Source organism: Amblyomma americanum, chromosome 6 (assembly GCF_052857255.1).
Source record: "Amblyomma americanum isolate KBUSLIRL-KWMA chromosome 6, ASM5285725v1, whole genome shotgun sequence".
NCBI lineage: Eukaryota > Metazoa > Arthropoda > Arachnida > Ixodida > Ixodidae > Amblyomma > Amblyomma americanum.
In genome coordinates, this window is record NC_135502.1 from 60,039,909 (window position 1) to 60,155,999 (window position 116,091).

General features: G+C 45.6%; 4 protein-coding genes and 1 pseudogene across 7 annotated transcripts in view; 3 read left to right on the plus strand and 2 right to left on the minus strand.

Annotated features, from left to right (window-relative positions):
* LOC144093578 (uncharacterized) overlaps positions 1-18,057 on the plus strand; it is an 18,389-nt pseudogene extending 332 nt beyond the window's left edge. The window contains exons 1-6 of the transcript XR_013306300.1: positions 1-381; positions 1,438-1,586; positions 14,035-14,296; positions 15,203-15,360; positions 16,096-16,244; positions 17,863-18,057. The exon at positions 1-381 is cut by the window's left edge and continues 332 nt beyond it. The product of XR_013306300.1 is annotated as an uncharacterized LOC144093578 (transcript). The remainder of the gene's footprint in view (positions 382-1,437; positions 1,587-14,034; positions 14,297-15,202; positions 15,361-16,095; positions 16,245-17,862) is intronic.
* A 4,987-nt stretch (positions 18,058-23,044) lies between these two features.
* Positions 23,045-32,671, plus strand: LOC144094740 (uncharacterized). Its single transcript, XM_077628648.1, has 3 exons — positions 23,045-23,779; positions 27,890-28,038; positions 32,356-32,671. Exons 1-3 carry the CDS (start codon positions 23,151-23,153, stop codon positions 32,592-32,594), a joined length of 1,017 nt encoding a protein of 338 aa, XP_077484774.1. The 5' UTR covers positions 23,045-23,150; the 3' UTR covers positions 32,595-32,671.
* A 5,348-nt stretch (positions 32,672-38,019) lies between these two features.
* Positions 38,020-59,087, plus strand: LOC144093580 (protein lifeguard 2-like). 2 transcript variants are annotated; one of them, XM_077627119.1, is made up of 12 exons: positions 38,020-38,233; positions 38,838-39,164; positions 44,275-44,378; positions 46,583-46,647; positions 46,738-46,791; positions 46,974-47,024; positions 47,105-47,144; positions 47,890-47,927; positions 52,593-52,680; positions 55,881-55,970; positions 56,085-56,132; positions 57,378-59,087. In XM_077627119.1, the coding sequence occupies exons 2-12, from the start codon at positions 38,843-38,845 to the stop codon at positions 57,522-57,524; spliced, it is 1,047 nt and encodes a 348-aa protein (XP_077483245.1). In that variant the 5' UTR covers positions 38,020-38,233; positions 38,838-38,842; the 3' UTR covers positions 57,525-59,087. The 2 variants fall into 2 exon arrangements, with proteins under 2 accessions (XP_077483245.1, XP_077483246.1); XM_077627120.1 differs by lacking the exon at positions 38,020-38,233 and adding an exon at positions 38,254-38,316.
* A 137-nt stretch (positions 59,088-59,224) lies between these two features.
* Positions 59,225-97,820, minus strand: Rlip (Ral interacting protein). 2 transcript variants are annotated; one of them, XM_077627117.1, is made up of 15 exons: positions 97,645-97,820; positions 97,283-97,414; positions 96,646-96,775; positions 94,814-95,016; positions 92,727-92,840; positions 90,309-90,512; positions 89,427-89,545; positions 88,142-88,272; positions 84,713-84,914; positions 77,116-77,490; positions 76,063-76,141; positions 68,807-69,038; positions 64,489-64,552; positions 62,174-62,236; positions 59,225-61,561 (listed from the first exon to the last, which is right to left on the minus strand). In XM_077627117.1, exons 2-15 carry the CDS (start codon positions 97,371-97,373, stop codon positions 61,451-61,453), a joined length of 2,118 nt encoding a protein of 705 aa, XP_077483243.1. In that variant the 5' UTR covers positions 97,374-97,414; positions 97,645-97,820; the 3' UTR covers positions 59,225-61,450. The 2 variants fall into 2 exon arrangements, with proteins under 2 accessions (XP_077483243.1, XP_077483244.1); XM_077627118.1 differs by lacking the exon at positions 77,116-77,490.
* Positions 97,821-100,804: 2,984 nt separating this feature from the next.
* Positions 100,805-108,047, minus strand: LOC144093581 (uncharacterized). The gene is made up of 2 exons (XM_077627121.1): positions 107,524-108,047; positions 100,805-102,796 (listed from the first exon to the last, which is right to left on the minus strand). Exons 1-2 carry the CDS (start codon positions 107,994-107,996, stop codon positions 102,190-102,192), a joined length of 1,080 nt encoding a protein of 359 aa, XP_077483247.1. The 5' UTR covers positions 107,997-108,047; the 3' UTR covers positions 100,805-102,189.
* Positions 108,048-116,091: the final 8,044 nt, after the last annotated feature.

Sequence of the window (116,091 nt, forward strand, 5' to 3'; positions counted from 1 at the left end):
GACGGTGGGAAGTTACCGGACGTCGTCGGAATCCGACGCCTCCTCCGTGTTCGGGGAACTTCAAGACACCTTGGAGAAATTAGTCTTCCACAAGAACAGCAGCCTGCCGGAGTCGTGGAGCTTACTCAAGGGCAACCGAGCCCTGAAGGAGTTGTTGCTTTTCAGGATGGCGTCGCTTCGCCTTGGCCGCGACTTCAACGAACTGCCGGCCAGTGTCAGGGACGTGGCCGTCGTCCAAAGCACGGTTTCGGGCGTGGACGACCGCTGGCTGTCCTCCATGGATAATCTCGAGAACCTGCGCATTGACAAGGTCGACCTGGACAGGTTCGAAAGAACAATGCTTCCGAGGCCCGCAAGCAAGCTGAAGTACCTTACGATAACGTAAGTACCGACCTGCTTCCTCGTTCTAAGACCTGTGCTTTGTCGAAAGGGAAAATGGAGGAACTATTGTGCAACCAGTCTAGCAACCTGAGTTGCTCTAGGCGGATGGCAGAGCAGGATAAGGAGGAAGAGCAAAGCGGTCGTCTACTTAGATGAACCAAATGGAAGAACTTGCTTTCATAAGGCGGCTTCTGAGATGCTAAACGCCAAATGGCCCCGATCAACATTCATGTCCCGGATAACATGTCGGAATGCGCTACACAATTTTTATAGATTTGCTGAATCTGTACGCATCTAAAGCGACATCTAGTGCGCTAACGCTTCTTCAAGAAGCGCTACTGCATGTCTTTTATCACTTAAGTGAGGCGAAGAAGGGAAGCAAGAGAAAATAAGGAAAGGAGGACAGGTGGAATCATTATCACTTACAGATGTTCTTGTAGTTCGTCGCTCTGACCGCGCACGATGTTTTGCAACTACACCATTTTGCGCTCATATTGAATTACACATCGTTAGCTGACAACCGTAACTCTGGTAGAGCCCTTTGAACAAAGCACGTCTGTCTCAAGCAATGTCATATCTTCAACAAATTTTGTTTTCGCTAATAAAATTCACAGCACGTATTTTCCACCGGTGTACATGTCCCTTCAATATGGAAGGGAACAAAGCTTGATCATTCAAACGATGATTGCTCCAAAATTATCTTTGAAATCCACACTTTTCCAATTTTGTAACAGTTTTCCTTTTGGCGTGTAATATCCTGAATTAATTTTCCTCTATAGTACAGTAATAACCAAAAAATTAGTATTTTTGTGCAATTCAATGAATGCACGCGTACAAAACCCACGAATCTCCTGCCTTGATTATCACCGCATTCTATGATAGGAAAGCATGTAGGCTCTGCAAACCACAACTCAAACTAACGTTGCAACGTCGCTTTGAATAGTATTCTAGAATATAATGCCGTACTGGCATCGAACTGCAGGTATGCTCAGTCTTTCAATGGTCACTTCTTCGCGCCTTAATACATCACCTTACTGTTTCTAATACACGCATTAGCGGCACACGCCTGTCAGCGCTTCCCGACGACTTTGCACTGGACTTCCCTGCTCTGGAAAGACTCAACCTGAGGAGGAATAAAATCACCACATTTCAAGAGGGCGCACTGGCTCCCCTGAAGAATGGAAAGGTTGACGTGCAGCTAACAGGTGAGTATTTTTATTCTCACACATTGTGCCGCAGTGATCGCTTCTTTGCCGAGTAGGTACGACCATATGACGCCAGCGAGAAAGAAACCGACTTGGCACTCACCTCTACACTTCTGTAAGCTCGATAGTTTTGTTCATTTAGCGCAGTCTTCGAAAACTGGATTGCTGCGTTATATAGTTTTGTAAGTTCTGCAAAACGCAGCCAGAAAAATCAGCCAACAAGCCGACCAATAAATAAAAGTTAGAAATAGCAGGCCAGTCAGTGCTGACAGCTGGTTAAGCACAAATCCTGTGTCTATTGCAAAACGATTCGAAAATCAGAAGTTAGCAAGGACAAGAGGAGGAGGAGGAGGAGGAGGAGGAGGAGGAGGAGGAGGAGGAGGAGGAGGAGGAGAGGTCGAATTAACGGAGGATCAATGCTGATTCCCTCTTAACTCACGTCAGGTTCATTATAAGCGATATTCGAAAGCCACAGTGTCTTTCTTTTTTCGGGAAGAATTTCTTTTCGCTCTGCTGATGTTTGTTCGGCAGCGAAATACACACCTGTTTCTGAAAAAATAATAGATATAAAAAGAAAACATTTCTTTCCCGCCACTCGATTCAAATTCGTGACGTCAAGATCAAAAACAGACTCCGTGATGCCCGTTTTTAAGTAAACGTCCGTGCAGCTTAACCTAAGGGATCCGCGACTAAAGAACTTCGTCGACATCACCGCAGTTCGCTTGCGAAAACGCCCGATGGTGGTGCTGCTTGTATTTCGAAATTTGAACTTTTCCAGCTTAAATGACAGCTTCATTTTCAACAAAAGTAGCGTATTTGTCATTAGATTGTGGTAATCAAGTGATGCAGGCCAACTTGAATCTGCCCTCAGTGTCCCTTTAACAACGGATGGACCTACGCGCTCTTTAGAGTCCATCGATTCCGCTTTCAATCTAACACCTTTCAAGTCTGCCGACATAACAAAAACACGAACTACCAGGCAAAGCAAGAAAGCCAGCAAAAGCAAACCAATGCCGACTGCAGAGTCGTCGCACTTCACACCACGCGCGCTTTGTTTTCTTGCTCGCCGAGCGGCGGGCCGGAGTGACCGGTTGGTGGCGCTGCAGGGAATCCCCTGGAGTGCGGCTGCCATGTCCTCTTCCTGCTCGGCTACCCGGACAGCTGGCAGTATCCCAACTGCGAGACACCCGCGGCGCTTGCGAAGACGCCCCTCCGCGAACTCACACCGGACAGGCTGAGCTGCGGCGCCCCCGAAAAGTGAATTCAATAAAGAAAAAAGAGCGCTTCGCCGCCTACTTCGACGTTGCATCTCGGACCCGTCAGAGGCGCCGAGCGCGAATGGGTTCCGGCATGCTGCTTTTTCTTTTGTGAGTGTGGTCTTTCGCATCCTCATGCTTTTTAAGTGCTTCTTTACCAACTTCTTTTCTCAACTAGCATGGCCTTTGCAGCACCCTGCTCCAGCCTTTCTTTGTGGCGATTAACATTCGTCGAAGGGTGAGTATCCTCCCCGTAAATAGTCCAAGAGTATATCCTAACCGTTAATCCTTTGCAGCAGTCATTCACAAGTCTGTTGTCAAAGGGTAAAGTGACACTTGTTCGCAGAGTAACAAAATCGAAAGGTAACCGACAATAACGAGCTTACCGTTCAGACAACCAAAAACATTGATTTTCCATCGCACTGCTACTCAATTTGCCTTTAAATCAACGCAATGGTAATTCTGTATACCCAGACAATACATTTAGGGGTGTGCGAATAGTACTTTTTTCCAAACCGAATCGAACAATACGAATAGTGTAGCTTCGATTCCGAATCGAATACGAATAGTGCAGCTCAAAACTGAATCGAATACAAATCGAATAGTGATACTACAGAATCGAATAAGAATCGAATATTAGTACCAATATTCGCTACTTGTGCGAATATTCGTACAAAACGAGCAATCGTGCGAAACATGGAAGCGCCAGTGGTGGCACTGTTTCACGGTGCTAAATGTTGTTAAAGCGATAGCTGCTAAAAGACGCAACACTAATCTCAACTAACCAGTCGCAACAGTAAGTATAGATATAGGAAAATAACCGCTTGCTTGGTTTGGTCAAAGACCCTTTTGCCAAGCGTTTCACCTCAGACGACCCGAGCACCAGGCCTGAGGAATACTTGTACCCATAGGAAAACAGGTGGGCATCCGGTGGCACTGGAACTACACCCTCCATCTCGTCCGTACTTTTCGCTAAAGAAAGGTGCGCGCCTTCGGTGTGGGCCGTTTTTGGAACGTTCGTCGAAAAAAATACGGACGGCCTTCTTCCGTTATTCGAAAACTATTCGAAACTTGAGAACATATTCGATTCATTTAAAAAAATTTTGAAAGCACACTATTTGACTCGTTCGAATAATCGAACAGAAAGATATTCGATTCACTAATCGAAATTTTCAAATATTCGCACACTCCTAAACATATTTTTAGCTTCAGCGAAGATTGTCGTTAGTTGAACTTGCACTAAGTATTTCTCGCGCCGATCCGTCTGAGGTTCTATCTGAGCACTTCAAAATGTAAACGGGACCCTTCAAATGGGAACACATAAACAAAAAAATATTAAACTGATGGCAGAAAGTACATCCGCAATATGGAATCACTTGAAAAGCCAGGTCACTATACTTTCGAATCGGAAATAAACCGCGCTGGTAGTAAGTTTTCCTCAGCTGAAGTTCCTGATTATGCCATTCCCGTTCCAATTGTCCGATGCTGGTTCTACAAGGCCCCTTGTGCAATATTTGTCATTGGTAACTTTGTGGCTGGCCGTAAAGCATCTGCGTAACGCAGAGCGCGAGCTTTGTACGTCGCATAGAATGACTGCGTCATTTAGATCAGGGTGCACAGTTGTCTCTCTATTTCAAGACAATTCAGCAGCATTCAACACACACACAGGCTTCAGAGATTGTCGTCCTGTAGACCGCGCACGAGACACTACGAAAGCGTAGAACTTGAAATGAAATTTACATTTGCTGTTTATTGAAAAAATGCATATGTTTTGTTCTTTGAGTGCACTCTGCTGCTTTATAAACTTCATAGGAGTAACCTCTTTTTCACAGTACTTCTGTCATCGTAATATTCACCAATACCTGAAGCTTCACACACAGGCCCAGCTGACAGGACAGCGGCTCTAGCGGCCCTTTCATACATGTTGGCGGCTCTCGTAGTGATGACTATAACTACCGGGGACTTCATGATCAGTGGCTATCACAGTGCTTTGGTACCACCACCTATTCGCCTGTAAAGTAAGGGTGTGCAAATATTGCTTTTTAGAAACTTATTCGAATACGAATCGAATATCCATGTCATTATTCGGCAGGAATAATTCGTACAAAACGAATATTCATAAGAAACACCGAAGCATGAGGTGGCGGTGCTATATGTGACAGAATTAAAGCTGCAGCTGTCAAACACGCAGCAGTTATGTTCACTAGAGGACACGCAGCACGAAATCAGTATGCTAACTATGAGACCATCATGTCGCCCCCATAGGAAAAATACCTTTTTCTTACTGATGCCGACAGCGCAAAAACTAATGCCAAATGTCAGTTTATGAAGGGAACGAGAGTTCGAGCAATGGCCTCCGAGATTCGGATACCCGGCAGGGCTTGCAAAACTTGGCTGAACCCTGTAGCGTCACTCAGTCTTACATACAAGCACTATGAACGCCATCACACGAATGAACCGCATCGAGGAGCTGAACTCTCCTTTACGCACAGGCCGATGGCTGCAGCATGCTTTCCTGTGTCAGAGTAAGTCCTGCTTTGAAACAGTTGCCGAATGAAAAAAAAAAGCTACGGCGTGCCTATACGAACTTCGTACCGATTATTCGAAAACTACTCGGAACTCTGAGAACGGACTCCGATCGTTTGGAATAATTTTGAAAATGCACTATTTGATTCGTTCAGTGAGTCATATACACAGATGTTCGATTCGCTATTCGAAAATTTCGTATGTTCGCACACCCCTGTTGTAAAAGAAGTCACGTTAACCTACAAGACAACGTCGTATACCACGACGGATGTTTGAGGAAACGACCTGGAACTTCTTGGAATAACCTCACCCTAAAAAAAATTGGCGGTGGTTTAGCTCTGGGTGACGCGAGAGCTACAGCTGGCTGAGTGGAACTTGGTCACGTGACCAACCACGCGATCAGCCACGGCGCCGGCAGCTGCTCTGCACTACGTGACCAGCCACGCTGAAGGCTCGAAATGCTACCGTAATGTAGCTATCGCTACAAAACTCCCTGACTTTCCGCAATCTCCAACCCCCCCCCCCCCCCCCCCCCTTCTTGAAAGAGTGGTCGCACGCGCAAAAAGAGGTACACAAAGAGTGAGACGCTTTGCGTGCAGTAACGCGTATGCCGTCGAAAGGCGACAGAAACGGCGGTCAGTGTACGAAACGCGTGCAGCACAGGTGAATGCCACACAAGTGAGCACTGCTAAGCACGGCGGCAGCGGCGCTCAAGGAGAAGTGCCTGTAGACGCTCGCGCATATACGAACGACTACGGAGCCGATCTCACATCAATGCTGCGCCACTGCACTGCGAATGAACATCCACTCAACGCTCGAGTATATGTCCCGACCAGACATGCCGGCACGTTATTACATATTCTTTACTGTACAGCGGAACCTGCATGGGGAACTCTGTGGTAAACGGCGTTGTAAGTCGTGAGTGTTGGCCTATGGGAATGCTATCCGGGTGAACCGCCGATCTGGCGGAGTGAGCCCTCTCACGTTGGGTCTGACGGTGGCAGTTCTCGAGGACGAGATATTTTCACAGTTTCCAAGGCAACGCTTCTTGCGTCAGCACTGCCGAGAATACCTGGTTAACAACAGAAGTCCCAGCTCACGTGGCTGCCAATAAAGAGCAACCGTGTTTTTATAAGCGCACACTGATATACGTGGTCACGTGGGTAGCCGTGGAAGAATAGAAATATGAAGAAGAGCGAGAAGTGGGCAGCCTCAAATGAACACACAGGCTTCTGCGGGCAATAGTGTGAGTGCATTTCTGTACCTGGTGCGCTAAACGTTTCGAGTCTGTATCTGCGAATTTTTTTCACAGCGAGAGCTATAGTAAAGCCCCGTCCCCTGGGTTGAGCCTCCATGTCAGTGTTGTAGCAGTAGTATCGGTAATGTTCGGCGTAACCGTAGGGTGGTAACTCATATTACCCTGAAAGGAGCAGGAAGAGGTTTGTAGTGACCTCACTCATGATGTCTGTGGAACGCGCCATCACACCGTACCAGGCTGAATAGTCCGAACCCAGTGACGTAATGGTAGAGAGAGGGACTAGGCAGAAGGTTTCTTGACACGCAAAAAGAAAGGAAGGGAGGGGAAAGCCTCAGGGTGCTTGCCAACGTTTCGACAAGAGGACTTGTCTTCGTGTAAGCAAGGCGTTCATCATGGGCGGGGTTTAAATGGGGTATTCACTCCAAGGCGGAAGGCCGGAGGAGGGTGTGAAGTGGGAAGGGTGCCAGGATAGGGAGGCTGGATCTCTTGCAGGCATAATGGCTGCTGAAGAGTGGGCAGCAGAGGAATTCACCCGAACGCTGAATGACTTAGACGGCTGGTAAATGCCTGAAAAAGCGATACTCGAATCCCGACATACTACAGGCATTAAACGAAACACGGACGGGTCAATGAAACGCGAATATCAAAATGACGACACTTCAATTTGGGGAGATTAACTCATCATATGGTTAATTATCACTTCCAAACCACATCGACCTCTCTTCGAAAATAACACCTGAAAGCACGCGCGCATTTCCTCTGGACGAGTTAATCTTTTCAGGCGCCATTTTTTGTTTTTCGTCCTAAATACTATATTAAGGCCCCAGGAAAAGCAGTTTGTTATTTTTCAGGCACGAAATTTTAAATTTTTAAATTTAAAGTTCTTAAAGGAATATGCAAAGTTTTGTACGAAGTGGTTGGAAATAGTAACACCAAAATGGTTCGATTTGTCAAGTAAGCACCCGAGGTATCGTGGAATCACTTTTCTCTTTCGAAGATGCACATTACGTTCAAAATTGAGTAAAAAATAGTTGATGTTATCACTGGCGGCAAAGTCTGTCAGCATAAAAATGGCGGACGACGGGCTGCCCAGCTCATTGTTATGTGAAGTATTACTTAGGGCGTTCGCTATACGGCACAAAATGCGACTACCTTAGTTGCGACACGAAGGATGCTTAATTCGACTGAAGCTATGAAATTATTGCTAGGTGTAGCGCACTCTCCAAAAAATCTGTCAGTTTGCTATGTGCACAACTGTGTACAAACCGACTTAAATGGTTAATATTACTTTTCATCACCGTACTCTTGGGTTTTTGCGCTTGCGTCTCGCAGTTGCCGGTGGCGATTCATTTCACGCCGCTAAGACACACACACACACACACACACACACACACACACACACACACACACACACACACACACACACACACACACACACACACACACACACGCACGCACGCACGCACGCACGCACGCACACACACACACACACACACACACACACACACACACACACACACACACACACACACACACACACACACACACACACACACACACACACACACACACACACACACACACATGCGCGAGTTCAAAATGCTAAAGCTCGCAAAATGTTTAATTTCTCAGCGTTCAGTATCCGGTGCACTGTGTCTCGCTGAATCACCGCAGTTTTGTAGAAACTTGTAGTGGCATCATATAATAGGAATACGTGCACGAAGAGGCTTAAGACGAGATCCATAAGTAAAATGTAATTGACTGGAGTTGCTACAGCTGCTGTTCGCGTCTTGAGATCCGACTGACCAAACTGCGCAGTTTTAATTACGCCTCGACATTTTCGTCTCCGTATTCAACGAGACATTTTGCAATACGTACGTGGAAAGACGGCGATAATTACCTTACGGGCCCCCGCAAGTCCCGTCACGGAGCCTGTCTGTACGGTTTGAAGTTGCGCGAATGTTGAAAGCTACATCCGGTGCCCCTGTAACCTCGCATAACCGTCGCAATTCTTCCGCATGCCCACGCCCGTTGGCGCGGTTGCATTACCGCTAACGTCATGCCTCCTCCTCGAAGGCCAACGTGGGGCACAACATCCTCCCTCTTTGCACCTTTGGCCCTCGATGTACGACTAAGGGGGAATCCCGTATCAACTCACAACATCCCACCCCACAGGAACCCTCCCCTTCTCTTGAGGAGCTTCAAAGCACAAGGGTAGAAACTTGGGCGAGTCGGTAACGGTGATCCATGGTGATCCACTCTCACCTTCAAAGCACACCTGGGTGCACCCTGCTCATCCCGTGAATTATGCGTTGTAAAAAACCTCACAAAATACCGGCGTCGTTATGAACGCGGACCTCTATGCTCCAGTTCCCGTCAAAGGTAAGACTTCCAACTTCAACAGCGTTGTCTCGTTGTCATCATTTCAGGAGCTTTCTCCGCGCGATGCCCTGCGCACGCAGGCAGAGTCAAGCACCGTCAGGCAAAAACAAAACACAGCACAAATAAAACGCGACAGAGGTATACGTGCAGTGCATACAGTCTAAACACAAGGCAGAGAGGCAGTCTCACACGTGCGCAGCGCGCGACGACACGGAAGTGTCCGTATTTATAGCGGCTGCGTCAGCATGCGAGATGAAGGTCCCCTGTCAGTTGATGGGAAGGGGAAGATCCTGCATGGACGCGCGCTTCGAAGAAAGGGCTTCATTTGCGTAAGTTCGCGGACCGTGCCACCACCAAGGGCGAGCAATACGAGCTCTCTGTGCCGCGTTGCAACACCACAAAAAGGCAAGCCGCCGCGCGCTTCTCCGCTGCTTCACCGAAACCCTTCCCTCGCGCCTTCTTGCCAGCTCGTCTCTTAATAGGCGTGGAATGCCGCCGCCTGGTGACGATCGCGGCGGGAAGAGGACACACCTGTCTGGTCTCCTCCGCCACCTGACCGGCGGCTAGACTAGCACCGGGGAAGAGACGCGGACGTCCGCGAAGAGGATCTCCGTCTCGGCCGACACCGGCAAGCACAGACGCCGCTAGGACGTCGCTCCTGATCGTCATGCGCGGAGTCTTCGGCGCGGCCCTCGTCTGGTGCCTCGCGCTGGGCGCGAGGTGCGAGCCCAAGTGCGAGGACACCACACGTCGGCATGCCCTGGTGGCCGAGTTCACGTGCTCGGGATTCAGCAGCCCGGAGGACTTCGGGAAGCACTTCAAGCACGACACCAAGCCAGGAGGAGACCTGTGGTTCGCGCTCAAAGACAGCAAGCTGGAGTACATTCCTGCAGGTATCTTGTGGGCTCTTTGCATCGTAGGGGAAAAATTCTGGGCACCCAAAAAGTGGACGAGTTTCGTAGGTGCAATGTCAGCTGTAGAAGGAAACAGGTAATTGCAGGAGAAGGCGAACGTATCAGGGGGCGGCAGAGTGGGGTGCCGAGATGAGATTAGGAAGTTTGCGGGGATAGGGTCACCGCAGCTGGCGCAGGGCACGGTTAGGTTACTTGGATAGCATCAGGACATGCCTTTGCCGTGCTGTGGGCGCAGCTGAGCTACAATGATGGTGTCACCGGCTCACAACACAAACGATCGCACTTCGTTTAGCCGGCCGCGCGTTTTGGAGGATTTTGCCGAAGGTAGCTAGCGCATGCAACGCGAATGAAGAGTTGTGGTGCTCAATATTCATGCAAAGCTAGTACCCGGTGCTGCAGCCAACACGATGGGACTTAAATGCGATGCGACAACTGCATGCCCTTTCAAAGTGTCCGCACTTAATTTTTGAGTATCACAAGGCGAGGAAATGACCCTGCGAGCTCAATACCTGAAGGCTAGTTCTTCAGCTGCAACCTCGTTACCAGATCTAAGCGATAGTCGTGAGACGCGTAAGTAAGACATGTGGTCGACGTGTTTTGTATGAATAGCGCTCTGTCAACATTTCATTTCATTTATCTTACCCCTCAGGCCTAATCGCATAACCGAGGAGTAGTGGTGAAAAAAAAAAAGATGTATTTCGAGAACATAGGTAACTAAATGCCCCCCCCCCCCCCCCCCCATAAATATATATAACGTTAGAAAGAACCTGAATATACAATGTTAAAGCAGCGCGAAAAAGTTGGCTGTCATTAATATTTAAAGCTTACCTGAATAAACAGTGCCTTGTACGCAATAAAAAAGCACATATTGTCACGTCGCGTTGACAACGCCGTGAACAACAGACGAGTAGACTGAACTGACACTGAAAACTAATTCTTCATTCGGCTCATTTGCACCCACAAAGAACTGAACTCGGCGGCGTCGATAGAAATAAACGTGCTTGGCGGTCGTCAACAGAATCATCGCCACTCCCTGCCATGCTCAATTTAAATCAAGCAAACAACTTTCGAGATAAGGTGCACGTAAATAAAATCGACGACAATCTTGTACAACCTAGAAGCAGTTGTATGTAGTTGCGCATGCCGGTGGCTTTAAGCATGATGAAACAAAGGCTATAAAAGCATAGGAATTTGTGTCCTCGATTCTCGGGTACAAATGCTAGAACGCATTAAAGTTTTCGAGGCACATTAGCACTAAGTTGCGTGCAATCATATTTTACAACCATGCACTTGGTCTCGTTAAATGAGCAATTTTTTATTCCCGAATCCGTGAATCAAGGTGTTCGTCAAGGTAACAACTTCGGAGCCAGCCTTACTGAATCAAAGCAAAAATGTGGTTAAAAGATATTACTAACTAAATAAAAGTCCTGCAAATTACGAAACCCGCTACCGCGAACATTCGCACGTTACACAGCTACGCACCAATTATGGCTCTAAATCACTAAGTCACGTTTTCCTATCAACTCTGAATAAATCTGAAGTCGCGCAATAAAATATCTAGCTGCTCCTTTAAAAGCATGCGAGATCTTTTATTATGTGCGTAAAACGTTGTTCGAAAGAGTGCTGTTTTGCTAAAGCTATGTGTCCGCTTTAAAAGAGCGTCTTGTACCCCTGTATTGGAACTACACTCTAAACACGAATACACCTATATTGGAGTAAAAACACAGCAAGGTGTCCTCTGACGCACTCCCTTTTAGAGGCAGGGTATGCTGCCCAAGACCCTGGGTAGTTTTCCACCACTAAAAATACAGAACATTTACGCTTGTCTGTGGAAACAAATTCCCTCTTCAAAACATGCGAAGTTCTATAGCAGATACGAAGATTTTAACCGAGGTTTCAGTCTCTTCTATTTGCTAGCCTCAAGGCCTACGGTGCCACGTTTAAAAGCCTCCTCCCACTGCTAACTACGTCAAGTTGATATGCTTCGCGGTAGGAATATGCCTCCGTTGCGAAGAGCAAGCATTCCGCATATTTGGTGATCGAATTGTAGCCCGGGAAAAGGGAGTTCGCTAGAGGGCAGTTTACTCCCTTTTTATTTCGATATAGGCTAATTTGAGTTCACAGTGTGTTGTAGCTGCGCAGAAGTGCGTTTCTGTGTCGTTGTCTTAGTCGTAACCATGTTTTAGACTCATAAATACTACATGCATTGTGTTTCCCGGGCAGCTCTGCCGAGAACACGAAGGATACAAGAGCTTTGTCAGATCTCTCAAGTGCGGCTTCTTCTCCTACATTGTTCAAGCATGTACGCATGCTTTTCGAAAACAATTCAAATTCAAATTATATGTATTACATATAACACTCATTCCATATCATGCCTGTCTTTATCTGCCGTGACGCCGCGAGCATTTTTCATGGTCGGACAGCAATGAAAATTCCTGGACAACGCCACTCTTGACCGGTTACGTAACTAATACAAAGTGAACTGGCTGCAAATTAAGAACAAAAAGACAAAACGCAATTGCTTTTACATTGTACCCAAGGTATAGTTTTACCTTTCGACACGGTAGTTGCGCGAAACACACACACACACAAGACAGGGTATACGGGATTGCGCTGGTCCCGTACCCTGTCTTGTGAGTGTGTGTTTCGCGCGACTACCATGTCTGAGGTATTGCACCAACTAGAGCGACAACACGTTCTACTTAGTTTTGTGTTTAGTCTTCACATCCGTCCAGGCAAGACTGAATCAGTGTCAGAGATTTAAGACCTAGACTTCATAATTAATAAAAATTTATTGTACTACTAGCACATGCGGTTTAAGACGCATTGGAAGTTTAATAACAAGGTCTTTTACCGGTAAAATCGAAACATCTCCAGAAGCTCAGCACTGCATTCGCAACTAAGAAACGTGATTACCTCGTTTAGCAACAATGAGTCATAAATGGCACAACACTCAGAATGATACAGGCTGGCTCCTAAACGAATTAACATGGCATGTAGAGTTTAACGCCCCGAAGCGACGCATGGGCTCTGAGAGACGCGTCGTAGTGGAGGGAACCGGAACAATTTCGATCACCTGGCGCTCTTTAATGTGCACTGGCATCGCGCAAACACGGGAGCGTTTGCCTTTCGCCTCCGTCGAATTAGGGCGGCCGCGACCGGAATTCGATCCGGAGACCTTGGCCTCAGCAGTCGAACACCATAGCCGTTGAGCCACCACGGCGGGTCTCAGTGAATTAATATATCCTGGTGTGAATTTAGAGATTATTAAGACGGCCGAATTTAAACTATATTGCCTAAGTTCTTTCTAGCCGTCTAACTAGATTACTGCGTAATGTCATTGGTGTTCAATGTTTGTATATTTTTAAAATTGTCTAACTCGCCTTTCTTGTCGGTGATAACTGACTGCGCCTAATCACTTTAGCGACTGCGTTCACAATTTATGTTGCTCGTTGTCGTAACAAGACCTCACCAAACGCCTCGAAAGGCCTCTCACGAAGTCATCCTTAAATGCGCTAAAGACGTCAGATGCCGGTTCCAATCGCACTGCGCCAATCGTCCTTGCTGGCGGCTTCAACGTCAACGACATGGAGCACAAAGTAGCTGGTGCTCGATCTAGCATAAGGAGACTTTACAACATATCCAGCTTAGTCGACATCATGACAGATGTCTACCAATCTGGATTTGAAAATTCATGGGCAGTGTAAAAGCAATTGCACCCATTGCCACGCGTTTCCCTGACCACAAAACAAGCGTAATTCGGGTGAAAGGACCTTAAACGGCCATTAAATGCTGTGGCCAAACGCAGTGATAAGTATTTCCGCCGTATCATAGTTAACTACGAAGCCATAGTACAACACACCAACCAAAACAAAACTCGTTGTGCAACGTGTAATCATTCGTTAAGTTATTTCGCAAACCAGATTGCGCTAAATCACTGGTCTTGACATTTGGATAAGTATCGGCATTTTTTTTCTTTCTTCTGTTGCTGACAGAACACTCGATCGTAATTGATCACTTTCCGATCAGCAGTTGGGAAACCTCGGACAACTCGCATTGTAGCCAATGAGCCGGACGCCCTAGAGATGCGAGCACAAACGCTAACCCCGCAGGCTTTCTGGGAGAGCACCGGGCGTCCATGCTGGAGTTCAGCAACGTCACCCTCGGGTCCTTCTTGGAGCCGGACACCAACCGCAGCCTCTTCTCCGGCCTGGAGCCGTCACTCAAGCGGGTCACCTTCACGCAAGGCAGCAGCCTTCCCCGCACGTGGGCCACGCTGCGTCCGCTGGGCAGGCTCGAGGAACTGGTCTTCTTCGAGATGACCGGGCTCAACCTGACGCGAGACTTAACGAGCTGCCCGCGGGGCTGCGAAAGGTAAGAACAGTCCCGTGCTTTTACTTCTCGGCCAGAGTGACGAAGAAACGACGAAACTTACCCCGATTCCTGCCTCCCTTGCCCCTCCCCCTGCTAGGAGGTCTCAAATTCTGTCCTGCCTCTGAAGCATCTGACTTCAGGGTCAGAGCAAACAAAAGTTCTCTCTTCGTCCGCGTCAAACGTTAGGAAACATGACAACACCAACTTTTAGCAGGCATTGTGAAGTGGTGCTGGAGGTTCGTGGGCGATATTTGAGCACTGGTAGCGTGTTCGGCCACACGTAATGAACAATATTACATTCGACCTGCGCTGACAACAATATCTTGTTTTCATGCCTATAGGATGAGTACATTATGACAGGAATACATTTTAGTTCACTTTGTTGCATGAGTTTCCTCTTCGGTTCAGTTTTTCAAACCTGTTGCATTTGTGTGTACCCGCGATACTAACGCACATAACGTTTTGAACACGCGGCCTCCAGGTACTCATGCAAAAGCGTTGCTGTATTCATGCACAGCATGAATACATATGGCAAGCATGCACGCCATGTATTCATGCACAGCCCGTGTCATGTACCCCGTTCCATGTGCACAGCATAGGTATACGTGCTGCGCCGCGTATCCATGTGGTGCAACATGCATGCCGCGTATTCCCTCTGCACATTAATGCACGTCAATGCAAGTGCACTGCATAAAAATGTGCTGCATAAAAGTGAACTGCATGCAAGTGTACTGCATACAAGTGAACCTCATACAAGTGAATTGCATATAAGTGTACTACATACAAGCGTACAGAAACTACAGTGTGCTGAAACAACATACTGAAACAGCGTATACTGAAACAACGCTTCCACTCTTCTATCTTGCCTCGACTACCGTGTGCAATGTTTCATCCCTTTCCTCCCAGGTGGTGATAGTCCGGACGGGAGTGGGCATCGTGGAGGACGACTGGATGTCGTCGCTGCTGAACCTGGAGAACGTGCGCATCCAAAGCAGCACGCTGGACAAGTTCTCCAGGAACATGCTGCCAAGGCCTGCGCCTAGGCTGCGCAAGCTGACCATCGGGTGAGCACCGGCTGCGTGCATCGCCCAGGAAAGCCATCGTCTAATCGATCGGAATCCACTACCTTCCTAATTTTTAATGTTTACGTACTCTCCTTTTCTCTGTATTGCACGCGTTGCATTTCCAGACCGCAAACTTGCTACACTGCGCTGTACCAAACCCTTGAAAAACTCTTCCTCAGAATACTCGCTGCCAGCTAGCGGTGACGACACGCAAGCTTCGGCTGATGCCGGAAATTGATCGTATACGCACGTGTCTCCATGCACCGATCGCCAAACCATAACTGTGTTTTGGATGGAAAGCTTGTGGTTGGCAAAAAAAAAAAATGTTCTGGTTTACACAAATGCCTTCCATATTCTGAAAACAGAGGGCTCTAAATTTACTAGCGTCGTTGACCAGGGGCCCTATTTTCTCAGTTGATCTATCGTAATAATGACTTGTAATTGGTTGGCCTCAGTCCTATGCGCAGGCCAATCCCATACCATTTGTATAAGCGACAATTGCATTGAGACCTTGAGCCTGTTTTAGTGGCGCCATGCGGCACATTCATTTTTTTTTTTTTTGAAATGATGAAAGTTCGCGTGGCCTAGAATGGAAGACCGCGCATGCGTCAACGTGACTCAATCACAGCGCTCAACAATGTGGAGCTTAACAAAGCACGCGCCTGTACATCTACACACACACACGAAGGGGCTGTGGTGAGCAGCCGATTAAAGCCATTCTGTCGCCGCTCGCAGGGACAGCTCTCTGATGTCGCTGCCTGAAGACTTCGGCGAGGACTTCCCCGTTCTGAGCCAAGTGAACCTGCGTCAGAACCTGATAAGCAGCTTGGACGAGCGCAGCCTGTCACCGCTGCGAAACAACAAAACGACCGTCGTGCTGTCAGGTAAGCGTCTCTGTTACACCATTGACTCGCTGTTGCAGTGCAACTCAATTCTTCACACTCTGCGCACCCCCGCATACTTGTGGCGCGATGTTTTGACGATGTGTCTGTGATGTCATATCTGCGATGTTGGGACATCAGCGGAGGACATCAAAGTGAGTTGCGCTGGTAATGAACAGGGCACGACTGAAGGACGGCGTGTGGACGTGCTTGCATTGGTGGTAGTTGTGAAGTACGGCTGAGTCAGCTTACATGCTCCGAGCGCAAGCATTGACGGCCAGTTGTAATTTTGAGGCGTAAGCCTTTCTTGGCTCATTAGTGGCGTGGACGGTAGTTGTACGCACGAATTGTCAATCAACAGTTGACAAGCAATATATATGTAATGAAATAAATAGTCAATAAATAAAAATAAACACAAATAAAAAATAAAGATGAATAATAAATACAAAACAATTAAAACAAAATAAGGACATAAAAATATAAATAAAAATAAAATAAAAACTGAAAAACAAAACCAGTAAGAAATAACAATAAAATAAAAGCACAGAAAGAAACATAGAAAGTGAAAAATGGAGGGAGAAAGAGAGAAAAGGAAAGGCTTCCGCATTTCTACTCTTAAAGCGGACTTAAGTGCAATCCTGTAACGTTTTTGTCATAATATGCCTCAGTGCGAGCTTGTCTCAGATCGCCCTATGTGAAAGTCATCTTACCGACAAAGCCCTATTGATTCACTGATTCGTTTTACAGACTTCCATGCGAAGTGTCGACGCACCTATTGCGTCGCTCTTTCATGAAGATTGTTTGATTCGGCAGTGTTATGTATTCCTCTGAATAGCACTGATGAAACCGTAGGTAAAGCCCCCGTGCAAAAAGAGAAGGCTGTACTCCTTGTCATCTGTCAGGTTGAGGCCTCACACCACCTAACTTAAGTCGTCGTACTAAATACTAAAGTCTCTACGCACTTTTAAATAGCAGGATTTTCAGCATGTGAACACTGTAGGTGCGAAGAAACGACTGCGCGCCTACCTTGCCCCTGACCTCACATTAACAATGAACAAGTGTCTGTAGAATTAGTACCCGCCACTTAGAGTCAGGTCGCCGAAGGATCTAGTACCGAGGCATCAACCTTCGTTACTAGGGACTCCATCATGGCGCCCTTTAAATATTTAAAACCTACAGGTTTGAGCTCCAAAGCTCCAAAGGTTGTGATCCTTGAGCTAGGAACACCACCCACAGCTCAAGACCCAACCCCTAACGGGCCCCTTCTCATTTTGAGGAATGAAGTTCAATACAACTACTTGAAGGTTAGAAGAATTCTCCTCCCAGCCCTCGAAAGTCAGAACTTCCACGGATGCTAAGGAGCCCCATTAATGAGGAGGAGGAGGAGGAGGAAGAAGAGGAAAGACAGTGAGGTAACCGGAAGAATAATTGGTTTGCTACACTACACGGGTGGAATGGAGGCTGAGGGATAAAAAATGAAAGAGAAAGGAGATCACTATGAAAGAGCCTCAATAAAAGTCCAGAAGAAAAACCTCAGAGTCTTTACTTTTTACACAAAGGTCGACGTTGTAAGTAAATAAAGTAAATAAATAAGCACTTATGTCTCACGAATTCTGTGCAGGGAACCCGCTGCACTGCGACTGCAAGGTGGCGTTCCTGCTGAGCTATCCCGACTCTGGACGTACCCCGAGTGCGACTCGCCTGAGGAACTCAGGGTACCTCTCTGAAAGAGCTCACCCCTGAGAAGCTAGGCTGTACCGGCCGCGGAGGAGCCCTGACATCAGGGCACGCATTGCCCAGCGCCCTCCTCCGATGATGAGGAGGCGTTGTAGTGAAAAGTGCCGACGATGGAAGAATGCAAAAATATAAATGGCGCGACTGGCGGCATGCGCGCGATCTCGGTGAAGCGGCATGAACAGCCTCACAAGCCGCGCAAGTTGAACGTCTTTTCCTGATGCACCACATCAACGAGACAATAAAAAAATTCAATGGATTTTTCCTTCCTGCCATAGCGTGTTGAGTAGGCTGCCAGCTGGTCTGTTGCCTCATCGCCTAGGTTCCTTATGAGGGAATTCCTATACCGAAAAACATGGATCCGAATCTCCACGCGGCAGAGACAGGCGCGGGCAGATTACGTAGAACGGCATCTAGCCAAGCTCGAAAACACGGTGTATACGACGCACATTATACCCGTGGAAAGGAATTCAACATGCATTAGAGCAACAGCAGTAGTGGTAGACAACACAGGCAAGCTGATTACCTGCGCAACCACCCGAAAGCTATAGGTTAGCTGAGGGCGGAGGAGGTCGCCGTGGCGCTGGCGGCGGCTGAAGGCTACCGGAGAAACAAGTCACTATACATCCTTACGGACTCAAAAGAAGCATGCAGAAACTACACGAAAGGTAGACTCTGCAGAGGCGCCTAAATGTCCTCCGTTTAAGTAGGGCATCTCAAACACAACACAACCACAGGATAATCTGGATTCCAGCACACACGGGAATAGAGGGCAACGAAAGGCGGATAGCTTAACTCGCGAGATACGTACCGAGCTGAGCAGCCACAAACCCTAGGTCACCACTATACCGTGAGATCGGATATTCGGAGATATTGAATTTTCACAGAGGAAAGCGGATTAGATACTCTCCTCCGCATAAGTCTCTACACAGCAAGAAGCAGCTAGTTGGCGGAGACTGCAAACGGAACTTTCTTAACTACCATCCTACACAATTCAGGACACATACCCGTGGTGCGGGCAACCCCCACGCTATACATATCACCTGGGAGTGCGAACGCAACTACGCATTCCACCAACACAAAACCCGAGAGCGAGCAATGGGAGAGCCGGCTCACAGCTGCGAGCTCACTGCCAAAGGGCACTAGTGCAGCACGCAAGCAAGCAGCTAGGCTCAGTGGAGCCCTGAATAGGGGACCAACCTTGCTGAAAGAGGTCAAGCGTTCGACAGCGATGAAGACGAAGACCGAACCGCCAATCTTAAGAGACCTCAATAAAGTCTCTCTCTCTCTCTCTCTCTCTCTCTCTCTCTCTCTCTCTCTCTCTCTCTCTCTCTCTCTCTCTCTCTCTCTCTCTCTCTCTCTCTCTCTCTCTCTCTCTCTCTCTCTCTCTCTCTCTCCTCTCTCCGCTCTCTCTCTCTCCTCTCTCTCTCTCTCTATCTCTCTCAACGGGAATGTTTTTATACTTCGATAGAATGATAAAAAAACTTCAGTGCTAAGCCCTCCGGCTTATAGCACGAATCAGTGAAAGAAAGCTGTTATAGCTTTTGTTTAGTCATTAGCCCTACATTCTGCCGAGGAACCACCCTCAGGTTGGTTGCGCACTCCTCCGCCCTCGTCAGAGCCTCCGGTAACAGCGTCCTCTACTGTCGCCCACTAGTTTTATTCCTCTCCCCTAAATGCGGAGAAGATTTTCCTCTCTCCATTTTTCCTCCCGCCACCGTGACAGGTGTGAAATCTAATTTATTTATTTGATTTAATTTATTTTACTTAACATAAATTTAATTCAATTAGAAATATAAATAAATTAGTTCCTAAGTAATTAAGGTGTTACGGCTGACGCTACAGGTTCCACGGTATAGAATGCAGGGCTCTATGGTTAAACCAAAGCTATAACAGCTTTCGAGTGCAAAAGAATGCTTTGGTGATTCGGCCACATTTTCTTTTGTTACGTTTCTACAGAGTGAAGTACGAACGTTCGGTTCAGTTTCTACATTGCAAAAATATACTGCGGAGGCATTCGCCTGTGTTGTGGCTACCGTGGGTGGACCGCAATATTCCGGAACTATAAACACATAAATTAAAACGAAATGCGAATTCCGAGTCAGGTAACGAGTCTGGTTGCCAAGCGATGCGTGGCAAGCCCCAGCCGGGGTGCTAAATGTTTTCTTTTTTCCAACAAAAAAAGAAGAAAACACGCTCGTGCTTTCCCTGCATGCGCCCAGTGGCGACAAGAGAGGTGAATGCACCTTCGCGAGCCGGTCGCGTAATCTTCCACATCCGCGACGAGCGACAGAAGCACCACGTCTGGCAGTAGACACTCGACGTCGTCCCGGCGATAGAGATAGTGTGCGGTTTCTGCCAGGTTCATCGGTCGCCAGGACAGGCTTTTACGTTGCTATCGTTTTGTCTTTAACTTTAAACGTGCCTAGTTAGGCGAACAACGTTACGTGACTCCAGCTCGGAGTCGTGTTACTTCTCCGAACCACATTCGTTTTAGTCCCCTTCAGCAGCGGAGTTTCGAAAAACACTCGCTTTCAGAAATCCTCGTAACTAATAGAATATGTGCAAACAAGTCTCCCCGAATGGATAGGCAAGTGGTTGGACTGTTTACTCCACAAATGTGTTTTGTGACTCTAAGTGTGACGTACAGTCGCGGGACAAATTACATGGACCCCGCTTCGCAGTTCGAACTGTTCTTTCGCGTTGCGTAACAGAAATAAGAGAAGATTTTTTGCCCTCGTGCGCAGGCATACATGCGGTATTTACTGGCATAAGTACCAAACACGCAGTGACTTTCTTTGTGTAACGCGCCAGGGGTACGACTGCAAAAACAGCATGTCCCATACGATTCTGTCCGCGACTGTATTCAAGGAAAGGCAGCCTAAAAGGCAACAATTCGCCTTAACGAACGAAGTATCTTTTTACTTCTGCATCCAACTTGAAAATGCACCAAAGAGTTAAGAGAGTGCGTTGTTGGGCGAGTCGGTCGACCATTATAAACAAAGGCGCACAATAACAAGGGCGAGAAAAGTACACAACAAGCGACGTCCTTGTTTGCATGTGCCCCCTTGTTGATCACGGTTGACCGACTCGCTTAAACGCACTCTCTCTAACTCTTTGGTACAGTACACTTTTTTTTCGCTGGAGTGATAAAGTGCTCCCTATCCCATTGTTTCGAACTCTACGTAGCAACCACAACTTAGTCGAGGTACAGTCGCTTCCACAGGCGGCGCGTTGACGTCCCCAACGTGACCCATGCTGCACATGTCGGGGTGGGTCAGTTTGTGGTTTCGCCGACGTCGCGGTGACTGTCCAGGGTGACAGCCGCACAGCGTCACTCGGGTGTCAGTTTCAGGAGAGATGAACGCAGATTGCCGATTGTCAGCCTCGCCCATGAACCCTGCCCGTGATGTCATTGGTCCTCTCCTCCCTCTTCCCATTCTCTTCCATCCTCCGAGCAAAGTGAAAAAGGAAAAAAAGGGTTCTCCGCTGACTTAATATTCGCGTCATCATGCAAACAGAATGGTAAGAGTCAGTATAGACGTCTTTACTTACAACGGATTTCTTGCTAGGATCTAATTGCTCATGTGCACAATGCCCGTGCGTAATTTCCGCACCACAGTTGCACTAACGAGCCTAAGGCAGTACGCCTTCGCATAATGAAACATTTTCAATACTTAAAGATGACTCATTCAGGTTAAACTGCAATATTTACTCAAAACATGAACAGGTGAGCCAAGGGAAAACTATTTTTGTAATGCTGCTACAACGCCCACGAATTAACCTGTTACCCGCGAGAGAATCTCTACCTTTGTCATGAGGCTTTCGCAGAAATCTTTCGGATGACAGCCGCATGGCATCATCCTCACCATCAGCCTGACTACACCCACTGCAGAGCACAGGCCTCTCTCATGTCTCTCCAATCAACCCTGCCCTTTACCAGCTGCGCCAACCCTATGCCTGCAAACTCCTAACCTCATCCGCCCACCTAACTTTCTGCTGCCCCCTGCTACGCGTACTTTATCTTGGAATCCACTCCGTTACCCTTAAGGACCAGCGGTTATCTTGCCTTCTGTGAACAAGACCACAATTCTGTGAACAAGACCCGAACCTGCACTGAACACAGCTCTTAGGCCCTCGTATGCGTGGTACCATTGCACAGTAAGATGGAGCACGCAAAGTAAAAAGGAGCATGCGAGCGGAGAAAAAACTTGCATCGCGACGCCCTCTAGCGTCGGCTGCTTATGCATACAGCGAGGGCGCACGTGGCGACTCCGGCTGAACAGCGCTTCACTTCTGATGTTCGCCTTATCAGAGGCCCGGGCGAAGCAGAGAAATTTTTCCACAGACCCATGCTTCGTTTTTCTCTTAGGGCACCCGTACACGCCGATGAAACTTAACGCTACAGCAACCCATCGATTCACACCTTCAAAGCCTGAAAGGGCGTATCAATGTCTCTGGATATTTGCATCGAACTCGGACAACTCATCTCTTTAATCCGGACCATTTACTGCTACGACTTTCACAGCCCGGCTGCACCTTCGGGACGTTTATCCCCACACACCAACGTTTAATCTCGTTCATACAATTGTGCTGCTGCTGTTCTAAACTAACTTTTATGTACATCAATATGATAACATCTCCACATATATTTTCTTTGCTAAAGCGTCTATGTCCTATAAATCAATTTATGCGAGAGTGAAAACCATCAAACCTATTAGTTTTGTGGATATGGTCTTTGTGGTGCGTGAAAACGGCATAGCGAAGCTTAAACGCTGGCAGAACAGCATCTTCGTCCCACGAGGCCAATATACAAACTAGCAGTTCAGCTTACGCTACTTGGACATGCTAATGACCGCCTTCGGCCTCCCCGGCGGTCGCTTTTCTCTTGCTTTCAAGACGCTCGAGACACGATGCAGGAGCCTGTCAAGCGCGGAGCATCACGCGTCCCTCACCGCGGGGCCAACGTAACACGAACGTTATCCAAATCCGTGCGGTCAAGCACCCAGGAAGACGCGAACCTTATCTCACGCTCATCGCAATCTTATAAGAAAGCCCGCGCCTCTCTCGAGGGCCTCAGTTTTTGCCAAAAGCTGCGCCCGCGCGGACGGCACTACACCGACGGATAGGCAGTCGGGCAGGCAACGAAGGGCAGAACAGGAACCGAGGACAGAGATGAGTACGGGCGTGGTGCTGCTGGCGCTGGTCGCGGCGGCGGTCGCGTCGCCTTCGTGCCTGGACACGAGCAACCACTACTACGACGAGCGGGAGTACACCTGCCAGGGCTTCACGAGTGTGTCGGACTTTGAAGAGCACATTCCCAGGGACCTCACCTACCCTCGGTTGCGGTTCGTCCTCAAGGAATGCCTCGTGGACCACATTCCTGGATCCGCGTTCGTCTCGGTGCCCGCGCTCTCCCTGGACCTGGACAACTGCAAGGCCAAGACGTTCTCGAAGCCGGGCGCCAATCCGTTCGACGGACTCGAGGAGACCGTGTCCCGGATCGGCTTCATGCACAACAGCACGCTGCCCGAGTCGTGGCAGCTGCTCAAGAACCTCAACAGGCTCAAGGAGGTGGCCTTCTACATGATGGCCGGCCTCGACCTGACGCGCGACTACAACAACCTGCCGCAGAGCATCCGGCGCGTGCTCATCTTCCGTTCGAGCATCGTGCGCATTGACGAGAACTGGCTGTCGGGCATGAGCAACCTGGAGGAAGTGTGGATCCAGGAGAGCGACCTCAAGTACTTCCACCGCTCCATGCTGCCCCGGCCAGCGCCCAAGCTGTGGCGCTTGCACTTGCAGTAAGCCCGCCACGCACTCTGCCATTGCATTCCTATTGGCCTTGCGGCATGCTATAAAGTGCTGCAGAAAAGCACTCAAGTCTCGTGGTAGCCACTGGTAGTGGCAGTAACCGTGGAACTCACGGCAGCAAGATTATGTAAGAAAAATTGATCTTCGTTGATTTGCAGTTGCCGTGGGCTCATGAATAGAAGTCAAGAGGGCTGGTTGCGCCGATGTATAGGCTTGAAGTGTAAGGGTCTCGGCTAAATATTGAGCCACGGCGAACTTAGAATAGATAGCAGACATCCGCGTCTTTTCTGAAGCGTGCTCTTGCGAGAGACTCCTTGCGGAACAGGAAGGTCATGGGTATACTTCTTCGATTACAAGGCTTCCGAAACGCATTCGTCCATCCTCTCCAGGCGATCCGCCTGAGCAAAGCACACGATTAGGTTAGACATCCAAATTTTGTTTCTAATTCTCATTCAGGTTTAGGTGATAAAGTTTGTGTGATTCGGTAAATATTCAGTGCTTAATTCGTCTGTTTGTTTGTTTGTTTGTTTGTTTATTTATTGATACTGTCAGCCCAAGAAGGGCTTTTACAGGAGTGGAGAAAAATATACAACAAAAAAAAGGCAAGTCCCGCTCCAAGTCGACAACAAAAAGACAACGAAAATGCAAAGCAGAGGTAGTATATGTAAGAAGTGGCACGAAGTGAATAAGTGAGGAAAAAAAAACGCTCGTATTATACGCATCAGAAACAGAATCTACATAGACGCAATCATATCAGGAAAGATTACAGCCTCTAACCCAGCTGTAGAAGCACTGACAGTTGAAGATATGGCAACTGAATCTGGCAGTTCATTCCATTCTCTAATCGCTCTCGGAAAAAAAGCTGTATTTGAAAGTATCATTGCGTGTAACCGCTGGCTGTATGTATAAACTGTGCCTGTGTCGGGAGCGTTGGTCCAGTGAAATTACACAAAATTCAGGTAAGTTAATTTTAACCTGGTTATGAATAATTAGAAATAAAAATTTTAATCGGTCAAATTTCGTCCTTAGCTCTAAGGGGGGAAGGTTTGCACGCCTGTATAGTTCAGTAGGAGAGTGCCCGCGTTGGTATTTATTAAATATGAATCTTGAAGCCAGTCGTTGAACCCTGTCCAATTTATTTCTGTTAGTTGTGTGGGTGTGTGTGGGTCCCATATTATTTTAGAATATTCAATAATTGGCCTTATTAGCGTCTTATAGGCTATGGTTTTCACTTCAGGAGTTGCATTATACAGTCTGCGTTTAGATCGGTTTGCAGCCCAACTCTATTTGGGCTGGTTACAACGAAGTAAGATCACCTGATATCTGCTCATTGTTTCTAAATAAAATTTTAACGATTAAGTTTCGTGATAAAAGGACATGCCGGTGAAGTGACACAGCTAACATGTAGAATAAATTTCATGCACGAGTAATTAAAGGCAATAAAAAATAACTTCATATTTCTGCATTTAACTTAGGACGAAATTAAAGGGTGCATGATTCTACTAGTAAGCTAAGAGAAAAAAAAAACACGTTTCGCTCATACTTCGTTGATAATGGTAGCACTCGCTGACTGCGAGTTAATTGAGTGTTAACCTTGTTATGCATGGAGCTGTGCGCAGAGCAAATTTGTGCTAGGAAAGCGTAATCCACTTCAGGCTGATGGGAACAATATATGAAAAAAATTGCGGCCGATCAATCTCAGGGTATACTACGAGCGACCAGTGCTATCTGGTTCGCGAAACGACTAAAGCAATGATGACGTCATGCATGCTTGCCATTGACACCTAACTCCGTTGCCACTGCTTCTGAACTGCCACTGAACACACACAAATAGCCGCAGTCGCCTATCAATGACTGGGCGCATTCGTGGCTGAGAGGAAGAATGCTCTGTATCAGTCTGGATTAGGTCTTCCGGCTCGAATTATGTTGCCCATAATAACGGCTTTAACCACAGGGTGCACGATTGTCTACCGCTCAGCTCTGGCATGAGACATGCGGACTAGGCTAAGACACCTATCGCTACAAAAATTATGAATAACAATACGTCGCTTGTCCGTGCTTTGATGGTAACAGTAAGCAAAAACCAACGCCTCTGCCACGACTTTGTGGTCCATTTATGTCTCATGACTTTGCATAGGGAGCTCGATTTACCCAACTAAATAATGACAAGTGTGAAAGCACGCTTCAACTCCTAACAAGCCGACCGCAGTCACACGATTACGTAGAGAAATCATGCATTGAACTTCATGCCCAGACAGATCGCAGTTGCCTGGCGACCTGTTACCGCCTACATATAAACTTAGCGTACACCACGTCAGTTTTATCGGGCTTGGCCACTACGAAAGCGATTAGAAGAGCCAGGAGTTCATCGTATGCCCAAAATGTACGCTTCACTTTCATTGTCAGATAGGTTACGCTACGTGACACGCACTCGACCGATCAGGTGGCACATATCTTTCACTCCGGCACTGTGCTAAATCCCAAACATTGGGACGAGTTGCTACAGTCACAACACAGCAGATTTTTTGCGGCGGTTCGCCCAGCAAGCATGCCGAGTGCTCCACTCAACGGTACGAGTTTTGTTCATCGCTACACTAAGACGCCCCCCCCCCTTCCTTTCCTTGTTCACATACTCGTTTTTTTTTTACATTTCACGAAGCCTGTTCGATATGCATTTTTCAACGGCGCCACAATGGCTTTTGGAAAGATGCATGCTGAGTGCTTTCTATTCATAACACTATTCCGGCTTCAAAATCACACCGAGTTTATCTCTCGACCGTTACACGGGGCGCCGGAAGCTACGGTCGAGGTCACCGCGTTCTTGCTTGCCCGCGTAGGAACTGGCTTTGTCCCGAGTTTGTAGCTGCGCAGCCCGACCAGCGTTCCCACGGTTGTGTAACAAAGCAGCGAGCTTTCCTTCGTTTTCTCTTTGTGCATGCGTGATTGAGAGAGAGAGAGAGAGAGAGAGAGAAGCCGGCTGGAGGAAGTTGGCTCAGAACAGTACTGTTAGTCGTTGGGCATTCTGTGCTGCATGGCTTTTTTTCTCTTTTCGTGAGGCTTTTAGTGCGAAAGAGAGTGAAAATATTTATGCGAAGAAAACACTTTGACTTCGTCCGAAAATTTAAACTTGGAAAGAACTGCGCTTCAAAATGAAAACTAAGGTGAAACGAGGGAGACATCAACAATAGGGTCAGAAAGGGCACATTCATTCCGCACTATTCACAAAGGCCTGGTGGAAAACAAAGGTGACCAGTGGCGCACGAAATGTCATCCTTTTTCCCACGGCAGTAACCTAGTGTAGATCGCTTCCTGGCATTTGCTGCGAATTCAAAAGAGGAACGCACAGTATGGAGGCTTCGCGTGGGGTTTTCTTTTCTTTCTTTTGGTGAACAATAGCTGCCTAAACAGGTGTAGTGCTTTCACCAACCTCTGATTCAGACTGGACATAATCGCTATTCAGGGAAGCACCATAATGAATAGAAGTCCCGAGTGTATGAACGCGGAAGCGTTCACTCTGTTTGTACCGCTTCCCTGAAACAAAGTGTCAGGAGTTTCAGGAGTAGACGAACTAACGCCACAAGCGAGCAAGACCAGAAATGCGTGCAAGAAGCATGTCCTGAATGCTGATGTTATACTCCGCGCAATTTCCAAAGGGAAGTCCGGTGATGTAGTTGACGCATGTAATGCGACCCGCCAAGGCCCACAACTTTTGAAGCTTCCCATACTCAGGAAGAAGACCACGTATCAAATCTGGCGGTGGATAGCACCAGCCTGTCATGTGATTTAATTTCGGCACCTTCTGATGTTGATGAAGTCCGAAAAAAAGGAACGACATCCGTCTTCAGGTGTGCCCTGCAGTCTTGTGCTGCTCGTGAAATGCCTAATTTCGCGTGCACGTGAGTGCATATGACAAACTGCTGGAACCTGCAACTTAGTCTCGGAGTGTCCAAAGGCAAATGGTTCTCTCATTTCCTTGGTCTAATGAGAAATCAAAAGCTTCTGCTCTTAGCTGGCACCCACAGGCGATGAAGTATGTTACGCGCACAAGCACTGTAGCGTAAAGTGACAGCGGTGGTGTTTCGACGTTCGATCCATTGCAGGGGCTGCGGCTTGACGTCACTTCCGAGGGACTTCAGCGACGACCTCCCGGCCATGCGGCACCTGAGCGTCGAAGAGAACCTCATCACCACATTCGACGAACTTAGCCTCGAGCCGCTGAGGAAGGAGCGCACCTACGTCGGGCTGTACGGTATGCGAGTGCGCTCTCTGTTAACGCATGATACGCTTTCTACAGAGGGATGCAACTCAAGCGCGAAGCGGCTTTTCCCGTCAAAGCAGCCACTTCCAGCCAATGGCGTTGGCCGATTCTCACGAGGCTGTCAGCGTGATAATGCGGGGAGTGGCAAATGAAAGGGGACAGACCCCTGCTTCCATTGTCGGGGATAGTCCCCGCCCTGCATTGTCACGCTAGCAGGCTCATGAGAATCGACCGAGGCCATGGGCTGGAAGGGGGTCCTTTGACGGGGAAAAGCCGCTTCGTTCTTGAGTTGTATCTGACTATAGCGAGCGTGCTGTGCGTAGCACATCGGCACACAACCACAACCATTAAGTGAAATGTATTCGAAGTCCGAAGGTATATACGTTCACCAAATCCAAAGGGACGTCATAAACCGAGTAAGTGAAATAACTTAGTGAGAGTGGTTTCCGCCGCTCTCCTGGTAGGGACCTTAGTTCCGGAATCCGGTGCCTTCAGCACCCGTATTGTCTCGATGGAGCAGCTACCGCTGCCCCTGTAGGTTGGAGCTGACCAACCGCGCTTCCCAGGTAGCGAGTGAGGGATAGCGACGGGGGATTGCCCTGAGGTCCCGGCACATGCTCTCATATAAGGTGGCAAAGAGAGGGCTCTCGCATGCATGTGGAGCAGTATCCGAGGAAGAGAGTGGCAGAAGGAGTTGTGCAGAGACGGAGATGAGGGTATGAGTCGGTTTGGAACGGTGACGAGGCAGTGGCGTCGCACGGGAGAGGCTAGGGTGAGGAGGCAAGTAAACTGTATGATCCTGTCGATGGCAGTCTAGGATTTCAGCGTTAAGATGTAGAGGACTGGGCTGGAAGTCCGCGCTGGTGCCTCTTGTGGGCCGGGTGTCTCTTCCAGTGGAAGCTGGTGCGTGAGCTCTCGGGTAAAGGCTGAACACGTTCATTTCCGACGAGAGAGGCGCATGGCCAAAAATTGAGGCTAAGTGTAAGGTAGGAAAGGAGGACGTGCATGCAGTGTTTTGTGGTCGTCTCCAGCATACGAGAGGCTGCTGAGTGAAGCTCACCGTGCGAGAAAACCAGACAGGGATCCTGGGAGTCCGTTGCTATGATAACCTCCGTTGACGGTGCACCGAAAAGGTACGAATGACGTGTGCCACGGCAAATTTAATGGCTGTAATTTTTAGGCTCAAGAAACTGCGTATTTCGTAGCGATTGTGCGAGGTGCACAGAGTCGTCTTTATGACCAACCACCGCTCTAACTCCCGCCTGTCGAGAAGGGTAAGCAGTCTCGCATGTGTAGAGAATCTGTCGTGACCGCACCGTCCGAAAATACCCGAGCGAAGGTCTGCGCACTCGCCCGTCGTCGGCCCCCACGTCGTTGGTGATTTATATTTTTAGGAACTCGGATTATCTTTATCTTTCCCATAATGTGGGCACCATAGAGGTTAGATGGGGCAATGTAGTGTCTCCGGAATAGAAATAGCAGAGGGAGTGCAGTACAAATAGACTTTTTGGGGTGTCTAGAAGCTTGGCAGACTGACTCTTGCGGTATGCGTCCAAGAGCTCATTCAGGGTGCTGTGTGCTCCTAACCGAAGGAGTCCTTAAGTATTGAGTAGATGAAACGCGCAAAAGACAGCACACAGACAAAGGATAGCAGAATACAGGAAGAATAACACGATACAGCCGCTTCTCGTGTAATTCTTTGTATGTGTGCTGTCTCGTAGTAGCGCCTGTCTCGTGTTATTCTTTGTCTGTGTGCTGTCTTTAGTGCGCTTCATCTACTCAAGCTACTCACCAACTTGCCCCAGAACGTGTTCTACTGCAATACTTTTCTTCTACAGTGGGCCCTTTTCTATATGTCTCTTCAAAAAAAAAAAGCGCCTGTCTCGTGTTATTCTTTGTCTGTGTGCTGTCTTTTGTGCGCTCCATCTATTCAAGCTATGCACCAAGTCCGTAAGTAGACGCATATAAAGGAATTCCTGACGCTTTCATGTATGCCGTGCGCACTAAAACGCCTATGGTGTTTCGTTAGGTTTGCGTGACGTTCTGAGAGGAAAGATGGTAGGAAAGCCAGCTACGGACTGAGGTTCGCACTGCGTAGATATGGTCCCTTTCTCGGAGCCTCCATTTCCGGGCGGTGATTCGACGGAGCACGTCGATGATGGTCCGCATTCGGAAGGAGAGCGCCCAGAAAGTGTGGCTCGCTCCTTCGTCGTCCTGAATGTACAAGTAGAAAATCCGAAGAAGTGGGAGTTGGTTCCCCCCCCCCCCCCCCCCTCCCGGCGGGACGCGCATGAGCGGGGAGCAATTCGAGGTTCGGCTTTTGGGCTTTCGCAAGAGGATTACCTCCGAATTCTCTGCTGCACAGATAAGCCTCCCCTCCCCCCCCCCCCCCAACCTCACCCCTCCTTTCTTCCCGTCCTGTATACGCCTGTACTACGCCATGGTCTCCTGGAAAGCAGTTTCGATCTCCCCAGGTGGTCGAAATTATTCCGGAGCCCTCCACTACGGCACCTATTCTTCCTTTCTTCTTTCACTCCCTCCTTTATCCCTTCCCTTACGGCGCGGTTCAGGTGTCCAAAGATATATGAGACAGATACTCTGCCATTTCCTTTCCCCAAAAACCAATTATTATTATTATCTATCTGTACGAGTTACACGATTGAAATCCGAAGAAGGCCAACTAAATCCAAAGACCACTCGGGAGACCTTGCTTGATGTTTTGATGTTTAAAATGTGATAAATCACACTGGCAAGGCAAACACTAAAGCGGACGGCGGATTAGGGGCATGCGCTAACTTTTATCTTGCTCTAGATGCGGACCCGACTAAGAAATTAGCGTCAGCGCTTGTTCCTTGTCTCTCTCGCGCTTTGCTGCTTGTCTTGGCAGTGCGCTTTTCTACTTTGTAAACCATAAACACAAAGGCACCCCAAGGAAGTGTTCGATTCCAAAGAATGTTATGCAAGAGAACCGAAATAAATCCTAGGCAACCCGGAAAAGGCCCAGATAGGTTTTCAGTCATTTAGGAACACAAAGAACATCTTGGCCAGTGTTATGTATAGATGCATAGCTAAACTGTGTATGCTCCAGTAGCTTTCAGGAGCGAATGATTAAAAAATTACGACGTAAGTTTTGTATAAATCCAAGAAAAAAGCAGAATTACCAGAATAACTTTTTTAATGGGAAAAATGGTCAGCAACCTTTGTCAAGATGCTAATAAGCAGATTTTTGTTGTTTACCCTCCATTTTTTGTTCTTTTGCGAAAAAAAACGGAATAAATTCAAATTGAAATCGAAAAAAACATCGTGAACATGAAGCACTTGCGGCGACTCATCGTGCACATTTCAGCCCTATTGGTGATGACGAACTAGTAATGAGCAAGCTGTTTTGCTGCGTCTCGAAAATAGTTTGCAAGGAATAACAGCATTCAGACTCAGAGCCTGATGAAGGAATATATTCTGTGGTTTGCCGCGGAATGTCGAAAATAACGCAGTACTATGCACCTGAAACCACGAAAACTGCGAAAATTAAAAAACATCCCTCAGTTGTGCCTCACAGTTAGCCGGCCCGATCCTGGCGCGCAGGATGTCGACGTTAGGCTTGACGCCCCAAATTCAACCACAGTGGAGCGAAATACGAACTCTGTATTTCAAATGCAAACTCTTCGGATAGAAAACAACCTTCCCCTTCGAGCAAACGAAGGGGTAATTCCCAACTAATCGACTCGAACAAGAGAAATGAAAGGCTCCGGAATCGACTTCACAGTCCCTTGAACGTGGTTTCCCTAAATATTCCCTCGTCGATATTGATATTCTTTACGATGGAAAGGCGTCGGGCTAGACGGCTGTGGATTCAGCTCAAGGAAGATAAACACAGCAAGAGCGTAGACGAGGGGCAGGCAGCACACAGACACAGACGTTGTGCTTGCATTTGTGGACCTTTTCTCTCGTCTACATCCTTGGGCTGTTTTCTTCTGAGAATATTGTCCTTGTGTTCTCCTGTGCGTGCTGCGTAGAGTTCCTCCGCGTGTTCCCTAAGGACGGAGGAGCTCTGATGAGCTCCAATGAAAGCTAGGTAAACATTCATACTAATTACCAGGCATTCGGGACACGTGATTCAAGTTCCCCTGCCTGCCACCACGTGGCGCATGGCTTTGAGCATTCAAAAATAGCGCGTTGACATCATCCGTGACGTCAAAAAGAAATAGAATGACCGAACGGCTGTGGAACAGTACGTGATAGGCTCATAGGCTTAGCGGTGGCTGGGCGCTGTCCCAAACTTCCGGTAATGTTCCATTCCCCGTGCTGCAGGGAACCCGCTTCACTGCGACTGCCGCATCAAGTTCCTGCTGGGCTACTCGGACAACTGGCGCTTCCCGCAGTGTGCTACGCCCGAGTCCCTGAAGGGCCGCCGCCTCAACGAGCTGACCGAGGCGCAGCTCAACTGCTCGGTCACGACCACCACCACGACGACGACATCGACCACGACCAGCGAAGCCCCGGCCGCCGTGCCAGGGGGCTTCTTTCCTTACTACAGCGACGACGTGTGACAACCGACGTGGCGCTGGCACGGCACAGACGGGGACTGCAGAGTGGGCGGGGAATAAAGGAACGGGTCCTCTGGACGGGCCTATACCACCGGAATTGGCTTACGCTGTGCGGACTGCCCTTATTTCTGGCAACATTTATAACAGTGTTCGGCACTGCCTATCTGCGAGAGATGTGCTCGGGTGCCGATGCGCTCAGCGGCCGCCCTGGTGGCTCTGAAAGACATACAGGAGGGTACGCCCTGATCTAGGAAGAAATAAAGTGCTGCAAGGATAAGTCCTTTGGAGCTAGGTACGAACTGACGCAATCATTAGTGCCTAAAGCAGTATTCGCACGGGCAAGCCCGGCAAAGAGAGATAAGCACTGCGTCGCTGGCCGGTGGAACTGCCTCCACTGCGCCGCATTCGCAAGGAGAGCCGGGACATACGAACCAGCGGGGAAAACAGCGGATGCCGCTGCAGACTTCCCGCAGAGCACGAGCTGGGAAGATTCCAGGTACGCGAAGAAAAGAATAATTGGTTATGTGAATAATAATTGGTATTGGGGGGATCTCTGGTCTCTGCAGCCTCTCCCGAAATGAGGTTCCAGCCAGACTGGGCGCTGACTTTATGATTGGTTGGGCGTCCAGTTTGAACCTATTTCCTTTATATTCGCGAATTGGATCCAAAGTATTATGTCTCTGAGTGCACAAAACTTTTCGCACGCCACAAAACTGAAAAGAAGCAGTGAAGGCGAACGAAAAGTAATACGAATAACGCTAGGGGCGACAATTTTAATTTCACTTCAAACTTTCTATTCAAACCACACCGACAGGGCATCGAAAAAAAGGAAATCCCGCCGCCACACCTTGCCAAAAAGTGTGAAGAGAAAAGCCGGACAAAAGGCTAAGCTAGGAGGGGGGGGGGGGGGGGGGGGGGGGGGGGGAGAACCAGTGTTAAACTTCCAACGCATCAAATTACTTAAAGTAAGTTTCCTATAGTGCTTACTGTAACCTGGTCACAATTCACTTACTACGGATATTGCAACCTCATTGATCAGTGAGATTCATTCTTCAGTATACGAATTTTCTCACCGATCAATAACCTTGCACGATCAAGTCGAAGAGCAGAACTCACTACTGCTTTTAAGTTGCGCATGACCTGGAATATGAGAATAAAAGTCCTTACAACAAGCAACCCAAGAGATAAGTGCGTAAACACTGAGCACCTAGCTGCGTAACGTAAATAACGTGCTATCGGGTCCACCAATACGTTCGGTTGACATGATTCTCGAAAATGTACTACCTAACCCATGTTTTGAAGTTTAACAGAGCGATGGTAACAGAATCCATAAGTGCAAAATGCGAGAAATGCACACAAAGGGTAGTTGACACGGAGGCTGACAGACAATCACAAGCAACAAGCGTTATTTAACGCCCCGCTGGACAAAGGACGCTTATGTAAGCTTCCGAATAGTTGTACTCTCGAAAATCTTGAGGAAGAGAAAAGGGTGTATCTGCAGTGTCTTTCAGCCTCTTCCAAGCTCAGTATCTTATGTAATACACAAGGAACCACCTGTGGAAAAAAGTTTTGTTTGGGGAAGGAAATTACGCAGTAGCTGTCTCAATTCTCAGTGGCCCACTCAATAGCGCCGTGACGAAAGGGAGGAAGGTGGGAGTGAAAGCAGAAAGGAAGAAAGAGGTGCCGCGTAGTGGAGGGCTCCGGAATAAATTCGACCACCCAGGGATCTTTTACGTGCACTGACATCGCACAGCACACGGGCGCCTTTGCGTTTCGCCTCCATCGAAACGCGGCCCCAACGGTCGGCTTCGAACTGGGGAAAGAAGATCGACAAACTGTGACTACCCTTGAAGAAATGTTCGCTAAACCGAAATGAGCCTTCACAGCGGTCAGTTTTGGTGAACTGATGTAAATATCGAGCATCACACTTTCACTTCCAAATACTGCAGATCCAAGGCATGTGTTATGCACCCTCTTTCTGCAAAACGCAATAATTTTCTGCTGAACCCTGGAATTCAATAAGGCCACCATCGTAAACCGGGCGAGTTAGTCTGTGCTTCTATGCGCCGCGTGTTGGGCGGCGATTCTTGCCTCTCCTGAAGATATTCATAAGCTAATGTTTTCATGCTACTTGTCTTTTATTATTTTCTTATTTACCAAATGGGCTTAGAGTTCCTGTTTTCGTCGTATGTACGATTCACGCACGTGCGATTGATCCGTAGTTCCCGGGTTCGAACCCGACCGCGGCGGCTGCGTTTTTATGGAGGAAAAACGCTAAGGCGCCCGTGTGCTGTGCGATGTCAGTGCACGTTAAAGATCCCCAGGTGGTCGAAATTATTCCGGAGCCCTCCACTACGGCACCTCCCTCTTTCTTTCTTCTTTCACTCCCTCCTTTATCCCTTCCCTTACGGCGCGGTTCAGGTGTCCAACGATATATGAGACAGATACTGCGCCATTTCCTTTCCCCCCAAAACCAATTATTATTATATTATTGCCGCCGCAAGTGGCTAAGGAGAGCGCAGTGCAAGAACCAGTGTGCAAGTGATTGCGGAAAAGGAAGCAACGCTAGAGAAAGCGAAAAGCTAATCGTCAAGTGGTATGACAGTGTGTGTGCGTCAGCGCGGCTCCGATAACATGAGTGCACGAATATAATCTTTTCCTTCTAGCTTCTTTAAGCATTTTAATTGTTTTGTTGTTTTTTTGCAGCAACTTCCCGCTTGAGCGAACTCCAAGAGACCTCGAAAAGAAGTTCGCTTAACTGAAAAGTTTATTGAACTGAATCTCAATATATATGAAATGCACAAAACAGCGCAACGCCTACAAAATAACAAACCTGTTAAAAAAAATATTTAATAATGTGCAGGAATGTGTACGAAGTGCATAATAATCTGTCTGGCTCATTTGCATAACTTACTACTCACGTGCATGCATAGGTGCCGTATTTACTCGCATATTGATTTGCGTTATATTACGTTGAGCATCGCAATTGTGTTAACCACACTTACTTTTGTTTCACACCTGCGTGATAGTTGCAAGTGAAATGTATTCCTATGTGCATTTTTTTCCTGGTCACCATTTCTGCGAGTCATGTACACGGGGGCCTGTACCTTTGTCAAGTGAACTAACTTGCACTTTTTGTTCGGGCCTCCTTCCATTTTTTTTATGGAAAAACAAACCTGATCCTGATACGCCGTGTAGATCGAAACCCCCCCGCCCTCAACTTTGGAAACTGAAAAAAAAAAGAAAAGGTCGAGAAGCCTTATTGGTCGTCCAACGGAAACTCCGATCCGCCAACATTCCGCAACAGCGCATCACTTTTCCGAGCTGCGAAGGCTCCGTCGGACACTCGTCAGAGGAGATGACGCACACGAGCGTCTAGCACGAATTCCGAGCATGAAGCATGAGCATGAAGCGCCGAGCATGATGCATGAACACTTTGCCCATTGAGACGCGCCATAGCATGCGCGATAATTGAACGCCTTCCTTTCGTTCTCTTCAAGTTGAGCAGACACCCTGAACGTCGTTACTGTTAACGCAGTTACTGTTAACAGCAGTAATCCTCTACGGGCTCACGAAAAGCCTGACATTGTTACTGCGCGCGACAAGGCCCCGTCCAGCTGATTATTAGAGTATCTGGCGCAAATTCCGACGGCACCGAGTCCGGTCTGCTGCCGCAGTTCTAGAGACAAAACCCGCTCTGAATGCCTCTTGTGGACATGTGCCCTTCCTGGCATGTGCCTTTTTTTTCTCCGCTGTTACCAAAGGCCACGGTTGCAGCTCAGTCTCTGGATTTGTCCTTCGTCTTGACTACTCAGTGCCTAAATTTCCTGAACATTTCCACACTATATATATCTAGTCTTTTTATTACAATTAATGGTAATGAGTTTATACCGTTTTATTTAATTAGTGCTTTATTTATTTATCGTTGAGGGTTATAATTTTATTGCGTCTTTGACGCAACAATCCTTCCAGATTATCATGGCAGCATTGCATGGGTCAAATGTCTGATTCTGGTTGTATAGTGTATTGAGATATCTAGGCGTTTCAAGTACCCACACTCGCACGCACACACACACACGCACTAGTATCTGATGAAGACATGACCAACCAAACAATAGTAAAACATTATTCCGTCTACTTTATTTATAACATGTACCTACCAGTTTATAGTAATCTTTTCTGAACTAGTGTGTGTGTTATCGATTTTATTCAATATTAATGGCACTGCTGTCTATATCTTTTATGTACTATACGTCGCAAAAGTTCTCATGCGGAAGTGTCCATACCCGGAGCAAATACACGGGCCTGTCTTACCAAATCTGCTCCATTTATTCCAGCCAGGTGGTAGCCCATAGTTCCTCTTTGTAAACTTTATCTCCGCACCATGCCAGAGACAGCGATTACGGCGTCGCCGGGAAGTCGTACGCCTCTCTTCCGGCAAATTTTGCAAGAACTTGTTTCCCGCTACTGCGCACATTCTTTCCCTACTCTGCTTCAGAGCTTCCTGCGAAAGTTTAGTGCTTCTTCGGTTGCTTCCCTGGGTATACGCATGCATACTTCCAGCATAGATCTCACGAAAAAGCTGTGTTCCGCGGTTGACTCGGCTAGCCTGTCAGGCGTGCACAATGAGCTTCATCACGGGCTGGGGGCCGGGTGCAGGAGGATTCTTCTAGGCTGTCCATCAGATTGAAGTCGTACTTATAATCTCAAGGAGAGAGTGGTACACGGGGTCGACACTAAGCTTCCGAATACATGTCAATATCCCAAGTGGGTGTTCGTTTTATCGTTTTTTTTTTTTCACTGCGTATAAAGGGCGTTATCTGTGCAAACCACTGGCTATTTCTGCTCAAGCACAGACCGCGGGGTAAACCTTATGTTATTCTGAATTTTTCGATAAATAGTTTATCGGAAGTTGCCTGTACTGCCCGGAACCGGTGAAAAACTGGAGTCGTCGTATATTTCTTACACCGCGGTCGGAAGTACGGAGTCGTACAGCAGCTAGTATGCTGTTAGCTGCTTTCGCGGGCCGTCCAGACAATAAGATTACGGCAAGTGCATCTGAATCACCGTGATCCGAACTCTTCCTTGTATAGATTCGGCGCAGATCTTTCTTCAGGTTCGAGGGTCCCACTAAGTGGTTGAAAACTATACGGTTCACTCAGTCAATCCTGTTACGGTAGTAAAATAAAAAAAAAGTTTTCATTCAGTTCCAGATTTCGGTTCTGCCTTGACCATATCGGGCAATTTTACAATATCAATAAGAAGTGCACGCGGAAGAACGCTGTAAAGCCTACACCTACGATATGGACAGAGACAAAGAGTCGACATAGTTTCACAGACGCATCGGACTGCACGAAGACCTTGGATTTACCGCGCTGGCAACGCTGCACGACGTATACCATCGACCGTCTTGCCGTGGCGACGCTGCGATCGCGCGCGGCGCAGCGCAGCGGCGTCGGGGCGGTCTTCGTGTCGTGTTTTGCTAGTGTATTGCGTACGGTTGCGAAAGCCCGCCGGAGTCCACTGACGCGCTAGCTTCCATTGCCGCTCATTTGCAAATCTGTTCTTCCGTCACTTGTCGGATATCCTGTCCGCGTCAGTTCATGCTCCCGTTGTGGTGGTGTTCACCGGCGTGAAATAGAGTGAGTAGCTTGCTCGGTGCCTTTGGCCTCGCCGCACAGGGAAGGGCTTGCATGAATGTCGGTTCCTGATTGACAGGGCTGCGGTAAATAAGCACGCTGTTTACGTCTCGTCGCGACACATGTACCATTACTCAGTATATCCATTAATATTTTCATAGTGAGCTAAGATTGCCCGCCGAAGAATATCTTGACAGCCGTCTCAGTAGGCTAGTAAAATATCAGCATTCAGAACGCTGGAGGAACACGAAAATTGGTGTTGTGCCGACATCTGACCTTCAGCGCCCCATTAACTGATTGTTGCATGGACGGTAAATCGCTGTTAAAACTTCGCTGAATAGAAAAACCTGTTTTCGAATATTGTAGAGTCGTTATTCTTCTCACGTATACTTATCTTTCGAATATTGTAGAGTCGGTATACTAGAGTCTGTATACTTCTAACGTATACTTATCTTTGGGTATAGTTTCGGTATTCGTCTGTGCACTTGCTCAGCTGACGCCCTCACGAGCATTTCGCTTTCGCCATCATGACCAAATTAACGATATAGGCATTTCCCCAGGAGAGAATACTACAGAACTGATGTTGCCTCGCCTTACCTTGCTGCAGATACCATGTCAAGCGGACCATACCCGATGCAACAGTCGGCCTCGGGGCCACAACCACCACCACCTTTTCTTCAGCCGACTATACCTCTTCCTTATGCCCCCATTGCCCAGCCATCACATGCAGGCATGCCGACTGCGCCGCCTTACCCTCTAAATACTGGATTTCTGCCGATGGTTTCGCAACAATCTGGAACTCAGCCAGTGCTACAGCAACAGCCCTACATTGGATTTTCACCACAAGACCAGTTTCCAGCGGCTCCACCCCCATATACAGGGCCAGGGCAAGACTATACAGGGCCAGTACAAGACTTTGGAAAGCCATCACCAGGTATATCAGCTTGCGTTGAAGTCAGTTTGAATGGATAGTGGAACACTTAAATTCAAGTTGTTAACTGCATAGTCACCTTGGTGCATGCAGGAACGCTGGGCTAGCAAGTTTCTCCAGGAAGTAGCTAATATGCGCGGTCCTATTACCCATACATGCATCATAATACACAGGGGATTGAAGCCTTCGCAGGGAGAAGTGGTTAAAAATTGGGAATATGCGGGTAGTGTTACTACATAAAAAACAAGTGTTTCTGGATGTATGGCGCTAGTAAGTTTTACAAAATGAAGAGGTATTTGTTTTCATGTCTGAAAGGTGGTTTCTCTCTGGCATTGGGCAAGGTGAAAATGAGCTGAGCCTAGATTTTGTATCACATGACTTTGTTCTTAATTTTTGGATGCGATTGGTACAAAACAGCATGTTGCATGGTCCATCAGTGAGTAAGAAACTGCTTTATTTCAAAAAGAGCACTCTTTGCCAATGAGTAGCAAAATGGTATGAACAGATCAGAGGCTTGCTCTGTTTCCTCGAAACCTGCAGTTGTTCTTAGTTGAATGACACTGTTCGACTGAGCGCTGCTTTACAAGCCCATAATATGGCAGTGTTATGATCTCTAATATGCCGTAACAAAATTCAGACTGCAATATTATGACTTCTACACTAGTTCATTTTGAGCAAACATGTTTATACAAGTAGTGTCACCTTCTCATAATTACCCTTTTAAAAACTGTGAGGTGTTATGAGGAGCTATTTTTTTCTGTCTGTTATGGTCATCACTGCACTGCCCTGCCAAAGTCTATTTGCCTGTCTGAAGGAGCCTTTTCAAACTAAAGAAGAATGTAAATGCACCCTAGTGCATGGAAGTTTTCGTACAAAATGAAACGGTTGGAAGCAGTAATATCGAAATGAGGATTTGTCAGGTGAACACCTATGGGATCGTGGAATAAATTTCTCTCCTAAAGACACACAGTGCTGTCAAAATTGAGAAAAAATTATGGTATTACTGGTGACAATATCTGTCTGTATAAAAATGGTGGAAGACGTGCTATCAGCTCAATATTTTGTTAAATATTATGTACAACATTCACAGTGTGGCATAAAAAGCTAACTTATTTGCGACATGAATGATGCTGATTCCTGTGAAACAAATAAAGTCACTGCTATGTTCAGCACACTTTCAGAAAAAGCTGCAAGTATGCAGTGTACACAGTTGTGTACTAAGCGCCTTAAATGGTTATCACCAACATGCTTTGGCACCCTGCTTTGAAGGGACAGTAAGGTCAAATTGAAGTTTACCTGTATCGATAAATTACTATGCTGTGATGACAAAGAAACAGTTCTAATTTGAAATGGTGCTTTTATGAGTAAGAAATGACCAAAAAAAATTAAATACAGGTGTTGCCACCATCGGCAGTTTTCTTAAGTAGAATGTGTTGACTTCAAGACGGTTTTCTTTGCATGGATACCTGAGGCCAGGCTACCATCTACTTCCAGTTGTTGGTTGGGTTGCATAGCCCTTTCAGGCCTTGACATCGCTGGTTGGAATGGAGAGGCAGAAGAAAAAAAGGGCTTCCTTTTTAACTGAAGTGAATTTAGCGCAAAGACGGGACACAAGAAGGTACAGGAGACAACATGAAATCCAACTGTCTCTGCAATAAATGCATATTTGCTGCCGCACAAACGTCGATGCAGCCACGAAGAGCCGCAGGATCCATTTGCTCTGAAAACGTAAATTGGATGGAGTTGTGCTCGGTTTCCTCAGAGGTGTCATCGGTTTAAGTTGCTAGATGCAAATATTCACTTAAAATGAAGCATGCAGAAGCTAAGATAAAGACAGCACTATGTTTAATTTGGCTTGCGTAGCTTGTCAGGTTCCATTGTTTCCTGCTAAGGCCTTTCTGTTGACCGTTCCGTACTGTGAATGCATTGCAGGAGTTCGAAAATGTAGTGTTTTATTTTATTTATTTATTTCAACATACTGCAGGCCCTTTTCGGGCCCTTGCAGGAGTGTTAACAAGGCATCAATGTGATCAAACACAAAAATACAGAGATCTTCTGTGATCTAAACACAAAAATAATACAGAAAATTAAACAGAAAAGTCAATTTTTTCAATATAATTAACAAATAATTTCACGGACGTACACTTCACCGCATCTTCAGGCAGTTTATTCCAATAGGATATAGCATCTGGAAACAGGGAGTACTTTTGGATATTTACACGGCTGACTGGTTGACGGACTGTTTTACTATGGTTAGTTCTAGACGAGTGTTTGAAAGGAGGGTGTAAGTATTGTGAATTTGTTATTTTGAAGTGGCCGTGAAGAAGCTGGAACAAAAACTTTAATCTTGAAATGATTCTTCGCTGTGACAGGCTTTGCAAATTTGATTGAATTATTAGACTGGTAGCGGTAGTCTGGCGAGAATACTTTGAGTATACAAACCTTACTACTAGTTTTTGGATGGGCTCTAATTTGTTGATTAAAATTTTTTGATGGGGGCTCCAGACTATATCCGCATATTCTAGGGTAGGTCTGATGAGAGTTTTATAGGCACTGAGTTTTCAAATCCATGTTGACATCTTGTACACGTGCTATGCATGTTACACTTAACATGCATATCTGGTCAGTTAAGTAAAAGCAAGTATACATGACATGAATTTTTTGAGAGCCTAAAAAAGTCCATTTAGTTCAGAACAGAATTTAAAACCGAATACCTGCAGAAAAAACCTGTAAACATGCTGTGATGGCCCATTGGTTATGGTGCTTGTCTGCTGACCCAAAATACGCGTGTTCGATCCCAGTCGTGGCGGTCACATTTCGACGGAGGCGAAATGCTAGAGGCCCATTTGCTGTGCGATGTCGGTGCACGTTAAAGAAACCCAGGTGATCGAAATTATTCGGGGCCCTCCACTATGGCATCCCTCATAGCCAGAGTCGCCTTGGGACATTAAATCTCATAAAGCAACTAGAAAGGACCTTTACTTGCTGAGTTTCGTTAAGCCGGCTGTTTCAGAAAGCACAAACATGCGCGACCATGATGCTATTCATATTACAGAGTGAGCGACATGCCTCAAGATGAGTGGCATGCAGAGTTTTGGCTGGTGTCCATGTTGTCTTTTTAATTGCTGCTATTGGCTTACTTCGATGCTTTTACTTTATAGACGTAGGCTTCTGTCATCATTACTCAACATGTTGCATGGTTTTTAATGACAAAATAGTGAGCTGATGTTTTGATTGAGAAAGTTCCCAGTTTTTTGGTGATCACGGTTTCTCCGTGTGCTTTGCACTGGTTGCTTAGAAATCCCCTTTTGCAGAATTAGTTTAAGATAGTAACTGTGGGCCGCAGCTTTATGACAGAAACGCACCAGCGCACAACACACTGCATTGTTCTCTCTCTTTGACCCAGCTGCTGACTGGTGCACTGGGCTAATCCACCAAATCTTATCTACATGACGCATTCTGTACATGATGCATGGTACGTTGTACATGATGCATTCTGGCTGTTTCTCTGTAGGGACTGCAAATCTCAATGTGATGTCAGTTTAGTTTGATGAAGTACCTTTCGACAACACTGATATGCAGATTTCTCAAAAAAAAAAAAAATTGGCTGCATTGAAAGCAAAACTACTGCAGAAATATGGCATCTGACTAGATTTTTTTGCACTACAAGTGATGACAGTATTGAGACAAGCGGGCTCATTCGGTGCACGGTGGAAATTCTTGCTGAGGGATAACAGTGAAAAAGTAATGAGGCACACCTATGGTCAGAAGTTTATGAAACACTATGTTAGCGGAAAAAATTAATTTCGTCGTGTTTGCCTGCAATTTTTCATGTGTCTCAGCTAGAGGTCACCAAGCTTTTAAAAAAGACAGTGTCCGAGCGCAGTGAAACCAGCTGAGGGCTGTTGAGAGTCATGTGGCCTAGTCTCCAGTATTTGCTCTTCACCCAAAGTTAATTGATTAGTAAAGACTAATTAGCTAGCTTTCATTAACAAAGTCAATTCAGAAGTTGTAAATCGTTATGAAAAATAGCTGGCATCATCGCTTGCACCAAGGTACCATTTACGCAGCCTTATTTACCAGCCTGAAAAGAAAGCTGCCACGTGACCAGCTGCTGGCGCATATCTCTCGCCCAGTGCACACACAAAGCCCCATCAGGGACAGTGGTCCAGAGAAGAGCGGATTTTGTTCTCTGAGATGCGTCTCGGGATGCTGAAGGAGCAGTGCTGTCACATGGAAGCTTTTTTATTGTGCAAGTTATCTTTTTCATCCAGTAAAATAAACTGTTCTTTGTTAACAGTACCTTGGTACAAACGTTTCAGTCGCCTGTTTTTGAAGACTATCTACACAATCTACGATCTACTCTTTGTTCTAGAAGCCAAAAATTAATACATTAGCTACATATTTTTTACTAATGAATTAAACTTTGGAGGACGAAAAATACACTCCAGACTAGGTTACACAACCCTCAAAAACCCTTAGTTGGTTTCACTGGGCTGGGACACTCCATCTTTTTTAAAAGTCTGGTTGCCTTTTGCTGAGACACTAGACGTGCTTGTGTGCATGCAGCCTGTTGCCCAGTCCACAGTAAAATCGAGCAAAGTGGCCTGGCTACAGTAAAATTAACATTTTCGGCCAATTTCGCATCCCATAACCCTTTGATGGAAGGTGTCCTTAGTGCATTGGACAAGCTTTTTCTGGAGTTGCAGGTGAATGTTGGAGCACAATGAAAAAAAGTAACTTAATTCTGTGACAACCAAAGTTGTATTATGTCATTACAAACAGCTCTTTTAGCATGGGATGTTATACTGTGGTAGTCACTTGTGACGCCACTATTTCAGCTGCTCATGCATGAAATACGAAATTGATTGTTCAGTTGGACGTTTATTGGTAAAAAGCTTAAAGGATGGAAAGGCAATGTTGAAGGGCCCATCATTTTACTGCACAAAAGGAATATAAGTTGTTCAGAAGTTGAGTTCCTTTAGAACTCTCACATCTTTCTCAAATTCATGTCACTTGCGACTGCATCATTGAGATTTAACTGCATATAGATGGTTAAGTTGTGTGTTCTGGCCCTCCTCGACTCAGTTTAAAAGCCTTTGTGGTTTTACAGGGCCTGGCTCTCCTGCTGAACCCATGGAAAGAGACACCGTGCCTGCTCTTGAATCCTGGAGTGGGTTCTCGAACAAAGAAATCAGGCGTGTCTTTATTCGCAAGGTGGGGCGCAGTTGTAACTTACTCCTGGTTTTTCTCTCCCACATGTCATACTTACTCATTTGTTGTTAAAGGGATTGTTGTCTTCTGTCGGAAATGAATATGAAAGTATTGGCATATTCTTGTAGATTGTTCTCTGTTGTTACCGCTGCAGTAGCTCAATGGTTATGGTGCTCAGCCGCTGACCCGAAATGTGCGGGTTCAGTCCAGGCTGTGGCGGTCACATTTTGATGGAGGCAGAATGCTAAAGGCTTGTGTACTGTGTGATGTCAGTGCACAAAAAAGAACCCCAGGTGGTCGAAACTCTTCGGAGTCATTCACTACGGCATCCCTCATGGCTTGAGTCGCTTTGGGACGTTAGACCTCGTAAACCGTAAACCATTCTCTGTGGTGACAATAAGGAGAGCAGAACTCTGTTTTGGGCGGAGTTTATATTTTAAATTGCCAAAGAAAGTCAAGCCAGAGCCGATGGTAGCGTCATGCCTTGTTCAAACCTTGTCACTCTGCCTGGCTCTTTTGATAGTTGACCTGGAGTGGATATACTACCTTTTATGAATAGAACTAGACGCAATAAAGAGCTTTTCGTTCGAAGAAATATTAAACATTTAATTTCTTTTTCTCTTGCAACTTGGTATACAATTTATTGCTCTATTTAACCCTGCTTTTCATAATTATCTCAAGATATTTTGGAAAGGCAGACTGCTATTATACTGACAGGGGTGCTGCCATTGGTAGCGTTGCTACAGGCAAAAGATGGTTGTGGATGTATGTGATAGATACCTCAAGTCTTATGCCTAGTTTCAAGAAAACCTATGCATCTCTGTTAATATCATGCTTGTTATTATGTAGGCAGCAGCCGATCATTGTCACATCTATAACGATGGGGTTCGCAAGTGCCAGCTACCACATGAAAGCAGTATCTCCATATTGAAATATTGCGCTTTATATTATTCTGTCTTGCTTCCCAGCCGTACTGCCAGGTATACATATCTTTTGGTAAGAAGTAGAAGTGTGCGAATATTGAAATTTCCGAATACAAATCGATATAAATGTGAAAAAAATACTGCGCCTTTGAAAGTCGAATCAAATATCTGTTCAGTAAAAAAAATATGTAAAAAAAATAAACAGGCTCTTATTGCCCCTATTTTTATTATTGTTAGTATTATTATCTTTTTGAAAATAGTGTATGGCCCTTGCAACTGAAATCAAAACTAGACTGACTCAGCACTATATGGAAAACATGTGCGCATAAGTGTATACTACATGATTAGACATAGCTGCCGCGGTAGCTCAGTGGGTATGGCGCTCGGCTGATGGCCCGAAAGACGCGAGTTCGATCCCGGCCGCGGTGGTGGAATTTCGATGGAGGCGAAATTCTAAAGGCCCGTGTGCTGTGCGATGTCAGTACACGTTAAAGAACCCTAGGTGGTTGAAATTTCCGGAGCCCTTCACTACGGCGTCTCTCATAGCCTGAGTCGCTTTGGGACGTTAAACCCCCATAAACCAAACCAAGAAAAAACTTGATTAGACAGCATAACAATATGCAACCGGTAATGTGGTCATGCAAAATGTGTAACAAAATAAAATCCATGAATTGACACGACAAGCATCTGTAAACAACCTTGTTGTGAAACCTCATTCATTCTGGTTTCAAGGAACTTGAGGTATTGCCTAGGATTATCCGAAGGTCAATTTGTAAAATGCCACCTGGGCTTCTTTAGCCTGCACTGATATCGCACAGCACACAGGCCTTTAGCATTTCGCCTCCATTGAAATGCGACCCCTGCGGATGGGATCAAACCTGATCGGGTCAGCAGCCAAGCAGCACAACCACTGAGCCACCGTGGCAGTGAAGAAAGGGAAGAGGACGTATTTAAACTCAATTATCAGAAAATTTGCCAAGATATTGTGGTTTTGCCATGATCAGATTTTGAAGGTCGGCACAGTAACGATCGCTGGAGAATATTCTAAAATTTTGTAATGTTCGGAAATTCTCTATTATAAATTTCTCGAGTACAAATATGAATTGAATATCAAACATATTCGATTTGTATTCGCAATTTTGAATATTCGCACATCCTTAGCAAGAAGCTCTTGATTGCCACAAAGAAATTCCTTTAAATGTAAAGTGCACTTCCTAAGAAGGGAGCATAGCGGATGTCACATTTGCTCTGCTTCAGAAAAATGTTGATTGTGCTTGTTTTCAGGTGTATGCCATTCTCATGGTCCAGCTTGCTATCACTTTTGGGTTCATCGCTTTATTTATATATGAGTGAGTAGCAGCAATAGTACTTGCTCTGTTTTTCCTGACAGTAATTCTAAAACTTCCCAAACCCTTCTTGCTCTTACTTTTCCCTTGCAGGCCACATGTGAAATTTTTTGTGCAGCACAATCTTTCAGCATACATTGCAGCGTAGTAAGTACTTTGTTTATTTGCCACCATTTGTAAGTGTTACACATGAGTGATCTTAGATACTTTTTCAGAAGCCTCACATATTGTTCAAGTTTGTTTTTGACCACCTACTAGCACTCATGACAAGCTTTGCAGATGTGCTTGTATTGGTTAATTCTACACTGCCTTGTGTCTCTTCTTTTCAGTGTGGCCTTTTTTGTTATCTATATACTACTGGTGTGTTGTGAAAGCCTGAGGTAAGTCATTCCATTCAGTCTCAAAGTTACTATCTCTGGCATCAGACATAAAATAACAGTTGCGTGTTTCACTTTTTCAGACGCTCTTACCCCACGAACATCATCCTGCTGTTCATCTTTGTAAGTGTCTTACCATATACACTGTAACGTGCACCCATTTTTTGTGATGCTGATGGCAATAGGGTGCTGCTGACATAGTTGCGTTTTCGTACTCGATTCTGATGCGCATGCCATCTTCAGATGAGTTTTTTTGGAAAAAAGGTGCGCATTAGAATCGAGCAAATAGGGTAAGTAAGACAGCCATTTGTGTGTGTATGCATGCATTTCAGTGTCATTGGCACGCCGAGTGTTTGCTGCTGTTCCAATACATCCTTTCTGTGAAAAAAAGAAATTGTGTTTGCGGTAATTGAATTTTTGCAACCATGGAAGCTATTAGGTAGAGTTGTATTGCTTCATGAAATTTTTTTATGATTTAACCTTAGCCTAGCAAATGTCCAGCAGCTTGCTATACACCATTGTTGACAAATTTGACATTTGGTACTGAATACTGAAGAGCAGACAGCATGTACGAATACATTTGTATTCACTCGGCTGAATATATATGAACACACATAGTAAAATATAAAATAGGTGTGAGGGGGGTTTGCGTGACATTACATGCCATTACATTTGTGAAGCCATATGATTTCAAATATTTGTTGCTTTTTGCTCTCAGCAAGTTGCCTAATCTGTGACTAATTGTTCCTCACTTCAACTGTTTAGGATGAACTTCACTGCTATTAATTTATTGCACCCAAGCCCTGCATTTTAAACAGCGTAATAGCATTAATCTGACTGTTACTAACTATAAAGTCATTCTTTGCAGACCTTGGTGATGTCCTACATGGTTGGTGTGATATCAAGGTATGAACCTTGAGAAGTTGTATACTTCTCCATTTAATGATTATGTCCAGCTGCTGGATTTAGAGACTCGAGCATAACCCACTAATTGCGCATACTAGACATATAAAACAGTTACCTTCCTGTAATGTTAGTTCATTGTCAGTTTTTGAACCACTGATCACTTAGCTGAAGTTGGTTTTGGCAATTGCTCATAGTCAGTCATATATCTATACAGTAGGCAACGGGTAATTCGGACTCCAATAATTCAGACTTGCAGGATATTTTGGACTTCGATGAGGCACTGTCAGTCACCCCATAGAAGCGCATACATATTCGCGACGGATATTTCGGACTTTAAAAGTCCGAAAGTTCGATTTTTTGGACTAATTTCAGTCGCCTGCAAACCAGAATCGGCCATCTTATCGGCTTTTCGCCAGCGCAAAAGGTGCCATCTTGGATTGAGGTGGATTTACGCTGCAGTTGGATTGGCTCGACATACTTTGGGTACCTCATTTTTGGCAGTAGAGGTCCCTGCGATCTCTGCCACTTTAGGGTGCCTTGATGGGCCAGCATCGCTTTCAGGGTGAAGACGCCGCTCTCAGCGGGGGCATGTTGGGTCTCACTCTCCCATTCAGCTGCATTGAGTGCAATGCGGCGGCGCGCCGTTTCAAAGAGAAAACTGCAGCTGCCGCATGGAATTCAGGAAATGCGGTGTTCTACTGAGACAGAGTGGTACCAGAGATTGTCTTAACAGTGAATCAGAGGTAGTTACTGTAAATTATACTACCTTTCGCAGCTAATCTGCCAAGAAAGTCGGTGCCTAATGAACAGTCGGTGCACTCATGCGTGTTGGTTCTCTTCTGTAGCGTTCATTTTGCGCTGTGTTCCTTCATAATAGCATTCTTACAACTTGCGTAGCATATTCCACTGAAATCTCTTGACCCGGATACTCTGCATTTCAATTACTTTTCCAACAAACAGGATTACTTATTTCGAGCCATGAAATCAATGCGAAAAGGTGCGTATTATGAGGATGCAAAGATAAGTTGTGCATTATACCTCCGTTCCCAGCAGAAATCGTTCTGGAAAACAAGCGTTTTGCATGCCGTACCTCTCATACTTTGGGGTTAACTGTTGGTCAGGCAGTCTGGTTTGACCTGCGATTGGAAATTTTTTCTGCACACGCTTTTCACGAGCAAAGCCAAAAAGCCAGTGCACTCTAATAGTCTAGGCAGAACACCCGGGAACACAACAGTTCTTCATAACCTGGTCTCTGACAGCTGCATCGCACACACTACGAGCTCACTTCAAGCAAAGGGGCGTAGCCCGTTTTTTCCTCGGTTTTGCAAATTTTGTGCGTTCTCCGCCGCCTTTCTTCTTCCGGTTAGAGGTGCCTCTTTGCCGTTACGCGTTGCGGCTTTTCTTCTCCCGATTACAGCCGGCTCGGTACACATAGCATGTTCTGCACCACGCTGTCAGAAGTAGCATGTTTTGTCCACCAGACCACATGTGCTTGCACTAGGCCAAGGCTAAGAAAGCCAAGAATGTTGGCCAAGAAAGCTTAAAGGCGAGTGTTAAAACCTGCCAGGCTACATCAAAATTTGCCGAGCGGCTTCTTCACAATCTGATCACAAAGGCGTTTTCTAATAAGGCAGCCATATTATTTAGGCACTCTTGTGGGTAAGTGAGTATGTGAAGCTCTTGTCGCAGTGTTTTGTTCAGTTTATTATTTGTTTTATCTTAATGCGACGAAGGAATTTTTACCCCTCCCCTCTCAACTTCTTTGCGCCAGCTCACTACAAATATCATGGCGCCAAACCTATCTTCTGTGCGTCAGTAAGCAAAGAAACCGCGGCTGCGTGACGTGAACGAAAGGCGGCTTTTTTCGCCAGTAATGGTTTATTTTCCTTCCTTTTCGTATAGCTATTAAAGAAACCATAACTGGGGGAAAAAAGCTCTTTTCATTGCCGTCACATTGCCACGTCAGTAAAATTCGTCACGCGTGTTTATTGGGCAGCCATGTCCTATAGATTAATTTTTTTTTGCCTCTATCGAGGACAGAAGCAGGGATGAGAGCTTGTCGGTCATGTTCACTAGCCCGCGTCTTCCTGCGTGCTTTACCTCAAACGTGGTTAAACAACTAACCCAGACTCATTCTTTAATAAGAGATCTATTGCCTTGCCCGACGACTATCGAGTGAGACAGCAAGCAAGCGTCTCTTAGAAGCTGGAGCAGACGGTTCCGCAGCTGCGAGTAAGGGGTTCGATCCGACCGTGGTGGCTGTGCTTCGAAGGAGGCGAAACGCAAATTCGCCCGTGTGCTGTGCTCAGTCGCTTTTGATGATTTTTCTTCATGTTTTGAAAGGAAAAAAAATTGTTAAGTTAAATTTGCCCTCGAATAAAGCGACTTAGTCACTAAAAATTAGGAAGACATGGTCCCATCGCATCATACGATTACGTGTAGTCAGCACCATTCAAAATGAAACGCGAACAACTGAATTATTTTGTTGCAGCACAAGCCACTAAGAGAAACAGTTCAGAAAATATGGCCATTTGGTATCAGACGTGTCTTCAGCTTTTTACTCCAGAGCAGTGAGGCGACAGATTACTTGGAAGAGAAATTTGGTATTATTACGTGGAATTTTTCACATACTGTGCAGCAACAAGACAAAGACACTTCACAGAATGTTGGAAAAGTGGATGCTGACTACGGAAAATTATTATATTTGGCAGGCCATGAATGCTCCACGCTGCTTGTGTACAAGAGAAACTTGGGGCCTTGTGAACAATCTTCACGTCCAAAACAACAAAAACAGCATAATTCTATGGAATTCGGTGACCCTAATATAGCCCATATTATCACTATCAGGGAACACAAATAACTGCTCTTCTTTTAAAGTGCAGCCGTTGACTGGAAACACAGCAGTCCATCATAACTTTTCGATTATTGTGTAGTCAGAGAGAGTGCATCATGCATAAAATATGCTCAAAACTGCAAGAACACTACTGCCACAAGTGGAACAAGTATGTACTGTCAATTTCCAGATCAGTAGCATTATTGCAGTCGCCACGCGACCGCACAAAAGCCGTGCCAGACGCATAGCGCACTGCACGTAACTGGCACGTGGGACCCAACATGCCGCTGCAAGGGGGGAAATGGTGGCCCCGGTAGTACAAAGGGTGTCCCCACCCTCAAAGGGGAGGGGAGCGGGCATCCAGGCACCCTATGCCACTTCAAGGTGGCACTACCGTCAACTTGCTTTTTGTTGCCAATGTTGTCCCAGGCAGTTGAAAATTGGTAAATTGGTTTTTGGGGAAAGGAAATGGCGTAGTATCTGGGAGGACACAGGGATAAAGGAGAGAGTGAGAGAAGAAAGAGGTGCCGTAGTGGAGGGCTGGGTAATAATTTCGACTAGCTTCGCGGTCTGGTTTGAACACGAGTACTCCCGATCAGTAGCCGAGCGCCCTAACCGCTGAGCCACCGCGGCGGGTAAAGTTCGCCATTCGCTGTTTCGTAACTTGGATTTTGTCGACTGAGGGGCGCTCCGCCTTCACGAAGTTACATCCGTTCGCCGTTTTGTCATTGCGTCCGGCGGTTCCACCGCTTTGAACGAAAAGTGCCTTGTCCTTGTGTGTGTTTGACGAGCGGTGTGGTGCACACTCGGGTTGTAGACAATACGGCCTCGCCGGTGCCTCTGGGCCTGTCATAGAAGCAAGGGAAGTATTCACCTGAATGCCGTGACCTTGCTGTCTAGCGTGTACAGCGAAAACACAACTTTGGTGCAAATACAAATGCAAATCGTCGCCAGCAAGAGAAATTTTCCGCAAGGTAAAATCAGTGACTTTTTTAAGCCGATTTCATCTAAATAAAGTGATTTTTTTGTATTTAAGGATTTTTCGGACTGTTCGATTATTGGGACCATTTTTCGGGTCCGGAAAATTGGTCGGCGACTGTATTCAGGAACTTTTTCACTTGCATGATGTCACTTAGTCACCACCTCCCATTTTTATAAACTAATGCACATTGCACAGCTTTACAGTGTTGTATTTGAGGCGTGCTGGTGCTGTTGTGATTGGCTGAAAATTGTGAAGAGTTCTGAAAACAGGAAATTCTTTCTACCACCAGATTTTATAACTAGCTCTTGACCAGCCAGCTGTATGCTAATCTTTGTTGTGTCTTTTTAGTTTTAGTCTTGCTATTGTCATAGTCCACTGTGCACTCTGTGCACATTGCTAGTTTTGCTGACGTGTGTGTGTAGCATTGCTTAATTGCTGCTCAGAAGGCAAAATCAGTAGGAATATCGCAACCGACTGTGCGGCTGTTTCAGTGCAGGCTCTCATGTACTTTCTGTTATGGTTTCTTTTGAAGCAGATAAAAAAATTGCGCATGTTTGAACTCAGTTGCCCCAAGTTTGGTGTCGAAACCAGTGTAGCCGGGAGTTAGCGTTCATTTTACGGTTTACTTTAGAGCACTGTCGTGTGTCACCTTTTTGGTAGAATAAATATTTATGAACTGAATGCAGTGCTGCCATTGTTGTTGAAGACTGCCTCTAGCCAACACTATGTCTAGCCTGCGCTCTTACTCTTCCATCAGTGCCAATGAGTCAGCCTTGTTGAAGCGAACTTCATTCATTGCTGAAGAAATGGCTCAAGCGACATGTGTAACCATTTGTTTTATTTGTTCCAGCTTTCATGACACCGACACTGTCCTCATGGCTGCTGGAATATGTGCAGCTTGCTGCTTGGCTGTCTCAGTCTTCTCCTGCCACACAAAGGCACGTTAAAATACGATTTTCTCTAGTGGCATTTACTGCTGAAAGCTGACTTGCATGTGTCATGTGCAAGTCAACTTAGAGTAACTAAAGCAGTGGATGTAAATTTCAGGTACTAAAGTGTTTTTCTCTCTATGCGCTGTACCAGCTGAGCTAACCTATGCAGCTGTTGCCAACAGATGGGACATGATTGGTTCGGTCAGCCATTTGAACTGTTAGTGCAGCCAATGCCTCCTCTATACTTTCTGTGCCTGGGCGAACGCTTTCCTCAGGCCGTCGGGCGCCAGCTCCGCCGCCGCTCGCGGCTGCCGCATGGCGGCGCTGTGTGAGTAGAATACGTCTGGCGCGTCGGGTGCCTCCGCTCTCTTCGAGAATACGAGAAGCTGGGCTGGCGCTGATCGGCTGCACGCAGTACGATTCTTGCTTTCGCGTTTGCATGCATGTTTAATTGCATTCATGCTTTCGTGAGGCTTTTTCAAGCTCGTATTCTGCATGCAATCTGTCCCTATGTATTTAGAAGTGCTAAAAAGAAAAAGATGTGGGCATACCCGTTAATGTCTCACAGACGAGACGTATCAGGCGATCCTGCTACCTATTCTACAGTGGCGTGTGTCAAATATCTGGTGACAGAAGCAAAGGTTTTTTTTTTAGTCCCCACCCGAAAATTCAACAGCGATCCTATTGAATCCCTGTTTGGCAGTTTGCGAATGTCGTCCGGGTGTAACGACATGTTGGATGTTAGGGCTGCACTGTCAGGTCTCAGAAAGCTACTGAAGACCATGACCGCTGCGTCTAATTCAGCATTCAATATTGCCCACAAAGAATGTGCTTCTGTGACGTTATTGATCACTGGAGGGCGCCACCACGTCGGTCAATAAAAAGGCACGCATGACTGGGCTAGTAGGTGCGTGGTATGCCCTAGACTGGCGTGTTGTGGCCGGGAAATGTTCCCGGGCTCGGCTTATCACAACTGGCAACAAGGATGGGATAAGATAAGTTGTGATAAGCCGAGCCAGGAACATTTCCCGGCCACGAGTGAAAGGCTACACACCAGTCGAGGGCATACCACGCACTGACTAGCCCAGTCATGCGTGCTTTTTTGTTGACCGACGCGGTGGCGCCCTCCAGTGATCAATAATGTCACAGCTTCAATGTCAAGGCTCATACCCGCTGATCTCCTCTCTTCTGCGCAACCAACTTCTACTTCAGCTCCAAAGCCTCCCCTGACATCGACTGTGCAAGCAGCGCTGAGGCTGTTGAGAGAAAGATTGGTGCTTCAGAGGCTTACTACCACAATTTTGCCACAGCACCTGCCATCGCTTCAGAACTCTGCTACCGCTTATGTGGGCGGTTACATTGCACGAGTTGTCGGCGAGCATATAGAATGCAAGAACTGCCTTACTTTGTGTACGAAGACAGTTAGCAACCAGCCACTCTTTCAGTTCACCCGCAGCGAAGACCGAGATGGGCTGCTCTATCCGTCAGATCAACTTCTCTTCGTTCTCGACACAATAAGAGCTTTTGCTGACCGCACCCTGCAGGAAGATGAGACCTTGCAAAAGCCTTTCACTACATTAGTAGACCACGCTGTCCCAGCTCTTTGTGCTTCAAAGTTGCTAAGTGCAAGAGCGATGGCAGCAACGAGCACAGGCTTAAGCTCATGAATTGGTTCTTTTCCTGAGGCCGCTCCTCCGCAACTACGCATTCAATGTTACTGACAAGGATGTAGTTAAACATTTTGCAAAAAGTCCCTTTCGCGAAAGTATGTGAAACTGTGAAAGTGACATATGCTTTACTGCCACGTGGGAGTGGGACTCCACAATAAATGCTTTTTTTTTTCGAGTTGGAGTAAGTTTTGAATCACAACGCACCATTATTGAATACATGAACCCCTGTATCTTTTTTTTTTATTCGAAAAGTGTGCCATGAGGCATAGTTGAAAAAAGGGGAAGGAATTACGGGAGATAGAAAGTTAAAAGAAGGATTGAAGACCCTTTGCACTGAGGTAGTCCGCGCAGTGCTATCTTCAGGCAGATGGTGCAGTGCCTCACGTTACATAACTGATGGCACTGACAGCAGGGCGCATTTTTCGCGCGTGCCGCTCAAGTTAAGCGTCAACGTTGTGACTCGAGAAACAGTTCTGCAGGAAAGTGCGCGGCCGATCAAATGATAAAACCACATGGCACAGCACCACACTTTCTGGCGCCAACTGTGGCTTCGGTGGCGACAATGGTAACTATCAAAAAACTTTACGAAGGAAACGCGGGATCAGGTACCGCTTTGGAAGCAGTCTTAACGGCTTTACGTGCTACTTAGCGCATGCCCTTCCGGCTTGCGTCGTCTGTTACATGAGTAAACAGCACGCAACAGAGCTTTTTCAGCGCCCAAGCTTTCAGTATTAGCTTCTGCCAAACACTGCTTTCAAATAACGACCCTCAGACAAGCGAACTTAAAGGTGACAGAACAATTTTTCACGAATTGGATTCAAGCAGGTCCGCGCTGTCATATCAGCGCAGCAGACGACGGGCGAGCGCATTGCACAGCAATAGCCGCAAACGACACGACTGAAATGGGCCGGTTACCCTTAGCGACAAGAGCTTCCGAGCTCCCTTTAAAAAAAATTTTGATTGTACTTGAAACAACATGAACCCATCTGAAAAGTCAACGACCGAATAGCTGCGAACGGTCTGCGTTTCTATGAGCAACAATGATGCGACGGGCGTCCTACTCCGGTGGCGGCGCGTGGCGGCGAAAGGCTGTACTAGCCCCGACGGCCGGCTCCCATTGTTCGCCTCTCCTTTTCCCAGGCACAGAAAGTATAGAGGAGGCGCTGGCGCAGCTTATCAACTGGTGTTTCTTTACTAGTAGACATGTCTTCACACCAGGGGATATTTTTATTCCCTCACTAGAAACCAACCCCATGTGTGGTAGGTTTGTAATGGAGACACAGATAGCATAGCCTGGAGGCATCCCTCTGTTTGACCTTTGATAGTCAGTCTCCTAAAAACAAAAATTTTTTTAAAGCTGTTTGAGATGTTAATTTGCTATATTTAACATCCATGTTTTCCACATCAACAATTATAATGGATGGTAGACCTTAATTGCAGTGGTTTACTTGTGTTAGCTGATAGTGCTTGCTTTACTACATAGCAGCTCACATGTTCTGCTACCTAATCTGCTTTCTGTTTTGATTTTCTATCCAGTTTGACTTCACGAGCTGTGCTGGCTTCCTTTTCGTTGCTGTCTGGGCTCTTTTCCTGTTTGGTATCCTTACCATCTTCACCTACAACAGGGTATGTGACATGAATCCAGTACTATTCTTATTTTGCTGGAATAAATATGGTTGCTTATGGCAGCTGTGTGTTTCACACTGGAAAGGCATCTGACACTGGTTTGGTTCATTCCAGATTCTGAACACTGTGTATGCCGTCCTGGGTGCAGTTCTCTTCATGGCGGTGAGTGTATCCAGAATGGACATGCTGCAGTACCCTTAGCAACATGGAAGGGATGTCGTTACTAATGAAATTCTTAAGCCTTGAGTTGTAGTGAATGTGGGATGCTAACATTTTTTCATGGCGAGAGCTGTCACTGGGACGCCACCGCAGATGGTCATGTAAGTGAAGCCCCTTGTATGTAGTTGTAGGAGCTGAGGCAAGCCAAGAGAGAAGAAGAAGCAAAAAAAAAAAAAGACCAAGCCTTGAGAGGGGAGAAAAAATTGGAGGGGACACTTAAGCTCTGCCTTAAAGGTATAATGTGATAGCTAATGGGTGAATGCCCATATATAAAGAATTCAGTATTCTCTACTTAACATTCGTAGATCCCTGGAAGTCCCCATACCACTCCTGGTGCTGTGGTATCGTGGTTAAGCGATGCGCCACTGCCCTGCAATAGCAGGTGCTGCCACTGGTGGGACTTGTGCAGTCCAGTTTGCTCTTCCCAGCAACCTCCCGCGACCAATCATTAATTTAACTGCCACCTGCCACGGTGGACAGTTTTCTCACAATCCGGTGGGCAGGTTGTGGCGACACCACTAGGTCATGTGACCTAGCTGGCCCAAATAGATTCTAGGTTGTTTCTCTGGGGATTTTTCGGGGATTTCTTGCTCACGGTCAACGACGACGCCGGACTTTCTGCGACATCAGCTCCCCGACGCTATCGCATTAAAGTGGAGGGATATCCTAGCTCTCGCGATATGTTTTTAACTAAGCCGCAGTCTAGTTAGGCCAGCCTTTTTTTTTTTTTCTCTGCGCGACATTTCATGGGCGCAGAATGCTTGGGGTAGCAATCCGCAGGCTTTTGAGGGGCAGCTTTTGCGAGACCAAACTGTACATTCAGTGCCAGACTTTTGTGGAGTACTCGAAGGGTGTACTGTTCTGCAAACAAAGCTAGACCTAGCTGCAGTCATTACGCTCCAGAAACAAAACTTGAACGAAAGTAGAACCACATAGGCCTACAAGCTGGGTGGCTACTGCTGTTAAGTACTAATTTTTTTTGTCTGCTGCCCACTGCTAGAGCACATTATGCCATGACGTCGACTGTACTCTGCTGCAGAGCGTAAGATATGCATGATCCTGGTTTGGTTTGGTTTGGTTTGGTTTGTGGGGATTAACGTCCCAAAGCGACTCAGGCTATGACGGATGCTGTAGTGAAGGGCTTCATTTGACCCCATGTGACAGCTTGCATATGGTTTTTGGTTACAGTTCCTGGCCTTTGACACTCAGATGCTCATGGGTGGTCGGAAGCTGGAGCTCAGTCCAGAAGAACACATCTTTGCTGCACTGCAACTCTACATGGACATTGTACGAATCTTCCTGTTCATCTTGAGAATCATGGGCAGTAAGCGCTGAATCTGTGTTTAGCCACGACTTTGGTCTCTTGCTAAGCTGCTTTCGTGAGTCTCTTTTCAGCAGTGTTTTGCAAAGCATTCTGTGGGCGTAATTGTGAGGGACTTCATAGAATGAGTGTTGCTAAGGTCTGTCTCAATGTCTTGCAGATTGGTCTGCTTGCATGCACAGATTTGATCTGGGCTTATGATATTAACCCAAGACAGTGAAAGGTGCTGCAAGAAATGTCGCTTGCATTGCTTGGCTGTGTGGAGCAAAAGAGAGAGACTCAGAGGAGATGGTTAGGTTGAAAAGTGTACCAAGCAACGGAGATCATGAACAGACACTGTGGAATTTTCTTTACAAGCATAGCTGCCATTGTCTAGCCACGAACTTACTGAAAGTTAAATGCAGGTTTAACTCTCAGGCACCGTGCACGATTTATGTGCTGCTAGCAGATTGTGCATAGCCTGGAGGCAAAAAGAAAAAAAATATACCAGGTAGCGCATATATCTGCTTCACTTGGCTGTACTTGTCAATGAGCTACTCGTTCAAATTGTATGGTACGCACTTGTATTAATGTACTTGCCAAAGTGGCCGTGAACTGTGCTTATAAATTGTGTAAACTGTGATGTACATGTTTCTGCCAACATAGTTTACTGGAAGTGAATGTTGGAGTCTTGTACATAAGCATCGCTTTTGTTTAGTTGGCATTTACTCCTTTTATCACTAGCACATTGCTGATATCAAAAGCAGATGTTAGTGTTTCTTCTCTCTATTTTACGTTGGTCTTGAATCTTGAGCCTTGCAGGGAAAAGACGTGTCTGTGTTCAGTACAGTCGGGCCATGAGCAAGCAGGCTGGACGTTTCCATTACGCGAAGTTAGTCGGTAGATAAATAGGTGTGTTTAGTTGTTCATTGGCGCCAGTGTACTTCAGCATGGCACACTGTGGACATTGAGAGATCATGACATTCATCACGACTCGATGGTCGTATGGCATTAGAAGGAGCAGTCCACAGATGTGACCTTTACTTCATGGGAGACCTGTACCAGTGTTAATGTACTCCTTGTATAATCCTACAGAACTTGCCTCAAGGTGCATTATGTGCAACAAGTAGTTCTAGAAAGTGGACAGCTTGGGAGACGTTCATTCACAACAGGTTCATACTTTTTGTGCACTAGTCTTTCATTTGTGGTATACATGGCCATTTTTTTTTGTTGCGACAAAAAAGAATGAGTCACAAGTGTGTTGTATTGTATAGGTGTGCTGGTAGTGCCGAAATATGGGTTATTTTTTTTTTTACTTGGGCACATTTTTTTTGACTGCGTAAACCAAGGCTGCCACGTGTAGTAGTTTCCTTTGAAAATTTCACTTGCTGTTGTGTATGCATAGCTATTGAACAAGATATTAGCAAGTCCTGTAGGTTTGGTCAAACCACCAAGGCAAAACCCAACTGGCAGGCAGGTTGGGGTTTAGTTGTGTAGGCCAACCATTTGTCTGGACCAAGTGTTGTGTATTAGCAGTGTCAAAATTTGCATAATTTTGTATGTGTTATGGTAAAATAAAATCTCGTTAGAAAATTCGCTGTTTCTGTTATGAGTTTAGCCAGAAACCTTTCCTGGAGAGGGTAAGAATGAAGGTACAATGTTTCTCATGCGGAATAGTGCACATTAAAGCAAAGGGATTCCCCGCCCCCACAAGGCAAACCACATTTTGACAAAATACTAGCCAACACAGCTTTTATTAACATCCCGTCTATCATAAACTATATGCACTCTCAACAAACAAGTGTTTTGAAGAAAATATCTTGCTACAGAGTTTGACACCTTCTAAGCTGTCGAAAAAGTGCCTCTGCAAAAAAAGTGGCAGAGCTAGCAAGATCCAATGCTCACAACCCTTCCACATCTCAGATCACTTGAAAATGCTAATAAATAAATGCAGTTGCACAAGCTGCCATATAGCTGAAGTTTTGTGCACGGCCAGAGATGCATAACAGCGATAGAATGTTGGTATGGGCATGCAGGTGCAGGGTTCCCACCGCTTGTGTTTGCTACGTGCTCCATACTGCATGTACCATCATGGGGCCTTTCAGGCAGAGTCCTGAAACATGAGCAGGACACGAAAAGATTCCGCTTCTGAATAGCATACACATGCTAAAATGTCACATTATGGATTCTAAACAACATTGGAGAGAGACAGGGCACGGACTATAGGTTTCTTGTTACTTACAAACATGAACAAAGTAGGTAACTTGTGAAGACAAAAAATGTCCCCCCCCCCTCCCCCCCTTCATGCTTCCAACCCGTACCAGTGTTGCCTTGACTTCATTTACAGGGCACTGTCATGATATTGTTGCATAATATGACAAAGGAAGAATGTGCTATGTTCTTGGATGGTGCAAAGAGCATGGTGCAGAGTAAATTCCATGACTATTGGCAACCTTATTATTGTGCTCTCCAGTTAAAGGGGGGAACATGGCTCTGAAATCCCAAAAAATGGCCAAATAGATTCTTTTTTTAAATACTGTAACCTCTTATATGCGTTTTTTATACTATCCCAGTTTCATTGTTGAAATCAAGGAAGTACTTAAAAAAAATTTCGTGATTCACAGCAGCTCAGCATTGCAAGGAAATGCTCCAGCAATGGCATTTTTTCTCCATTGATCTTTTTTACTTAATTTTCACCTTACGGAGTAGATTTCTTAACGACTGTTCTATTCTGACCGTTTGTTTTGTTGCACTCCTAGGACCATGGTGCAGGTCAAGACATTTTGTTCTTCAAATTTGTGAACTTAAAATTTTTTGTATAAAATTTTCTTGTCACTCTAGATACATCAACAGACACTATATCACAAAACAAAAATTCCAAACCAAAATTCGTGCTTAAGAAAAAAAAAAATTCTAAGAATGCCTCGACCTGTAGCACGGAAGTAGGAACGCAGCGAGTGTTGAACCAGCCCTCTGCCTCATTATCTTAACTCTGCAGCCTTTTTACAAGATTCAGAGTAAAAATATATACACACTGGAAAACAATTTTCTGGAGATACAAGAGTGAAATTTTGTGAGAGTGGTCATAAAATTATTTCTAATATGGTAAAAAGTTTCATGTAAAACATCAATAAAAAATTTGATAAAAGCCGTATTGCCCTTAAAAAGGTTCCACAGCAAGATCTGTGTTTAGTGCATCAAGCCCCTTCGTTGCAGTCCCCACTACATTTTTTTTTTATTTATTAGAGCAGCTGGGAATTTCCCAGTGCACATCCTTCAGCTACAGCTGTTTTGATGCAAAACTCAAGCTTGTGGTGCACAGGGCCACCTGCTATATGTGCTATTACGGCTCCTACACCAAGCAAATGAATTTAGAAGCACAAAATCTCCACAGCACCTGTTTCTCAAGCCATGCAATCAGAAGGACTATTTACCCTTCACTTCTGCAGGGTTGTTTAACGAGGTACCCAGAAACACAAATGAATGGTACTGCATGACACAGTGGAGCAGATGGCAATGACAGCGCCAAGGTGGAGTGAAGGGGTAGCAGGCACCACACTTAAAACTTTCCACACACTTTATACAGTCCCTTGTGAAGAGTATTTTATTCACTAATGGATGTCTTGAATGCATCCATTAGTGAATCCATCAGTCTCCGCATTCAGTTGTGGCTGGCAAGTGAACGTGGGATACTCTCATCATATTTTGTTCCCTATTTTATCTTTGTGAAGAGCAGTGCCACAAACGTGGCGAGCCTATACAAAATTTGACCCTCCCCTGTGCCACCTCGCTGCAAACCTCCTGGCGCCATCATCCCCAGCAAATGGTGATGCAAAAATGAGGGGGCAAGGCAAAAGGAGCTGGTGGAATGAATTTTTGGGAGACATTGGCAGTAGTACAAATAATTCCGACAGCACCGCTGCCTCTTGTTCAATTCCTAAAAGAGATCCAGCCGGCCAGGTCAGACTTTCAGCATTTTGGCGTCGTTCTGGAGGAGGCGCATCTTGACTTTGATTTCCACACAGGCTTCCCTCTCCTTCAAGATCTTCTGGCCCAGCTCCATGGCTCGTTCCTGCATTCACAGGTCATGATGCAATAGTTCTTGGGGTGCAGTTTTGTGCACATTCGTAAATAACCCCAATTTACATTTAATGAGTTGGCCATATAACCTGGTTTTCCATACTTACAATACCTATACATGCACTCTGCTGGCCTCAGTCATTCAACTGCTGCTTCAGACACTTATACACAACCGAAAGTGCTGCACCCATAAGTGGAAAATATGTTCCAGAAATACAAGTCTGCACTCTTGCTCCCAAAGCTACGCTGAAAACATTTAACATTCCTTTGTAACATATATTTTCCTAGCTTCTTTTTGACCAACTGCAGTAATAAAGTGAGAGTGCAAAAATTAGTAAACGCTGAAGAGTAAACTCTTCAGTTTCAGTAAAATTAATTATTTACAGACAGAAATAGGGTGGACAGCATTGTTTGAATCTTCTCGTGAGCCACAACCATTTTTGAAACAAACGTCAAGGTTTTCGACACAACTTCTCAATCTTTGTAAAGATTTTTTTTAGGTTTATTTTGGATGGCAGCACCAAGTCTACTAAATGTGGCTGAAATTCTGCTCGGATACATAGTCCTACCCTGCATTACACTGAGCAAAAACAGAACCTGTTACCGAGAGCTGCTTGTTTTCCTCCAGAAGCTGAGCCAGAACTTGCTTCAGTTCCTCTTCTCCTTCCTAAAAACACTCGATTAAGGAACAAGATGCTTGCTTCACAAAACATTTGTACAACTTGTGACAATTTCATAGTGGCCTTGCTATATATCCTCCTCTGTGAACTGAAACTTGACATTTTTTGCTTTAAGTAACCTGTGCATTTGTGTGGCAAAAGCTCTGGCTAAAAAAAAAAAGCAAGGCTGTTATTCATGCCACTTAGCACCTTTACTGATATTCTTGTAGCATGACACTGTCACGTCAGCTCCTTTAGGGGCTCTGTCAGGTACGTGCTTTTAAGCCAAGAGAACCGATCTTAAACTGCTTGAAAGATAAAAATTGAAACTAAAATAGAATGTAGCTTTCTGCAGCAAGACACTCAATCAAAGCACTTATCGGTGCTTTGTGCAAATAGTGACACCTTTGTTTCGCGGCTTTGAGGAGAGTGGTGTTAGCAGCAGGAACCATGTACAACATACTTATGCTTTGCTGCTAAAGTTGGCACATCTTTGCACGCTGCTACATTAAACTTGCAGAATGAGTGCGTCATCCATCGCAAGTAATACTTCATGACATACTGTAGGATCAGACCAAGCAAAAATTATACAGTCCGACCTGAATATACTGAACCCAGAAGGGTATTGCAAAATAGTCCGATACATACATTGATATTTCAATATTTAAAAAATGGCAATAGACAAGCTTATGCGTAACTTGGAGGCAAGAATACATTGCACCCATGTTAGCAAAGCGCTTCTTGCAGCAACGTCCCACCCAATGTCGTGCTGGAAGCGCACTGCTTGCTAGGCATTGCTTAGCCTAACCTACGTCGCATCGAAGCAGCGACGGACAGTTCTTTATGTCTATCCACCGCCTGTCATAAGACTTTCAATCCTGTTACCAGTACAGCATAAATATAATACCGTCTGATTGAAACTCAGGTACATATGGTTTCCATAATGCCTTCAGCAGCAAAGCACATTGGGCAAGGGCTACCACTAGGCATTAGTTAGGTTGGCTTCACTGTGAGACAGCAACGCGGCACACAAAATTAGTACGAGATTGAAAGCCACCCTGAAGCACTCCCCACGTCCACGTGACCACGTGGTTACCCAACCGCAGTGCTGCCAGCAGGAGCTCAAGGACAAGCAGCCGACCGTCTCGCACGCAAAAGTGACCGAAGAGTGCCATTGGAAGAAGCCCCACTGGCAGGGGTGTGGCACGCGGTTCAGTATATTCTGCGTGACTTTCCCATACTTTTACATGGGATTTTCAAGGGGATAATCTATGTGTTTGATATAGCCAATAATTCGAAATATCCGGGTTCGATATATATCCAGGCTTGACTGTATATCCTGTACAAACAACTCTCTTATTCTCGAGAAAATCTTCACAACACAAAAGCTAAATTATTTTACGTTCCATTCTGCCTCCGCCTGACTTTTTTCACTGCTGCTAAAACCAGCACACTTAATTGACAGCCCAGTTTGCCAAGCGCCAGGCCACTGTAGTAGCCAGCCATTCAGGCAGGCTGACCATCCCTCTCATGGGCTACTCGCCATAACCACAATTCCACGCCACACGTGAGTAAAAAATGAGGTGATGCCAGCGCCCTGTGCTATTCTGAACAGATGTGTCCTCACATATACTTGAAGCATGGATGAGTGTACCCTCACTTCACATATGAACAATGCTAACCATGCTTTACATTTCATTTTGGAACAATTTGGTATTGCAAGGTATTTCTGCACTGCACCCACTACCAATTGTCAGTACAGATCAAGAAAAAAAAGCATTTCAAGTAAACAAAGGTCTATAGGTCAATTAAAGTTCTGAATCCATCAATTAAGTCAAATTTGGGAGAAGAACTGATCCTGTTCATTGTGACAATGTGAAACTAAGACAGGCTAACTACCAGTTCAGCTGCGCCTCCCAAAAAATGAAGAAAAATAGTTTGGTCCATATGGTTGAGAACTGGGCCTCTGCACCCTAGCTTTGACTTCTGAATTTGAAATCACTTGTCTATGGTTTTTACAGGTGTACTACTTGCATAGTTTTCACAGTGTTACACACTGAGTGTAGAAAAAGAGCACAATACTTCATTTTTGTCGCATTAAAACTTTTGGCTAAAATGTGTCACCATTTAAAAAAGAAAAAGCAAACATTTTAAACAAAAGCTGTAAAATTCTTTCAATCATCTGGTGTTTCTTCAGGACCACATATTTCAGCATGCCTCCAACTAGTAAAACTACTAATTCCATCAACCAAAAGGATACACTCTCACTTCCTTCTGTTCCTGAGCTGCTACCATCAGCTGATTCAACAGAGTACTGCTTGTACCTGTAATAAAAGAAAAACAATTTTACTATTAGTGTCTGACAGGTACATTCGCAGAAAAACAGAAAACATTTACATTGGGCCTGCAGGGCACATAAACACCCGTCTGTTCAGGAACAAGAAATGGCGAGAAGATACAGGACAGCAGACAAAGCACACACACTAACAACCGAGTGCTTTTGGGACTGCTGATACAAGCTTCTTATAGTATATAGGGCATGGAGTGACATCAGGAAAACATACAAATCACAGAATATGAACGAAGACAAATGGATGAAGAAAAAGAAAAAACAAAAATGTTGGTGTACTAGTAGCAACACCGCTGTCGCATGCAGCACAGGCGGCACTGGCCGCCGATGACGCCAAAACCAAGCAGCGCCCTGGTGGGGCTCCCGCCTCGCGCTAGTCTGTTCTGGCTGGCTCAAGGCAGCATATCATCCCCTGGCACTACTGCCCATAATCGGCCACTGATTCTCTCGTCCGAGCCTAGGACTGGTTGAAGCGACACTGGTATCGCCCTGACAAGTAGAGACAAAGAATGCAAAATGGCTTGTAACCCTCTCAAACCTTCTGTTCGTAGCAACGATCTTGCACTCAGGATCTTCAGGATCCTGCACTGATCTTGCGTTCAGGATCTTGCACTGATTGAAAAACGGTGTGCAAACATGACCACGTTTGCTGCAGCATGCGGCCAAGTGGCTGCCCGTGCCATGCTTCAGTAACGTCAGGAGCTCTAATAATTGCTCGATGCATCTTTCAGTTCGCCCTACGTGCTCGTCAAACTTTGCATTTGTCTTTTATGACATTAAAACAAAAATGCACCATTTCTGCAGTCCAACTGTAGCTGGAATTAAGAGTACTCACTGTACTGCCATGCAGCCAGTTTTTCAAGAACTCAGTAACAATAGGGGCATTTTGAGGACCCTTCGAAGTTGGTTGCTCTAAATGAGTGCCCCGTTTCCAGCCACAAAATACCTCCCGCGCTTTACCATGCGATTATTTGTAATTTTGATTTAGATATATTTAACTAAATACAGGTATATCAGAAGACACTGTTGCATGTTTCTGTAGGCACAGAGACACAAAGCACAAAGCGCGGAGAAAACTCGTAGAGGAAGAACTATTAATAGCTATGAGTGCGAAACTTGTGCACACTCATGGAAACACTCAGAACGGAGAATTGTATATTGGTTAACGCTGAAAAGCTGAGCTTTTGCTCGGGTCTGATGAGAATATGGAATCATCCATAGGACAATGGGATGTTACACACCACATTGGGTATGCAGTTCACGAATTGACATCCAGGTTGTGTTAAGCATGGCTGTTTCTTAGCTTCTTGACTGACTTTTCTGCCCGACATCGCAAGCTTGTTGGAGGTGGAGAATGCCCAAATAGCCATACTTCTCAGCATATGTCCACTTCACACTGAGTAAGCTGTCTAGTTACCATCACAAAATGCTGCAGAATTTGCTAATCAACTTAAGAAAGGCATTTATTTTTATTTTAGGAAGCCCAAGCATAAAATCAAACACAGGCAAACATGAAACTATACAACACTTATGCAATTGAACAGTTCAGCTATAAGTAAATGATTCTATCCCTTAATCACCATTGCCCCTGTGTATGCTAATTCTCAGCAGCAATTCTCACTGCTGTTGGAAGCTTAGCACTGCCAGTACCACTGCATTTACTAAAGTATTCTGCAAGAACAGAGCATACCAAAACAGAATGGATAATTTGCAATACTACACTGCCCAAACAAGTGGCCCATTCCAGCGCCATCGCAAATTCTGCGGTGCCTTATACATTGTTGTTAGACACATTAACGAAAAGCAATGCATCAAAAAGCAAACTGCAATGGTGTCAATGCCTTTTATGCAGATTCCCAAGGTTAAACCACACCTATCCACCTCCAACCAGTGATTACAGGAGTCCATAATAGTCTCATCATCACCAACGTCACAAGTTTCAATCAAGCGGTAGGGAAATTTAGATTTTCAATTCCAAATTTCTAAGCAACGAACGCAACTTTTGCTTCAAAACAAACTTCAAAAAAGCAAAAAAAAAAGCCAGAACACCAGAACTTTACTAAGAACAAGAATTGCACGGAGTTGTCCTCAGTGCTGCTTTAATCAGCAAGCCATATATGGAATATTTATGGTTTATAGGGGTTTAATTTCCCAAAGCAACTCAGGCTATGAGGGAACCTGTAGTGAAGGGATTATTTATATGAACAAGTCGTTACTGCTTTCTCTGCTACACTGTCTTCTAATATATATCACAGTGTGTCAAGCCTAAGAGTGCTTGCAAACATAACGCTCACTGCTTCGGCTACCCTAACAATGAGTACCGGTACTGGTTCTGCCCTGCCGTCTAACCATCCCTCCATATAAGGAGAGAAGAGAGGGGGTTCCTCATGTTGGGGACATGCCCTCCATTATCGCATTAGCCGATGCCAGATTGATCCGCAGGAGCACCACCTCCTGACTTCCACATCTATGCCTTTCTCATCAGACAGTCCTGAACTGAGGGCCTGTAAAAAATGTTTTTTTTTTTTCCTCTTCCTCTCCATTCATTAATTTTTGTTTTGTATTAAGGAAAGACAGCTTTCAGGTTTTGCCACCTGTCAAGACGCGAATTGAGAGCAACAGCTGCTCCACACCATTCAAAAGCACTTTCTCCCATGACCGCCTGTACCACATGACCACAGGTCATGGTGACAGCCTTTCGATCGAACGAGCTATATACACTGTCTCATAAAACTTGAGTTAGAGTTTTCAAGTTGTCATTCCAGGAACAGGAATCCAAACTTTTCTTCCCATTCAGAAATCTCGACTTCAGAACCCCACAACTCAACTTCTACGACAGGCAGGATGATAATTTTACCCTTACTGCATTCCTTGATGTCAAGACAAACCAATGGCAAGCATGTCAGCAAGTTCCCTGCAGCAAAATTTCTTAAATGCTCTCGCCAAAAGGCCTGCATAACATATAGCATAAGTGCACAAGGACTTGTTTTACATGAAATGGAACGACATATTTAAAACCAGCACACAAAGATGCACATTCCCTGTACATTGCATAATTCTGACTTCATTAACTTCTCTTTTTTTTAACAAAATGGGTAGAAAATTTTTAAACCCAATTTTCACAGAGATGAATGCTTCTTCTGCTACCAAACAAACATCGACATAAGAAGATAGAGCCAAACAACTGATCTTTACTAAGAATAGCTATTGGATCAAGTTGTCCTCAGTTAACACGTCGGCTGTGAAGCCAGAGTGCTGTGGAACAGCACGACTACACCACAACATAATCATTATAATGCCCCTACAGCATTTGGACCATTTCAATCAGCACCATGCAAAATATAGGTCAGTAAAGCTATCAAGAGTACTGAAAGCAGGAAAATTTGTTGCTCTCCAAACTGCCCTCTTCAGTACCCCATTTGTGACAGGCTGTGCCAATAGACACCATGATGAAACTAGTTCAAGACAAGCGCAACAGCACAGTAGCAAGCTTGCACCACTACAGCATCAAGATGCTGTTGTACAGAAACATGCACAGATCGAGTTTCATGTAAATTCATGCCTTTCTCCAGAAGTGTGCTCCACCTAGCAGTTATATTTTTTTGCCTCAGAAGGATTCAGCACTTACATTCATATTACGTTTGGGAAATCTTTAAGGTTACCAAGCTAACACAGTAAAAAAAAATTTCTTAAACAATGAAACTGGCAGTACACGCGTCAACACTGTCAAATAGAGCAATTTTTTCATTGCTTTATTCTGGATTTCTTGCATTTCCTTCTACAAAGAAAATAAGCGATTGCATGGTCCCTCAAGTTCCTTTCTCCTCCTATAACTCTTTTTAAGCAATTTTAGATTTTAGAAAGTTAACCAGTGCATGTTTCACATTTCAAGAACTTAACTATCTTTATTCAGGCAGAAAATGTTTTCGAACAGAAATGGCGAGTGCCGTTGAAAAGGTTGACAGAACAGAAAGGAGTGTACGAGCGACTGCCATAATCTCAGATGGTGATGTACGCAGTCTGCCCCTCGGCCAGCACCAATAACTAGCACAAGGTGTACACACAGTGGCTGGACTTTAGATGCCTGCCTTCACCACCCCGTCCCCTTTTTGAAGGTGCTTATTGCCTCATGGCATAGAAAGAGGATTATAAAAAAAAAATAAAAAAGAGGGGGAGGGGATGGTTAGGTAAATGGTATGCCTGGCTTTCCAGTGGCTAAAGCACTCACTTGGCCAGCTTCTGGTACTCGGCAATCTCACTGCGCAGGCGCTCTGCCTCGGTGCGTTCGGCCGCTATCTTGCGCCGGAGCTCGTCACCCAGCGAGAGCAGCTCCTCCTGCTGGATGATCAGTTCCAGCTCCTCGCGGCGCAGCTGCTGCATCTCGGGGTCTGTCTCTAGCTCGGGAGGCTTGGGGCTCAGCTCTTCCAGCAGCTTTGCCGAGACTTCATCCAGCACTGTAGCTGCATCACAGTTTGTCACTCCCCTCGCCTCTGTGCTCTCTAAAAGACTTCTGCAGCCTTCTCACTTGAGTCATTCATTTTTATCTCTTGTGCAGCACTTCAACTAAGCACATATGCCTGTCATTTTGCCATGCCAATATGTGCACTTTTACACAAGCATGCTTTGCAGTACAGGTGGCCAGAGACATTTTCAAGTAACAACAGCCCGCAATTGCACTGTATTACTGCAATCAAAGCCTGCATCCAGGAATTTGACTACTTACATGATTGTAAGTCGACCTATTTTTCAAAATTTGAAAATCTGAGGTGGGGGGGGGTCAACTTAAAATCGAAACCAAAGCGTCACACCATAAATAAAGGCGAGACAAACAAGGTATCAGGCATGCTACAGCATGGTTGCATCTTTGCTGTGCGGCTCCGTCGCATCGCCCTTGTTTCTGGCCTTGAGCAGCTGCTACGTCAACGCCCAGAACCGGCATCCCCACCCCGCGAGTGGCGGCCGATGGTGGCCGTCGATAAGCAGCAAACCGGCACCAGCCCACTCCTTACACGTGGCTGCAGATTGCGTCTGCTGATAGGCGGCAGTGGCCCGATAACAAATTCGCGGGTAGACTTGGTAGCGCAAAAAAACACAGGGACACAGAAAGACAACACCACAAAGCGCTAACTTCCAACATAAGATTTATTTCGTGAAAGACGGGTGGTTTTTATACTGACTTATCATGCACTACTATCAGACCACCGCTAGCACCGCATATCAGACAAATATAGGATCTCCTTTGGCAACAGAGCAACTGAAGGACAACTTACACAATCATCATCCAACAAAGAAATCCATTCCGCATCAATTATCTCTCTAGTTAAGCGATTTTTGTGCATTTTCAAGACCACACATTTTTTTAGGAGTGGTACGCAATGACACACACGGCAGTGGGCTGACAAACCTTTTCCACGCATATCACTTACATCACGCCCATGTTACCGAAACCTGTTATTCAGGCATCTGCCTATTTGCCCTACATACTGTTTGCCACAGGAAAGGGGTATCTGATACACAACATTTTCAATGCAGTCAACACATTTGTTTTTATGTTTCTTAGTACAGCCAACAGTCTTTTTAGATTTTGTCAAATTTTTTGTGCACAAATAACTAAACTTTTTAGGGGCTGAAAAAACCACCCTGGCTCCCGAACGCTGCGCTATTTAAGATTATGGGAAAGCAGATGAAAGTAAGGAATAACTGCTACTTTCTCTTCCCTAAGCATAGCCTCTTGAGTGTCCTGCGTTTTTTTCCGGCAGAAGTTCTTTAAAACGCCTTCCGCTACTGAAACCAGAACATGGGAAGGGTAACCGGTGTTTTCCAACCGCTTGCACTGCTGTGAAAAACTTTCATGCATGAGGTGCGGACAGGACTTCACTAGAGAATTAACAAAAGAAATGTGAACAATGGAACGTTTTACGTGTTTCGAGTGTGCTGAATGAAAAGGTAATAAAGGTTTTTCACCTCGAGCTTTAAACAACCAGCAAGTCCGATCATGATGTAGTATAATGTTGATGTCAAGGAATTTGATTACCCCCTTTTCAGGTAGTTCAAACATTAGTTCTAGAGGACGGAAATGGTTACGGAACGAAGTGAGGACATTACGAACATCATCCTTGAAGGAACCGTCATTTCTGTTAAGTACAATAAGAAAATCATCCACATATCTAAAAATCTTGATGACATTGGTATCTTTTACTATATCCGCAAAAGACCTGTCCAACTGAGCTAAAAACAAGTCGCTAAGGATGGGTGCTATGCAAGAACCTATGCAAATGCCTTCTTGTTGAAGATGTGGTTTTTCGTCCCACACTATGAATGTAGACTTAAGATAAAATTTTAAAAGTTCTAGAAAACCATTTACCGAGATGCCAGAAGCATTTTGAAAGGCAATAGGTCCGTACTGATCAATACAATCTTCAACACACGATAACAAAGCTTCATGCGGAATGGAATAATAAAGATCCTTTATGTGAACCGAAAAAACAGAAAGGCCATGTGCCTCATGTGACTTGAAAAAATCTAAAACCTGCTCAGAATTTCGGACAAGGAATGGATCTTGAATGGATAACATTTTCAGATTTTCTTGTAACAAAAGGGCAACAATCAGTAATTCCTTTAAGAACCGCCCCAAGGTTCAACCTAGTACACATTTTCTTCGCTTCGGCTTTTATCTTTGAAATTTTTACATTTGGATAGCAATTAAAGGCGGAAGACACAGCTTCACATGCTTTCTTATGAAAGAGCCCAGAAGGAAATACAGTAAATCCTCCTTCTTTGTCTGCAGGAAGGAGGCACAATGAATGATGTTCTAGGTAAGACTTAGTTCGATTTACGGAAAGGGTGAGTCGTTTCGTCTAGCTCGCCTTTACAGGGAATATCTCCACCTTTTGGTTCACAAAAGGTCAAGCCCTTTCACAGCAGGGAAGACGTTACGAGAGTGCCAGCGGCTTGTCAGCCAGACTACGGACTTCATTTGGCAGCGACAACTGGACTACCTCAGAGGACAGCTTGACATTGTCACGTTCACCTCGGTGTGTCGTCTATACGCCACAAGGACTGGATCTTCCTGAACATGTGAAATCTGTTCTGTCGTTGGGACCTAAGTTTGCTCTGGAGCCAAGATCGTCTTCAGCGGAGCGGCTCATGTTCGTTCATCAGATTTCTCGTATCATCCCCGAGCATGAGGCAGACCGATGTGTTTCTGCAGGCGTCGACACCTTACGGCGATGTAAGTTACAGCCTTCAAGACTTTCCGTAAATCGAACTAAGTCTTACCTAGAACATCATTCATTGTGCCTCCTTCCTGCAGACAAAGAAGGAGGATTTGCTGTATTTCCTTCTGGGCTCTTTCATAAGAAAGCATGTGAAGCTGTGTCCTCCGCCTTTAATTGCTATCCAAATGTAAAAATTTCAAAGATAAAAGCCGAAGCGAAGAAAATGTGTACTAGGTTGAACCTTGGGGCGGTTCTTAAAGAAATTACTGATTGTAAAAAAGACTTCCTTCAGGCTTTCTTCAATGCAAAGACCCATAAAACTGATGTTCCTTTTAGAGTTATTGTATCAGAGAATGGTACATGGCAAAAATCTGTTGCCCTTTTGTTACAAGAAAATCTGAAAATGTTATCCATTCAAGATCCATTCCTTGTCCGAAATTCTGAGCAGGTTTTAGATTTTTTCAAGTCACATGAGGCACATGGCCTTTCTGTTTTTTCGGTTCACATAAAGGATCTTTATTATTCCATTCCGCATGAAGCTTTGTTATCGTGTGTTGAAGATTGTATTGATCAGTACGGACCTATTGCCTTTCAAAATGCTTCTGGCATCTCGGTAAATGGTTTTCTAGAACTTTTAAAATTTTATCTTAAGTCTACATTCATAGTGTGGGACGAAAAACCACATCTTCAACAAGAAGGCATTTGCATAGGTTCTTGCATAGCACCCATCCTTAGCGACTTGTTTTTAGCTCAGTTGGACAGGTCTTTTGCGGATATAGTAAAAGATACCAATGTCATCAAGATTTTTAGATATGTGGATGATTTTCTTATTGTACTTAACAGAAATGACGGTTCCTTCAAGGATGATGTTCGTAATGTCCTCACTTCGTTCCGTAACCATTTCCGTCCTCTAGAACTAACGTTTGAACTACCTGAAAAGGGGGTAATCAAATTCCTTGACATCAACATTATACTACATCATGATCGGACTTGCTGGTTGTTTAAAGCTCGAGGTGAAAAACCTTTATTACCTTTTCATTCAGCACACTCGAAACTCGTAAAACGTTCCATTGTTCACATTTCTTTTGTTAATTCTCTAGTGAAGTCCTGTCCGCACCTCATGCATGAAAGTTTTTCACAGCAGTGCAAGCGGTTGGAAAACACCGGTTACCCTTCCCATGTTCTGGTTTCAGTAGCGGAAGGCGTTTTAAAGAACTTCTGCCGGAAAAAAACGCAAGACACTCAAGAGGCTACGCTTAGGAAAGAGAAAGTAGCAGTTATTCCTTACTTTCATCGGCTTTCCCATAATCTTAAAAAAATAGCGCAGCGTTCGGGAGCCAGGGTGGTTTTTTCAGCCCCTAAAAAGTTAAGTTATTTGTGCACAAAAAATTTGACAAAATCCAAAAAGACGGTTGGCTGTACTAAGAAAAAAAAAACAAATGTATTGACTGCAATGAAAATGTTGTGTATCAGATACCCCTTTCCTGTGGCAAACAGTATGTAGGGCAAACAGGCAGATGCCTGAATGACAGGCTTCGGGAACATGGGCGTGATGTGATATGCGTGGAAAATGTTTGTCAGCCCACTGCCGTGTGTGTCATTGCGTACCACTCCTAAAAAAATGTGTGGTCTTGAAAATGCATAAAAACCGCTTAACTAGAGAGATAATTGAAGCGGAATGGATTTCTTTGTTGGATGATGATTGTGTAAGTTGTCCTTCAGTTGCTCTGTTGCCAAAGGAGATCCTATATTTGTCTGATATGCGGTGCTAGCGGTGGTCTGATAGTAGTGCATGATAAGTCAGTATAAAAACCACCCGTCTTTCACGAAGTAAATCTTATGTTGGAAGTTAGCGCTTTGTGGTGTTGTCTTTCTGTGTCCCTGTGTTTTTTTTGCGCTACCAAGTCTACCCTTGAAAATGTACCAACAAGCCCAAGTTTCTACCCCTCTGAACAAATTCGCGTTCTGCTCTTAATAGGCGTCGTCCAAGTTTTTTTTGTTTGTTTACTTTCAATTGCGCACTTGGCGCTTAAGGGAGCATCGATAGTTGATGGAAGGGACGCTCTTCCAATCGCGGCTGCACCGCCATTCGGAACCGTAGCAGCATTGGCAACTGTTGGTAGCCGACAGAAGAGCCGATGTCGCTCACGCGTTTCTGTTTGGCTCTGACGCAATTGACTACTGCCGGCCGTATTTCATGCGTTTTTAATGTAGTGCTTTGTCATTCGTCATTTGTGCTCCGGGTCCGGTAAGCGACCGGCGTTCATTCACGACTACGTTCAAGATGGCTGTCATTCTTTACGCCGAAGAAATGAACTGCGCTCCGGGCCGCAAGTTCCACGTTCGCAGCGGGTGATACAGGAGTAGCAGCTGCAGTAGGCAAAATTTTCAGCTGTTCCATGCGATCTCGTGATGTGGTTGTTTGTGAAGTGAGGGATTTCGCTGCACGACGATGTTGGAACGACGAGCTGTGAAACCGCAGCAGCGATCACGACGGCAGCGCTAGAGAGGACGATGGCGCAAGTGTGGACGAGTAGTCCAGTGACTAATACATTTTCGTTTTGGAATGTGCCTACGGGCACGCTTGCGCACGACAGCTGATAGCGGCTGGCGATAAGCGGAGGCCGCAGGATAGTGCTATCGCGTTCTTTTATTAAAGACGAAGCGTCAACGACCTCTAAGTTTTTTTTTTTGTTCTGAAATGAGATGTGGGGGGTCGATTTACATTCGAGTCGACTTACAATCGTGTAAATACGGTATGTAGTGTGCAATGACCTCTGTGCACATTTCAGTTCTGACATGCAAGCAAAGATAAAGAAATTTAAATTGTTTTGTAATGCCCATCACAAATTATTTGCACTGCTATCAATTCGATTCCTTAGCACAATGCTGATTCCAAAAGAGCACATGCGCCTGCTATCTTGATACATTAATAGGTACACTTTCATGCATGCACAGTTCTGTGTGGAGCAATCCAATACAAGTCAATTAGGGGAATTCTTTATTCCTTTAGGGGAATAAGGTAATAAATTAGTATCTATCACAGTGAAGCTGCATAGAAACAAAGAAGAGCAATACAGTTTTCATCTGTCACATTACCGCTACATTCATGGGTACTTTGTGCATTTAATCCATAACTGAAATAATTAAGCATGACAAGGAACACAAATATAGCGGAGCCATTAATCCATAGGCATGATGACAAACCTATATGCTGATATCTGGTGTGTAGTTTACTGCACAATAACCATAACAGCGGCATCCTGTAGAAGCCTGTCTCCCCTCAAGTGCGACAAGTTAACACAATCGGCAGGCAATAGGCGTGTGTTCCGTGAGCAACGGGCCAGGGCGCGGAGGTTAATACCACCCCGCACCTCCACCACGATGTTGCGGGGTAGAAGGCAGTCGCAGTGTGTAGAACCACACAAAACAAGGCACGAGCACAAGGCACAGGCCGCCGTGATAGATTTGGTCACGCGCCAAGATTCAGAGCATACGCCAAGCACACACAACTTCGTCCGCATCATCGCCATTCACTGGTTTCATAGCAATATGTCACTGGTATCGTTCTGGGCGAGTAAAAGAAGCGAATGTAGCACGTAGCGCTAACGCACAAGGCGCAAAGTATGCTCTCCCAAATTTCTTGCAGCATCTTTTTCATTTACAGTACGCTTTCGAAAAGCAACTGCCATTCACAATGGTGGCGACAGCAGGGTTATCAGGGGCAATGGCCGCCAGATGAAGCTATGGTAGGAGTGGTGTTACTCCCAGAGGCGCTAGTCGAAGGATACTGGCGGTATTTGATTGAAGAAAGCTGGAATGACTGGACACTGTATTTTCAATTCCTCCACTCTTGTTGTACACTTAGGCAGATATCTTCCAAAATAACAACATTCATAGGGTGGCATACTGAACACAAGGCCCTTGCAACACAGCAAACAGTTTTTTTTAGGACTACAAATCCAGGTTGCTAAAAAGGGTTTTTCTGCCTGTGTTTAACTTGATATATTGAGCTCCTATACAGCATCTCTCCTGGCCTCATATCATGCACAGTTTTGGTAATATTCTGGGAACATCTCAACGTGACAAGACAGACTGGTTAATCTGTAACAGTTTTATGCATAAACGTCAAGTTCTCTTTAGCCAATCTACACAGACTGCACCAATGTTCATGAAAGAACAAAGCGAAGTTACGCTTTATGACTGGTACCAGTCTTACACTTCAAACTAACACATGTCAAGTAATGAGCACCAAACGGCTGGTTACCTTCGGCTGCAGACTTTTCAAAGCCATCTTCCTTGAGATCTCCAGTGGCATGCATTTCTCCACTGCCGACCACATCGTCCTGGATAATTAGACACATTAGCATAAAGATCACATCAAGGATACGACAAATGCAGAGGTATAGCAGCACCTATAATTAATACGAAGAAAGCTTCAGCAATCAAACTCCTCTTACTCCTTACCTAGCAAAAATCTGGAGATATTTAATCTACATGCTACCAAATTTTGCTGGTGATGTATGCAAATGCAAGAAACCTTCGTATCTTCTTTACATAAACGGAGAAGTGTGCTCCGTATTATTCTAGCCGCACCTGTACACACAGTAAACCGTTCAAACCTTGTAAATTGCCTAAACACCACAGCATATATCGTTACAAACAAACAGCAGAATCAACAAGGTGCAAGGCTGAAGAAAGGTAAAGTGATAAGCATAATAAATAGCAAAAAATAGGCTTCCCTAGTCCATGCATTCTTTAACCTCATAGAAAGTAGAAGCCACCCCAGAATAACCTTCACAAACAAAAACATTAAGAGATTTGAAGAAAATCTTGTAATCTTCGTGAACAAATAATATGTGCTTTGGGGAAAATCAAACAGTGATCGGACCGTGCACAAAAAAAGAAGTGGGACAACAGTAGAACAATAAAAATCTTTACACAGCAGAAAGAGTGCCCGAGGCTCGACTTCTGATGCTAAAAATACAAACCTTAAAACAAAAAACACATAGATACGGCTCTCAATGTTTTCAAGCACTTAGCCACACACTCAGAGCAGGTGCATCCGCACAACAAGCACTGCTTTTGCCTTGCGCATGGACAGCATGCAAGCCAAGTGCAAAGCAGAGAAGGGCAGAAAGTCTTCAGGCAAATGTTCATTCACGAAGGTGCAGCAGCCAAGCAGTCTCATGCAAGCCCAGCAGCGCGGCGCAGCGTCTTCAGGAGTGCTGGAGGAGGACGGACAGTGCAAGCCTCGCAGGCCAAGCCTCAGCAGATGCATCCCTGTCCAGAAACGACGGAAGCCGCTGACAGCGCCCACCTGAACCCTGACTGGCTGCTCCTGAGATTCGGCTGCTGACACTGCCACCGCAGCTCCCTTCGCGACGGGACGGTGCAGAGAAAGCGATGGTGGTGTCCCATCCATTTCAGAAACGACTGAAGGTTCTTGATTCTGAACTTGACTGGGGGCAGCGGGCGTCACAGTCGTCTTCGGCTGCTCGTTCAGGAGATCCTTGGCTGGTGCCGGCTCGGATAGAGGTGGCGCAGTGATGACGGGTGCTGCAGTTTCGGGAGGTGGTTGAGGCGGAGGTGGATCCACAGCCGCAGGCTGCCGAAGCCGTGTGTCGATCTTCTCTATGGAGTCTGCTCTTGTGGCTTCCACAGGAACCTTTTTCACTTGTCGCAAGACACGCAACTGTGCAGTGCAAGGTGGGTGGGTTACAGGCATGGTGCTGAGGTCCTTTGTGGGACATAAACAAGATTTAGCCACACAGAACTGGACCTTCCATAAGTTCTAGACCAAGAAAGCTGTCCAAAGAAAAAAACCTGACACTTCAGTACCTTTTGCACATTTGTTTAAACTTCCTTAAGTTCTTGTTCTAATGCATGTTGCACTATCAGTCTCAGTATGCATATATTACATTCCAGCCAATTTTTTCCAATAATTTTACTCATTACAAATCAAATGTTAGTGTCACAATATTTAACTGGTATTTGAAAAAAGCAATTCAGTTTATTCACTTATGTAGTTTTACATTAAAGTGCGACACGTCCATATATGTACCTGTCATAACATATACGTACCATAAACTTAGATGAATTCAAAAGAAAAGAACCGACACATTGCTGAACTGCATGCACTGTATGTCTATTGTCAAGAGACTGTCTTAAAACTGCCATGTTCCTGAATGAGTCAGGCAGCAATCGAAATCTGCAAGTCCTGTCACAGTGATATGAACGTATATAGCACGAACACATTTTGCAAATTTTCATCTTTTCTTCTCACCCAGTGGCTAACTCTCATGAGAAAGGAGGCCCATAACACGATTTTTTTCTTTCACTGCTCACACATTTGCAAATCACAGTGACATCATCATCATCACCCTGACTATGCCCACTGCAGGGCAAAGGCCTCTCCCATATCTCTCCAATTAACCTTGTCCTGTGCCAGCTGTGGCCACCGTATCCCTGCAAACTTCTTAAAGGGACACTGAGGAGAACTCTATCAATTTTTTTTGTTAGCAAAATCTGATAGCTCGGCATTTCATGATTTTGTTGCCGCTTGTCCGGGCGCGAAAGATGCATTTATTTCAAAGAAATTTGGATTCGAAGTTGAAAAAGTTTTTCCCGCCCCTCTGATTCAAACTCAGGGAACTCTTATGACGCCACGGCAACTCTTATGACGTCACAGAACGGAGTGACGTGAATCGTGACGTAAACGCAGACTCCGTGATTTCTGCCGGTAGCGGTGCGGTGTGCAACCTTCCTTTGAAAGCCTCAGAGATTCGTAACATCCATGAAGTAAAGAGAATTCCTCCAAGGTGGCGCCTCTTGTCCTAGGAAGTCATCACGCTTGTACTTGCGAGATTGGCCTGTGGCGGCAATACCTGTATTTTGGTTCTTGCTATTTTCTACATTACAAGAGCTTTGTTTTCAGGAAGAGTGGCGTTTTTGTGATCAGGAGCTGCTATTCTATGGATACAAGCCAACTTCAATTTCTCCTCAGTGTCCCTTTAATCTCATCTGCCCAACTACTAACTTTCTGTCGCCCCTGCTGTGCTTGCCTTCTCTTGGAATCCAGTCCGTTACCATTAACGGTCATCAGTAATCTTGCCTTCACATTACATGGCCTGCCCAAGCCCATTTCTACATCAAGCATAGGACAAGCATTAAATGGGGAAAGCAGCTACTATGTCTGAGCATGCAGCTAACATGGGTAACCTTGTGTAATTCTTGTGTTTTGACTCGAGCTCTATTTGTGCCAGATGCAAAAATTTTTGCAGCATGTTATGTACAAAATTTTCAGTAACCTCAAGCTGGTCACTTTTTGTTTTCATCTGCACTGTGTTCATGCAGGCAGCAAAAGAGTTATCTTTACTGTTCAAGGGCTACTCTGTATAGGCCTTTGTGATAACAGTAGGAACATACAAACAGCGATTTTTCAGTTCGAAACGAATACAAAGAAAAACAGTAGAACCTTGCTATAGTAAACTCTGTTATAGTAAAAACTCAGATGTAGTAAAGTGAAGCTGTGATCCCATTTTTCCTTCCATAGAAGACTAAATATTTTTTCGGTTATAGTAAAGATTTTTTTTTTTTTGAAGAAACGGCTACAGTAAAGAGCATTTGGCCGTGGCAACATACTTCCCGCGGAGTGACGACATTGCGGCACGCGCGAAGTCTAGGATCGCGAGGCAAGTAGATACCAAATACGATAAAACGGCACTCTTGAGGTGGCTTCACCACCCAGCTCAAGAGCCACGAGAAGAAGCCAACTTTTTCAGGACCTTGATGCCGTGAGGCAAAACGCGTGGCGCGCACTGAAAAAATAAAAATAGCTATGAGCGTAGAAAGAAGGCGGCGCGGGTCACTGAGAAAGGAAAGCTAGTAATAGTGCAATGAGGAGTAGAAAAGGGCGCCCGTTCATGGCAGCGCAAAGTACGGGGAAACAGCCACAAAAAGCGGAGGGACGCGTGTTTCTTAACTGCCTCTTAAATGACGCTGAGGCCACGGAAGACGACACCATGAACATGCAAGGCTTTGGTTTTCACATGGTATCAAACTCTCTTTACTTTCGCAGCCGCGCTGTATTCGTGTAAATACGGTACTCCACAAGGCGCAAATAAAGTCGGAAACGTAACAACATGAGACAATGGAAAATAATTACCACATATAAGAGATGATAAGAGCAGGACATAAGGTATTTTTGGGTGTTTATTCTATAAAGCAACACCTTGTGCTTAGTAAGCAGCCGGAGAGGACAGTCGAGCCACGGCATCACCAACAACTGATATAGTAAAGATTTTTGCTGATCCGAGCTACTTTACTACAGAGGGGTTCTACTGTAGTTACTTTGTTCAAATAGTTTGTTCAAACGCGAAGTGAATATTTTCGATCAAGCGAACAGTTTACAACCGGAAATGCAGTAGTAAAAATAAAGGCATTTCATTATAGCTGAATAGCATACATTGAAAGAAGGGATTTGAAGAATTCACAAAGGCAACTCAAATAAAAACGAAACAAAAAATGCTTTCAAACCTGCATCAAGCAATGTTCAATCAGCAGCAAGCCAAAGTGCACTGAGCCTCGTAGTCTAAAGCCCTTACCATACTATTAGTTACATGCTGCTGATCCTAAATATAAAAGTTGCTGACAGATTTTCTGCATGCTGAAATTTCAGGCAAGATTCCTACTCCAGACTTGCGTAGCACCATGTCACACAGAGCTCATGTACAACCGTGGCTGAAATTTCGGATGCGTTGCATATGATGCCATAATTTCTTCCACATTCGCAAGCCATATGGTCAAGTGACCGCACTGCGCACGCGTGATCGCGCATTCGTACCACTGCCGAAGGAAGCTATTTCCAGAGCCTGCCAGTACGCGAAAGTCGAAAGATGTCAGCGAAGGCACCACGCACGTGCTGAAGTGGAACGCAACATGCGGCACGCCATCGTATACTAATCAGAGGTCGCAGTGCCCAGGATTTCTGGGGTTGATCTTTGCATAGACCAACCTCACAATGCTGCGCATTGCGTTGCTCTGGACTGAGATGCATCGTCAACATGGACCAGCACGAGGCGAGAGAAGATCAGAGCGCAGCCACTTGCACTGCCAGATTTGCCGCTGCGCAGAGGTGTGCGGTGCACCTATCCTTGGAGACCAGGTTTAAGGTATTCTTCTAAGGCGAGTACTCTCGTCTTAAAAATTCAGGGGGGCCACTTTGTTGACCTAAAGTGGGGTGAGGCGAAAGCCTTTAGCGCGGTGTTGCTGCTTGTGTCACTGATGTGCGGTTACTATGTTAAGTACACAATTGTTACTACACGTGCGCTGGCAGGAAGTAGCGTAGTCGTTAGCACGCTTGGCCACGAAACGAATGGATGGTGGTTCGAATCTCGCAGTGCGCAAGGATTTTTTTTCTTATCTAGTTAACGTTATTTGATTGACAGCTACAGTGTGACAGATTTCACGAACGGATGAACGGACGGAACGAAGCTTTAAGTCGATGTCAACGCATTCGTTCATTGGTCTTTTGTTGCTGTGTAGCTGGGGAAGTAGTACGCTTGCGTTTGCCCGCATTCTGAGACTCCATTGAAGCAAGCGCTAGGAGGAAGGTTGCGTGGCATCCGACTCGGTCGACAACTGCGAAACATTTGGCGCGGGCGCGGCGTGCGCCGGTGCCGCCACCTCGTGCATGCGCAGTGAACTACCAATGGCGCAAGTAGAGATGTGCGCCGTGTCGGTTTCGAACGGCGGCGGCGGTGACAGCGGCGCGGTGCCTGGTATTCATCGGCGGCAGCACCAGGCCATTTTTCAACGGCGCCGGCAGCGTGGAAAGCTAAACCACAAATTTAAAAAGCTATTTCGCTACAGCCTTCTTTGCTAAACTGGTTGAAATTTTAGGGCTTTTCGTACTAAGGGCTTGGAACGCAGAATACAGAGGGGTTGAAGGCTGAGAGAAATGCAAAATGATCTGTAAATCGCTTGTTTTTTTAAGGCGCCATATTTTTAAAAAATAGGCACATATCACAAGCGCGTATGTTGATTGTGTTTATATATTTGTTGCTCACGAAAGTGCAGAACCTTTCTTGTTTTCTGTGTCGTTGTCGCAATTGTTTTCTTTTTTCTATCCTTCAGTTATACAGCCTGCAGGTATTTTTCCATTGGGCAGAGTAAGTGAATTCGTCTAGAATTGTTAAGCCGACACCGACGCATGTGACACTTTATTTGTGAATCGTACTTCTATTTGTTCTAAATGAGATTGTGGTTATGCAATATTCTTTATGTAAAAATAAACAGACCTCTTCTATGACCAACTTTTGCTTGGTTCTGCCCTTTACCTGTCACCCAATCAGTAGATGTTGTAACACAAACATTTCCGTCTGGACACTTTGTGAAATCACTTGTTCTGAATATTAATCATTTTGAGGGCCTTTTCCCGGAATAGAAAAGAAAATACTTTTTCTTGCAGCAGGTGAACATTTTTCTCGCTGAGATATGTTACGATGCGTTGATGCCGTTTTGGGACATATCGTTGATACCACCCGCAGCCACAGTGCCTGTGACCCTCAAGTCGTGATTTCGACGTTCCGAAATGGTTGTTTCTTCTCGTTGCGCCAGGTTGCGCTTTTGACGAAGTTTCGAAATGCCACGTTGCGTTGTATGGCGACGATATGCATGTGTAGACGCGCGGAGAGCAGGCTTGCTTTTTTTTTGTTTTGTGTTTGATTCACTGCAACGCAGTTGACATGGCTCCTTGACATGATTATATGCCTCAGACAGGGAAAAGAATTAAACAAGACAAAATCAAATCTCAAACGCAGCTAGATTTGCGGGGAAAAATATATTCATATTTAGAGGACGCGCCATCGTGCCGAGTGAAAATGGCGGCGGCGCGCCGATCAGTTTGCGTCAGCGGCGGCGAGGCAGTGAGGGCAGTCAGCAGCGGCGCGCCGATGCCTCGCCGCACACCTCTAGGCGCAAGAATGTGACATCGGACGGACAGGCTCGTGGCCGCGAGTATGAGCCATTAAAGGCTTTCGCCTTGATACGAGAAAAGGGAATGCAGAAGCGTGGGGGAGGCGTACCCCCTACGCAAAGATCGTGAGAGCAAGAATATGGCGGTGCTCTTCGAAGCGAAGACTGTGCACCTGCGTCAATACACTTTGTGGTGACGGCTTTCTCATCGCGGTAACTAAAATAACTGGAATTTCACCTCTTATCTAATTTCAGCTCTTTAAGGGTGTACAAAATAAGGTACTGCTAGCTTCGAAGTTGGTTTCCAGCGACACCGCAAATACCACCATTACTCGCATTGACATTCAAAACGCTTGAATATTCTCAAAACCCTAATAATAGGTGCAACTAAAGAGAATTCTAAGCTCGTCTTTTACCATGCGAACATGATCTACGTACTCCAAGCATTCTTGGAAACTTTGAATTATTGTCCTCTGCGGTCGATTTTTCTATTAAATCGGATTAAACGTCCCAACCTCTGAGAGTAGGAGGAGTCAATCAACGCATGGTGTGCCTTTCAGCTAGTCGCGTGGTGGCTTGCCACTGTGCCATCAGCAGAGTGATAAGTAGTAATACGCAAAGTGACTGCAAAAGAAAACAGTCCACGCATATTTTTATTTCTGTCGGCCTAATTTGTGGCTACGTTGTCTGCCTGCGACTGAAACTATTTATTCACGGAAACCTAAAAAACTAAATAAAAGCATAAGTGAAGCCACCACGCGACTGGCTGAAAAGCACCCCATGCATTAATTGACTCCTCCTACTCTCGGAGGTCAGTTAAAAAAAGGGGGGGGGGGGGGGGGGGGCAGAGCGGGGACGTTTAATCCAATTGAATAGGGAAATCAGCCACACAGGACAACAATTCGAAAAATCTAAGAATGCTCGGAGCACGCAGGTCAAGTTTCCGTGGTAAAAAGACGAGCTCAGAATCCTCTTTAGTGCACCTTTAAGCAAGTACACTTTTCCACTGAAATACACAGCCTAGCCATACTTGCCAACTGTACCGAGCAACTAAAACGATACAATTCATCTAGCCAAGATGTTGTATAGTGGTTAAGAGGTTAGTCCTCAAGTTCATGTAAGTGAAAAATGAAATTGGAAATGTAGCTGTCACCAATTTGTAAATCTTTTAAACATATCCTGAGCACAAGACAATTTTGTTATGTTTCTAGGAGAGACCCCCATAGCAAGGTAGTCTTTCAAGAGGTAATTATTGATAATATTCTCTTGAGCACAGCCACATGATGAATGTATAAATTGTAACTCTATGATCACAATAAACCTATACCACATTGGAGGATTCCCATAAACACATGAGACTAATACAGCTCCTGCTTTGACTTGCTTTATTATAGCTTGCCTAGCCACCCACAAAACAGTCCTGGTCATCTCAGTTATTGGAGCAACTGCCTAGTGCAAGCTACAGCTTAAACTAGAAAATAGGGGACTCAGCTATCCATGTTTCTCGCATGTAAGAACTAGTTCATGACAGTCATTTAAACATGACCCAGTGAGCATCAATAAAACCACTAGCCAATAACATATCATTATTAGAACACGACAAGGACCTAGAGCCATGCGCCTAATTTGACAGCACCCGTTTCAGCCCCCGGTTCAGTGCTTACAAAGTGAAACAGAGTAACATCAGTAGGTGGCACCACGGTCGTTCACCAAACCAGTATGACTTTTGTCAACTGTGCACATTTCATGTAACCTGTAAAGCTTTCCTTCACAGCGTAGCGTAGACACAGCATAGACACATCATAGACAGTAATTCAAATCGCTTCCCTGTGCACAAATCTTGCACAGCGGAAGCAACAGTCTTCCAAAACAAATTTTACGTTGTCAACTGGGTCTATCGGTAAGCCGTTCTTGATTTCAACTGGTCTTTATTTACCCACCTTGCGCTTCAGCTGCGTCACAACACGCTGCACTTCCCAGAGCTGCTCTTCCTTCTGGGGATCCCTGAGGCCTGCATTCAGTTCTGCGTGGATCTCACTCAACACCTGCTCCTGCTGGCTCAGTTCCTCCTCTATGGCTGCTGGCGTCTCAGGCAGGTCAAGCGACTGGCGAGACGAGTCAGGTCGGATCTTCTTTACGTATCTGCCAACCAAAAACGGAAACAAGCCACTATCTCCATGTGCCTTATCTCCCCTGCCTCTCTTGATAAGACAAGAAACAATGCAGTCGCCGTGCCCGCAGAATCGTAAGACAATAACTGCCCTACAGAATGCCATATCCTATATCGCACTTGGCCTTTAGGTGCAACAACAGACATAAGAATAAAGCCTACTCACATCAAACAATACATGCGCAACCAGGAATGACAATGGAATAAAAACAATGTTGAATAAAGTGTACAGCTAACTGCGCAAGTCCAAATCTATACGCCCCTTCAATTACTTTATTTCACTACTCACTACATTTTACAAGACGTCACGACAGCTGCAGTGACAATAAAGCATTGCAATGACCTTGTAACAAAGGCAGTCCGAAAATAATATGAAGCACAGTTTTGGACATTCCCCACTGATGAAGGTGCGTGTACATTATACATACAGTCGAGCCCGCTTATAACTGCTCCACTTACACCGAGCTCTCGCACTGTATGAACAAAGATGGTGCAACCGTCACAATTTGCATTAGGCCTATGGCGTCAAATCTCAAATAGAATGAACATCAGCAGACACAAAATTCGGTTATTGCGAACATACTGGTAACAGGTGCCAGAACTCGCCGTCCAGAGTACACTGCACGGTCTTCATCGCAGTCCTACACGAACATCAATATTGCTGTCATTTTTCACACAAAGACTATGAAAACAGCACGGGTTATGCGAACAAAGGACAAAAAAAGAAGATAATGCCCTGATGCGCAACATCACCTCGGCTTCCGCACACTTAACTGTGGGGTTCACCCACTTCAAGAAACGACATCGTGGCAGAGGGGGAGTGGCACTCTTGTGGATTGTGAATGGTATCCAAAATTGACCACATCTACGGGTACAAATTTCACATCTGACTGATAATATGCCCCATAATTAAAAGCGGCCTTTCATTACATGATGCACTAGACCTAAGCGCACTGTGCCAATTGCCCCATGCTGATCATGATGTGCAAAAATGTGCCAAATGGCATGAGAACTTGGTCAGATCAATGGCAACTAACGTATATCGCATAGACAGCGCTCCACATCCGGATATAATGAGCATAGATGTGAAGGTCATTATAAGAGGGCTTGACTGTATTACATATGTCCGGTGATTAAAAAGTTCACATACCATATTTACTTGCACCACGAATGCACTTCTTTTTTAGCAGAAATATCTCTGAAAATTTGGAGGGTGCACATCCATACATGGAGTAAAATATTCAGAAATAATACGAGGCAAAATAAATACTGCATTCCGTATGACTCCTTATGAAAATAAAACAAAATGCACTCTACAGCACGGTTTCCATACTGGAGAGCATACTAAACCGCTTTTATCTTAAACCCGCACACATAACTCACAAAGCAGCCCATAATGCTGTCTAAACAGAGAACAATTCACTCCAGCACAAATTCCAGCAATCAGCGTGAGGCCCAACTGCAAAAGTTTAAACAATCCTTAATATGGCAGATAGAATAGAGGAACCCTTTGCGACCAGGAGTGGTTTGTTTCGGTTCTCAGATTCCTAGCAGAACATTCTTGTTGGCTGTTCATCCTGCAACATGAGATATAGTAGTCTTTACATTCGATAGACAACACCTCATATTACTGCAGTTTCGGCACCAGCTAGCATTAACTTTTATCAGTAGCAGACTGCATACCAAAGGAGTGGGGTACGTTCCATATGCAAGAGAAAAAAAACTGCACTTTCTAACTGCACTTTCTGACACTTCTGCACTTTCGCAGTCGTGGCCTGGTGGTCTGGGCGTAAGCCTCGGCTGCGGGAGGTGGTTGGTTCGAAACCCACCGCCGGACACCAACTGGTAAAAATGGGTACAAGCCACCCCCGGCCCGGCGCCCGGCTTCTTCAGGGGTGTGTGCTTGGAGGAGGCTCCGCAAACCCCGCTGCGCCCCTTCGGGGGCAAACCCAGTTTCGAACAACTCAGCCTGCAAAGGTGGTTTGTGTTTCACTCCCCAGTGAAGAGTTCGACTCAAGGCTTGTATGCTCTAACCAGCGTCATGTTCAAACACTACGGTCCTTCGTCAGAAGCGATTCAGAGTATCACTACGGTCATGGGCTAGTCCGGCTTTTTGGCTGCCAGACTTTGAGAGAAAAAAAGAAGGGGGCCACAAACGGGCTTCTACTGCACGAGGCGAATTTAACGTTGTTGACGGCGGAACTTATCGCTGATCCATCAGAGCAACTGTGGTCAAGACCCTTTTCCCAAGCATCTCACCCAGAAGAGCCGAGCACCAGGCCGGGGGAAATCTTGTACCTATTAAAAACCGGTGGGTACCCGGCGGCACTGGGGATCGAACCTAGCACCTCCCGAATGCGAGGCGGATGCTCTACCACAAGGCCACCGCTTCTAACCACCTTCTAATACCTTCTAACCACGTTGGCCGAAGGGGTACGTTCGCAGCTGGGCGAGAACTCGTCCCGCGAGGGGCGCAGCGGGGTTCAGGGAGCTTCTCCCAAGCGAACACCCCTAAAGGAAGCTGGGCGCCAGGCCAAGGGCCGCTTGTACCCATTTTTACCGGTGGGTGTCCAGCGGTGAGTTTCGAACCAACCACCTCCCGCAGCCGAGACGGGCACCCAACCAACTAGGCCACTGCGGGCGAGTTCATAATGCGAGGAGGGCGAGTTCATAATGCAAGCATGTTCCTTACATGAGTAAATACAGTATTAATTCACGACCTTATCCACCGCTACCGCATCCAAAGCTAGGCAAAACATTAGAAGCCTGATGGGGTCAAAATGCGTCGTCAATCATAAAATTTGTCCACTGGCTGCAGGGAAGTGACGGCACCAGACCAGAGCATTCGCATCAACTGGAGGGAAGTGGCATCATTAGGCCGAAAGCGACGTCCCTTTTGGTAAAGGCATCAACAGCTGCTATTGCTTTCGCATTGCCAACACATAATGGAATTAGGTGTCCCAGTGAATTTTTGATATAGTAGACCACTGGGCTACTACAGCATCAATTAGTTTTCAGTTTCAGCCCCTAATTAGAGCGACTGAAGATAGCATCCCATGAAGCAGTAACTCTTAGAGCTTTGGGGCCAGTAATAAAGTAAAGAGTAGCAATCAAGTTAAGTTTTCTTTGAGGGGAAGCAGTAGGCGCTACTTCAAACCCCACAGACCACAGTCCAAGGCACCACAGCACCTCCACTCACTTGATGATTTTCACGTCCTTGAAGAAAATTGGTGCATGAGAGAAAAGGGCATGAAGAACCCTGTGGCTGATCTGCATACTTGGACTCAGCACAATGGAGACGTTCTGCAGGTTCATCTTGTTGTGCTTCTCCTGGACAGAAAAAGCAGCACAGCACGGCAAATTTGCTGTTATCACCATCATCAGCCTGAATATGCCAACTGCAGGATAAAGGTGTCTCCTATATCTCTCCAATTAATCCTGTGCTGTGCCAGATGTGGCCACCCTATCCCTGCAAAGTTCTTGATCGCATCCAGCCACCAAACTTTCTGCTGCCCCCTGCTATGCTTGTCTTCTCTTGGAATGCAGTCGATTAGCCTTAACGATCATCGGTAACCTTGCCTTCGCATTACGTGCCCTGCCCAAGCACATTTCTTCTCGATTTCGACTAGGATGACATTAACTCATGTTTGCTCTCTGACTCACTCTGCCCGCTTCCAGTCTCTTAACGTTACACCTATCATTTTCCAAATTTGTAGATGCAATCAATTCTGGCTGAAAACTTTTTCTCATAACTGGACTGCCAGGTACCAGAAGAGGATCAAGGAATCAAGCAAGGGATCAAAAGCCACATGTTCAAGTGATCACCATGACACTTTCAGTTTCACATGACGCACCATCAATTAACATTTGGCCTTTAAAGGAACAGTGAGAATAAAGTGGAGTTTTTCCCAGATTTATGAATTCCCAATTGATGATTAAAGGGAGGCTACTTCCATAGGAAACGGAACTTTTATATGCCGAAAAAAAAAAAATGGAGGACGCCATCAGCCATTAGGTGAGATTTTTCATTGAAAAGAACAGGAAATGAAAGATTACACATAACAGCATTAAACTAAATTTCGCATCATTCTGCTAGTGCACTTTTACTGCACTAGGAGGACAAAAACAGAAACCAAAAGAGGAAAATTAAGTGAAGTGATCCTATTACACTAATTGTCATTACCACAAAGGCCCAGCTATCACAATTTACTATGAAAAAAAAACTCGACGGAGTTATCAGTACAATCAGTACCAGAACGTTTCCACAAGCATGGCAAATGGATTTCAACAATGCAAGCATTACTCTCACCAACACGTCCAGCACATAAGCATTCCTAACTAGCCCAAATCCTGCTGCACTGCTGACAAGTGACCATGGCAGAATAAGGCACCACTTGAGCTCACAATTCTGTGTGTAACATTGTCCAAGGTGCAATGGCTATCCTCGGGTTTTTTTCTTTTGCTGTGACACAGGTGGCGCTTACCATGCGGATGACATTGGTCATGTGCACAAACACCCATGACAACAGGAGTCGGTTTGGCGTGGGCAGTTGCTCAATCAGCTTCTGGATGGTTTCAACACGTCTTGTCTCGTCTTTGATGGCTGCAGAGGTGAAAAGATTTACATCTGAGGGCACCTCCAAAAGCACAGAGGCACACAAATCAATAGTTCACTAAAAGACCAAACAAATGCATAAACATGGCACTGCGTTCGCAGTGAATCTGCTGCAGAAATTTCTCATATAAACCTTTGTGTGCTCGTGCAAACAAGGAGTTCCATCACTGCTCTCCATCTGAATGACTACTTGTACGCAACCCTCACCCAAACAATCCACCTCTGCTGCAGCAGCCCCTACATATGCGTCGCCAACCTCGTATGAAACACCGTTTTAGTGTTTGCCGTTATATCAAGAACCCTGTGACATTTCAAGGTCAACTGCATGAAATGACTTCATCACATAACCACCATGGCCCAACACTATCAGTCAGATGACACTGTTGGCTTGAAATTCCATCACCTCATGTGGTCACATGACCGACTGTCATTGGTCACATGAAATCATCCAATTAAATGACATCACATCGAAAGGTCAAATGAATCTACTGTTATAGGTCACATGACAATGTCTGCATGACCTGAAATAACTTCGCAAGGTCACATGATCCCCTGTCACTGGCCCCGCGACCCACTAAACCATTTATAAATGACCTAGATTCCCTTTACACATCTGCGGCCCACTTGCTCAACACAACGCCCTTAGTAGCTGATGCTGAAACTCATGTTGAATAACACGAACGACTCCTTTCACATTTTCCAGCATGCCCGCGTCACTCATACAGTCAAATGAAAGAAGGGTGCAACTGACCGGCAGCCTCCTCAAACTTGGGTCCCAGCTCGCTGGTGAGCACGGGATCGGGCAGCTCACGTAGGAACTGCTTCAGCAGGCTGGCCACAACCTGGGGCCCGTGCTCACTCAGGCAGACTGGCTCGTGCCGGTTGTAGGCTGCCCGCAACTGCTGCACGGTGGACTTGACGCCCGACATCCGGTAAATGCCTTCGCACATCAGGCCTGCACCAGCAACCAAATGGTTCAAATGCTGAAACACAGGCTATGGAGTCAAAGAAAGCTTTTCTTTTTTTTTTTCCTGGGCTAGCCAGTTCATTCAAACAAACGTTTTGCAGAGTGAAAAGAACACTGACACATGTGCAGCACCACTATCACACTACTGCCTTTTTTTTGTTTACATGGACAATAAAGGGGAGGTTGGTGCTGCATAGCGGCTCCGGCTACTCCTTTTCACTAATTCACAGCAACCACTTGGTCCGACGATGTACAGTTCAACGTAACACGAACACAAACAGTAAAGAGCATATACAACCAACATATACAAGTACAAGCTTCAGGAAAAAGTAACACTAATGAGTGAACAAAAACACCTTGAATGTTAGCAGAACAGTACACAATACATTATACATAAGAGATATGAAGAAACAAGGGGAGAAGAACAAGAAATAAGCTTATTATATAAAAATAAGCAAAAGTAAATAACAACGCTATTAAAGCACTCAACCACAAAAATGAAAAAAAAAAATAAGTTTGTTTGCAGCGAACACAGCAAAAGCAAATAACAAAGGTATTGAAGCACTGCCTTTGTTGCGTTTTCAACTGTATTCACTCATGCACATGTTAAAAAAAGTGTCATTTTTCTAGATTACACCACAAGACCCTTTTGTACGAGTTTTAGGACTTCTAATGAGCACTGCCTAATCTGTTGTGACACAAACTTCTGTAGTGTAGTAGCTACTTAACTCCGTTCAGGCCATCGGGGTGCTCAAGATGGGAAAAAATGGAGTAAAAGTCAGCCCAGGGTCTCTCCTCTGCATGTATTAATTTCACACCGAAAGAAATTTACCAAAAGGCAAAGCATAGAGATACATAGTAGTGGGCTTAAGTTCAGTGGTACAGGTTGTAAAATGTTGACAAGGTGGCCGACTTCTTAGAACTCAAACACAATCGGTTTGTTGTGTTTTAAAAGAAGGCGCTGAGATCTACAGACTTCTCAAGTATAAATCTGCAGTAAACAAATTAACAATAAAAACAACTTATTTCAATCACTGAACAGCCAAGTCTCTCACACTCCAAAGATCCATTATTTAGAAAGACCCCTTTTATCAAAATTCCACTTGTATTTTTCCGCATCATGTTTTTTTGCTCTATTAGAACAACAGGCTAAGTAGCCATCATGGTAAGCATCTGATAGGCAGCTATTATGTACCATATTTTACTAACATGTGGAAACCTGAAAATGGAAGCTTTAAATCATTTTCCTTTCCTGAGATCAATTTATACTTTGACAGTGTTAATACTTTCATGTGTTTCAATTCGTCATGAAATTCCTGCAAAACAATTTGGGGAGCCTAAAATGCTGCCTGAAGGGACTGTTCCACAGCACTGTGCGATCAGAAGAATAACCTTCTACTTTAGGAGAGTATGGCACCATCTGGAGGAGCCTGAAGCACACATGGCAATGGGCATTGTTCAGTAAACATGCCAAAAGTTTGCAGCTTCAGCATAAGTGAACACTAAAACAATCCGTCACACAACAAAAAAAAAAATGCCGTGTGTTAAATCATAGCCCAGTCATTAAGCATGTGTCATGCTGACCACATCCATGTGGAAGGCTCTGCCATTGAAATCAGCCAATAGGAAGTCAGTGTGCTGCCTTGTTATCAACGATGCTGCCCGTGGTAGAGGCCAGTCCTATCCCTATATCAAACCAGAAAAATTTCATGACCAGCAAGATGATATCAGGAGAACCTAACATTAGTAACTACAGAAAGAAATACTTTTAAGTCATTGCCAATATGCACAGATCAACTGCACCAAAACCAAAGCAACCATAAATTTCTAGTGCAGCCCCCATACTACATTAAAATTGACCAAGATTGAAGCATAATGCACGGACTGCCCCAGTTAAACACTAGTACCAAAAAAATATGCACAGAGAAAAAATAACCTGGCATAACATTTCACGATGAGGCATATAGCAAAATATCAAATTTTTGCTACATGACTCATGCACTCTGAATGGAAAAAAAAAAATACCTGGCATCAGGATACACTAATGGTCCATCAAACAGAAAGACATTACACCAGCTTGGAAAAATTGCCCAGCTAGGTTTACACCTAGCGACCGACTCCCACAAGTTTAGAGACTTCTAACCATATATGCGCATAAAGAAAGAGTGATTGTAGTAAATAATGTTGCCTAATTCTACTAACCATGTTCCTCAATGTAGTCGAGGCACTCCCTCACAATAGCAGGCAGCTCAATGCCATCATCAGATGGGTTCTTTTCCAGAGCAGTCAGTAAAGGAACACCGAAGATGGGATCCTCTGGAACAGAAAGATGCAGTAATGGAAATAACTGCCACTACACATGTCACTGTTGAAAATAAAGGCACCTTGCTGCACAGGAAACATGCATATGCCGGTAGAAGAGTAATAGGTATCCATGTGTTCTAAACTTGACCATTTGAGGGGCACGAAATTCTATGATCTCTCACATGCATACCACTGGTAAGATTTCACTCCGAATGAGTAAAATGAGTGAGATTGCACTCAGAATGAGTGAAATCTTATCAAAAACATGGACAAATTATGGCAAGCAAACGACATCTTTCTTTTCCATCTCCACTTGGAAAAACTTGCACCCTTCACTGAAATCACGGATGTCATTGTAAAAGTTAAAAAAAAATGTTAAAACATCACAAGTTTGAATCCTAAGGTATTTACATACTAATATGTTTTTGTCCTTATAAATTCTGTATCCCATTCATTTGCTGTACATTTGTTTGTACCTTGTTGTTTGGTTCTTTTCTTTTTTTCTCATCTCGGATTATTAAGCATGTGCTCGTATATTATACTCTGTTCATACAGCTATAGGAAGCCCTATTCGCGGTTTAGACTCTTGGGCCTCCTGCTGTATTTACACCCTATAACCATGTACTGTACTGAAAATCAGAAATAAAAAATGTTCAGAAAATAAAATGAATCTAAAAAATTATTGACATCACTTTCAACCTCTTTTGACCTCTGGTTTAGTAGAAAACAGTAGCACACATTTATATCACTGATTTCACAACAAAACCTCGAATGTGGTAGGTATTTTCATCGCTGTGTTTTTGATACACAAAAAATTTGCATTTGAACTGAAAATTGCTTCAAGTACTATCAGCAGGCAGATGGCTGACAAAGAAGTCTCAAAAGCTCAAAAATTTTTCAAAAATTTCTTCGTCAAAATGGGCCACGTTGAACTGCACACAGTGAATAAGCAGAGAAAGTAAATATGTGTCACCACAGTAAGGTTGAGATCCTGAGGCACACACAAACTGCAATATAATAGCTGCTTACCCATTTTAATTTGGTTCAAATTCTTACAATTGCTTGCCCCAGGAGCCAGAATGAAAGCCAGTGTACAGCTATTACATTGCAGGTTTTGAATGCCACACGTAACCCAAATGTCACTTTGACATCATGCTCCCCACTCAGTTGCTGGAACTACAATTACACTGGAGAAGATATTCAACTATAAATAATTTGCCACATGCAGGCAAAGTTCATGAAATGCTCCACGTTTACTAACATCACACACCATTTAGATGAAAATTGCACGCAATAAAAATTTCAGTGCCTCTACTACTTTAAAAATACAACATTTTGGCCAATGTCGCATAGCAAAATGGTTTTACTTTCAGAAGTCCCCAGAAAAGGTATTTAAGAATATCGTTATGGCATGTCACACAGGAAGCAGAAGAGAATAAGGTTAAGGCACAAAGAGAGTGACTGCTGCTGGTCTGACATTGGCTGTTGACCAATGTCTCAAATGGGAGCCTCAAATTGGTTTCACTGCATGTGGCAGATTTCAAGCTTCCATGGGTCAACAACCCGTCGAAGGGGGAAAGCCAAAGACCCGTTTCTTAAACACTTCACCTCTGAAAAAGTGAGCACCAGGCAGGGAGGACTTGTACCAATCACAAATCGATATTGCCTATGTGCCATAAAACACAACACAACACAACAACACAAATCGATAGGCACCCGACGACACTAACCCCCCACCCACCCCCCAGCCTCCCACGTGTGAAGCGGGTGCTCAAACCACTCGGCCAATGCTGGCTAAGCAAGGTTACGCTGCACGTGCAGCACAATATATACACAGAAGCAGAACGATGAGGAACCAGCCAATGTCCTTATAATTAACTTAGTTCAGGCTGCTAAAAAATTCCAGGTCCGTTATCACTTCACTAGTTTTTTGTTGCTAAGTCACTGCTGCGCCCACTAAATAGGCTCTTCACAGGAATACATACCAGCCTTTTCGGCTTTCTTTTTCTTCTTGACAAGCTTCACCTTGCTCTCTTTCTTCTTCTTTGAGTCCTTGCCATCTTTCTCAGCCTCCTTCTTGCCCTCTTTGGAGTCTTTTGACTTGGCACCCTCCTTGCCCTTCAGAGACTTCTCCTTCTTCTCTTTGCCGGGAAATTTGAATGGAGCCTTGCTCTTCTTGTTCTTGCCTCTGAAGGTTTCCCAGAAGGCAACAGAAACTATGATTTCAGGGCACTGGATGTTTCAAGTAACATTCAAGACTACCGTACTGTCTACCAAGCTGTACCTTAAGGTTTGGTTCAGTTTATGAGGGTTTAACGTCTCAAAGCGACTCAGGCTATGAGGGACGCCGTAGTGAAGGGCTCCGGAAATTTCGACCACCTGGGGTTCTTTAACGTTCACTGACATCACACAGTAAACGGGCCTCTAGAATTTCGCCTCCATCGATATTCGACCGCCACGGCCGGCATCGAACCCACGTCTTTCGGGCCAGCAGCCGAGCACCATAACCACTCAGCCCCCGCGGTGGCCCCTCTGTACCTCAAGGGGCGATTAGGATGACGTCTTGCACCAGCACAAAACTCAAGCACAATTTATGTGAACCATTTATTATCGCAAAATTTTTCACAACAAAAACTAAGAAGTGATATTACCATGAAAACAGGCTCAAAGCCCCTCAATGAAATGGTCAAGGCTGAGGGTATGCCCCCAGTCATCCAAAACAGCAGCACCAGAATTCAGTCTATGCGAAGCAATCAAAGTAACAATTCTAGTATCATCATCTAAGTCAAGTCCATTGTAGAGAAACTGCCGCAAATACTACCAAAAATTTAATTCTATATGTAGAAGTGAAAAGCATGTCTTGGGGCCAAACTAGAAACTAAACGGTTAACCCCTTCCATGGCACGCTGTTATCCAAATTTTAACCAGAAATGTTCAATTCCTTTTGCTGTAGTCTAAGGAAAATTCAAAATATTTTCTTCACCACAATAAACTCACTCCTGCTTGTACTGCCCCATGCAATGTGTGCTGCCATCTGGCAGAAGCATGGCAAAGCACTGACAAGACCAGCTCATCCATGGCATTTTAAGAGAATGAAAATTATCACCAACAGACCTTCACCATTTTTACCAGAAACATGCGGATAAACCCAGCTCCTTCACAGCACAGAAGACGATAAAATTGGCCTGATAATTCAAAATAACAGCAGCAGGAGGAGGTTAAAAAGAAACGAAAGGCACATCTGTCTCACTCAGGAATGTCACCTGAACCACGCAGCGAGGGAAAAGAATGAGGCAGTGAAAATAGGAAGAAACAGGAAGTGTGCAGTCACATGCATATCTGTGATTGGAGTGGGTGCATAGGATGACAAGACACACAAAGTGCAGAAACTTTATTCAATGCCAAATCATTAGCAATGTTTGGCAGTTTGCCTAAGAGCACATTTCCAGCGCCTAGTAAGGCAAAATGCATTAAGATCAATGTAACTGTTCAGACTCTCACCAGCAAGTTCATGATGCAGGCAGACAACTCCACTTAACACTTAATCACTGATTGAGATCGCAGCATCTTGCGTTTAAAGACTGATGTCATGGTTTCCCAAATGCTGCGAAATGACATTACTTTCAGCACACAGGAGCTGTTTTTGAGCATCGCAGCAACCTCCAATAACCTGCATGTTTAAGTGACAGTATGATGCTACGCCCCTGGTGCGCACACATTTATTCATGGAAAGAAATGTAACAAAATATAATCTGTAGTTGACAGATACACCACCATGTTAATAAATACAACTCCATCAGCCTGGCCCAAATATTACCTTGATTCATCCATTTCTCCTTCAGAGCTTTCTCCTTCAAATGCAACATATCCTTTGTCTTTTTTGTCCTTTTTATCCTTGAGTTTGCCAATCAGGAGCTCCTTCTTCGAGACCTTTTCTTCATCGCTATCTGAAGAAGGAATTATTGGGACAAAATAGCTTGACACAGTTGACTAAAGCACAAAGTCTACATTATTAGTAACCATGTACTTCATAAAAAAGGCAATGTATGCCCACCGACACTACAAGCATCGTATACCAGCGTTTGAATTTTAATCGCGCACATTTACCACATAATACATTGACCACATAAAACAGCTACCTTTAATTTTTCATCAGCAATAAAAATGACATAGGAAATTGAGCCATCCATGCAAGAGGTAGCTTGACAGTTCACAGCCCTCATGACTTGTGGTATGAAAACAATGCAAAACAAAGTACGAAGTGTCTACATGAAAAAAATCGCAAGAAAACTAAGCCACTTGATCCAGAACAGTTTTTCAAGCGACATAACCGCCGTTAACGTAGCTGATACTGAGCACAAACCTCGTCGAGAGTCGCACACTCTAGCATGAAACCTACTTCCGCTGTGCCCTACTGACTGGCACCATTTACGTAAAATACGTGCTCTACTCACAACTGACATCTCGCTCCTGGCCCTTCCCAACCGCCTCCGACGCATAGAGACCTGGGAAGTCTTTCTCCACGTCGGGGCTTTCGAAATCCATGCCCACAGTAGACTAGAAAAATGGTGCGAGAATCGCTACCCCTGCAAAAGCAAGATTCAGAGGCGATATAAACACCCCTCGCAACAATATTTTCGTGACGTCTGTCGCTGGCCAACTCATTTCTAAAACATCTGTAAGCAGCGTCACGACGCTTAATAACAAATGCCGGTACCAATGCATAAAAAAGAGTGTCAACCGCACGCATGCTCGGAGTGATACGGCGAGCGATAATGCTACGCGGCACTGTGATGTTTCGTTATGTCAACAATACCTCAGGGCTATGGGCTTCGCTCACTTCCAGGGTCGTTCGGCGCGACCTATCGCCGTCGAGTGTCTAGATAAATTTTAAACAGAGATTAGAACCAGACTCGACGAACATCGTTAGTTTAGCTAGGGCGCGCCGATGTCTCTGCCGTCGAACATAAGAAGCACGGTATCCACGTTGCCAGCCCAGCAAATGCGCATATCGCTATCCTTGCCCGAGTTATTCCGCTATTGATCAGCGCGAGCGGCCTGCCGGTTCACAAAACAAAAAGAAGCTAAATGTCCCAATTAACGCCCTACATTGTGCTTTTATTTGGAGATTGTTCCCTCGCGGGCAATCAATCCAAATATTTTTTTTTCTTCTTCAAGGCCAACAAAAACATCAGACGCATTATGTTCAGACGCATGCGCATGCTCTCAGAGCGAGACACTTTGTCAGGCAACTTCGTTTGCCGAGGGTGCAACGAGCATGTTCTACCTGAAACTGGTCCGAGGCCAACCATACACTCGGAATGTTCTTACTGTACCTGCCTAACCGCTAGTACTGAAGTGTCACTTGTTAAAAGTCGCTGCAAAAACAGTCTTTTATTTTGCCTTAATTTTTTCCGCTCGCTGGAACTGCACAAAAAGCATGCATAAAGTGGAAATATTTTTTTTTCTACTCATGCCATGCTGCACGCAGTGTCTTTGCATTATTATGAGAAAGGCTGAGGCTGAAGTGCCCCGTGTGATTTGAAGCCCGCGCGTTAATCGGCGCCCTATATAAGAGTTATCGCCAGACAGTAGACTAGATACAAGGCCTCCCGGTTATCAATTGGCCCAATCTTTCCCGCATTGATCCACGCTTTATCTGGAAGGAACACAATCCATGATGCCCTCGAAAGCCAATGTTCAACATCGCCCATGAAGGCATAAAGGGCTAACCTTGCTCCCATGCGCTCAGCTACTGATCCGGAGTACCTGGGTTCGAACCCGACCGCGGCGGCAGCGTTTCGATGGAGGCGAAACGCAAAAGGCACCCGTGTGCTGTTCGATGTCAGTGCACATTAAAGATCCCAGGTGGCCGAAATTATTCCGGAGCCCTCCACTACAGCACCTCTTTCCTCTCTCAGTCCCCCCTTTATCCCTTCTCTTACGGCGCGGTTCAGGCGTCCGCCGAGATGCGAGACAGATACTGCGTCATTTCCATTCCCCAAAAACCAATTATTATTATTATTCCCACGGCAATGGTAGCAAGAAGTGCGTGAATTTGTGTAATCCTGTATCACATTTGCATCACTGTGATATTGTCATTGGATATACATAAAAGGAATTGTGTCCACGATGGCAAAATGTCATAATTTTTAATGGCAGGTTTATTCAGGTCACACAAACACCATGCAAAAAAAAAAAAGGCTCGGAATACTGCACTAGAAAATCGAGTGCATGCATGCATGAGCACCTACATTTAAAATCCTGGCCGTAGTGATGCACATTTCTTGATCTCTACCGTGGCCCGCCATCCTTTACAGCCACAGCCATGGTATCAGCCTGCATACGAAGTGGCAATACCAGCTCCAGCCAGCACAATCACAGGCACAAGTTGCCCTAGTGCTTTCTAGCTGTTAAGCATGCATCAAGTATGCTAACCTACTTTGAAGCACGACCTACTGCCTGATTTTTTCACATATGTCGTGGTCGGAAAGCACACTTCACCTAGCAAAAAGGTGATAAGAACAAGCCATGGGCTGCCGGACAGCTGGAGCCAACTTGCTCTGAGTCAGCACTGCCTGAATCTCGGATACTACCCTATGTAAAAATGCTGGATGCTACTGCTGCAGAGATACATCCCTACCGATTGCCCGTAGAAGCTCCTGTATTCTAGTGATGCTGTCTTCACTATTGTTGTTGTCCTCTGTTGGAGCGGCACATACCCACAGTGGGGAATTGGCCTTGCACATTCAAACAGTAGTGAAACATTGACTCATTTAAGGTAGATGAGGTTAAATTTTGTTAAAATCTTTTTGTACTACATCTTCCTCCTCTTTGTCTTCCCATCCTTACAGGCCCACTTGCAACAGGTTAACCGTTATCAGTCTTTATCATCATCATTGCGCAGATGCAAAAGTGGGTGAAAATCTGACATTCAAGCCCCAATATGCATTTCAGCATCAAAAATTTTACCTCTCTCTGCACTTCTATTGCCTCCAGTAGCATGGCCACCTGTCGACAGGTTGCCAAGCCCTGTGAAGGTACTAGTGGATGCACAACTGCTTCCCGGTGTCAACCCCCACCTGAAAGCTTTGCCAAAAGATATGAACCATTTTGTTTTGAAACCACAATATCTATGTGAATCAACCCTCTCAGGTGCTGCCCCAGTAGCACAACTAAAGAATGGGAAATGAGAATTAATTCATTCGATCACCACAACCTTTGTTTTACAAATGCTGAGCCCCGCCGCGGTGGCTCAGTGGTTAGGGCGCTCGACTACTGATCCGGAGTTCCCGGGTTCGAACCCGACCACGGCGGCTGCGTTTTTATGGAGGAAAAACGCTAAGGCGCCCGTGTGCTGTGCGATGTCAGTGCACGTTAAAGAAATTATTCCGGAGCCCTCCACTACGGCACCTATTCTTCCCTTCTTTCACTCCCTCCTTTATCCCTTCCCTTATGGTTCAGGTGTCCAAAGATATATGAAACAGATACTGCGCCATTTCCTTTCCCCAAAAAACCAATTTTTATTATTATTATTACAAATGCTGAAAGTTTGGCAGATGGGAATGGTGACCCCTTTTTTAATTGGTTCTTCCCTCAGAAAGGCAAGCATCATGCCAGGGAAAGCTTCATTGTATACTTGTTAGAAAAACCAGTGTGTTTTCACCAGCACATGTCTTTCACATATGACAATGATGCTGTATTGCCAGGCCATCTTTCTCTCTCTCACACACACACACGCACGCACACACATGCACACACAAACAAACAAACTTGAACATTATGCTGTTGCACAGATCTCTAATGAGCCACAAAATACATCATTCTGTATGTGGGATATCCCCATCCCGGCCACTGGATTCCCATGCTTGTGTGTTGCTTATCAACCGGCTGTGTGCCCACACTATGCTAATATTAGACACCATACCAGTACTTAGTTTTCAGTGCCCAAGTAACACTGAAGGAACATTTACACATTTTAGGTTTCAAAAAAATTTTATTTTCAATGCCAATGTTTTCTTCTTTCTTTGAATTAAACATGACTAACTGTGCAGGATTTGAAGACAGGAGAAAACATGGCCAAATACAATGAAAGCCCTTAATGTATGCTGTGCTGCACAAGTGAAAAAAAGTCAATCAGGCTTCACCAGCACTTCTTCAGTTTTCAAAACATGGAAACAAAAATTTAAAAAGTGAATCAGTATTTATACCACATTGTGCCTGGTCAGCTATCAAATATCATAGCCAATAGACCAATAATTTTAATATTAAACATTGTGACAAGGATAGACATGAATATGCGAACAAGGAGGGTGCAGACAAGTGGAAGTCTATGCAGAAAGCATGGAAGTGGCAAAAGCTTTGAAATGCAGCAACCGACATACACTATTAGTGCTGCGAAAATTGTGTTTGTTTGCTCAGAACTACTGTGAAAACACTTCTGCAACTCCTACTAGATTATATATAAACAGTTTCAATTCCTCAAACAGTGTCTGTCCACTTGCACCTAAGCAAAGAGAAATTTCAATCCACGGCCTCTAGTCATAATTGTTCGAGTGGTCATGCACTGTTTACAGGCATAGGTGGATAAATCAAAACTGCGGTACGGGTGCAATTTTGAAACTGGAATATAAAGTATATGAAGCAGTAATTACTTATCAAAAAAGAATAATATAATGTTGCTATTACAAAAAGTAAATTTTTTTCCATGTGAACTTTCTTGTTTTGCACAACCCCTTCATAGGCCATTCTTTCTTTCAGGGCAGGAAAGCAGAGGCTGATTAAGAACATTAAATGCAATACACCCAATAGCAAGCAGCACTCTCAAGCTTGTTTTTGGCCCCACAAATGTTACCGCCTTTTATACGGGGGACTTGTATCTCCGAGAATACACTGACGACTTGAAGCTTTTATTCAGGAATTTAACAGAGAAAGCCTAAGCATGCATATCACATTCATAGTCACATACTAATCATAATCAAAACGTGCTTGAATGGGTAACTTCAGCAACTAAAAGTGAGCAAAGTATACCTGTTTATAAAAGAACACTTTTGCATACTTGTGTCCAGGAGTATGAAAGCACTATTTGCTTTGGGGCAAAGGAAGCTCCAAGAAGAAAACTGTTCATTCTGTCCTAAAATGTGACCCTTCTTTCCTACACGACATGTCTAACCTTGCGCTGCCTCACGTGAAAAGCTAAAGCCGAGCTTCATCAGGCTACGTGAACACTGCATGCCGTCTCTGACACCACATACAAGGTCTGCAACACACCAATGGCGACCGAACTCCTAACCAGCACGCATCTCACCACACTTGGTTCTTCTTTTATTTACCGCATCCACGCCGCAATCACTGTCCACAATCATCCAAGCAGCACGCGCCGAAGGCGATCAGGGTCTTCCTCAACTGGATCTTCCGCCGAAGAGGAAGAGGATGAGGCAGCCTGCAGCTGGGAGCTGCACTGCATTGAGCAGAGGTACTGGAGCAGCGGCAGCCGGTACTTGCCGCAGAAATCGACAAACTGGATGCGTTCCACATGGCTGTCAAAGTAGACGCCGCCACAGCGTGGGTTCACACAGTGCTGTGCCGACGCGAGGTACTCCTTCAGGCTGGATGGTAAGTAGGAGGCAGCCTCTGACTCGTGCAGACCTGCCCGGATCAGGCAGCGCGCAGCCATCTCGCGAAGGCTGGGCGCTCGGTACGTGAGGTCATGCACGAAGCGACCCACCAGTGGGTTTCCACGCAGGCTAAGCTCTACCAAGTGGCCAAGCTGCATCAGACCCGGAGGCAGTGTGCGCAGTTGATTGTCATGCAGAGCCAAGGAGCAAAGGCTGCGCAGGTCTGCCAGTGAAGCTGGGACGCTGGCCAGACGGTTGCCGTTCAAGCCGAGGCTCCGAAGGCGCCACAGCCGGCCCAAGGATGCTGGTAGTTCCTCGAGCTGGTTTCCACCCAGGTACAAGGCTTCCAAACTGCACAGGCCAAGGAAAATATGTTTTTGAACTTGGCATAGGTGAGTCAGTTCTTGCATGATAATTCTATCACATAAAAATACAAGTATCACATAAAAATACAAGGCGACTTGTGCATTAGTTTTTTTTACACAATTTTTTACACATGAAACATGGCTCCACACTAACAGCTCTGCAAGGCACTCCAGACACGGAGATATGCAGCACTGAACTGCACCCACTTTTCGTGGGTTCTTTATACCATCTTCTCTATATTCAATTTTAACTGCTTGCAAAAGACAGATTATTACAATAAAGCCTCGCTGATATGCTCCCGGTTCATACGCTCCAAATTGCAGACAATAAAAATGTCCCATAGAGTTGGACTATATTTCTCCCGGTTAATACGGTCCCGGATAACACAATTTTTCAGCTACTAAGTTTATAATTTTTGACAAACTGTAGCTGTATACCAGGTTTACTGACCAACCACAGATTTGCAAATATACAAGTTGGCCGAACATGAGAGCACGCTGCAGTCAACCGCTGTGGTGGCTTCTCTGCAATGCCTACATGAAAGAGGCGAAGCACCCCCCCCCCCCCCTCCCCCCCCCCCCCCAGCATTAAGAGCAAAAAAAAAAAACCCTGTGCACTAATAGTCGAGACCCTTTTCTGCAGAGACGCGGCATGAAGAAAAATGCTGAGGTTTCTTCGTGATGCACATGGGCAAGGGGGTGAACCACCTATAAACTACAGCGAGGCGCATACATGAGAGGGGGCCGTGTTTGGGGAGCACAACTTAAAAAGCAGAAACACTGCGACAGTCAGCTGCTGCAGTGGCTTCCCTGCAGTACTCAAGTGCAAATGGGCGAAGCATTCGAAAATGACAAAGAGATTTTGGTTACTTTCGTCATTGCTGTCGACAGACCGGATACGTTACGAAGTTCCTTCCGCGCTTAAGACAGTGCAAACGTGAACTGAATTCTGTGAGCACTAGAAAAGGATCTGTTCAGATCTTGTGCCAACAAGCGCTAATCAACATTTTTATGAAGTGAAATTGTCAATAAATGTCTTTGTACTTCATTCAATCGTTACATTTTTCAAAATTGGGCACTTTGGGTCATGTTTCCCTGGATAATACGTTTTTCTCCGCAATTCTTTAAAAATGTATCAACAAGGCTTCACTGTGTTTACCAAGGCAATGCGCACGAACTGCACACTAACAAAATTTCCAATAAGTTAATGACATGTCGGTACAGTGCAAAACGGGACAAGGGACAAAGAAAGATGCACACAACACAGGCGCTGCACCCACATAGCATGGATCACCGTTACCGACTCGCCCAAGTTTCTAGTTAACGACAAAATGGCAAAGGCAAAAGGTTTATGACACCAAATAAGCCACTAACAGAACCACTAAACAACTAAAATCAATGGATAGCACAGTACATGACACATTTGTCTTTAAAACTGAGCGTACCAACTGCTGTGCAATTAGGCGGAAGAAATAACAACAGAAAGACAAAAGTTACATAAGAAATCCAGCTAAATGTTTCAAGCTTCTGGCTACCCAATTTTCAAGTTCTGGGCATTAGTAGAATGTTCCAGTTGTAACAATGAGAGAGGAATGAAAGACAACAGACAAAGTGCAAGATGCGTACATGGCCTTGTATACACAGCTCAAGCATGCCAGTTATCTGCTTGTGTATGATGACTGAATATGCGTTTAAAATATGACAAAATTTTGATATTTAGTCTTCAACTATTAGACAGCAGGACACATATGCCCCAACTGTTGCTACAAACAAAGGACCACTCACAGACAAAATTGTTTTTCAAGTTTTTGTAGCCATCACCTCTCAAATGCACAACAAGGCTGTTTACAGCTGTTTCTTCTCTCCAAGTAGTGGCAGTAGGCATCTATACATCTAAATGCGGCATTTAGTTTTTGTACAAAGCCACTCACAAGCACCTATTTTCGAATTTGGTATCTGAGATTTTTTGATGCCAGCTAAGTTGTATTTTATATTCTTTATACCTTCGTGATAAACATGAACCGTGCATCTGGGGTGGATCCCAGTAATATCGTTATTTGGTCTGATTTTATGTTGGCATGGATGAATTCATTAAGCTTTGCTTTGAAGCTTACATGTGCACATTTTTTACTTTTTTCTTATATAGCAAATAATATTTTCAATTTTTCAATAAGACAGAAGCTCACTGCCAAGGAAGCATGAGACCCTTTATGTCCCCATAACATCAATGAGCCAACAAAATATCATGTTCTTAATGAACTTCAACATCAATGATAGCCTCAGCGAAAAGCACAGGTGGCAGTTTAGTGAGCTACAAGCATTGAAACTAAAAAAAAAGGGTTTAAGCAAACAAGAACTAAGCATAAAAGACCTATTGCGAGGCTGACCTAGGTCGACTATGATGGACATGGTTGCCCCGTCGTTGGATGGAAGACTTCATGAAAATGTGACAAAAATTTCCCAATGCCATCGCAAAAATATCCTGTTTACTTTCATAAGAGGCACTGTGAAGCAATGCCTATGATGTGTATATTGTTGTTTTTTTCATATGGTACGTAACCATCAAGCAAACTAACTGCTATGCCAGCCAAGGACAAATAAAATGGGTGCTGTTAGTTGTGAATGCTAAATGTCTACACCTGCATAGTAATCCTGAACAGCATTCATTGCTTGGCATCCTTTCACAAATGCTATAGAGGCAAGGTGGTGTTTGTGATGCCCTTAATGTGATCAAAGATCAAGCTGATTTGTTCTGAACCTCAAAAAGCTTGTTCTTTGTATCTGAGAGTTTCTCTCTGCACTCAGTATCACTAGCGTGCTGCAACCTACTGAGACATGACCAATGCAGCTCATGCACCACTGCCTGCGCAACCCTCAATGCTCAGGCTCAGGCAATCACACAGTTCAATGCTGCATATCTTCCAATAAACATAGTCTCTTTTCCTCTGAGGAAAGGACAGTGGCCAATGACAGTGTATTTCTGTGGTGCTTGTGACTCAAGAGGCAAGTATGCTAACGACACAAAAAGACGGCTCACATGTGATTGACAACACAAAAACCTCAAAAGGTGCGAGTCAGGGCCCTCTGATGAATAAATAAACTGGTGCTGTTACAAATTTTAGCATTCTCTTTATTGTCTGCTTGAAAACTACAAGTATGGCTCTTTTCTTTCAGGCAAGACCTGCTGCTTCCCAACTGCTTCCCAAACCTGGGATAAACCTGATTTCTATTCAAATTCATTTCCCTTTTCCTGAAAATGTGGCTCACCAGTGCTAACTGCTGAATGTGGCATATTGAAACTAATATACCTTGGACCAGCATCAGGGGGGGGGGGGGGGGCTTCTTCGATAATAGCTGGCAATTGTGATTTTCTTTCAAACTTCATCACTTACAGTGTGGCTTCATTTAATGGTGACTTCACATCATATGTACAGTGCCACTTAGAAATCAACACAAAGAGCACAGGTACCGACCTGACATTTTATTGCAGCACTGTATTGACAGCTGCCCCACAGCAATTCGGCCTCACTCTAATGCAGTTTTAATTACACCTCCGACATTGCAAAGAATGTTTCTGCAATGGACGTGCTAAATCGAAGAGGTCTACCACGAAAATGCTCCAGATAGCGACAGTTGTATATGTGAAACAAAAAAAATAGCAAGAAAGATTAAAAAGGAAAATGTGATTTTGTGGACACTTTCTGGGTACACCCTACCATTTTTTTTTTTTTGCGAAAAATAATAAACTAGAAAGAATTTGTCCAACATGAAGGGATATGATCAATGCTTTCAATAGGCAGAAATAACTCAATGGGAACCAAAATTATGAAACTGTTGGCAGAAAACCCATTTCCATTCCCAGAATATTGAATCATTTAAGGAAAAAACAAAGTTTGAAACATAGAATTTACATATAATTTCATATCCACATACTTGTTCTAGTATGTATGGTTGGCTGAACACTTACAAAAAGCATCGATTGTAACATTCTGTGATGTGATTAACAAAAAAAAAATTACACTTGTACACTTCAAAGTTGGTTACCTTCAAAAGCTTTATGCCTCCAGCCCGACTGGAAATGAAAACTTCAGCTAGTGGAAACCTGACACGAACAGGCAACACGGCCAACTGGTGCTCCAGCTTAACATGGTTTTGTATGCACACACTGATATTAGAAATTCTAGTTAACTGTAACGATGCGATAGTGCCTACTGGCTGTTACCACTAAAGTAAAGCGGCAGGAAATATGCACTGAACATTTGTAAAATTGTAAAGAGGAGACACCGAAATCCCACGTAATGTTTATTTCACACATGTCTGTGCACCTTAGCAACGTTCATGCCACAGTTCGTAAACTTGGAAAGTTGTAGACACAGCGAGGGGAGGGAGGGAGAGAGTGCGTGCGAAACGCGCGATTGTTCTGTACGCGATACGTGACTTGCGTCACGTACCAAGAAGTGCGCGGGCAAAGGGCAAGACGACATATTTGCTACGGCCCTGCGCCACGGCCTCGCTCAAACATTACGATATTCGGAGGGGCCGCAGAAACGTTCCCTGCGTCCGTCTCCACGTGCACGTAGCACCTGTCACATCACATGCAGCGTTTGTCATGAATGAGGGGGCGCTGCCAGTCATTACTTTCACCCGCGTGCGCAATCGCGCTGCTGACAAAGCGCTGTGAGAGCCACAACTCGGGCTTCAATCCGACAATACCTGAGCATGTTTCCCACGCAGTCCGGTAGCTGGTTCAGCATGTTGCCGCCCATGGAGAGGTAGCGCAGTTCGGTCAGCTGCGTCAGCTGATCGGGCAGTGTGGTGAACTGGTTGCCCGAAAGGTTGAGCACCTGTAGCGCCTCCGGCATCTGCTTGGGCAGATCATTGAGCCGGTTGCCCCGAGCCATGAGCACGCGCAGCGCGGGGCATGGTAGCTGATCCCCCAGGCTGGTCAGCACGTTGTTGCTCACGTCGAGCGTGTGCAGCCGTAGTCCCAACGTCGCTAGTGCCGCCGAAGGCAACCGCTCCAGCCTGTTGCGCTCTAGCCGCAGCGACCGAGGCGCCGTGCCATCGTCCTCCTGTGATGCAGCTGCTTCCAATAGCCGTGACTCCAAGCCTTCGGCGTTTAATTCTTGTCCAGAGAGGTCCTCCACAGGTGGAGGAAACTCAATGACGCCCCAGTCGACAGCCATCTTCACGCGAGCGCGTCGAAACAAGCGCGATGGTCACACCAATTGGCCGGCAGCAAAGTGACGTTCGACGACCTCAAATTTACGTCATCAATTGTAGGGGAGGAGAGCAACGCCCGTATCTCACCCTCTTTTACGCGCGCGTTTCGAAGTTGGTTCCAGTTTTACCGGATTACAATTAAGTGTAAACTGCGCGCTAGACCGAGCAGCCCGTGCAATAATCTAACCTAGCGTATCAGTGGGCGCTACTATGCTGAATTTTTGCTGCCGTCAGCGGTCGACATGCAGCACTCCCTGGTCAGTTACGCTAAAAAAAAATCATAGATCGTTCATGAAACTGCAAAGGGCCCTGAACTGGCAGAGGCAGTATTCGCCTCGACGAAGACCGGCCTTTGTCTGGGCTACACAAGTCCAGGCAATGCTGGTGAGGTATGCTGTATATAAAGGCACACATTTGGTCATTCCCTGCGCTATGCGTAAAAGAGAGAAACGGATCCCTTCGGCTGTAATAGCGTAACATGGACGCCTGATGTCTGTAAATTTGTAGATGTCCGCCCTGGCCGCGACGTTAATTCAACGAGACAGCGAACTCTGAAAAATAAGGAAAACGAGAAGCGGTGCAAACAGTGAACATGTAAGCGCGAATTTATGGGCAGTTTGGGATAATAATCGATGAAGATGCCAACTCCAATATATGTGTATATGGCATTCTTAAACTTCTTTGAATGCCAAAGTAAATCTATTATAATTAGGCTGCGATTTGGGCAAATTTATACTAATTCTTTCACAGCGCGGGAAGCCACTTCAGCGCTTGTGCTGTGTCTTCGTTGATATATGTTGTTAAACCATGAGTAACCAACTTTTTCAGAGAAGCGTAGTACATACGGGATGCTATATTGGCGTGATGTAAGAAATCTTATTCCTATCACGATATAAGCGAGGTTTCGGACTCGCTTTGCTAGTAGTAAAACTTTCGTTACAAAAAACTGTGCTTGGTTATGGCTGCGGTTGAAGTGCCCGGGGTCGCGCGTATGCAACTTGACAGTGTGTGCAGGTATCGCTGACTGGCTCAGGATGTAGGGACTTAACCGGCTCTCTTCCTTTTCGCACGTTTTCTCCCTTGTATGGTCACAAACCGAACCTCAGACAGGTTGATCCATGTATGGTTGACCCCTTGCATCTTTTTTAGCACGAAAGCACTACTTCATTAGCAAAGGTGAAAAACCCGGGGTATATGTGAACCCTCAGACTTTGACGGAGCGCTAGCGGCGGAGACCTTGCCCAGCTGCTCCGTCAACGCAGGAAACCGGCACCATCCCACTCCCCGTGCGCGGCACACCTCGTCCACGCACGCTGCTGTCGATAAGATCTTGCATGCGGCTGTCTTTGAGGCGGCGTTGCCTCAAGTGCTTTCGCACATCCTACTCTTTCACTACGTTGAAACCCTACCGTTTTTTTGCCATACGTGTTCTCTCCTTCAAGTACCATGCATATCTTACGCACATTTTTTTTATTTATTTTTTTCACCTGTAAGACTGCAGACCTGCAGAGTTCACGTTCACACAACACAAAAGTTCGTTTTCACGCTTAGCTGCCGAAGCTCTTGGCACTGGAAGGATGAGAACAGCCTTCATGGCCTACTTTAACTTATCGACAGATGCAAGTCTGAGGCAATCGGCTATATATATATATATATATAGAGGCAATCGGCGTCTGCTTGCGTCCGGACTTGTAAACGACGGTGACGTCAAACTCCTGGAGACGCAGACTCCATCGAGCGAGGCGGCCAGAGGGGTCCTTCAAATTGTCAAGCCAGCACAGCGCGTGGTGATCGCTGACCACCTTGAACGGTTGTCCATACAGGTAGGGGCGGAATTTCGACGTAGCCCAGATGATGGCAAGGCACTCCTCAGTCGTCGAATAGTTAGCCTCGGCCTTGGAAAGGGAACGGCCAGCGTATGCGATGACTTTCTCCAGCCCGTCGCTTTTTTGAACGAGGACGGCGCCTAGGCCCACGCTGCTTGCGTCGGTATGAACTTCGGTACCGGCAGTTCCCGGGTTCGAACCCGACCGCGGCGGCTGCGTTTTTATGGAGGAAAAACGCTAAGGCGCCCGTGTGCTGTGCGATGTCAGTGCACGTTAAAGATCCCCAGGTGGTCGAAATTATTCCGGAGCCCTCCACTACGGCACCTCATTCATCCTTTCTTCTTTCACTCCCCCCATTATCCCTTCCCTTACGGCGCGGTTCAGGTGTCCAACGATAGATGAGACAGATACTGCGCCATTTCCTTTCCACAAAAACCAATTATTATTATTATCAAAATGCGCGAGGATTGGTGGGGACTGTAAACTACGCTGAAGTTTTTTGAAGGCTTCTGCTTGCGGCGCTTCCCATTTAAATGGCACGCCTGCACGTGCCATCATCAGTTGGGTCAGGGGCTCGGCGATGCGCGAAAAGTTTTTCACAAATCGTCGGTAATATGCGCACAGTCCGAAGAATCTGCGCACTGCTTTCTTATCGGCCGGCGGTGGAAATTGTTCAATAGCAGCTGTTTTCTGCGGGTACGGGCGTACTCCCTCCTTGCTAACGATGTGGCCTAGAAACAGCAGCTCTTTGTAGGCAAAGTGGCACCTCTTTGCTTTCAAGGTTAGGCCATACGACTTGATGGCGTCTAATACTGTTCGAAGTCTTTTGAGGTGCTCTTCAAAGTTAGAGGCGAAGACAACGACGTCATCTAAATATACCAGACAAATTTGCCACTTCAGGCCTGCCAGCACTGTATCCATTACTCGCTGAAACGTCGCTGGTGCGGAACAGAGACCAACTCAAAGAGCCCATCCGGAGTGATGAATGCTGTCTTCTCGCGATCTCTTTCGTCGACCTCAATTTGCCAGTAGCCGCTCTCGAGGTACATCGATGAGAAACACTTGGCGTTGCAGAGACGGTCCAGTGTGTCGCCGATGCGGGGGAAGGGGGTAGACGTCCTTCTTTGTTATGTTGTTCAAGCGGCTGTAATCAGCGCAGAATCGAAGTGCGTCGTCTTTCTTTCTCACTAGAACAACCGGTGCCGCCCATGGGCTGTTTGAAGGCTGGATGACGTCGTCGCGAAGCATTTCTTCGACTTGGTACCGGATGGCTTGCCGTTCTCGCGGGGACACACGGTAGGGGCTTTGACGGAGATGTCGGGCGTGTTGGTCCGTTATAATGCGATGCTTGGCAATTGGCGTCTGTCGCACCTTCGGCGATGTCGAAAAACACTCACTGTAGCTTTGAAGCAGATTGCGGATCTGGTCTTGTCTGTTCCGGTGCAGGGCTGGGTTGATAAAGTGGGCGAGTTCTCTTGGTCAGGCGAATCTTCTGCGGAGGGGTCGGAGAGGGTGAAGGAGTCTCGCACGTCAGATATTTCGTCGAAGAAAGCAATCGTCGTTCCTCTGTTAATGTGCCGGTATTCTTCGCTGAAGTTAGTCAGCAGTACTTCAGCCTGGTCATTGCGGAAATGTGCGATTCCTCTTGCGATGCTGATTCCTCGGTCTAGAAGCAACTCCATGTTCCTCTCGATGATGGCTTCAGCGTTAATTGCTTTCGTGGCGCCTACGGTCACGATAACGCTTGAACGAGGTGGGACGCTCACTTCTTCCTCCAGGACACTCAGGGCAACGTGATTTTCCAGAGTTTACATCGAAGCGATGGCCTCGTCAGTCGAAAGCGTGATCAGCTTGGATCGCGTGTCTATGATCGCCTGATGCTCATTAAAGAAATTCATGCCCAAGATCACTTCGCGGGAGCACAACAAAGGTCTCAGGATAGGTATGTCCTTTGACAGTCACTCGCGCTATGCATCGTCCTGATGGCGTAATGAGGTGGCCCCCTGCGGTGCGAATTTGTGGGCCGTCCCAAGCCGTTGTGACTTCTCAGCTGCGCAGCTAATGTTCCATTCATCACCGAGTAATCGGCTCCTGTGGCGACTAGAGCGGTAACTTTCCGGCCGTCGATAACTACTTCTAAGTCCGACGTCCTGGTTCTTGCATTGCACGTCATCCTGGGCGTCGGGTCACGGCTTCGTCGGGTATGGGAATCGTGGGTAGAACGTGTGGTCGAAGCTTTTCTCGGTAGCGGCGTCGTTTTGAAGATGGTTCGCGTCGTGGTCGGGGTTCTCATTGTGTGCGGCGTGGGTGCAGCGAGTGTCGATTCTTCATGAGGCGTATATAGCGGGTGCAGCGTCTTCATGGGGCGTGGTCGGTGGAGGATCTTCGGCGTTTCGCCCGTGAGCAACCTCACCTCCAGAGGTTGCTGTCTTTACGGCGGCTGGGAAACCTTCCTCGTACAGCGGCTGCGTAGCTGCGGCGTGGCGACGCAAAGAGCGAGGTTGACGGCGATGGTGAGCGCGAAAAGCGGTTCGGCGTGTACACTTCTCGACGCAGGTACTCGTCGATTTACTGCGGACGTTGTCCGAAGCGTGGTCGTGGGGCGTTAATGGCAAATCCTCGAAGATCGATACGTCGGTACGGGCAGTGACGAAGAATATGCCCGGCCTCACCGCAATGGAAGCACAACGGCCGGTTGCCGGAAGTCCTCCAGGCGTCGCATTTCCTGTGGCTTGAGCGTCGGTCATTGGCCGGGCGAGCGGGTGCTGGGAGTCGGCGTTGTGGAACAAGTGGCCCATCTCTGGGAGGACGTCGGGGTTGTCGTTGGGGCTGGGCAGTCCTTACTGCAGCGGCGTAGGTCATGGCCTGGGGTTCTGTGGCCGTCGGGGTGCCAAGTGCCTGCTGCACTTCTTCCCGTACCACGTCCATCAGAGTCGCTGCTTGTGGCTGTGGGGAGGATGGCAGTAATCGGCGTAGCTCCTCTCGGACGATTTCGCGGATAACTTCCCGCAAGCTGTCGCTGGTGGTGGCCGGCGTGTCCGAACGAATTGCACAGGCAGAGGAAGGGCGATTGCACTGCCGAGCTCGGACGTCGAGGGTCTTCTCGATCGTGCAGGCTTCTTGCATGAATTCCTCGACTGTTTATGGCGGCTGGCGGACGAGGCTGCCAAAGAGTTGTTCTTTTACGCCGCGCATTAAAAACTGAACTTTCTTTTCCTCGGTCATCTCGGGGTCGGCGCGGCGAAATAGGCGCTTCATCTCTTCGACGTCACCACGGACGGGCTCATTCGGAAGCTGGATCCTCTTTCTTTCCTCACGACACTGGTGAGTATACCTTCAACAGTTCCCTCTTGAATAGCTCCCATGTCGTTAAGGACGACTCGTGCTGGTTTTCGTACCACGTGCGTGCGGAGCCATCCAATGAGAAAAATACGTGTCCAATTTTTGCCGCATCATCCCACTTGTTGAATGACGCCACGTGCTCAAATTGGTCCAACCATTCTTCAGGGTCTTCGCCTAGGGATCCATTGAAAGTTGGCGGCACCCGCGGCTGCTGCAGTATGATCGGTGTCGACATCTTCGGCGAGGTTGCGGTGCTCGTAGCAGCGCCTTTTCGCTGTGTGGTGCGGTCCGGCAGTTTCCCGAACCCAGGCTCCTCTCCCTGGAGACGTCGACTGGATCGCCAAGCTGCTGGCTTGGATCGCCGAGCTGCTGGCTCGTCTCAGGTGCGAAGCGTTGAGGGCTGGCGTCACGACTTGAAGGAGGCGTCCAAAACATGGAAGGCCACCCCGCACCTCCACCAGATGTCACTTAAGTGGTGACTGCAATCCGAGGAGCAGAAAGACAGCGAAGATGGCGTCTAAACAAAACTTTATTTGGGTCTGATTTGTGCGCAATGGACTGAATCACTCGGCGGTCGTCGAACAGAATGCCCGCCGCTCTCGGCCGTGCTCAATTTAAAGCTGATAGCGAACTTTCGAGATAAAGCGTGCAAAGTTACTAGAACATTCTAGAACAACGTAGAATCAGCTCTGCCTGGCTGCGATCAATCGAGATAAATCTAGTCGCGTCTTGCGTCGCAAACAAAGCGATAAAGCGGCGTGGCGGCAGATTTGAAGAATGAACCAACACTGCAAAGATTCGCGGCAATATATATATATATATATATATATATATATATATATATACGCACATTTTGTGCGAACGTTCGAAAATTTCAAATAGCGAATCGAATATCCTTCTATTCGAATATTCAAATGAATCATATTGTTTGTTCAAATCTATTTTAAACAAACTGAATACTGTTCAAATAATTTGCGTACGTTAGGAAGGCTGCCGAATTTTTCTTCGACGATTTCCCAAAACAGCTATAGGGCTCACATCGATGCCCCGCATCATCGTGGCACATTCAGTATCCTGGAGATGAAAGGGTCAGCACCGCGATGCGGTCTGTTCGTGTGGGTTGGCGTTCATTATGCTTATACGGGCGGCAGTCATCTGACAAGTTCAGCGAGCCATACCTTGATGCTCGGTCTAGGAGGCCACGACTCATATCCATTCGTTGTCCGGCTTTCTAACATTTTTTTTTTGCACACTCAAACCGGACAACAAATGGTTGGCGAGGGTTTATTTTTTAGAAACTCCGCGATCAGTTGGCACAAAACACTGGGTTCAGCCCCATGACGCAGTCCATTCGCGTGGCAGCATTCATAATGCTCATACATGACCTTCATGATTGGGTGACATGGCAGGGTTCAGGTAGGTTTAGCAAACCCTGCCTCGATGGCCGGTCTCAGAGGCTGTGACTTGCACGTAACTCTCGCCTCTCCCATCTGAATGTGGCACTAGTTTAATAGGTTTCATCAGTAGCAAAATAATTTTTGTACATGTATGACCTGATGGTCATAGAGGTTAAATATCGACTTCGCCTTGCGTATCCCCTAGCAGAGACGTTTGGTTTATGGGGTTTAATATCCCAAAGCAACTGAGGCTATGATGGGCGCCGCAGTGGAGGGCTCCGGATATTTCTGACCATCTGGAGTTCTTTACCGTAGACAGACATTGCACAGTACATGGGCCTCTAGGATTGCGCCTTTATCAAAATGTGACTGCCACAGCCGGGATCGAACCCGCGCATTTCAAGTCAGCAGCCAAGAACCATAACCAATGAGCCACCGCAGTGGCTCCTAGTGATATGTGGAGTGTTCCGAGAGCTACAGCTACAACTCCACAAAGCTAGTGTTGTACTGCAGCGCCACCACTGCACTGAGCAGTTTCACACGATTATACGTTTTGTACAAACATTCCCACAAGTAGCGGTTATTAAAAAAAAAAATATGCCATTCATATTCGATTTGGTTTTGAAAAAGTGGTATAGGCACATCCCTATTAACAAGCTGGTGCACGCTACACAACAAGGTGCTACGGCCTGCACATTGTCTGCAGGCAGCATTTGAGTCCCCTGCTTGAGTGCGGCAAAAAAAAAAGCAAATAATGGAACTGTTCCGACACTGCATGACGATCAGTTTTCTTTTTCTGGCTATTTTGACACTGCAACACTTTCAAGATTTTTGTTTGTTTCCAAAATTTTTCAAATTAAAAACCAAATTTGTATGAACGAAACCGTCCCCTTGTTTACTGCATAAGTTTATGTGTATCATGACACATCCTGACAGCTTGTCTTTGGGTGAGTTGGTCGTTCATCCTCAAGAAAGAAACAGTGCAATAAATACATGAACACCTGTCTCACTCTCCGTCTCATCCATGTCTTTGTTGCAGTTTCCTTCTTAACCATTTAACCGGCAGACTGATTCCCGAAAAACATACCAAATTCACCAAATCTTTAAAGCAGTCATTTTTTCCATGTGATTCTGATATATTACTTCACTAAAAAAGAAACAGCTGCTCTTGAGGGCACCTTTCTCTCAGCGCTTGCCATAGCAATGGGTCACAATGTACTGAAATGCGCCGTATTTATTTGATCCGGTATGTTGTAACACACTGCAAAGTGCAAAGACGTTGCTTCATCCTAACACATACAAGCTTTCACCCTTAGTGCCTAGTTAATGTGCACTACCCAGTGCGTCACCGTTGCCATTGATCTTGCCATCTGAAGCAGCCTCCAGCTTGCGAACGTAGTCAAGAGTCACTGTCAAAAACAAATTCTAGATCGTCAGCCACGCTGTCATCAGAACTGCTTCAAGAAGCAGCTCTTTTTCTCGGGACATAGCTG

What these genes read in the sequence shown, in the direction of transcription:
- LOC144093580 (XM_077627119.1), top strand. Translation starts at nt 38,843, where the DNA reads ATGTCAAGCGGACCATACCCGATGCAACAGTCGGCCTCGGGGCCACAA. An exon ending in TCATCCTGCTGTTCATCTTT is followed by an intron (nt 47,145 to 47,889) that starts GTAAGTGTCTTA and finishes CATTCTTTGCAG; the next exon opens with ACCTTGGTGATGTCCTACAT. An exon ending in ATGGTTGGTGTGATATCAAG is followed by an intron (nt 47,928 to 52,592) that starts GTATGAACCTTG and finishes TATTTGTTCCAG; the next exon opens with CTTTCATGACACCGACACTG.
- Rlip (XM_077627117.1), bottom strand. Translation starts at nt 97,373, where the DNA reads ATGGATTTCGAAAGCCCCGACGTGGAGAAAGACTTCCCAGGTCTCTAT. An exon ending in CGACTACATTGAGGAACATG is followed by an intron (nt 90,513 to 92,726) that starts GTTAGTAGAATT and finishes TTGCTGGTGCAG; the next exon opens with GCCTGATGTGCGAAGGCATT. An exon ending in AAGGACGTGAAAATCATCAA is followed by an intron (nt 84,915 to 88,141) that starts GTGAGTGGAGGT and finishes TTTGGTTGGCAG; the next exon opens with ATACGTAAAGAAGATCCGAC.
- LOC144093581 (XM_077627121.1), bottom strand. Translation starts at nt 107,996, where the DNA reads ATGGCTGTCGACTGGGGCGTCATTGAGTTTCCTCCACCTGTGGAGGAC. An exon ending in TGCGTGGGAAACATGCTCAG is followed by an intron (nt 102,797 to 107,523) that starts GTATTGTCGGAT and finishes TGGCCTGTGCAG; the next exon opens with TTTGGAAGCCTTGTACCTGG.
- LOC144094740 (XM_077628648.1), top strand. Translation starts at nt 23,151, where the DNA reads ATGAGTACGGGCGTGGTGCTGCTGGCGCTGGTCGCGGCGGCGGTCGCG. An exon ending in CTGTGGCGCTTGCACTTGCA is followed by an intron (nt 23,780 to 27,889) that starts GTAAGCCCGCCA and finishes GATCCATTGCAG; the next exon opens with GGGCTGCGGCTTGACGTCAC. An exon ending in CACCTACGTCGGGCTGTACG is followed by an intron (nt 28,039 to 32,355) that starts GTATGCGAGTGC and finishes CCCGTGCTGCAG; the next exon opens with GGAACCCGCTTCACTGCGAC.